The sequence below is a fragment of the Gavia stellata genome, chromosome 19 (genome assembly GCF_030936135.1).
Source record: "Gavia stellata isolate bGavSte3 chromosome 19, bGavSte3.hap2, whole genome shotgun sequence".
Classification (NCBI taxonomy): domain Eukaryota; kingdom Metazoa; phylum Chordata; class Aves; order Gaviiformes; family Gaviidae; genus Gavia; species Gavia stellata.
The window spans coordinates 3,430,482-3,564,671 of NC_082612.1; the positions used below are offsets into that span (position 1 = coordinate 3,430,482).

The 134,190-nt window shown below is 44.5% G+C and overlaps 3 protein-coding genes across 4 annotated transcripts; 1 reads left to right on the forward strand and 2 right to left on the reverse strand.

Annotated features, from left to right (window-relative positions):
* Positions 1–13,252: 13,252 nt before the first annotated feature.
* On the reverse strand, positions 13,253–13,945 carry NEUROG2 (neurogenin 2). The gene has a single exon (XM_059826950.1). It carries the CDS (start codon positions 13,943–13,945, stop codon positions 13,253–13,255), a length of 693 nt encoding a protein of 230 aa, XP_059682933.1.
* A 7,955-nt stretch (positions 13,946–21,900) lies between these two features.
* On the reverse strand, positions 21,901–45,560 carry ZGRF1 (zinc finger GRF-type containing 1). The gene is made up of 28 exons (XM_059826924.1): positions 45,540–45,560; positions 45,344–45,424; positions 45,154–45,210; positions 44,503–44,688; positions 41,947–44,137; positions 41,545–41,627; positions 40,760–40,858; positions 40,152–40,325; positions 39,342–39,447; positions 39,149–39,255; positions 38,782–38,932; positions 37,155–37,813; positions 35,476–35,614; positions 34,777–34,961; positions 34,131–34,318; positions 33,389–33,528; positions 32,046–32,192; positions 29,860–29,974; positions 28,763–29,022; positions 27,756–27,915; positions 27,003–27,080; positions 25,985–26,132; positions 24,872–24,999; positions 24,418–24,541; positions 23,930–24,106; positions 23,676–23,810; positions 22,763–23,024; positions 21,901–22,016 (listed from the first exon to the last, which is right to left on the reverse strand). The coding sequence occupies exons 1-28, from the start codon at positions 45,558–45,560 to the stop codon at positions 21,901–21,903; spliced, it is 6,417 nt and encodes a 2,138-aa protein (XP_059682907.1).
* A 1,633-nt stretch (positions 45,561–47,193) lies between these two features.
* On the forward strand, positions 47,194–76,143 carry LARP7 (La ribonucleoprotein 7, transcriptional regulator). Of its 2 annotated transcripts, XM_059826857.1 has the most exons (13): positions 47,194–47,222; positions 51,825–52,033; positions 53,472–53,572; positions 53,686–53,769; positions 56,943–57,107; positions 57,788–57,878; positions 59,441–59,815; positions 60,909–61,038; positions 64,072–64,229; positions 65,187–65,305; positions 68,114–68,273; positions 70,637–70,728; positions 75,706–76,143. In XM_059826857.1, the coding sequence occupies exons 2-13, from the start codon at positions 51,826–51,828 to the stop codon at positions 75,784–75,786; spliced, it is 1,764 nt and encodes a 587-aa protein (XP_059682840.1). In that variant the 5' UTR covers positions 47,194–47,222; position 51,825; the 3' UTR covers positions 75,787–76,143. The 2 variants fall into 2 exon arrangements, with proteins under 2 accessions (XP_059682840.1, XP_009807664.1); XM_009809362.2 differs by lacking the exon at positions 47,194–47,222 and having other exon boundaries at positions 57,788–57,896.
* The last annotated feature ends 58,047 nt before the right edge of the window (positions 76,144–134,190 follow it).

Consider the following 134,190-nt stretch of genomic DNA (forward strand, 5'->3'; position numbering starts at 1 on the left):
CAAATTCAGCTAGAGGTGCACTACAAGACTATATAAATTTCTAATCCATTCCGACCCAGTAAGGGCAATAGGTACCATCTGCTCTTTGGAAATGGAATATGAGATGGAGTGAGACAGGAGCAGAGAGTTGTATTTCAACCATCTGTAAAATTTCCAGAAACTTGTATAAATGCTTCAGGAAACAAATGGTAATGTTTTGGTTTGCTTCAAAAATAACACAGTTTCTTTCAGAGGTGTGTACGTGTACGTGCATATGTGACCACACAACATCTAAACAGGTGGAAGTATGGTTTTAGCTGTAACAGCCAAGAAAACTCTGGTGATCTCCAAGGAAAAAATAGTGTTCTTGAACCAAGAGATGCTTTACATGAATAATTTAGGACTGCTACATTTAACAAACTCTCAGAAGGCTTTCCCAAGAGAAGAATGGTTCTCACTTAAGGACAGCGCATCTCTTCTGCCTGTAATGAAACCGTGAGCACCACAGATATGGTGACCAATTCTATAACTAATTCCCACAAATAATCTCACCGGACGTGAGTGTAGCTGCTTGTACAAAAGGGCGGTTCTGGGGGGAGTCCAGCATCTAATAAGCACAGAGTAAGCAGCCTCAGTCCCAGTTTTCGTTCCAACTAGGCAGGCAAAGCACCCCCTCCCTTCGAGCCTCTGTCATCCAGCCTCGCAGAGCTGCGAGGTGGAAGGTGTTCAGGACAGAGCGGTGCCTTTCTCAGCCGAGTCCCTGACAGAAGCAGACAGAAGGAGACTTGCAATTTGCTGCCAGTAGCAAGGACGACGCGTCCGATGGGTTGTGCCTCAGTGCTGGTGGAGGCACAGCCTGCAGAGCTTCCAACCGGCTGCTTTTCTGGCACATCCCAGAAAAGACATTTATGAAGGTAAAACAAATGTCAAATAATATTTAAGTGATACATTTACACACTGCCCCTACCAACAGCCCACACCGAGATCCTGATCCTCCCACCCCACTCCACTCATACAGCCAAAGACCAGATTTGTACCTACACGATGGGGGGTTTTCTGGACAACTCTGCCTGTGCTGGGAACATGCTTTACTATCATACATGCAAACAGCCGCAACTTAGTCCTTTAACTCCGACATTTTAGCAGTATTTTTGTTATTGTCTGTGGTTGTTATCGAGCATAGTCAGAGAGCCCCTGATTTTTAACACCAGGCCTGAACGGCCCGTGGCATGTATGCTGGCCACATGCTTCAGTAGTGCCTGCCGGGGTTAGAGGCAGCTGCAGCCTTTTACTTTTTATGAAACAATCTTTTGTGGGTTTTTTTTGTTGTTTTGTTGGGTTTTTTTAAAAAGCTAAAGCTTGCAATTCATTCATGTGACCTCCTTCGACACCTACACCAATTCACATACTGATAACCACTCACCTACCTCCAAAAGACCCAACGGATAGAGTTATTCCGTCACGGTAAATGTCAGAAGCACACAGAGGAAAGCGATGCCCTCCCAACTTTGTAAATTCTACCTGAGCAGCTGAAATCTTATTTTTTCTCCCGCACAGGCTGGTTAGCTGAAAAGAGTCAAACCTGCTGGCGTGGTCAGATAATGTATACACACGCTGTAGAGAAAACAGCCATAAAAAAGAGGGGATGGGAGCTCCTCACACAAAATGCTACGCCCTTTCAATGCTGAATTAAGCCAACTGGAGTGTCTGGTTGAAATAAATAAAAAAACCCAAAACTGTTGGCAATATTACCCGAATTCAGACTATGACGAAAGAAGCGTTTTCAAATCAAATATGCTGACTAATGCATTTTGTCCCAAAAAATTCAACTGTCCATTTTACGTTTACTGCGGACAGGCTTTTAATGAGTTACCTGGCCGGGATGAGTGGGCTCAACCTTCATTTCCAATGGGTGATTAACCTGCATGGGCTTACAGGAGGATGCTTGTTTCAGCCTGTCAGGGGTACACTGCAGGTTCTGATTAAAAGCAGAGGGCATATCTTTGCATCTACAGGTTGCAGCTGATTTTCCGTTCCACAGGAGAAGGAAAGTGATCTTATATTCTTCCAGCACAGCCTTCCTATATGTACGCCCCTTAACAGTGCCACATACCACTGGAATAACACACAGGACTAGAGCAAACATTTGTTGCTGCCTCTCCAGCCAAAAGAAACTATCGTGAGACCTAGATTTTACTCTTCCGAGACCATGCCAGCACCTCCAGAATATGTGTGTGCGCAGGCATATGCATGTGCACTCCCATGTGTATTACGGGGTTCTTAACTTGAAAAACGGTAGGTAGCTTTCCCGCTCCATCAGCAGGGAAAAGCTGCCTTCATTTCAAATTCTCCTCTTCTCCTCCAAAGCCCTGACGTCCCACTGCCCCCAAGCTCAAAGGCTGGGATCGTTTCTTTGGGGAGATTTTCCTGATGAGAAAGGGAACACAGCATCAAACTTCCACAAAAAGATGGGTCCCCAGCAGTGAGCTAGCTTTAACAAAACCATCCGCTTTTGTTTCTGCGGCCAGCAGAGATTTTTAGGCTTTTGTTCCCGCTTTTTAGCAATGCTATTGTTTTCTATGTGATGTTTGTGCCGAGTTGTTTGGAAAGATGCCCTATCACTGCACTGACCGATTAGAACTAGGTGTAAAGAGGGAGAAGCAAGAGAAGAAAAAAAAATTAAATCTCTTTATTATGGTGCATAAACCTTCAGTGTTGGGGAGCTGGGCAGCTGCGCAGGAAGAAAAATGCATTCAAAAATATAATGCTAGTGTGAATAATCCTTTCTCGAATGCTGCTTGCAGACTGCTTCAGCTTTGTCAGGTGAACTTGAACTGGGCCATCAGATTTGCTGCCGTTCCCATTGCACACTGTCTATCACCCCGGGGCATTCACCATCTTGACTGTTGTTAAAAGCGAGCAAACAATCCATCATTGAGCCCGGGAGTCACTCGCTCATAGAAAAGTAAAATCGGCATGTGACGCTACACTCGGCCCCAGTGTTTTGCAGATTAAAGTGATACATGAAAACTCACGTGTTACTGGGAAGATTAAGTCCGTTATCTTGTTCCGCAGCCAATAAAGGACGGCCTTGTCTGCAGCAGTAGGGAAATGCTTGCTTTAACCAAGTGACAAACGCTGTGCATGTGTAGCTTCGTGCTCCGGCAAAAGAGCGCGCCGAGCTCTAAAGAGGAAACAAAGCTAGTTAGCAAGATCTCGGGAATTAATAGGCAGCAGAGATGCTGTGTTAAAGCCTCTCTGCAGAGGCTTTCCTTTCTCTATAGAGACAATTAAAAGCAAAACAAAACCTCCCAGACAATCTCAGCAGAACGAAGTGTCCTAATACGCTGCCAACAGCCGGCCCCGCAATAGTCTGCTGTAACAGCACATGCAGTTTCGAGACTCCTGAAAAGTCATGCCTTTTCCAGCTTATGTCTCTTGTGCAAAGAAAGAAAAAAAAAAAATTTATTTAGATATCATCCTGAATAAATCGATCTGTGGGAAATTTTAATATTTTGATTTCTTCCTAATATTCGCATTTAGCAGCTGGTTTCTTTTGTTGGTTTGTAGCAGACATTTTACCATCTCAGCCGAAGTTATGGCTACTCACAGTTAAAAGTTAGTATCAAGTATGGGCTTGTCCAGTTCCCTGTTAAAACAGACATCGTCATATTTAACCCCGTAGCTTCTACTGGTCGTATTCTTTACAGGCTTGGGCACAAATTCCGAGGTATCAGTCCTTCATGAATGCAGGCGCTCCGTCTTCATCCAGGGCTTGGATACTGGAAACCCTGGATTAATGTGCTCTGTAACCTCATTGCCTGAAGAACTTGGGCACATACCTGGCCCGAAACACACAGAACTTAAATTATTGGTTCATATTTGTGGTATAAGTAGGTGATTATTGGGGGAAATAAATAGTCGGCTCAGACTGATGATGGGGCATTTAATATTTTGGCTGGAAGTTTCATCTTAGAGCTACTGACCAAAAAAATTGCTGTTCTGCTATTTCCTCTGGTTTCAGAAGAAAGCCATTTGAACCAACCGAGACTTAGGGAATATTTTTTATTATTATTTTTTAGAAATTCAGTGGTTTATATTAAGTAACTTGCTACCAAGGGTGCTTTTTGGGCTTGATTCATTATAATGCACTCCGAAGTCCAGCAAAAGAGCTCAGTATGACCATTAAGAGCCAGTCACCCTCTGGTGTCTACAAAATGAGCGAAACTGTGTTGTGCTGGGACAGCGAAATATTAACTGTAGGGGCATAAAGTCTGAAGAAACATTTCCTTCTCTCGGCTAAAGCAGCCAGCTCAAGGGCTTGAGTTTACACACAGTATAAGTCAGGCACAAAAAGGTCCCGCTCTTGACAAGGTGATGACACACTTTCCTGTCCTTCAGGCAAGATTTTGGTTGAAGAGGTTTTTCCCACTTACCTTTCTGCAGGTATCCAAGGTGAAAGGCAGAGGTCTTGTTTGCTGCGTGTCATGTACTTGTGCATAAAAGTTAGTAAATTTGATATCAAGGGGGAGCAAGTTGATGCAACCAAAGCCCATTAACCACGGGCAGAATGATTTTTCTCACTCTTTTGCCAATACCTATCGTCACTACGAAGCGCTTTGGGGGAATTCTCTTACAAAAGATGCAGTGTGAAAGGAAGACCCTTGGTTATTCCGGCGATACGAGGCTGAGCCAGACTTGCCTCCCTCCCTCTCCCTCCGAGTCAGCAGCATCCCGAGCCATTAAGGCCAGCGGAGAGCGGGCGCGGGGTGACCCCTCCAGCTGTGAGACAGCCCCTGCACGCGAGGCAGCACGTCCCCGCTGTCACAAACCCGGCATCAGCTGCCCCGAGAGCCCAGCTGCTGGATTTAGGCATCGGTCCTTTACCGGAAAGAGCTATTCATGGGTACTGAGGGGAAAGCTTCACGTGAGCAAGTTCAGAAAGGCCGCCTGCGCTGCCAAATCTCTTCTGCTTGGCGAAATTCAGCGCTGACACTGAACACAGCAGCACCAGCCTCATTGGTGATCTCCTTCCCACCGTATGGCTTGGTAGCAAGGGTGAGATTGCTCTTCCAGGCACAGGACTGGCACCCAGCACTGGAATTTTCCCAGCCCATCCTGCCTCCCGGCCGGCAGAGCCATGGGGGGCCCCCGCCAATGCTGGGGGAGCCCCCAGGGGAAGGGAAACCAAGCACACACAGCTCTATCTCTAGGCATTGCATGCATGTTGGGAAAAGCACGCTGTTTACAGGTGGTGTGATGTACTGTTGGAACCGCTGCTCCCTTGAAATAACCAGAACGGGGATATTTGCAGTGAAGTGTCAACTGATAACTGCCACTGTCACCTGCTGCCGGGGGGGGGGGGGAAGTCCCTGCACTGGCCCCTGGCTGCCTTCCCCAGCCCCGCAGGGAAGCCGGCAGCCTGGGGACAGCCCCGCGGCAGCAGCGTGCTCCTCTCACCCCTTTCCCGGGAATGGCACACACCACCCTCCTTTTTTCCGTGGATGAAATCATCTCCCAGGTCCCTCTGCAGAGCGGGAGCAGATGGGGCTGTCAGCCTCCGCAGCAGCCCGCTGCCCTGGCTCGCGTGAGCCCGTGGTTCCTCCAGCCCGCCCCAGCCTGCCCACCGCCACCCTCCAAATAGAGCTTAATCCCATTCTTTCATCAGAAAGCATCTCTGCCAAGCTATTTTTAAGACGAAGTGTATCTTTCATCAAAAGCTACCAAGTTATTAATAATTCGGTTATTGCTAGATACCGCTTAACGCCTCCGCTCGAAGCAGCGTGTGCCGCAGGACCAGAGCACCCGCAGCACCTGGGGCGGGCACCGGCCCTGGAGGAGCAGGGCCAGCATCCCGCTTCCCTTCCCCAGCACAGCCAGCACCCAGGGGTGCCCGGGCAGCCCGGCCAACGAAAGGCAGGGTAACCCCGGCTGGCAGCGGGTGCCTTTCCTCCCTCGGTAACAGCCAAGTGAAGCCCAAACTGCCACGCCGGCTACTGGGGCTGCCGTCCCCTCGGAGCAGGCCATCACGTTAATAGAGGTTGATTTGCAAACGGCGTCGCCCCCCCTCCCCGATGCCCCCCTTTGCCTGACTCCCGCTTTTCTGCTCAATGGCACAGATGCTGCTTTGTGCTGCCCAGGACCAAGCAGCTATTAGCAGCAAATCCAGCGAGGGAAATTAATGAAGGCGACGACTAATAAAAGACAGCTCAGGACAGCCACACCAACTTGCTCCAAGCAGTAATTAACTTTTTTTAAAACTCATGAAGGTAAATATGCCATCAGCTTTGGTCCAGCCTCTCTTCTTTTTAATAAAAGGAGGGGGAGGGAAAGGGGATGGCTGTGTGTCACAGCCGCCCCAGCACCGTCCATATTCCCTCCCTGCACACTGCTGGCCGCTGCAAAGTGCCGAGCAACCCTCCTCCATCACAGGCACTCTCTCTCATTCAGCAGTCCGAAGAAATTTTTTTCTCCAATGGCTTTTTAAAGGCTTTCTTTTAAATCTTCGCATCACACGATCACTACCTCTGTCCGATCAGAAATTGAATTTGGTACAAGAAGTCACAGGGATGAGGAGGTTGCCAGAAGTTCGCTGGACCTGCACAAACGTTGCAGCATCACAGGCTGAAGGCAGGATATATCCTTAAGCTGACGGTATCAGTTAGCTTGTCAGAGCAAAAGGGTCTGCCTTAGACTTTAAGACGCAAGACTTGGCGCTGTAGTAAGACAGCAATCTACACCAGCTAAAAAACAAACCCCCACCAGGATTTCTGTTTGTGCAAGTGGACCGCAGTGCTACGATTACTACATAAAAGACAGGTGCTTGAGGGGTTTTTTGGCCCATATGCTATGGGAATCAGGGCTGCGTGGGCCAACCCCACACGTAACAAAGGCAAAATGTTGTGAAGTCGAAGCCCTTACGGGATTTGGGGTGAATGATTCACCCTGCAAGGGATAAATCACGAACACCCCACCACCACCATCCCTACGCCTCTGCAGAGCCCCACAAAGTCTCTGGTGGCTCTTTACCCTACGTGCAACCCAGGGATGCCCAAGATCATGAATTACCCTTTTACATGCGCTTGGACGCATGCCTTATCCCAAACACCGGCCTGCCAGAGCAAACCCTGTGCTCACAGCTCCCCGCGCTACCGCTCGGGCAGCTCGTGCTTCTTGGGTTCCCTGCTGATGGGATAAGCTGAGGCCAAGCAGCCCCTTTCCACCATCGACCCGCCTGGATCTGCCCGAGCTGCTCACTGCCGCGGCGGGCTCTCCCACTAAGCTTTCTCGCCTTCTCGCCTGCCTTGAAAAGCAGTGGCTTAGTTTCACGTCACCGTTAGCCTTGCTCCCGGCTCTCTTTATTCCTTCACGCTGAGTTTATCTGATTACTTTGACCGAGGGAAACAGACGGCCTGTTGACATCCCCTGTCAATGCTCAAAATGTCCTCCCCAGGCAGAGAGCAGCCTGCGGGACGAGCCAGGGAGGGGGGAGCAAGTCGCAAGGGCTTTACTGCTGCCGGGCAAAGCAACGCCCTGATTTCTACCCCAAAACTGGGGGCCCAGGAACCAGGCTGCAAAGCTGGGAGCCCAAGCACTCATGTTGTTGTCCAGGAGGGCTGGGACCTGGGAGCTGGTTCTGGTCCTTTCCCTAAATCGAACTGGGATGAGCGCTTTGCCAGGCTCCCACGGCAGCCGAGCCCCTCGGGGCTGAGGTTGTGACTGTGCGAGGCTCGGATGCGCTCCTGCCAGCAGTGCCGGGAGCACCAGCATCCCTGCCCATGTGTGGCCCCTTCGGGAAGGCCAAGGCCCACTCCCGCTCTACCCCGGACCCTTCCTGGCCCCCCACGTACTCCCCCCAGGGCCGTGCCCCTCTCCGCCACCCCCTAACTCACATCGCTTCTCCTGCCACCCGTCCCCTCCGCTGCCTGGAGGACACGCGGCGTGTCCTGTCCCAGGGAGAGCAAGCCAGGCACAAAACCAGACATCCCCCGGCCACCTGCAGCCCCCCCAGGCAGGACCGCCAGCATCCCCCTCCCTGGGGGGCACCCAGACCCCCAGGACCTCCCCTCGCCCCATGGGCAGAGCACCAGCTGCCGCTCCTGGCTCGTGCCCCTGGGGCACCGGTCCCCCTCTCCGACGTGTAGCCCCGCTGCCAGGCCCCCCAAGCCCCCGGGCACCAAACACCCCCTCCCACGGGTGCGGAATAACCCCCTCCCCTCCTTCTTGTTCCCTCTGCGTCGGTCGGGGCTCTGCGAGGTGGCTGTGGACGTGGGACCTGAAGGTGAGAAAAAGAAACCAGAGAGGGCAAGTGTGGGCAAATGGACCTTCGGAGGCTGGAGGAGCTCGGTGGCGATGGGGACTGAGGTGGCGACGGCCTTTCTGCCAGCGGCTGCTCCGAAATACTTCTAAACCATCATAAAAATGAAAAGCCAATTTTTTTTTTTTTTGAGAGCGATCAGCTTAAAAGCTCTCGGTGTATTTAACGGCGTTAAATCAATTCAGGGAGAAGAGACTATGACATCCCGAGGATGCGTGAGCCTGAAATGTGAGGACTATCCCCTCTCTGTAAAAAGCGAGCGAATGAAAGCAGCGAAAGGCTGAGCCCCGAGGGGAAAGTAGTGAAACGCAAAAAAATGCCCCAGCCCGTGGGGAAAGCCGGAGCCCGAGGCGAGGCTGTTGGGCAACGCGCCCCGGGGACTGTCCCCAGCCTGAAATGGCAAAAGGCAGAACTTGCCTTCTCTGCAATGGAAACGAGAGATTTGGGAGGCAGTTAAGGACGGAGAGGGGGCAGAGGCAGAGCACCGCCCGGCTGGAGACAGTCAGCAAAACGCCTGTCCCAAGACAGAAGGTAGTGACATAAAAGATTGCGTGGGACCGTGCTTGTCATCTGCGGAGAAACATCCGCCCTTTCACGTACAAAAATAAGTTACAAATCATTTGGGGTGGGCTCTCATTACGGTTCTTTAAGTTGCATACGTATTTTCTGACGGAAATAAGAAAAGATGTAACTGTTTAATATCCCAGATGATGGGTCCTTTCAATTAAAACAACATTATGCCATAACGAAGGTACCCAGCGTTAAAAAAACAGCCAGTGTGTGCTTAATTGCTTAATGTCACATACATTTCAATAACAAAGCCGTCAGAGAGCACCACAGGGTGCCCCATAGCAGGTGAACCCTCATCGAGTTGTTTCCCAGCATAATGGCTTTTTCACCATCACGAAACCCAAGTATTACTGTGACAGTAGAATCATTTAATCAATCAAACCTGGGGAGCGGTGGACCCTGAACCCCGACCCGAGACACCTGAATAAGGCTTTAGGAAATTTGGTTTTTTACCTAGACCCTTCACGCCGAGCCTAAATGTCTTCAGATTTACCTGGATAAGCTACGTAAGTTTAGGCTGGATATTCGGAAAAATTTCTTTGCTGAGAGAGCGGTGAAGCATCGGAACAGGCTGCCCAGGGAGGTGGTGGAGTCACCATCGCTGGAGGTGTTCAAGGAATGTGTGGACGTGGCACTGCGGGACATGGTTTAGTGGGCATGGTGGGGTTGGGTTGGTGGTTGGACTTGATGGTCTTACAGGTCTTTGCCAACCGTAGTGATTCTGTAAGTTGAATTTGCAGTCCTCCCCAGGTCTTCCACCTTCATTTTGAATCTTGGTTAGCAGCCAGGGGCTCAGCAACGAGGTGCCCGAGCCCGAAAGGCCACCTCTCTGCCTCGGCTCCTAGGTGCTCGCCTAGGAGGGCGGGCGAAAGCTGTGCTGAAAATCCGCCAGCCAGACGAGGGCCGTGTCGGGAACGCTCTTTTTAATTACGGCGATACGTTGAAAGATTTATGTCTGACATGAAAGCAAGCAAGCGCAAGCCCTTGGGGTGCGGCTGTTGTCACACCGGGGCTAGTTTGGCTTCTTGTCGCTATTCTTATGCCAAGGAGGGCTGTAAACCCCCTCGGGGGCCGTAGAGCTGCCCCTCCAGCTCTGACGGCGCGGAGAAGCTTTTATGCCAAAATACAATACACAGAAGGATCATAAACGCGTGTTATTATGGCAAAGTGCTGCCATGGAAACCCCCCTCAGGTTTTCCACTTCTTCCGAAGAGGTGCTTTCCCATCCTGCATCCCCCGCTCCACTTCCAGGTTCGCTGTAATTGTCTCCGGAGCCACGGACTGATTTCCCAGTGCTTTGGGTAGCCGCAGCTCTGGCTGGGGCTGGGACCTCCCATCACCTCCAAAAATCAGTCTTCTGAGAGAAAAGAGGGAAATAAAAGGAAAAAAAGGGAAGAGGGAGATGAACTCTTTCAAGTTTAGAGGGAAGAAAGAGGGAAAAAACCTCTTTTGGCCGCATTCGAAAGAGAAATCGGGCCACGGGTGAGTGGGTTGGGTAACAAATCCAGCCTCTCCGGCTCATCCTTTGCCAGCACTGCCCTGCCTCCCCCTCCCCGCCCTTCCCTGCTTGGCCTGTCTCCTTGGAGGGCATCTCCAGCCATGCCGGCAGCCCTGCCCCGGGACCGGGGAAGGTTTGGCTTGCATGGCTCCCCCCCCAACCCCGCAGAAAACCCCTCTCCAACCCCCCCCCCCCCTCCATCCTCCAGCACTACGTGTGCTTTTTCCCACGGTGGTTCCCGTTGCCGTAGTCCCGGCAGGACGGGGGACACTCCTGCTAACAGGGACTATACCTGGGACGGAAGGAAATCCCTCCAGGATGATGAACCTGGCAAGAAGCAGCGTCCCTCCCCGAGGAGCGTGGAGGGGGCATCCCCGTGCTGAGCCACCCGAGACATCCCTCCCGCTCCCGCGTGGCTCGCCATCAAGAGAGGGGAAGCGCATCCCATCCGTCCCGGCCTTTTGAAGAGCCGAAGGCACCTACTCCAGCCCTTCTTAAAAGCGGGAGAGAAACTGGGAAGGACAATGAGACCCGACCAGAAAAGACGGAGAAGGCGAGCGAGGCGGTAGCCTTCTTTTTGGCATTCCTGGAGTTTAATCATTAAAAGGGGTCGTTAAAAGAGAGGGAGAGTGAAAATCCCACTCCCGACGGGCTGCCCCACACACTGCCAGCGGATTGAAAGGCTCCCTCTTGTTTTGTTCCTTCTGGCCCGTGGCAGATTCGGGGGACACAGCTTCATCTTGCTGGCCACATCAAAGCAGTGATTATGCAAATGCGCCCACTTTTTTTTTTTTAAGGAATTATTTATCACACAATAACCCCCCTGCCAGGGGAGGAAACAATAGATCAGGCTAGATAGCGCTGCTCGCCCGAGGCTGCGGGGCCGGGGGGGCGAACCCCCGCATGTTTTATTGGCCTAACCTAATTTCACTAATTCTCTTTTCACACATTTTGGGTTTTTCTCTTTTCCCCCCCACCCCTCCCTTTCGGGGACGTCGCTCCGAGGGCCGGGTTTCACGCTCCCAGGATCCGGGGGGCACCGGGCGGGATTCATGTGCCGCGCGTTTTATTTAATTAATACATTCAGGCGCCTCTGCTGATTTTTAATGATTTCCAGGTGTTTGTACCCAGAAGTCACCAAGTGCTCCCGGGCGCACGGGGGCGATGATTGAAGGGCCTCGGCAGCCTCCAGCGTCCCCCCCACCGTGGTGACATCCCTGGCCGTGTGCTGTTGGTACCCGCGCTGGGCTCGGTTCCCTGGGACAGCCGAGGGGTGCTCGGAGCCATTGGCCTGAACCCCCTGGACTTGCCTGTGACTTGGGTTTCGTCCGTCCCTCAGAGAGACGGAGAAATGACATTCTTCAGCTTTAAACCCCCGTGGTTTTTTTCTCGGTAACGTTTATTTCCTACGGCCTTCTCCGCGAAATCCAGGAGCCACCAGGCTGAAGAATTGCGCTAAGCCACTTATCTATCCATCCATCCATCCATCCATCCATCCATCCATCCATCACTGTTCGCTGCGCAGCGTCTCCTGTACCGAGAGGAAAAGGGAAATGATCGGCAAACTTTCACCGAGCTTACATATATATGTGCCGGGCTTCACGCTGTTTTCCATCACGACGTTATCAGCCACACGTGGAACCCAAGAGTGGATCCGAGACGCCATGAAGGGAGGCGGAGGCTGAGTCATGCGCGTGTTTCTGATGGCGCCTCTCCCCGCTAGAACCAGTCTTCCCCACTAGAACCAGTCTGAGGCTTTACTTGGCTGGAAAAACAGGCGATTTTTCTTGGTTTGGATCCCCTTCTCCCCAAGCAGCTTTTCACCCAAACAACACCCCCCCCAGCCCCACCCTGGGGCTAAGCTGACACCCCCAAGAGTTTAGTCTTGTTCTTATTCCCCAGAAAAAAGGGGGTTTCTTTTAAGAAGCAAAAGGAAATTTTCGGAACAAGAACGCCCATCAGCCTGCCAGAGGCTGCAGCGGCTCCCGTGACCCTGAGCGCTGCAGGCGCAGCCGCGCTCGGCCGCAGTCCTGCCTAAAGAAGCGGCTCTTGCCTGCGTAGCCGGTGGCAGCGGCGTTGGTCACCCTAAGGCCCTACGAGCATGGGCAGCTCCCACCGGATCCCGGGTCTGCCGGAGGCGAGGCCAGGTCCTGGCCCCCCAATCCCGCAGTTCCCAGGGGATGGGACGTGAAGCAGAAAAAGCAGCAACTCACGGGTTACGAAAATTAGAGATTTTTATTTATATTTTGTCACAAGAACAATCCCTTTGCTCTTCAGCTGTAAATACATACTAGAATAAACTCTGTAAATTATACAAAAAAATACATATTTTCCATGAAATCTTTCTTTATAATAAATAAATGTGAACACGTGTGTGGCTGATCGCTGTAATGTCCCGTGTCCGTTTAGGTTTTCAGTCTGTTGATTTATTTTTAATCTCCTGAAAGAAGGGGGGAGTTCCTCGTCCCCTAAAGGTCGAAATAAATAATGCATGAGGAGGTCCTCCCTCCCCGTTCCCCCCCTCCCCTGGTTTTTTTTTTTTTTCCCTTTTGATAGAGAGTTCAGCCTAAATTTCCACGCTTGCATTCAGCCCTCACAAAGCCTACAAATTATACAATGACTTCTAACCTGGACCCCTAGCAAAACAATTTATTTTTGTCCTTCCCCCCCCCCGCCCGGTATAAATCATAAGGGACAGATGGCAAAAGGGGGAGCAGGGACGGGTGATGGGGGGGGGACCACACAAAAGCCCCCGGGAGACCGGACAAAGTGCACATGGCAGCGAGTAGAGCGCAAGTTTGGTTTGGCAGGTGACATTCCCACAGCCCGCCCTGGGAAGCGGGCAGATGCCGCCGCTCCGGGGGGAGCCCCGCCGCCGTCGGGCCGGGCTAGAGGCATCGACGGGGCGGCGGCGGCGGCGGCGGCGCGGGGAAGCGGCCCGGCGGCGGCGGCCAGTGCTCGGGGTCCGAGGCGGAGCCGGCGGGGCTGGCGGGGGATAAAGTGCAGGCGTACGGGGAGGCGGAGGGCGCGGGGCTGGAGGCACCGCCGCTCCAGGAGGAAGCGGGCGAGGGGCTGCCCCCCCCCGCCGCCTCGGGGCCGAGCCGCGCCGCCCCCGCCAGCCGCAGGGTCTCGGTGAGGGCCCAGATGTAGTTGTGGGCGAAGCGGAGCGTCTCGATCTTGGTGAGCTTGGCGTCCTCGGGGAAAGTGGGCAGCACGTCGCGGAGCGCGTCCAGCGCCGCGTTCAGGTTGTGCATACGGTTGCGCTCCCGGTTGTTGGCCTTCAGCCGTCGGCTCCGCTTGATGCGTTGCGCCGTCTCCGCCGTTCGGGCCGTCCGCGGGGCGCCGCGGCACCGGCCCGGTCGCCGCTTCCCCTCCGGACGCCGCAACCCGCGGCCGCCCGACGCCGGGACGGGCCGCGCCGGCGAGGCGGCGCGCAGCTCCGCCTCTTCCTCCTCCTCCTCCTCCTCCTCCTCCTCCTCGGCGCTGGACGGCAGCGAGGGCGAGGGGGCGGGCGAGGCCAGCCCCAGCAGCAGCAGCTCCTCCTCGCCCGGCGGCGCCATGCCCTCCGCCTTCACCAGCATCCTGCGGCGCGGCGCGACGGGACGGGGCGCGACGGGGCGGCGGCGGCCGCGCTCTCCCCGCCTGACGGCCCAGCCGCGGCGGCGCTTTAACGGTTCGACGGGGCGGGATGGGGGGGGTGGGGGGTGGTGTGTGTGTGTGTGGGGTGCGGGGGGGGGGGCGCGGCGCTGGCACGCGCCCCGGGGCGGCGGTGGCGGCAGCGGAGCGGCCCGGGGCCCGGCGGCTGCGTGTCTGGCACACGACCCTCCTTAACACCCCTTATATACCCCGCGGGGAACAATCAAACCTACCCCCGGGGCCGCCCCGCCCGCGCCGCCCGCGCTTCTTTTCAGGGCACCGCCGCTCCCCCCCCCCCGCAAGGGGGCCGCCGCCGCGCCATTGGTGCCTCGCGCTCGGCTGGAGCGTGCCGCTAATTTAGTAATGAATGGGGGGGGGGGCGGGGGGGGGGCGCGAGGCGCAGGCGGCCAATCGGGGCGCCCCGCGCGCCACGCGCGCCGCAGCCGTCTCCCTTTCAACCGCTCTCTGAGGGGAGGCGGCGGGTCCGGGCGCGGGGCGGGGGGGGGAACCCCCTTCGCTGCCCCTCTTTCGCTGCCCCCCACCTCGGGAGGGCTCGGCTGCTGCGGAGGGGGGGACGTGCGGTGCGGGGAGGCCGTCTGTGGGGTGTGCGGGAGGGCGGAGGTGGGTGCGGGAGGGAGACCGTTGAGGGGATGAGGAGGGGGGCGCAGAGCAGCGCAGGGGAGTGGAGCTCTGGTGAGGGCACACGGCTTTTGGGGGGCGGGAAAGCCGCTTTTGGGGCCCACAGCAGCGCTCCCGGGCTCCCCCCGAGGCAGTGGGCCCGGTGAGGGCACACGGCTTTGTGTGTGAGGGGGGGAAAGCCGCTTTTGGGGCCCACAGCAGCACTCCCGGGCTCCCCCCGAGGCAGTGGGCCTGTTGAGGGCACACGGCTTTGTGTGTGAGGGGGGGAAAACTGCTTTTGGGGCCCACAGCAGCACTCCCGGGCTCCCCCCGAGGCAGTGGGCCCGGTGAGGGCACACAGCTTTGTGTGTGAGGGGGGGAAAGCCGCTTTTGGGGCCCACAGCAGCACTCCCGGGCTCCCCCCGAGGCAGCGTGCCTGGGGGACGCGGGTGCTCCCCAAGGCTGGTGCCAAAGCACAGCCGCTCCGCCATGGCCTGGCCTGGCCTGGCCTTTCCCCCTGCCCCGTTTCCAGCCGGTTTTTCGGGGAGCGGAGCATGCCCCGGGGCGGGAAGAGCCACGCGCCTCCAACAGCGAGTCGGGAAAAGCCACAGGCCCGGCGCTGGGGCTGCCGTCCTCGCTCAGTGCCGGCGCGTACAACTCTGGCACGCAGCGTAGGCTCGCCAGGAGTTTTAAAACAAACCCCACAGCTCGTCAATCTGCAGGGAAAGCCTTCCCCCCCCTCCCCGCCGCTGCCCGCTTCTCTTCCAGACCACCCTCTGGGGCAGAAAGCCCCAGTGAATAGCTGGGCCTGGCGACGTGCCCCCGGGGTCAGCGGCCTCGCTCCCCTGACAGACCCGTGGGGTGACCGTGAGGACGTACGGAGCGAAAACGGTGTCCTCCCCACGCGGAAACTCCGTCACTTTGGGGGAGTCGAGCTTTGAAACAGAATTTTATTTGCCAGCGGGTGGCAAAAGCCCAAAATAGACGGAAGAGCTTAAAATCGCAGCGAACATCTTGCCGTGAACGCGCCCGCGGTTCAATCCCTCGCTTTTGCCGCCCGCTGAGTTCGTGGCCCCTCTCCCTTGCCCTGTCAGAGCGATCGTGGCCGGGCGGTTGCTGCAAACGGCATTCGGTGTATTTGAGCGTTGGCTTTCAGAGTCTGGCTCCGTGTCCTCCCCTCTGCCGTTCCGCAGCCGAGGGCTGTGTCTGGATACGGCTTCCCCTAGAATCAGTGATGACCCGCTCGCAATTTAGCCGATCTATTAGAAAACCGCTGTGACTCGGTTACCAGGAGATTTTAACGCTCTCCTCGCCTCCTTTTGCAAAATGGGAAATGCACAGGTCCCCTCGGCATCCCGGGAGAGTGACGCACAGGCACCTTCTTTCTTTCTCGGCACCTTCAAGCGCGGAGCGGAGTCACCTGTGACTGGGACAACCCGTCCCACTGCCCCCACCCCGTTTACCGAGATTTTTGTCCTTCCACCGCCGGTGTGAAAGCGATGGAGAGGCGAAGCGGTGGGGAAGGCGGCTGTGGTGCTGGGGGGTGGCAGGAGGGTGCGAGCCCAGCTTTTGCCAGGGCGTGTAACCCATCGGGGTGCCTTTTCGGGGTTTGGCCCGATTCCCCCCACCAATCCATCTGTTTTCTCCCCAGGGTTGAGCACAAGGTGGCCGGGGACGAGCCGGCTGCCGAGTCCTCGCAACCCTCCTGGCTTGGCAGGTCCAAGAGGCGCTTGTGTGGTCTGCGGCCGGCCCCGGCAGGGCGAGGGCCGAGCTGCTGCGCCGAGAGCCGTGGGGCCGAGAGCGGCGGGGAGAGGGGGCGGCGGGGGGCAAGGGAGCGCTGCTGCCGCTGCCCACCGCCTGAACTGTCCTCTGAGGGTCAAACTGTTCAACTTCAGCCCCTTTGCCAGACTCAATCCTACTTTAGGGGAACAAAAGCCCAAAGTAGGCGACGATCAAGAAATGGGAGCACAATGATTTAAGCTTATCACACAGCCCAGAAATAAAGGACGCTGAGCTTGTGTGCGGGAGAGGGGGAGACCTTCAGAAAGGCTTTGTTTGCTGTAAGAAGATTGAACTCTGAGGCGACCCGATAGCCCTAAAAGTTTAGGGTCTGTGTTGCTGAGAGACCTTTGGATACAGCCCATCCGCACTTCGACCTCACAAGTTGTGAGCCGGCGTTGATGGCTTGCCTGCCCCAGGTGAACGGGGGTGCGACGCCCCCCCGGCCCCCGGGGAAAACCGTGGGGGGGGCAAAGCCGCAGGGAGAGGATGGCCTGACCCCTCCCGGCTCTGCTTCCCTCTCACCCGCCCGGCCCGAGGGTCTCCTGAGGGTTTGGGGGACCGGGGTTGCCCACACCAGGGTACCCCCTGCACCCCGAATCCTGGGGTGCCCGGCCCTACGGCTGCACCCACAAACCCCACGAGTGGGATGGTTCTGCCCTTAAACTGGGGGTCGGAATCCGTCCCCACCCAGCGGGGTACGGGGATGCTCTGCGGAGGGGAGAAATCGGAGGCTGCTGCCATGTCCCCCAGCCTGGTTCTTCCCGACCGCCCCCAGTGCACGCTGCGGCAAAAAGTGCTGCGGGAGGGACGGGGACCAGCCCCCCCCCGACTCCCAAGCCGCAGTAGCAAGTTCGGGGTTCGTTTTGGGATGAAGGCGAGGAGGGGTCTCCCCCTCAGAGCGCTGTCCCGGCATCCTTCCCTGGCCACCACCACCCCCCCGGCGAACGAGCCCCTCGTCGGGGGCCGATTGTTCCCGGCGGATTTGCATGGCAGGTGCAGGCCTGCGGAGCGATTTTGCTGTCCCAAGCCCCGCCTGGGCCCCCCCCGAGAGGGTTTGCCTCCCCCCCCCTTGTGAAAAAAGGCCGCCGGTGCCTTCCTTTCCCATGAAGAAGAGAAGAAGCTTGAGGATCGCGTGAACACGCTTCAGTTTTCTTATTCTTTTCTATAGATGTGGGGAAAAGAACAGCCGATTGTGTGAAAAACCCGGTGCCTGCAAAAAGGGACATTGGCCATCCAGGCGAAGGTGCGCGAGGGAGAGCACTAATCGCTGAACCAGGAGACAAATACGATTACCAGCTCCGAGCCTTGAGTCAGAAAGTCTCATAGACTTTAAGATGTTAATCCCCAACATAATCCTTCCTTTGGCGTGTAGGAATAGTGCAGCCACAAGAGTTGTTTTGTTATTTATATTGGCGTTTAATAAAACTCAGCCAGTGGTGAATGGGCTGCCCACTCTCCAATGGTAATTAATTCCCTATTTCAGTGACCCAATTGTGCTGGGATAGAGCAGTGGGACAGTCCCACTGCCCCAACCCGCCTTTGTGCGGCTACACGGCTCTCGTGCTTCAACAGCTATGGAAACTCATTCTTTTGATGTCATTCAATGAGTTTTCCTTGGGCATCTTCTAAACTTCAAGGACCCTTTTCTTTCTCGAGCGCCTGAAAAGCAGGACTAGCTTGACCACCTCTGTAGAATTTAATGATTTGGTGAAAGGGCCTTTTTGGGGGTTTGTGTAAGGAAAGAGAGAAAGAAAATTTGGCAGGCTGCTATCAAACAGGGGGCTATCCAAACTCGAGCGCACCGGACTCATTCGGCTCCTGATTTATACAGGTCTTAAAAGCCACTCGTCCTTACTCAGAATACTTCGGGGCTTCTCTTAGCCAGGGCATTTCTAGAAGGGATTTGCTAGTAAGCGGATACTCTGTTCCACACATGCCGCGAATTCAGCCCGGGCTGCGGCTGAGTAGAGACGAAACAAACCCTGTTTCGGGAAGGCGTTTCCATCCACCAAAGGGAAAAATAACAAGATCCCCCGGAATCGGTTGCCTTACTGTTAAAAAGCGTGGCCGGGGCTTTATCTTTCGGGTCTATGGGCATGGTGGTGTTTGTTGGTTGGTGGTTGGACTTGATGATCTTACAGGTCTTTTCCAACCTTAGTGATTGATTCTGTGATTGATTCTGTGATTGATTCTGTGATTCTTTGGCAGAGTGGCAGCGGTGAAGCGGCTGCGGGAAACGAACACGTGAAGAACATGGAGGAAGCCTGCGAAGCCGCACCGGTACGGGCAGCCTCTTCTATGTCTTTATACACGCCTCCAAAAAAAAAAAAAAGAAAAAAAAAACCCCTTCGCAAGTCACAAACAATTCAGGATTCAACTAAGAAAACACAGAGTGAACCATATGGCCGGGGTGGCTCGAGTTGGCTGCATTTTCCCCCAGACAAAGAAGGGATTGAGAGTTGAAGGAAAGGAGAAAAAAAACCCCAACTTTCCGGCTGATGAAGCTGTTGTCTGGAGGCAATGATCCCAAATCTCAAGGCTTTATTCCAGGCTCCGACTGAGACGTGATATGTCATATGATTAGCATCTTTCATATTTACAAGAGTAGTAGGGGCTGCCAGGCTTTAGAGAAAGGGGAGAGAAAGAAGGGGCATATGCTGAAATGGATTTAGCATTTGAAAGAGAGAAAAGAGAGCGGATAAATACACTTAAACGAGGATTTAGTTTTACTCCCGCGGAGCTCTAATGGGTTGTTGATTGAGATTTTAGGGCGCTGGAACAGAGGTGTCACACCACCACCACCACCCCCCCGCCCGCCGCCGCTCCTCCCGTTTCCCCGCTTCGCTCCCGGGCGTCCCTCGGCCGCTCGTCCGTCGCGGGGTCCGCCCGCTCCCTACCGGGGTCCCGCCCGCTCCCTACCGGGGTGCCGCCCGCTCCCTACCGGGGTCCGCCCGCTCCCTACCGGGGTCCCGCCCGCTCCCTACCGGGGTCCCGCCCGCTCCCTACCGGGGTCCGCCCGCTCCCTACCGGGCTCAACCGGGCGGGCGGCGCCACCTGGCGGTGGCGGGCGTTGGGAGCCGGTCAGCCCCCGCTGTGCCCCCGGGGCGGGCGAGAGCGTCCCCCGGTCAATGGCAAAACCGGAGCTCCCTCCAGCCTGAGCCCGAACGTTGCGGCCACCGCATCCCTGGGCGAGCTGGGCCAGCGACTCACCCGCCTCGCTGTAAAGAATGTCTTCCTTATATCTAGCCTGAACCTGCCCTCTTTTAGCCTAAAACCATCAGCCCTTGTCCTATCACAACAGGCGAAAAAGCCTGTCCCCACCTTTCTCATAAGCCCCCCATAAGCATTGAAGGGCCGCAATAAGGTCTCCCCGGCGCCTTCTCTTCTCCAGGCTGAACAACCCCAGCTCTCTCCGCCTGTCCTCACAGGAGAGGTGCTCCAGCCCTCGGATCATCTCCCTGCCCTCCTCCGGACCCGCTCCATCACATCCGTGCCTTCCTGTGCTGAGGACCCCGGAGCCGGACGCGGGACTCCAGGTGGGGTCTCACCCGAGCGGGAGAATCGCCTCCCTCCGCCTGTTGCTGGCCACACTTCCGCTGACGCAGCCCAGGATACAGTTAGCTTTCTTTTTTTATGGTTGATCTAATAAAATAGGAGCATAAAGCAACGAGCTCTGTTTCTGAACGGCAGCCGCTGCAAAAGCACCTGGGCGACAGCCTGAAAAAGCCGCCTTGGAGGGACAGCTAAGGACGCGGATGGGGTTTCAGGCGGATGCTAAACAATACGCTTCGCCTTTGTTTCTAAACACGGCAATGAGGTGCTTTGGGGTTTTCACACATCTGGTGGCCGTTGCGGATAGTAGGTGTGAAGTAAATGCAGAGAAGCTGACACACGCAGCCCTCTCCTTCCGACGGGTGACGATTTTTGTACCGGTTGCTGGACTTGCTGGCCAGCGTCAGCTGTGCCTCCTCGGCGACAGGAACGCTGCGTTCCGGCTTGCTACGAAGCGTAAATGCCACGCTGGGGAAGGCAAGTTCTGCGCGAACCGTGGCCTTTCTGGCAAACAGCAAGGTGTCGGTTTATGGCTGGAAGAATATACTTGTATACTTGTGTGTCACAGGCATAAACTACATCTTTTTTTTCAATGTAGGTAGCACTGAATCCCTAGGAAACAACTGCCGCCCGGGATCAAAACCATAACCTATCTGAAATCCAGCATCCTCTCGCTCAGCCAAGAACCATCAAAACACTGTTAGACCTAACAATGAAGAAACTCCGCAAGAGGATCTGTAATTTGGCCCTCAGTAAGACGGCTCCTGTTGACGTCCTTCCGAAAGGCTGCCCGAGCACCGGCCGCTGGAGCTGCAGCGCTGACCCTCACCTCCCGACGGTGACCCAGGGCAGCTAGGTAAGATTCCTGGTCCGATCCACTGACCGATCCGCTCCCACCCCACACACATTTACTTCCGTAGCAAGAACCTCAATTAGCTTCTTTAAAATAAGCTTTCCCTCTCCTCCTTATCCCCTCTCCTTATATCATCCTGGGCTAACCAGTCCCATCCTCAGCTCCCGTGCTGTATGTGTTCTCGAGTTCAGTGCTTCCCACAATTCTGATTCCTCTCCAGGGACAACCACATCACTGAACGCAACAAGCTCCTCACCAGGTGATTGATTTCAAAGCTGCATAAAAAGAAAGCAGATTACTACGAAGAACTTCAGTGCCATCAGGATGCCTGCTCTACGGCAGGCTCTCCCGAGCGCCTCAGTCTCCTCCGAAGAAGTTTAACAGCGTGACAGCATCTAGAAATTTTGGGACGTCCACGCATAGCCCACTTCGCCCCGCCGTTCGTACATGAACTGCTGAGCCCCCTCTATGCACCTGTGAGACAGCCTACGGCCAAACTTTTGCCATGGTAAAGATAATGAGCTTTTTTTCTTGTTGGAGAGCCTCTGACAAAACAGCACTCATATTCCAAACCAAAATCATTCAGCTTTTTTGTAGTTTTGAAACACAGCTGAGTGACTTTTCCTAAAACCTGTAAAAAAATCGAGATACTGGTCTATCTGTTCTCCTTTTGTTTTATTGACATCCAAAGATTTAATAGACCAGGGACATGTAATTTTTCTTTGAAGAAATTACTCAATGTTTTATTTATCCTTTTAATTGTTTTAGCCATGCTCCTTCCTAGATGTGACTGATTTGTAAATATGTAAGATGACAGAATTGTTCTAAGATATGCTGTTACCTAATCTGAAGAACAATGAAACACTACTAACACAATTAGGTACTTTGTAAGCATAGAAGGGTTTCAGTTATCAAGCTGATAAAGTTACTTTATTCATTTTTAGTTATACCAACAAGGGGTCAAAGCAGAAGTATCAGCGCACTGAGATACAAACAAAAATTTCCCACATTAAATATAAACATTAGATTTGCAATTGTTCTGATAATTTTTATAGACAGGCAATTCATATTTTCTTCATAAAACAGGCGCATGTTTTATTTCTCCTTTTTCTTACTCTGTTCGTCTTCTTTCCGTTTCTCCAAATAACACTTAAGAATGTCGTTTAGTTGCCGCTCACACTGGCTTACGTGTTGTAATCCATTTTGCCATCCTAAAAGCAGCAATAAACAGAATAATTACATCTCCCTTTACAGCATCCATCATGTAATCAGTCTGTGGTGATGCGAACATCTACTTCCCCAAGCCTATCGAATGGCCAGAAGATTTCTGCTTCGAAAATTGTTCTTCTTCAGAGTTCAGCCATTAACGAGATGCTTCCTTTGATGTCAACCACGCAGGTAAATAAAATAATTTTTTTCTAGCAGCTGAAAATTTATCTTCCAAAACTAATGAGCTCCTAGTTGCTGAAAGACGCTGTGCATTTTTCTTTCCTTTATTTAAGTACCATCTATTCAGAAATACTGCTGTATAGAAGAATCTGTTTATAACTTGTTTCTGCCAGGGTCCACTACGTAAAAGCAAACTGGGAAAGGACTAGAAATGCAGCAGTGGGTTTCAGCTCTCCTTGCCAGCGTGCTCTTTGTGTAGCTACCCGATGGCATCAAAAGAAGAAAAAGAAGTCCCATTGCTGCATAAGCAATACCCTTCCAGTGTAAAAACAGGTTGCAGATAAAACTGCAGACGTGCAACTTGCAAACACTTGCATTTTCCTGCAATATACTGTATTTTATATGGAATAAATATACTGGTTTATATAGTATGCACACTATATACTTTATATATTATATGGTACGTATAGTATATACACACACGATCATATATAAAGTGTATTATACATAGTATAATTAAAGAAGATGAGCTGCATGGTTTCAAAACTACAGGAAAAGGAAACATTACCTTTGCAGTGATGAATTACTCTTCCCCACAGTCTGTTCCTACTTAAACAGGCCAGATTTCCAACAATCAACAAATGCCTCTTTGCTCTCGTGAGGGCAACGTTCATTCTCTTTTCTGAGTCTATGAACCCAATTTGTCTTGTTCTTACACACGACAAAACAATGATCTCCTTCTCAGCTCCTTGGAATGCATCTACAGTGGACACCTGGACAGCTTTAAGTTCAAAAGCCTCAGAGTGCACGCCACTAAGCAAATTCTGAATCTGCAGACAAATGAATATAGATGGGGATGAGTTACACTACTCACAAGTCAATCGCTTGTCTTGAGCGAACACGCTCAACGAGGCTGCGGCTACACAAGATGCGAACCAAGAACTAGAGAGTGCCACGACAGTGAAACCTCAGCTGATCACAGGAAGGTACCGCGCAACGAACCGGTGTTTGACAAGACACTGGTGCATTCGGTGTGGCGACCAGTGCCTTCGCTTACTCCTCACAGCCAGTCATGTCATGCCTTGGATGACTGAGCGAGGTACAACTGCAGCCTCGCTAAGCAGATGCCTCCGTTACCTGTCACACACACCGCTTTGTAACAGCCCCTAATTCATTTACGAAAATTACATACTATTTAATTTGCCAATTTTCTGAGTGTGCACGTGGAAAGAAAACAAGTGGAAAGATTTTATTCTTTTAATCGTATGTTTGAATTAGAAGACTTTGACTGATGTGAGAGGAAAAAATACAGACTTTTTTTTTTTTTATATAAGAAAGAGAAATTATGGTAAACTCTAGTTTACCTATCCAGCATTTGTTTCTCACTTCTGGTTGACTCTTCCCAGTTGAAATGGAGCCTATGTTTAGAGTAAACAAATCCATTTAAGAAAACCATTTTATTGATGATACATTATACAAACCTTACACATCTGTGATTTATAAAGAGTAATCACACCAATTGCGGATCCTTCTATTCCACTGGCAATCAGAGCCTGGATGAGCTTGACTGCAAAATGAACTTCCGCCATGTTACAAAAGCTGTTGTCTCTTTCAATCTGGAAATAGGGAAGAAGATTTCCAATTTAGCTCTCACAAACACCAGAATGAAAAAGAAATACAGTGGAGGAAAAACTACAATATTGACTTTTTATGTAAGAAATGTTTAAAAACTTACTTGCTCTACCCCATTAACACTATAAAAACATAGTGTTGGAAGCCAATCCAATAAAGGACTTCTATCTTTCTCAGAAACACCATCTATCAGATCTCCTTCGTAGAACAGCTCATTGGCTATGGCACTAATAGCAGGGTGACATCGGTACTGTGTCCGAAGAAGTATTGTTTTATGCCCCTAAAGAATTATGATATAGAAAGTGTGACTAGGAAAAAGAATTACTAAATATTTTGCAATGCCAGCTAGGTCAAACAAGCAATGAGTGGAAACAATTCCTGCAGTAAACTGGCTTAACCTTCATACAGTCACTTCAACAACAGTTACACGCACTGTGAAAATAACATTTACAGAGGAATGCACTAGAATGGAATCTGCTTAATTAAAAAACAGGCTGAAATGCTGATCTAAACCAGAACTCTTTTAGTGACTTCAGTGGACCTACAATTTCACCCTCCATCTTTTCTAAAGATGTGGTTAGTAATACATACCATTAAGCAAAGCCGGTCAAAGAGAGTCTGCTCCAATCCCTTTTCGTGAACACTCTCAGACCCTTGAATAGTTGGTGGTAATTGCTTAGGGTCTCCAACAAGGACTAGCTTTTCACACTGAAACCTAAATAAGAATGTTAAAAAAGAAGAAGAGAGTTCTAAAAAGGATGTCAAACTACTCCTAACGAAAGCGTGTGCTGTGTTTATATATATCACAGATTGCGTTCCATCAGGCTCCCCTCTCCATCAGCCTATTTCCACAGTTAAAATAACATGATAACTCAAGGAAGGCACCTAAGAGCAGGCCTCAATTTAAAATTCCTCTTCTTCTTTCTAAGGTGAGACCTTGGAGTTCGTGTTCTTAGAAAGATGTGCAAGTCTGGCAACTATTTGAGGTTGTGTCACTGCTAACTAAGAGTTACTTCTCTGCTGAAACACAAAAGGAAGGCTGTACCTTGCAATAGGAAGGAGAGAAGCGGGTTCAGTCATCTGACTGCACTCATCCAGCATCACTACGGGAAACTGAAGAGTATTCAGACAAGGGAACGGGCAGGCAGCACAGGTCACTCCAACCACTTTTACCTTTGTTATTAGTCAGGGGAAAAAGGGTAGACAAAAAGTTACGATCATTTAATAGTTAATCTCTGTGCAGTACATAGCTATAGCTTCGGCAGTAGAACACACCTACGTTAATTTTTAGCAGTTCTGCTGCTCACTGGGTCTAAAAAAATTATATTCTAACTTCCAGTAAAAGGCACTGTGTATCCACAGGGGTGGATCCAAGATTACTGCTTCTTATGCTTGGGGTTTTTATACATTAGAATCATTCACACATTCATGTATTTTAAGACCGGGTCTGCTCTGGTACAGAGAGAGTTCAGATCGCACAATCCTCCAAAACCTTTTGAGCCCCAGCATCAAAAGTGGCAGCGATGACCACTAGGAATAAGCACGAGACACAAATCGCTGGGATCTGCTTTGTGACAATTGCTCTACAACAAGCTGGGATTTTTTGAGTCTGGGACTGAGGAGAAAAGGGAAAGAACTGAGAAGACCAGAAACTGAGATTTTTCTACAGGAAGTAGTAATCTGAAAAGGTAATACTCTTCAAAGTTACTTAAAATATATTTGTAATCTTCTTGGCAGTTGATACTCAACTCTAGGATAGATTTAGCTCAGTCCATACCTTTTACCTTTATGACTATATAAATTTTAGTTTCAAGGTGACAGTGCAGACTAGCTGTGCTCAGAAATTTTTCTCTTCCCCACCTTGTAAACTAGATTGGTAATATTAAATCAGATTATTGCAATAAAGTTCAAAAAGGGTTTCTGTCTCATAACGTATCACTGAACAGGAACTGCAAGTTCAACTCAAGAGAAGTCATACACAGGTAAGACACTAAGCTATACCTGTGGAATCAAACCTGTCCTAGTCCTAACATTTATTTTATTTTTCAAAACCAGGAGCTTGGCAGGTGTGAGAGAGGATTCCCAGTATCTGTTTGCTGGGCCTTGTGGATAAGCCATAGCGAATCCCCACTTGCCCATCCCGTCACTTTGACTGTACCTGTTGCAGCATAGTTTTATTGGTCCCCAGTTTATGTTGCTCAATACTCTTCCTTACGTAGATTTTTTCAACTGGAGTTAAATCTTCTTTCATGAGAGCAAGCAGCTCTTTCAACTGCTCATTTTCATTTCCTGAGCCAGCATGTAAGCTTCAAAAAGATTTTATAACATGCATTACAACGATGGAAAATAACAGTGCTTTCAGTGTTTGGTGAACACCCAATATAGAAAAATAATCATACTTTATACGTATCGGTACTCTACAACAACGTACTAACCTATCCCGAATCCAGCTGAGCTAGACTAGTAGAATATCTGTTTTAAAACAGACCTTTACCCCACCAGCTCAGACACTACCACCCCAAACAGAGACGTAGACATAGTAAATGACTTCTCCAAGTACACAGCTGATTTCAGAGTGGAATAGAACCGAGGAGTTGTTTTTCATTCTTATACCATTTTATACCCTTGGTATCATCCTCCTGACACCAAGGAATGGAAATTTAATCTTTATTCCTCTTGAACTTTACTTTGTTCTCCCAAATTGTGTTGCAAGTACGATGTTGATTGCTTACTTTTAAGTGGTTAAAGGACAAACCCCAGAACACTGTAGCAAAGATAACTTGGGTACGTAGTGCAGAATTCACGAGTTGTTACCATTAATTCTCTGAACGTAAAATTTATCATTATTTCCTCCTAGTTCTTATCACTACAGCGGTACTATCTATTCCAAGTCTGTCTGGTTTGCTTTTCTTCCTTGTGTAAACTCCCAAGTCCGTAACTGCCATTATTTTTTTTCTCCTCTACTACTTCCCATTTAAAAGCACTAGCTCGATACAGCGACAAGCGACACTCCCGAATCAAGGTAAAATTTCTCCAGCATGCGGGGGGGTGGGAAACCCTGAGATAGACATAGTACAACCACATTTTGAGTTACTTCAGAACAGTAATTCTTATAGCATGCATACTATCATGAATCGTAGAATCGCTTCGGATCCCTCAAAGATTAAGGTTCTTACCTATGGGGAAGAATTGCTTTGGTGATTTTCCTAATACTTCCCACTCTGATAAAATCCTCAAATCCAAGATCAAGTAGACTTCAAAGAAAAAGAGATGATACACGTTACAGAGATGTAAAAAGACATTTTGAAAAATTTAAAAGTGGTTCTAAAAAGGCTAATGGACACATCAGAACACTGAAGAATGCAAACTTCTGCAATTAACCAGATGAAGTAACTCGGGCCACAATTCAAGTAAATCAAAGCAAATTACCTCATCGTGATTTGTCTCAAAAATGCTTAACGCCTTTATGATTCTCCTCTCATAAACAGTCGTCCATTTGTACTTTCCCTTCCTTCCTTTATCCTTCCAAACCATGAGTTTTATTTCATGTTAGCTTCACGCTGAAGCTTCCCAAGTCTCCCTCTGCCTCTCCCTCTCTCCATCCCTCCTTCCCCTGCCACCACTGCTAGTTCTTAAAGATTCCTGAGCAATACCGCTTTCTGTCATGATGGATTTTAATAGTAAATTTGATGATAGTAGAGCCCAGTGTTAGTCTCATGTAAATTTGGGCAGCCAGCCTTACAGTCTTTTAGCATAGGCATGCTGTGCGAAGGAGCAAGGGTAAAATTAAAGCCCGTGTGTGACACTTCCTAGGGAAAGAATGCAATCTTTTTGAAGTGTTATACTGGAAATATCAACACAATTATCTTTACCATATAAGTGCCTTATTGGTTTTGGAACAATAGCCTCTCAAAATCTCAGTAACCTACCCCAGCAGTATCCTATCAACGGCAACGTTAGTGGAAGAAGCAATCAGAAGTTTCCATGGAGCTGGCCTTGGACGCTCCGTAGCTTCACTGCTTTCAAAGAGCTGTACTAGGAACAAGATCACAACAGACAGCAGATAGCTCTTTCCAGCTCCAAAAACACCTGATATTTTGGAAGAAAAAGCCCAAGTTACAAGTGAAAGTTTCCTAGAAAGTACAGTTTGAATCAATTCTTATAACTTAAGTTTATCTTATGAAATATTATGCTGTGATTCCTGTAAAAACATTGCACGTGCGTGCTTCAGCAGCTCGAAGTATCCAGGGGCAATCACTTGCCTTACACTTTGCATTTACTGCCTGCAATAAGTTTACAAAAAACTACAGAAGAGGGGAAGCTAAGGTATTTTTCCTATATTTTCTGGTTGAATACATGCATTGCTTGCTAAGGAGTCTCATCAATACATTAAAATAAGACAAGTATCTGCATGCACATGCCTCATACCGTGTCCTCAGGTACAAAATAAGGATTTTGAGAGATGATTATTTTGGAATGACTAATAATTTTAACTAGATTACTATGCCTGACAGGCTAACAAAAGCTCAGGCAATTTAAGTCTTAGTGATATCTGTACTATGAGTGTCATTATTGTCAACATATTTACTTTGACAGGATCTGAAAACGTCTCATCCAAGAAATGAATTTTCAGAAAATGCGTGAAGTAGGTGAAGACAGCAGCGTTACAAAGGAGTTTAAAAGGACAGTCCGTACACAGAGGCGGTTTATTCAAGCTCATCTTTTGCGCTACATTTAAAGTAAGTCAACATTTAGCTATACATAAGAATCTCCATTTAAGTCTGCCTGGAATTGTAAATATATGATTAAGGAAACAAGTCTACTGTTTCATCACTGGGAGAATTTAGGGTTTTTTCACTAACGCCAGCATTAGATATTAATTAGCATTTTTGCAAAGATACAATAGCAGCAAATTTCACAACTATTTGCTATATACCACGTATGATTGTGATAGGGAAGATCCGACGTTCTTCCGCTGGTTTGATATTTTCACACGAGGTCATCATCTGAGCTATCTGAATCAGTGATGTAGCTTGATCTGGGTTCAACGAGAACGTTTGGATCATCTTTTTAGCGAGTCCCATTGCTACTTCAGTGCTGACAGGCTCATACATCATTGTGTGTTTCAGACTGACGGCAGGTGGAATAAATTTTCTTTTGTTGACTCTCTTAGTAGCATTTTCAGAATCAAAATTCCTAAGAAAAATACAATGGTCAAAAGTTGCGGTATCATACTGCATATATATAATTTGTATCTCATGGTTCTGATATTCTTACTCACCTGACATTAAAATGCTGAGGGTTTATGATGATAACAGCTGACATAACTAAAAGTTGCTGCCCCCTGCACCCTGACATACACCTGGGCTGTATATTCCTGCCCCTGATTATTTCCCTGGGTGAAAGCTGGATCATATGAAACAGGCTTTTGGGTTTTATCATTCTTGCTGTATGTTAACGCTTTCAGTCTAACTTACTCCAAGGCCGCAAGACTGACAGAATTAAGAGTGGTAGAACGTAGTCAGAGGTAGCAGGGGTTCATTTAATTACTTGTTTTATACAGTGAATCGTAAGCAGTCTGGGAAATATTGCGCCACTTCTCCACGGAAGTGTTTTATTTTCAGGTTTTGTGTCAAGTGACTCTAAAAATTGGGAAGGAAAAACAGTTCCGCTGAACCCCTGTGAAGCATATATGTTAACTTAATACAGATCAGCCAGTGGCTGTACTATCTATCGGTCTAATGGTCTTAATAATGCCCAATATTAATCTCCAGGTTGCAAAACGTGGGCTGCAGGAAAGTTTTAAGAAAAAAACCCTTACAATCGAGTTAGAGTTAAGCAACTGATATATTTTCATTTCCACATAGATGAAAATTGCATTGTCAACAGTTCATTCCTTGCACTGTTTTTCCGACTTTAGTCTTCCTCATTCATTTTTTAATAGGACAAACTCAATGGTATTTTTGTTGGGGTTTTTTTCCTGTACCCATTGACATATTGTATGTTCACAGTATCACTGAAACAGTAACTTACATTTTTAGTAGATACGGTATTAGTGGTAATGTAGATGGATTGAAGTGCTCCTCCATATTTCTTAAAGATGCAAGCTCACCACTAGCATTACAAACCAGCAAGGCATGAACAAACACTGAAAAGGCCACAGAAAAATAGAATTAGGAAAAAATGAAACTAGCCAAAATTTCAAATCAGCTAGATAAATGAATTACAGAATGCCAAATGAGTAATTAGCCTCCTGTAACAGAAACCAAGTTAACCCAATTACCACATCTGACTGAATATTATAGATGAGGAGAGACCTATTAGCCCTTCTTTTCAAGGTGCCTTATTTTTAAGTATTTACGATTCCAACATTAGGAGCCTTCTGGGAAGGAAGCTTAGATAAAAATCCATGCTCATTTGAGAAACACTTGAGATATTTAGAAGGCCGTGGAATGTAGGAGGTGAATTTTGTAAGTAAATCGTCTGTGTCACAATAGCTAAGCAGATGTTTTCTTAGACAGGACGGGAACGTAAGAACACCTCTAATGGGACAGACTCAAGTTCCAGCTAGCCTATTTCCAAAGTGTACAGAAGTGGATGCCTAGGGGAGAACAGAACAAGTATTCAATTGTAGTTTTCTGAATTCACTGCCAGTTTCCTAAGGTTCTGGGGCTCAGGGATTGCCTAAGTAACAGGTTTCTAGTATGTTTAGTAGCCCACATGCCTCTATTTTGCTGTGGTTTATCACTGCCAACAACTAAACGTTACTTAAAGCTTTATTTTCATACGACTTGGCGTTTTAGTTTTGTAATTGTTATATAATTGTGAAATAATCTGTATTTATGATCACAAAGAAAGTTAGGACCAAAAATTTCCTAAGAAAAAAAAATTGCTGTGAATTAACAGCATTAAGACTGAAAAGCTATATATTAACTCTTCCAGACCCTGACTGCTCGAGAGATCCAGTCCTGCAATTCACACTCAGGGAACAAACAAAACCAAACCTCCAATTGCATTTGAAGCCCATGATTTTGATAGCATGTATGGCCACAGAGAACTTCTATGCCACTGTAATTTTTTTTTTTTTCTGTATTTTTTTTAGTCTTCTGAATGTAATTCAGAACAGGAGTTTAATGTAGGCTCACTGAATTGTGCTTTGCAGGAACTCTTCCCCTAATGATTACACAGAAAGCCTAAAAAGACTCATTTGTTAACTTAAACCACTCAGTTTACCTGCTTAAGGTTAAGTGCTGTGAACAAAGCCTTTGTGATCAAGCACACAATTTTCATATTGCATTAAAAGAAAGTAAGCAGAGGTATATTATTAGTAGCTCCAGAATGACTACATAATGCATTCTTTCTCTCTTTAACAAAAAAACCAACCAAACCCAAAACTTCAGCTCAATTCAACAGCAAAAATAAGACGCTTCTGCATCGTGTTTAGCAGCACGTTTCTCATTTTTCTGTGACATCTACAGCAGACCCACGCTGCTTCTCTCTGCACTTAAGGCCCACTAACCTTACTGTTTCCAAAACACTGATGACAAAATACTACAAAAGTACCCCAAACAAAAATGTTAAAACCAAAAAGAAGGATGGCTGCAACTTACTTGGGAACAGCTTGCTAAAGAATAAAAAGGTCAGCAGTTCATGAAAAAAAGTCAGTGCTAGGTTTAGTAATATTTTCTTTTTAAAATACAATGATGAAAATAACTAAAACTAGACAGATTTGTTTCTTCTGAATTTTGAAACACCAATTTTTTAGTCATTCTAGTCTGTATCAACAAAGGCACAGAAAAGAACCTCGGGACAGCCAAATCGCAGATTTAATACACGGCTTTTTATAGAAATACAAGTTTTCCATAATGGGTTGTTTGGGTTTTCTGTTTCTTTGTTTTTCCAAGGACAGTAACAACATATTCCTGTTACCTACACTCTGACAGTCAATTTGCATCCCGTATTGTATTTTTTACTACATTATTTATATTATCCTTGTTTCTTCCTCACCCGTTTAGAATTTCGTACCAGCTACTTTGCAGGTTTAATTGCATTAAGTACTGTATTCAAATTACATATTCAAAGATACAAGGAAAAAAAAATACTGTGAGTAAAATAATGTATTAGATTTGATAAATTCTAGTCTCATCCTTCATTGCTGGCCAGATTTTTCCCTCAATAGTTGTTTCCCACAAATCTGAATTATTTGATGTAGAACTCACTATTGGATCGCCAGTTTGAGGGGCAGTAGCCTTTCAGCGGTAGCAATTCTACTTCATTATTGGAGGATGGTCCAAAGAAAGCACTACTTGCAATGAAAGTATCAATGGGATCGAAGTTCAGAGTCTTCGAAACAACCCAGATATCATCTGTCAAAAAAATACAGAGTTCTCATAAGCTGCTTCTACTGCTGTCTTCTAAAGAAAATTAAGCTGGACAAAATAGCTCAGCATTTACTATGCTGCAAATTAAAACACTGCTAACGTGAAAGCAGGGGGTATTAGAAAGTCCTAAGTAAGTGTTAGTTCAGTTCTAAAAGAATGAATAAATAATTTGCCATTCTTCTAGTACTTACTGTCTGAAATGGACGGTAACTGTAAAGTTCTCTCCTGGTGCACTCAGCAGCATTTGACTTCTGACAAATCTGAAGTATTATCAATTTTGAGAGTATTGGGAACAAATCATTGAAGTATACTACAGATCTGGTTAACCACACTTCTGCCAAAGAATAGCGAGCACTGAAATAAATGTACATTTTCCCTTCCCTTTCAAAACCAACACATACTGGAGCCTGCAAATGTTCTGTTTTTTCTGGCACACCTGATGAGACTAAAGCTCCCTGCATGATTCTTATAGCACATACTGCCAGGCACAGCAAGGGAGATTTCAAAGTTAGGAGCAATAATGGTGCATTGTATTTGCCTGTAACAAAAATGATCAAAACATTATCATGCAGAAGTAAAAGTTTTGCCTATGCAGAGCTTCAGAACGTAAAGTTGCAAACCCCTGATTTGTCAGAACGTTTCAGTCTGTAGGTAAGGTGTGCACAAACACGTTTGTTTCAGCCTAATTTCCTTTGTACCATTTTCCACAGCCAAGTGAACAAACTATGAAGAAAGATACAGGTATCACTTCAAAACTTACTGAAGCGAAACAAACTATTGCGACTATGTGGATCAAATCACTGAATGTCCTCCCACTTCGTGACGCTTCAGTAATTTAGAAGAGATATGGGACAACTACTGAAACACCAATTTTTACATCAAGTTTTCCTTAAATATCATCTATTTGAATACTGGGCTTTCCCAAAACTGCACGATTCACAGATTTAGTACACTGCAATCCCAAGGACATGGAAATTATGTTTTTCTAAGGCAGCTGAACATTTACACAAAAAGATGAATTAATGAAATACTACATTGCCCTTCTAGAATGAGAACTGAATTATTAGGGTCGTCAGGAGTTTAAAAACGGGATTCAGTTTTTCTCTTTAGATTAGTAATTAAAACTTTAAAGAGGCACAACATGACATGGACAATTATTCTGATGCTTAAGATTTGCTTACCTTTGCTATAGAGAGAATAATGCTCCTTTCTGCTTAGTTTGAGGTATAATTTGGTTTTGGAATCACCATCAAATCTGACAGGTGTATTCATAAATTTCTTGAACTTACTACACTGCTGTGTTTGAGTTTCAAAAGCTTTCCTGTTAAATTGTAATTTAAAGAAAAAGTAAGTAAACAATTGGCACATTTTGGATCCACCACCAAAAATAAGAAAGCTCCACAGATTTGACCAAATTATTCGACCAATGTAGGTCTTGGTGGTTGGTCATTGTCTTACATTACCAAGTTTTAAATACATTTATCTTGACTGCAAAATAATTCTCTCGTATTCAGCCATAATTAAGTCGTTTCCCCTACAGTTAAGCAGCACAGAATAGCCTTTGATACAACTTCTAACATTAAAATTAGAATCACTAAGAGAATAAATAAAATTCTCTTATGAAAGATTAAATGAACAGTAATTGAAATGCAACAATCATAAAGGATTTCATTAAGCAATCGATCACGTTGCTGGTAAGCAGTTTTGATTCTTGCTGAAAAGAGTGCTGAGCTGAAATGCCATTGCTGTGAACATTACTCCTTCGCTAATTTGGCTTTTACACTTCTACACAGAACTGTGGCATCTTTAAACATAGTTAGTGAAGTGTCTGTTAAATGCTACTGAAATCCAGAGCTACTAGAATATTTATAAATCCTGCAGTTCACATAGCACTTGTGAAAAGTGCATAGCATTTCAGAATACCTCACCAAAAGCTGGCATCCCTCATAGAGAGAAATCTTTTGACTTCTGAGGTATGTCCCAATACTTTTTATATCATGTAGCACTACACTAGGTCTGGATTTGATCTGTGCGGGGTTCACATCTTCTATCCACTTGAAAAACGAACACTGTTCAGCTTTTGGGGCATCACAGGTATAGAAGAAACGACCCTAGGAAAGTAGGGGGAAAAAAAAAAAAAAGGACCATTAGCACATTAAAACAAACAAGCAAAAAAAAAAAAAGTAAAACAATGGACCAGTACTTGCTGCTACAGAAATAATAAAATAAACACCTGTACTTCACTGTGTTTGGCTGAAAAACACAAGTGTGTTTCCAGAACTCTCAGCTTCCGAAGCCAATGTGTGTAAACGCACCTTACAGAAATCCCATATGACCTGGAAAATTATAAATTCAGGTCTTTCTCTCTACATATATATAGCTTTTCTGTGTGGAGAGAACCATTACATCAACAATTCTGGACACAAGTGGATACTACAGCTGATCTTAAACACATCACTTAAACTTGCAAATGTAAAGCATACAGAATTGCCCTGTAATTGTTCACAGAATATGGTCTATACTCCAAACAAACACCCCAAACTGTAAACGAACAAGGAATAAACAGCACCTTGTTTTGACCTTCTTTTTTAACCATAACAAGCTTAGCAGGACGCATGTGATTGCAGAGTGGAACGCAGCTTGCTTTGCTCTCACTTTGCCCATCTTTCAACGAAGTGTAAAATGATATATCCACTTTTGAAAGAGCATTGTGTAATCTTTGTGACAACTCAAATAGCATGATGTTTAATTGCTCTTGATGTAGAAAGAATAAAAGAAAAATTAATACAGCCTTAAAATGGTTACATGAGCACACAACATTCAAACAAATATATTTTCACTTGAAACTTTCAATCACAAATCTAAATCAAAATATTTAATCTGAGGCCTAAAAGAAACCATCTGACCTGCAAAATTCACATATTACACATGCGATTAATTTGTTCTAACTGCCTTACTTTCATTCAAATCACATTTACGTATATGACGCCAAGCGATCCAAACACTAAATAACTTTTTTTTTTAAAAAAAAGCAAGCTTCAATAGGAATCTAAAGACTGGTAAACAGGCACAAGGTTACACAGTTGAACAGAAGTGTACTGGTTATAGACTGAATATATTTCAGTACACATATGCAAAACCAAATGCACACAGTTCTTCCAATAGATGATGATGATGATCTCTCTCCCTCTCATCCTGCTTTGTGAAGCTTCAGAAAGACACTGTTTAAAAATGACAGCATTTTTCATAGCGTGGTGTTAAGACATACCTGTCAGAGCAGCTTTAAAAATCTGTTTGTAGTGAACATGAGACTGAAACACAGTTGGTATGGAAATCTGTCTTTTAGGAAGATTAGCGTATTTTACTTTATCCACATTAGGAAAAGACAACTCAGAAATTGCTACGTCCTAAAAAAACCAGAAAAATAAGCCATTAAAAACTTGCAAAACCCTGAAAGAGAGACATTTTGATAAATCGCTACAGTACAGACATGCCAAAACCTATCCATTTTTCTTCTCTTTTTCCTTTTTTGCTTTTATATATTGTGCTCTCATTAATACGTACAACTAAACAGAAAAAGTTCAGGGCCTCATTCCGCAACCAGAAGTTTCAACATGAAGACTGTCAACAAAGAGTCAGTTTTCTAAAAGCAAAATACAAATCCCCTTCACCACAAATGTTTGCAGAGACTTTGTTAACTCTAAGTACAGAGGCATGTATGCAATAGGACTGCCAAGAGGAGTAAAATTAAGTACACCTGGAGCTACAGCATAGAGCTTAGACTGCCATTTAGGATGTATCATGAAGTTAAAATTTGCCCCTTGACAAACAGCCTGCACTTACAACACAGATAATACTTTCAAAGGCTTTAGAGTAAATTACGTAATTCAGAATCATGTTTTCAGCCCTAGACAGGAGCACGCAAACCCCATTTTTAACACCACTTCTGCACAGAAATCAATCCATCAGATGAAACTATAGCAAAGGTACTACAAGGCTAGGGAAGGAAGAACCAGACTAGAGAGCTTTGGGGAAAGCGCGCATACCACAAGCTATCCCTGTGCCTGCCATCCCAGCTAGTGCTGAGGAGCTTCTTCCAGCTATCTACACGGCAGCGGGCATCACAATGATAACTCTCTTCATAAGCTTTTTAAAATGCAATATATATGGATAATATATATATAAACACACACCATATGTATACCAGTGTGTATATGAAATACACTAGTTATTTCCATACCTCTATTTCACTTGAATATTTTACTGTATAAACAATTTTAAAGAACTAGAAAACACAGCGTACTAAGTTTGCATCAAAAAAAAAGGAAAAACCTAACATTTTCATTAACTCTCAAACACAGCCATTTGACCACTTTTAAAACATGACTTGTGGTTGGTTTAGTTTTTTTTCTGATTTACTCAATTTGTTTAAGACAGTCTACTGGTCACAAACAGCTGTGCTAGTTTTTTAGGTGCTTATTCAATGCTGTAACTTACTTTTCCACAACTAAAACTGAAGAAATTTCAAGTATTTTAGAATCAGAGACTATGCTTTGAAGCAAGATATGGGTGTTCATTAAAACAATGCTGATTTCACAATTAAGAAAAAACACTTCTTGAAAACACGTTCTCACCAATTACAGATGACAAAACAGCCCAACAGCTTTTATTTCATCTTCCTGCCATCAACATTCAGATTAAAAAAATCTAAATCTGGCACTGTGCGCGCCAAGGAGTAAACTTTACAAAGGATTAGTCACGGCACTTAAAAAAATACATTAGCAGCTGCTGTTCTGTAGCTGAAACTCTTTTGTTACTACGTATGTAGAAACATTTCATCCAATCCTACTGATAATATCTTGCAGGAAATCAGATAAATGCAGTTACTTTGTCCAGAAAAATGTGTTTCTGTCACTTATAACTGTATTTGCTTGAACAGTTACACACCTGGCTGTCTCCTGTTACAGTGTGGCAGCTCAGATGACTTAACACCTTTTGTGTTGCTTCAGCCAAAGGTGTCCGACTTAAGTGCAGAGAAAGTAACTTCCTCTCTGAAATCAAATCTCGGTTGCTGGTATTTGCACAGCATTTACCAAGCATGCTCTTTGCTGTCAGTAGAGGTGCAGAGCCGGGAGCACTTTCATTCACAGCACTGCTCTCTCCTATGTCACCCAGCGGCATTCCAAGGACGTTCTCAGCACAGATGTCATCAGTCACTTCCCTGTCATTGCTGTTTTGAGTTATCAAGTCACACTGAGCACTGTTTTGGTATTTTAGCCACTTGCTTTGTCTATACTGTGAAGTCACATTAGGGAACACCGGTTGTATAGACTCCCTTTGTCTGTCTTCCATATGCTCTCCAAACACAGAGGTTTCATAATTTCTCTCCTCAGGGCCAAAAGCACTAATAGGAAATACCACTGACTTGTTGCATAAATTGACTACTGAAGAGCCGAAAGATTGCTGGACCTCCTCACTGTCAGTTGGATAAAATGCAGCAGGGATCTTCTCGGTGGCAGGAAGAGTGACAAATGGAGTTCGTGTTTTAACTGTGGGTTTGAATCTGGAGAGGCTGCATTCCTCCAGATAGCTGGATTTCTCCCCTGCTGTAGGGCAAATACACCTTACAAGTGACTTGTAGCACTTAGGGATGGCACATTAACTTCAGATGTACAAAAAACTAAGATAATGAAAGAATTCTAAGTTCTTTCTTTTACATCCCGTCTTCTAATTGGCAAGCTCTTTGTATCACGCCTGTGCAGTACCACACTAAATGTACATACGACATGAGTGATTTCAACTGTCACTCTTTTTAATACTTAAATCCCTATATTCAGAACACATTTCTGTAGGCACTCTGCTTGTATAAAAGAAAGTGTTTGGTAGAAATTATTTAAACATTGTTGTGTTTTGGAGGTCATTACTCTGACATTCTTGGTAGGTCAGCAACAGCTGCCGACCGGAAAACAAACAGCTTAACATTTGCTCCTTTTTCCAAAAAGATCACCTGCAAAACTGTGTAAATTAATGTTAACCAATGTAGATAAATAGGCTTCTAGTACCACAAGCATCCTTTCGATTAAATTCACTGTCAATGACAAATGACACTCATTGATAGGTGTCAACTGGAAGTAGGTCAGAGAACAGCTGAATATAGGAAGAGAACTAAAAGCAGGTAAATAAATGAACACATTAGTACAAATCAGAAGCTTAGTTTACAGCCTTTTTTTCCCCCCAAACTAGAAGCCAACTTTTCTTTATGAAATTCAATCACTCTTCTGAAGTCTCTTTCAGGAGAATATAACTGGGGGGGAGAAAGGCATGGAATTCAAGGCTAATTCAGCTGATTTGGAAAACACTGTTTAAAATCGTGCTTTAAAAAAGTAACACCCCCCCTACGAAAAACGTGTGACAAACACAAATCAAACTCTCTATAGTCACCCAGACATATCTCAGTGTATTCCAGCACCCAGGGTAACTGTCTTTTATAGTGCAACTCACTGCGCTTCAAAAATCCTCAAAGATTTTCTAGCAAAAATACTGTGAAGTGCAATTATAAACTATAATTTCTTACTGAAAAAAATTTCTGAAAGTTCTGTTTCACTTGGCAAGATCCTGTGTATCAAGGGCTCCTGGACGTCTCCAATAGTTTCCTCGCTTCCTGAAGCTAGAGAAATCGTATGGTCTGGATCAAGTGAGGAAGTCAGTTCTACTGATGAAATCATCTACAGATGAAGAATTAACATGGCAAGTGACTGACTGGAAAAAACCCTTGATTATAGCTCTTTTGTCACTATTTCTCTCTCATCATTCTAAACAATTGGAGAATAAATAAATGTCTCTCGGAGTTGAGATAAAACAGTTTCAAAAATAGGAAATTGCTACCACGAACATACGGGAAATAAAACCAAAAAGATCTAGAAGAGAAGGTCACTTCACACCTTCTCAGGTTCCCGTGAAGTCCACTGCGTCTGTCTCAAATCGGCATGTGAAGGTGACCCTGCCATTGTCCACGGTGGAACTTCAGAATACACATTCAATGCCAATGCTAGGAAAAACACACAAAGGACAGAAGTCATGCAGAATAATTGTTCTGAGGCCAACTGCTGCCATTCTACTTTTACTTTCACTTACGGGACTGATCTATTCTTGACTCTTTAACAACATTAGACTTCTTTTGAAAATCCTCTTCTCTGATAAAGTTGATATCATCTCCATGAAGACGACTTGAACCTGGAGACTTTACCAAAAAAGTACAAGCAAAAACTTCTTAGAAATTAAACTGTTTATCCTCTACATAAATATTATCTTTGTGTGAACCTTATTGGTAAATATCTTATTTCTAAATCTTATTTCTCAATATAATTATTCAGTACCTTTAGCCCATTCTGGAAGTAAAAAATGAAATATCAATTCTCTTCCATTATTTTAATTACTGAAATATATATTGTGTTAGAAAAAATTATTTTATTTAACGTTGCATGCCATGTTTCTTTGCATCCAGGAGGAACAGAATCATAATACAAGAAATTAAGTTTTAATCCTTGCTTTGGAACTCTCTAACAATAATGTACCAAATTTCAAACCCAGTTGAGGTAAATGGTACACCGCTAGCACCAGGAAACAATCATTATAAAAGCCCTCTGCCACTTTTCTCTAGAAGAAATCTCTCTGTTTAATATCACACCTTATGACCATGTACATTTTTCAAAGTGAAACTGATCAGAGGAAAAAAAACAAGTCACATCTTGCAAATGCATATGACAAAGATGAGTCAAAATAATTGTCTAACTGCAAAGTTTTAACCAAAAAGCACTATGCTTGATTCTTAGTGATTTTGATATGACTGTAGTATTCTAAAAATGAACTCTCTTTTACTCTACATTTACAGGATGCTTTCTTGCGCTAAGGTTAGTAAGAATAATTTGGAAAAAAATGTTTTACCTGTCTGAAGTCAGAAAGGACATAATTGCTTGAAAACAGGGGTGACAAAAATCTCTCAGCTGCAACCTCCGTATTATCTGGGTACTGCTGCCATCCTAGCTGTGAGCAGGGAGCTCTCAACATTATCTCACTAGCTGCTGATCCCTTTACTTGGTGCCCTTGAAACGCAACAGGCTGTGCGATATATTGGAATTATCATTAACTGAAAATAAGTGCTGTTCTGGAAGTATCTACAATCAATAAAGGTACTTTTCATACATACAACAAAAATAATGTGTTGGAAACTGCAGAAGAGAAAAAAAAAAAATCTATGTTTTTCTCTTGCACTCCTGCAACTCAGAAGCAATAAGGTTTTTGCACAAATCTCTGTCAACAGGAAATCGATACTCTGATGCAGTATGTTTCGTCTTCCTTTCGTATTGTAATATTTGAGCGTAAAACTCTCAGTGGAAAACTTCCCGCAGACAAATGTACTAAAAAGTGATGAGAAGCCCGTTACGAGACTAGCTAAATATTTATTAGGACTTATTGTAATGTATTGCAAAGAGTAAACCATTGAAATGAAATTTAAGAAACACCATTATACTTCAGTTCCACAGAAATTGTACCTTCAGTCGGCAGTCAGATGTCCTACGGTGTCTTTGGGCCGCTGCTATTGGTAGAATACATGCTTCTGTTTTCGGTAATAAATTGTCCACACAGTTGGGCTGCATATAAAAGTATCAAAAGCTAATTAGTCTAACAATTTAATAACCATTTAAAGTGAAAAGTTAGGCTAAGAAATCTCTTGTATTTATACAAGAGAAAGCATTTTAAATTACAGCCTTTTTATTTGGAAGCCAGAACAATCCATGATAGAATAAGAAACTAGGTTTGCTTTTCAAATGGGACAGGGAAACGAGAAGAATTTAATCTAAAATCTTCCTTTCACTTTGGACAGGTTGAAAGAAAAAGACTATTAAAAGCATCAGATAAAAATCAATGTGAAGCATCAAGCACAAACAGATTTGCCAGTATATTTCAACCCAAGTGCTAAAATTCCTAGGAAAGCCATGCATTCAAAAAGGTAGTAAAAGAAAAGAAAAGAATAGATGGTAAAAGAAGATGAGGTAGGGAAGGAGAAGTACCAGACATACTGATGTGATGTTAAGCACAACTAAACATTACAACTTGCATTAAGTTTCTCATCATACATTTAGCCTCCTGAACATTTATTGGCAATAGGATCTGCAAGAGGACATCTTCTGTTTACTATCAGCTTCTCAGCCGATGCCTCCAAGCAATTTCTAGCTCAACCTCCATAGTTTCATAAACCAAGAATTTTATTCAAGAACCCTGGTGGAAAATGAATTTATCCTGTACAGACAAATATACGTAGTCAAAAATTGGTTACCATAAGGCCAGAAGAATCAAAGTATGAACAGGAAGATGCCTGTGTACTTTCTGAGTAAGGCATTTCTGTAAACTGTTTTATAGCTACAAGAGATGGAAAAGCATAGTAAGTTACAGTATTCTTTTTACATGAAAACATCTGAATATTTACTGGGCTTGCAAACCTTACCCATGCAAATAATTGCACAGTTAGGATTTAACTGAACTAAAGCAAGCAAAGACACAGACTTGGAGCCCACATTGTTGCTTTAAACACTAAAAATTGCACCAGGGAACCTTCCTAACACATCACTCTAAAAGTATGGTTTCTGAATATGAATTGTTCAGCAGGAGAGATAAAGAGTACAGAAGTCAAATAGGTACAGTCATACAGAATTCACTTAAAAATAGAAGCTGACCTAACCTTCATCATTCACAAGGGGTTCAAATATCTCTTTAGAAGTCTCTGCTTCATGTAATATGCTATTATTTTCCTCCATCTTTTGTAAGCTTTCTAATGCTGTGCTATGTTGAGTCAAAGCTCTTAGAAGAGCGATGTTGTTTACCAAATCAGGAAGATCTGATGAATTTTCAGCCATTGCCGTGCATTTCAGGCAATCCGTTCCTATTCTTTCACCTTTGCAGGTTTCGCGAAAGGCATTTATGTTCTCTACATTTTCAAACTCAGTTTCACCTATTGATGTCTCCTCTGGAGATGAATGGCCTTTTCCTAAAGGATAGAGAGAACTTCTGGAAATGAGAGTATCTTCGTTATGCGAAATGCCAAATACCTTTTGGTGGTCTTCTGCAATGTATTGGAATGAGCCGTAACTAGAATCTGATTTTTGTGACAAAGCCGGCACAGGACTACCTGGTTTCATGTCATCGTTCTTAGTACCCCAGAAGTGTTCTGAATCAAGATCTGGGGATTTCATGCGTCCAAGCTTTATAACACCTTCTTCGGTCCTTTCGTCCATTGCGGAAATTACTCTGCTGGTAGAAATACATGAAATACTTTCAGTTTTCTCAAACATACTGCTTTTAGGGTGACATTCATTAACATTTGTGCCACCAGGAAAAAGATCAGAGTGCTTGCTTTTTATCCATGACACGCCATTAACGGTATGCACTGCGTGGCCATCAAGATCCTTCTTGCTGTTTGTGGCTTCAGTACTTAATTGACTTTCATTAATCTCTTTTACATTGCGTCCATCACCCAAAAGTTCCACTTCAATTCTGGTCTGGTTTGCAGAGTCTTCTGGAATTCTTCTCCCTGTATCCCTGACATTGTTGTCACAGAGCTGAGATGGTATACCCTCAGTGCAGCGATTGCCGTCAATCTCTCCGTCAAATGTTGAACATTTGACTTCTTCGTTTTTACTGTCTGTCACTACTTCACAGTGAGAATGAGGTCTCAATGCAGTACTTTGTGCTACATCTTCTCCCTTTAAGCAATCTGGACTTTGTGAAAGCATGTCTCCTTCAGTGAGCTTATTCACATCTCTTTCAGACAGGTCTTCATTGTCTGTGTCATTAAAATCAAAAGCCTCCATGAGATTAAAGTTAACCTCCATCACCTGTTCATCTGGACCACAGTCTTTGCCATGCATACTTAATTCCTCCTTTACAATTCCAATTTCAGTCAATGTTACATCTACAGAGAGCTCCAGGTCACTAGGCACTCCTTCTGAATTTTGTCTTGGCTGAAGCTCACTTTGCAACTTCACAGATGAATTCTCCTTAAAAACGTTAGTCACTGAATGCTCCCTGTATCTCGAGAGATTTTTTTCAAAGGTGATTGGACTTGCTGAACACGAAATGTCACCTGAGGATGGGACAAACTGACTGTCACTCATTCCACTTATGCTGGATTCAGGTAGGAAGCAACTGTTTGTAATGCAGGGGTCTTCTGCATCTTGACTTAAATTATTTGCCTTTTTGTCACGTCTCTGTTCTGTGACTTCTTCATCACAAGGTTGTTCAGCTGAATTTAGAAGCATTTCAGCATTCCATTCCTTTTTATCACTTACAGTTCCTGTTGTAAAAGGCAGGCGCTGAGTATTCTGAATGAGTCTTTTGGCAGGGCTGCCTGAAAAAGCGGGTAGGATTGTGCTTTTTTGGTTTTCTGATGCCTGAAACCTAGAAAGACATTCTGTGACTTCAGATGCTGTTTGCTCTCTGCATCCTTCTGTTGGTTTAGACGTCAAAAGAGCTATTATCTCTGCTGTGCTCCTGATGTTGTGTGACACTGCCCCGTGACCTGTCTGACTACTAGATTTGGCATGCCCAGTAATTAGTGGAGATTCTGGCTTCATAATGGACTGATCAGAGTTTTGCTTCTCTGTCTCCTCGCATCTGTCAAGAAACGGAGCTGAAAGCAGTGAGGGGAGAGATGTGTATTCTCTATCATTATCTGTACACGCATCTCCATGAAAGTCTGCAGGTAGATTTGTTTCTCCATCCTTCTTGCAAATTGTAGAAAATAGCGGAGAGGTAATATAAAACTTGGATGGAAAAGTACCCTGACACTGCTTAGATAAAGGTAATATTGTTGGTTTTTCTCCATCTTCCATTGTTGCTATTTTCTTTTCAACTTGGCGTGGTCCTTGGAAACCCTAGGAGAGAAATTTTAAATTAATTCTACTCAGAAATCAACTTCACATTTTTTAATCAAATGTTGAAAATAGGGCACACTCGGTAAAATATATTCTCATCAAGTAGCACATGACCATTCCACAAGTGTACAGAAATAATCTCAAGCCTTTGGGATTTTCACTGCAGCCTTAGCAATAGCAATCCTGCTAAACCAAACAGATTTAGTAAACTCCGGAAAAAATAGCTACCGGTAACACATTCTGGCTTACAGTTCCAAAAAAAGAGAAAGACATTATCTAAATATTTACCATTCATTAAAAGATGTGCCCTTTGTGTTTTAAAATGCATGTTAACATCAGACATAACTTTTGAAACAAAGACATACCGTAAACTTCCTTTTCAAGCCGACAGACAGATGTCTTGGAGGCAGAACACTGGGCTTTACACCATTCCTATCCACTGCTGGAGCTTCTGCTTTCCTTGGCTGATATTCAAAAGATTTTTCATTCACTTTTACTGCTTCAACTGTGATCAAGTATCGTTCACTTTCTAAATTATCTCCAGCATTCACCTAGAAAAGAGAAAGCAGCAGTGTGTACCTTATAGTGCTATATAAGAAACAATAAGTCTTCTAAATAAATGTATTACTCTAAATAGTTTTATGTAAAAATTTCAGAAATTTATACCGAGTATATCACAGCTGCCATATAAATACTTAGATTAAAATATACAGATACTAGAAAGCATTAGCACTTAGCTTCAAGTTACGCTTATTTAATATATCACTGTAATACACTGCTTTTACCCCAAAGGAATAAAATTCCATAAAACCTCTACATTAGTTTGGGCAAAACAATAAGCCTTATCACTAAATAGAAGCTGTTTTCACTTTCCGTTATTTGCATTGCAGCAGACTTCCATATCCACAATAAGAAAAAGTACTACTTTAGTTACCAAACAAGAGTTTGAAATGCTTCCTGAAACAGAAACCACAATCAAGCATGAAAATAAAAAAACCCCTCCAAACAGAACATACCTGAGATTTCACAAAAATACTCTCCAAACATTGTCCTTTATCATCAAACAAGATAGCCTGCAACGAAAAAGTAGAATTTTAAATAATTAATTTTATTTCACAGATCAACTAGATTGCCACTGATTGCCACTGACAGTCCAGCAGTAGTGGATGATATTAAATCCAACGGTATTAAATCTGAGTTGTTCACCTTATTTCCGCCAGTTCTAATCCTCAGAATTCCATCTTGCCACGTTTTTGATTTTTTCATTTTTTGGTGAGTGTATAATACCTGTTTCGCATGTGTAAAATGATGAAATAATAGTAAGTAAGAAAAAGTTTAACTAATACAGCAGCTACAGTGTCTTTTAATTTATTTCTACTTAATTGTACACAGCGCTACTTACAGTAAATTCTTGAGAAGCCATTGCTTTGGCAAAACAGTCATCCAGCAGCTTATTTCACAAATATTCACATCTTCATACAGCCTGAGAGACAGGGAAATGTTCAGAATCCACCAGAGTTGTGAAGGAAATGTATTGACAAAAAACCAGATGTCAGTTCACTTTCTTTTTTCCCCCTCAAAAGTAGAAGGCTAGATGCAAGACAATGTCAAAACAGCGGGGCATAGCTGATGTGGGCATTTTAAAGAGAAACCTGGAAAATAATCTAACAGAAAGACTACTGGTGAAAAATGGCTTCTTTATAGATGCGAACGTATTTTCTAACTTTCAGGGGAATTCACTCATTTAAATGAACGACTGGCAACTCTGAAAACTCCAGTGATCACACTGCTATTCAGAATTAACAACTTAGCCTCAACGTGTTTACTTGCAGCAAGAAAAATACCATAGAAGCTATTAACGGAATAATTTTGTCGCCGGTTTATTGACTCTGCACTTGGTCACCCATGCTTAAATCACGTGAAAGATAACTGACTCTCAAAACCAGTTACCCATGAAGTTGTGCCTCTTTACATATTTAAAGTTAGATCACGGTAACTTTTAAAATACCCTTTGCTGACGAAACCAGGACCAAACCGTTACAAAAGCAACTCATCTGCAGAAGCTGTGACTTACTGCTGGACACACTGGCTTATAATATTTGTTCGGTACTGCCATTCGCATCCGTGTTCGGAGAGCTGCGCTCGCGGCCTTAGTTCAGTCCGTTACGGGCACTGCGATGAGAACGATCACAAGAGACGCGACTGTCAGATGCTTTTATACTGTGGATGAGCGAGAAACGGTTTATATTAAGGAGGGAGAGAGAGTCACGCTGTTTCTTACAGCTGCCACCTTCTTGGCAGTCCCCGGCTGTTTAGTGAGGTGCGAAACCTTGGGAATGGACCCCCTCAAAGGACAGGGAACTGCTCCTTCAGCTGTTAAAAGCAGCTGGACGAGTGCGAGAGCTTAGTACAGCTCAGCGGGGAACGGGGGGGAATGAGGGAACGCCGCGGGAACGGGGGGGAATGGGAACGCTGCTAGCGCACGCTCACACGGGCCCACTCCCTCCACGGGGCCGACAGGCCCGGTAAGCCCTTTTTAGCCCACCGGCCGCAAACATTTCCGTCAGCACGGCGGCGTTCGGGCCCCGGCCGCCTCCCCGGGGGCTTCGCTGAGCCACAGCGAGCGCATCCCGGCGGCGGGGCCCGCCCCTCGGGTCGCCCGCCGCCGTCAGCCGCCGCCACCCCCCGCCCCCGGGGGCTGTCGCTCCGGTAGAGGGGCCCCGCGGCTGCCCCGGCCCTCCCCACCTGTCCCGGGCGGACGCGCAGGATGACGGCGGCGGCGGCGGCCGCCGCGCTCCCTCCCCGCGTTCGAAACTTCCCGCCGCAGCGCGCGTGACGTCACAGCGCGCCGACGCGAGAAGGAAATCACGTGCACCGAGAGAGGCGCGCCCCCTGCCGCGCTGCGCATGCGTGGGCGGCGCCGCGGGGCTTTTCTCACTGCGGGGGCCGCGCGTCGCGCCCGGACTGACGACGACGACGGGGCCGCGGAGGGGGCAGGGCCCGCTGCGAGAGGCGGGCGCGGACGGCGCGGCCCGGTGTCCCTGCGGTGACGTCGCCTGGCGAACCCCTGCGGGCGCGGCGGCAGGTCAGTGGTGCGCGGCGGGGAGCAGCCGGTCGCGGTGGTGGTGGCGGCGGCGCAGGCAGGGGGCGCTGCCGCCCCCCGCCCGCCCGCCCGCTCGCCGCCGGGCGCATGCGCCGGGCGCGCCTCGTGCGGCCAGGCGAGGCGGCGGCCGTTGGGCTGAGGGGGTTGCGCGTGGCGGGCGGTTGGTCGGGCCCCTCAGCGGGAGGGCGGGAGCCGTCTGCCCGGGGCAGCGTCGCTCCCTGCGCGCCCTACTCGGGTACTGCCGCTCGTCCCCCTTAACCGGGCTCTGGCCTCGCCTGCGGCGGCCCCTCTGTCCCCCGTGCCCGGCGCTTGGGCATCCTTCCTCTCAGTGCCCGCTTATCCCGACGTGTGCGGCGCCTTCCTGAGGCCTTCTAACCGCCCCTGTCCCTTAGTGTCTTCCTGCTCAAGACCTGACGCCTCGCGTTGGAGGAGAGGGTCCCATGTTGAGGGGAGGACTTGGAGAGAGGCTGATTTTAGGCTTGCTGTGCTTTTTTTATGGTCCATGAGCACTCGCAGCAGCAGTGCTGAAACCTGCAGTGGTCAGTACCTGTGCAATTAGCAAACGTATGGCGGTCGGCCTTCTCGGGAGCCAGGATTTAGCCAGTTACTACACTAGTCGGGGCTAGAAAAATCTGTTTCACGTTGTGTGTTTCCCCTTTGTTTCAAGGGTAAAGAAGAGGAGGTTCTCCTGTAGTTGTGCTGTACTTTTGGGCCAGTCTGTGAGCAGCTCCTAATAGGGCAGCAGGACGCCTTGCTTTTGTACCCACCTCTATCCTACTCCCAAGTGCTTATTCCTGCTGCTTCCCTTCATCAGCTCTGGTGCTTATTCAGCTCCTTAATGAGTTGGTTTAACCCACTTATCCAGCAGGGAAGGACCAAAAAATAGCAACTTATTTCTCAGGTCGCAGAGTTGAACTGGCTTACCAGAGGGTGACGTGCTCTGAGGGAGACCGTGTGGCAAGTAAGATGAGAGAGCTGGGCTGCCCTTTTGGTGTCAGCAAACTGTTGGTTCATATAGCTGAATCCATCTAATCATAGTCTTGTGCTGCGGGCCTGCCTTTTATTAAAAACCCACTTTCTACCTCTTGCGATGACAGAGGAAGGGGTAACAACGGCAGGACTGACACAGTGGGGTGTGCCTATGTCTGGAAACAGCCTTCACACCCATCACTGTCATGTGGAAGCAAAGCCTTTTCTGTTTGTGAGCACATTGGTTTCGTGACATCTCTTTAATGCCTTAAATGTAGGTTTAAAATGATGTATTGGTTTCTCAGCTTAAAATGGGGAGAATGCAGGAGGCTCTCTGTTTTTAGGTTATGAAGAAAATTGTGCTGGTCCCCATGTAATAACTTCTGTCCTTTCTTAGCTCAGTTTCCGCAGAGTGAAGTTGGGGTGAAGGCACGATAGGAACTTAAACTACTGCAGCTCTGCCTGTCTGTATATTAGAGTAAGAATACTCAAGGTGGATTACAGAATGTGTCTTTGAAAGTAGTTTCAGGTTTGCCAAATACTTGCATTTATTTTGGAGTAAATGTCCAGAAGGGGAAGTGTTGCCACTGACTATATGGAAACATTTTCACAGTATTAAAAAGATTCTTTCTCCTCCCTCTGCCCCCCCCCGCCCTATTTTGTGTTTAAAATGCCCAAAGCAAGCGTTTGCATCGATACTTAATATAAAAGAATAAAGGCTATTTTATAACTGGAACCCTGTTTCTTCCAGACCCTGGATTGCAGCTAAATTTGATTATGTTTTTTTACATCTTTATAACGATAGAAGTTGGGTTTGGAACTTGGCTGCATACAGGTTAACACCAACATGGTTAATGTTTGCCTTTTAAATAGTATAGATAAGTTACTATGGATTTGTGTGGACCTGTATTATTTTGATTTACATGATCTTTGCTTTCTTAGGGTTCCTTCACCCAGCTTAATTGTCCCTCCTTTTCCTGGTTTCACTCTTCGACGTAGAAACACTGGGCTTTTACTTCTTTGAGGAAAACTAAGGGATGGCAGCTGTTTTGCTTTAAGAGAGTGAAATTTTGACCCTGCTTTTGCTTTCTTCCGATTTCAATTGTTTATCAGAATAGTGCTTGTAGCTGTGAGGTGGCAGTGTAAGAATTAGCAAGTCAAAAATACAGGCTATCTTATACCTTGGCATTGCAGCTTTCATTGATGAGTTGAGGTTTGCAAGAGTAATTGCAAATGAAGAGAGTATCAACCAAAAAAGCAACTGCCATGAATTATTGACATGCTTACTTATAAACAGTATTTTCTCAGATCCTGAGTTTTAATCTAGTGTTGTCTCAGGTATAAGTATTTCACTACTAAATCTAAGACTGTATACGGATTCTAATTACAGATTTATAGCTGACATTTGCTCTGACTCTATTTCCAAGCTCCTCCAAAGCAATTTTCTCAAAGCTTCATTTCTAAAGCAAGTAGCACAAAGTCAGGGGTGTGGGGGGGGAAGCCCAGAATATAGCTCGCAGCTGTTTTTCTTTAAGCTTGAGTGAGAACCTCTCCTGGGAAGGAAGTCCCAAGGCTGAGTGACTCAAAATACATGAAACACTTAGATGGTTTCTTAAAATAAAGCTTTGCCGTACATTAGCCACATTCATTATATGTCAGTGTTGGTCATTTAATACTCTTCAGCAGCTAAAAGTATCCCATAATGATGCTTTACCTTTAATGGTGCAAGTCGCTATAGCCCTCAGCTGAATAGTATATTGTTCTGCTGATTATTAATATAAATATCTCGCTGAAGGGCTTGAATGGAGCTTGAACTTCTGCTTCGGTGTGGAGTTTTACCTGGCTTATCTTCTCAAGGTAATTGTTGACCTTTCACTACCTTGAGTGGTCAGCTCACAGCAGGGAGAGAAACTGATATCCGGCTAAGGAAGCCTGATTTGCACAATAATTTGAAGACCATTTCCATTTTTGTCATCCTGTTGTAGAGGTGGTCTTCCTCTCTGATGACTGTACTCACGTTTCCTTCTATGTTGCCTTGGCAGAGAGCTGAGAAGTCTTTCATATGGTGATTGCTACATTAATTACTTTAATCTTTGTGTTAATTTCATTTTCAAAAAGCTGTCTGCTTTTGGCAGTATCGCTTTGTTTTGCTGATGTAAAATGAAGTACTGTGGTGACTGGCAGTTTTCAAGGAGGACTGACTAGCTACAGCGAGCTGAACTGTGAACAAAAAAGATGAATTGATGCATTAGAAAGGTTTTATATTTTTCAAGATGAACCTGCACATTCAAGTCACTTCCCTCTAGTTAGTCCGTAATTTCTAGAGCCCCGATTCTGTGGTTCTGACAGAACTCGGTTTGCCATTTATATCAGTGACAGTTGATGAAAGAGCCCTAACCAAAGAAAGGAAAAATGTCTGTTTAAGTGTAGTGCCTAGTGATTGCCACATAGACTTGCAAGTAAGAATGTGTTAGAACATATTCAAAGGCGGGATTGGAAGATTTTAAATTACTGCTCTTCGGTAGCGCCTTGGCAATTGTCAGAGTGATTTGCATTTTTGACATAACAAAGACAATTTTTAAAAACAAACCTTACTATTACCAGACCTGCCAAGAATATCAACTATCCATTTAAGTATAACTTTACATTGTATTTGTTTATAAGGGTTAATAGATGCTTCTCATTTGGAGGTCGTACCATAAATTTCTGCAGCAAGCTCTTCGGCTGCTCTGTGTGTCAGTGTAACCTGTTTGCAACCTCTGGGTTTAAGATACATGCCTGCTGAGCATGGTTCTTTGGCTGGCCTTTTCAGAAGTCTTCTATATAACCCAGCTGTTTTTTTTTTTTTTCTGCTTTGCCTTCTACTTAAAAGGGTAATTTCTGGAGTGTATAGTGCTCTGGGGTTTTTGTGTGTTCTTTCTAATGGTTTGTACTGGGAGATATAGGGAGTGGAGAACAAATAATTTCCACCTTTTTTTCAAGTCTATGAAAATGGAAAATGTGTTAATTGGAAGGGAAACTGTCTGCTTTTCAGATTTAGTTTTTGTAGGCCTTCTTTAGCAAGTAGCTGGCTTTTCTGGTAACAGGGAAGTTACGTATTACTAAAACACACTTTGTGACCTGCACAAGTGCTTTAAAGAATTGACTTTTGTATGTATATTTTTAATAGCGCTGCTTGTCTGACAACTCGCGAAAGCAATAGATCTGTGAGTCTTATGACTGCTGCTGAAATTCAAACGTTGCTGTTAGAAATCTAATGGGGAGGGCAGACTGTTCACAAGGCATTCTGGATTGACACAACAGTAAAAATGTAAAATGAAAAGCCTGTGGCTTGGTACCAGCTTGCCTCCAGTGAATCTCTGTGGCTAAAGGGCAGTGCTAGGTGCCATGAGACATGAGTTCCAGCTTAGTCTTCACCACACAGTTATTGTGTGACCTAATTTTCCTCATCTTCTGCATGCTTTGTTTTTTTTCTACGCTACAAATAATGAATGGCACATAGTCTCACAGGGGATGCGAGAAGTTTTTAATGTAAGATTAACCAAGAATGTTTACTCCTTGAAATAAGAATATTTTTATTTTTCTCAAAGGTTATATTTAACTTTCAATTGACAGAATGACAGGAATGGAGACTGAAACTGCAAGAGACAAAGCCATGGAAGAAGAAAGCACTGAACAGAAAAAGGAGAGAGAGAAAAAGAAGAGGTCAAGGGTTAAACAGGTGCTGGCAGATATAGCGAAACAAGTGGATTTCTGGTTTGGCGATGTTAATCTCCACAAAGATAGATTTCTCCGAGAACAAATAGAGAAGTCCAGAGATGGGTGTAAGTTTATATTCGGTATATTTCAGTGAACAGATGTGTTTAACTTTCTTTTTCAATGTTTTGCTGCTGACAGTTACAAGTTATTCTGAGGTGCCTGTCTACTCCTCGGGAAGATGGTAGTCTCATGCATTAGGATTAGCAGCTCAGGAGGCAGAGCTTGGTACTAGTGTTTATCTTTTCCTCTCCTTTCCTTTACCACCAGCCATAAGTTAGAGCCATCTACCAGGGTAGAAATGACTGTTTGGGAGACCTGATTTTCTTCTTTTAACCTTGTATAATTTTAGGAATAAGCAAACAAACAGGGGGCATTTTGCCCTTGGAGGTACAGGACTTGACTTGTGGGGTACATATATATAGAAATTAAGATGTCACTTGGATTTGCGGGTAGATATAGATACTTTTTTTTTCACGTTTTCTGCCCAAGTTTGATATGTGAGAAGTTGTGTATTTGCACGTAGGGCTACTGTGCGTCTCTTTCCTTTGGGCAATTTTTCATGTGGTTGATTTGACTTCATTGAGCTTGGTTCCGAAACTATTTGCCAATTTCTGAAGAAATTGGTTTATGCATTAGCTGCAATGACTAGTATGCTTTTGCTTTGAAAAACAGTACATGTCTGGTAAAAAGCGTCTATCAGTATAATTGTTCAATTAACTGTGTTATGCCGGACGGACTAGCAGTGAGGTATGTCTGTAAAAAGAGGTGGTCCTTTTCCATCAAAACAAAAAAAAATAGCAATTTCCAGAAGTGTTTACTTATTTTTGTTTTCTTAAGGAGTCCATATTTATTTGAAGTGTAAATCGTTAGTCCAGTTGGCATGGGATGAAAAGTGTGGCCTTCCAACTGCTCGGTATAGTCGTGAATTATATTGAACTTCAAGCCAGTTCTTAAAAAAGGGCCTTCAGAGGAATAAAATTTACCCTACATTTTCTTGAGATATTAGGGCTTGGATGTCTTTAACTTTTTTATGAAGACTAATACTGCATCATTTTCTGTTAAGGTTTTTAGCAGCATGACTCATTGCAACTGAAGCGCAAGCAGGGGCTCTTTTGTGTCAGGAAGACTGGGTTAAACACTTAATTGAGTACTTGAAGGAGAGGCATGTTTTCAATGCAAATTGTTTTTGTAGTAAAACTACATCAGAAAGGGGGTTTACCTCCTTTCTTTTCAAAGACAATAGTTATCAGTGGGGAGGTAAAAGAAAAAAATTCCTTTGATAAAGGTTAGCACAAAAGAAAATTAGATATAGGTTTACTCAAAACTTGAATTTTGATGGTAAAAATTTTCTTTCAATCCTTGGCAGCATGGTTACATACTGCACTTACGACTTGCAGATTGTTTTACAGAAGTACTAGCTGAGTCTTAATGTTAGATTAGAACACATAACTAATGCTTTCTATATTACCCTGTTTTCATCATTTGCACCTTTTTCATCCCTAGATGTTGACATATCGCTGCTTGTTTCTTTCAACAAAATGAAAAAATTGACTACTGATGGAAAATTGATAGCTCGAGCTGTTAAAAGTTCGTCTGTGGTAGAGGTATTTAATATTTCACTCTTTTGTATTTATTGATGCTGGAGTAATAATGATAGTGGTACTGAAGTAGGCAATAATCTTATGGAAAACGCTTGTTCATTTCTTGTTATTTTTAGTTGGATTTAGAAGGAACTAGAATCAGAAGACGCCAACCGCTGGGTGAGCAACCAAAGGATGTGGATAGTCGTACAGTCTATGTGGTAAGGTTGTACTTGTTGTATGTGCCTTCTGTCCGGCAGAATACTTAATTTCTAACTGTGGAAACTCTTTTAAACTTTCTTGCTGTTAATTCTTTAAGAGTGCAAAACCCACTATGCGTTGTCTATGACAATCTAATTGCATAGTATTATTTACTGTATTAAGAACAACAAAACCAACACAAAGCAGCCACATAGTTTTACCAGAATTAGAAAGTAGGTTTTCTTTGAGAACATAATGGATTTAGTACAAGAATAAAGTACAAAAGCTAATAAAATCTGTTTGTCTTTTTTTTTTTTTCCTCCAGAAGGAAAGGACACTGTGAGGGAGGGAAATGCATTATAGGTCTACTGAACTTGTAATGCTAAGGCCCGTAGAGTGGGGTCAATCTACGTGTTTAATGCAGTAAATATTTTTTTGTATCAGAAATGTATTTATGCATCAATATTCTTGTTAACGCAGGGAGGGACTGGGCAGGCGGCTGGCTACTGTTGCTTGTGCGGTGTACGTAAGGGAAATAAATTAAGTGAAGGCAGGTGAGCGCTGGCAGTGACCATGGCAAGAAAGGGATTATTTTAGTAGACTGATTTCTTGTACCAGCTTAAATCATTTTAAATGCTGAGCAAAGACCTGCTTCACCTGCTAGTAAGAAAAGGTGCACTTCCATTTAGCCATTACTGCTTTCACTGGGCTTTTCTAGTTAATGCTATTAGAGAGGCAACACTGGTACCAAGAAATATTTACCGATTACATAATTCTAAAGCTTTGACTATATTAATAACTGTATTGGTTTTATCAAACAGGATCTGGCTGAGTTTGCAAGATAAACAGGGGTACAATCTGTTCACGAAATCTGTTGCTGCAAGTGCCTCTGATTTTGTAAAACACAAACATCATTCTTTTAAAGGCAGAATGCGCCTAAATGAGCTAGTCTTATGTTTAGGGGGCTTTTAAAAAAACCCAAAAACTCCTAATAGCACACTATCCTGTGGCTACCTTGATACTAAAATGATTCATTAATTTAAATGAAAATAGCTTGTGCTGCTGGAAAAACTCTGCATTTCAACATGGTATTTCAAATGTGTCGGAGTGAAACGGCTGTTACCATATTGTTGAGCCGCTTAAGTGGTAGCATGGGAAGAGATCTGATGGTTGACCTGTCACTTACTTAAAATCCTGTGCGATTTTTTAATAGAATTGAAGCCAGTGTGGAATTTCCTTTTTCTCTAAAGAAAGCTTTTCGTGGCTAACGTCAATTTAGGTATAGACCTGTAGCGGTTAGCAGCAGATTTAGTAATTTTAAGCAGGCGCCAAGCTTTCTGTGAGTAAGATACATGATAATCATGCCCAAAATGCCAGCCCATCCAGATGAAGAGAAGCTGGATTACTCTGATCATTACGTTCTTTAACAAAAGCCCAGAAAAGTTTATTAGTTTTTAGTACAATGTGCCAATCATAGAATTTCCCTAGCATGATTACAGGGACTGCTTAGAACTTCTGAAATACTTTGTCTTTATCATTTTTGGAAAAGATACTCTAAATTTAATGAGCTGCATAGTCTGTATGTAGCTGAAATACATAGCTAAATGGTTTTTAATTTTAAGCTTTTCTGTAAGACCAAAATAGAGAACTGGTGTGTTTTGTAAGTAACTGAATCCATAGAGCTCTTATTTAGAGCATATGTAGCAACCCATTATCTTCTCTTATTGCTACCAAAAAGGGTGGGTTTTCTTCCTTTTTAAAGACCAGTGTATGAGGTATCTGCTCTTTATACTGCAATTCCAGGTATGTTAAGCCACGTGGAAGGACTGGTATGTAGCAGTGGGGGGGAGCAGAAGTAATCAAAGTGTTGGCAAATTCCGTTTCATTCTGGAGCAGGTGAAAGAAAGATTTCTATGTTGGATTAATACAAGGGTTACAGTTAAAGCCTCCACTGTGAAGGATTGTCTCCAACAGTAGTATATTTTCTGAATTTATGCAGGAAGTCAAAGCTTCATTTCTGAATTAAGAATTGAGACTTAATGATGTGTTTCTTGAAGGAATAGTAACTTCATTACTTTATTTTTTTACCATCTCATTTAATTTAGGGGATATTTTCATTAAATTTCTCTGAAATAATCTTATGGTTAGTGACTTTCTTTATATGCTGTAACTTAAACTACGCTTTGACATACACTTTTATTTTGTACTCATCCCATAATATTTTTAAAGCTTCAAGTAGCTGGCTTTTCAACTTTATACCAAACCATAACGAAACGTTTTTCTCAAGCATGCAGAGTTCATGCAAAACCAGTTTTCTACCTGAATATGATAAACAATGTTTTCCTACAAGGAAAACCTTCTAGTGCAGTAACTTGCCCTGAAAAAAAAAATTAAGTATTGTTGACTCTGCGTTGTTGTTTAGGCATGAATTTGAAAGTAGGATTTTCAAGTGTTCAGTTGGGTTTTTTTAGACACTGGTATGACATGATTTCTCTTCGATTGGTGAAGGGAAATATTTAGGAACTGAGACACGATGTTCGCAAGCTCCTAAAATGCGTTTCTATGTTAAGGAGTTTATAGAAATAAAAATCAGGCAGTTTTATCATCCAAGAAGCTGGCTAAAAGTTAACTGCTGTGTCTGATCAAGTAGGCCGTATGTGCTAACCAGTAAAGCTTTAGAATGTCAGCTACTGGCAGGAATTTATCAGTTTGAGTAGTGACTCTTTACTGATGTACAAGAATTCTTTCTGTGATACCTGGATTACCAACAATTTCAAAATAAATAAATAAAACCCTTGTGCTTTGTAGTGAATAGTTTGAGACAATGCAGAATCGTGTTTGCTCAAAGGTCGTAAATTTACAAAGATATTTCATGTTGCAAAGATGCATCTGCGGGTCAGGTCTTGGTATCTGTCACAGGAAGAAGAGCAACATCTAAATTAAATAAATAATGTATTTGTTACAGGTATATGACTGATTAGAGATTCATTTTCAGATCACTATTTTTACTACCCGAATACTATGACTTCTCGACAAGAATACTTACTGAAATAAAAAAAGTTTCTCAACATTGTCACATCAAACTTAAATATATTTTGTTGTGATAACTTTTTAATTAGAAGATGAAGTAAATCATCTGATACAATGGTAATACAGTAGTGAGAAAATGACATGTCTGTCTTGGTTTTTTTAGGAGCTGCTTCCTAAAAATGTCAATCACAGCTGGATTGAGCGGGTGTTTGGGAAGTGTGGTAATGTAGTTTATGTCAGTATACCACGGTATAAAACTAGTGGTGATCCAAAGGGATTTGCTTTTGTTGAATTTGAAACTAAAGAGCAAGCAGAGAAAGCTATTGAGGTGAGTAATGGTGCCTCTGGTCTGTTAGCATTCTTTGTGATTGTCACTTTGTGATATGGATGGTGTACTCTTTACTAGTTCACCTACGGGATCTTAGAGAAATTCCTAAAATATCATAATTTAAAAACTTAATTTAGCAGGAGTTATGTTCCTGTCTCTTACCCCCAGACCTCCAATCAGTTCTACAGTTCTTTTAAAACGTAATTCTGTTAATAACCTGGAGACTCAGTGGAAGCATAGTGGGTATTTTTTGGAATAATTTGGTTGGCCGCTCTTGGCATCTTTTACAGAAACAGAGATCTCTGTGGAACAGTACAATGGCTATTTCAGCAGACGAGCATGGGCATACCTAATTTTCTGTATTTAAATGTGATTTAAAAGTTTAAAAACATTTGTTTCAATATCATAATGGTAACAGATACGTAAAGGTACCACACTAATAATGTGAAATCAAGCAAACTCTGCACTTAAAAAGCAAAGCATAACAACAAAAAACCCACAAAAACCACCACACCACTGACAGTACTGAAAGAACAATGTATACCTGTCATGAGGGGCTACATCTTTCTTGAATGGATATAGGACTGCTGGTTTTAACGGGGATGGAGATTCTTTAAAAATTAAAACACTATTTTTAGTAATAGTTTATGGATTTTAATTATTTATTTATTTTTTAAAAGTTTTTGAATAATCCACCAGAAGAAGCGCCACGGAAACCTGGGATTTTCCCCAAAACAGTAAAGAATAAGCCTGTTCCTGCACTGAATACAAGTAACAACAGTGTAGTAGGTAAGTGTTACTAAGTTATGGGGACCAAGGAACAAACTGTTTTGTGCTTCAACTTCTGAAGAGAGAGTTTTGAACTGCAGTGTTACTGCAGTCTAATCTCATGTTTCTTAAAGATTCCATAAAAATAAAAATGCATGTTACTGCTTGTTTGTCGGCCAACGTAGGCTTAAGAATGAAAGTATAAAACTAAAATAGAGTAAATTTCTGCCTTTTTGTTTTCCTGCTTGATAAGGAACTTAATTTCTTTTTTCCTCTGTTGCCAGCTACCACCATTAGTCATTGCTGGCAGAGCAGCTTTCAGACTGCACAATAAATCATTATCTAAAGCATTTAGCATTGGCAAAAGACAAATTTGATGTGGATTGTTTTGAAAATATTTAGTATTGAAGGGAGAGACATAAGAGCAAAATTATACTTAAACGCTAGTGCTGTTCAGACGAGTTTGTGATCATCTGACATATTTCAGAGCCAACTTTGTGGTATTCTTCTCTCTGCTGAAACTTTCTGTGAGAGAACTATGAAAACAATAGTTTTTTGCCTTTCTTCCTCTTCGGAACTCTTGCTATTTGAGCAGAGCACTCTATAGCGGAATGAACTTTTTACAGCATATTTACAATTCTACTTCATGTGATTGATAATTACTCGTAAAAAGCTGGAGGATATTGCTGAGAAAAGAATCCTGAATTCAGTTGAGCATGTTTCCAATAAATACTATCTACTATAAATTACAAAGCAGCATCACAGGATTATGTTGCAACTTTGAACACTGAAACATTTTTCCATGTTTCTGACGGTGTAGTACAATTTCCCAGACTTCAGACATCTTCCCATCTTTTTCATAAGCATAATGATGAATCATATGTTGTATTCCTCACTATTACAACTAATTCTTTGATACACTAGTAACTATTAGGACAAAAAAAAAAAATCAAAGGAAAAAAACATGCCTCTTAAACCATGCTTTAAACCCACTTAAGATAGTCTCTACTCCTTCATACTGGTAGACAGTATTGAAAATAAAATGATTTTTTTCTTTGGGATTGGTGAAGTTAACATTTTTTTAATTTAGTAGGCAAGTAGTTGTTCATTACATAAATAGTGTGATATATTCATTAGGCTGAGTATCTCCTTTTATTCTCAGAATATAAATTGGCAGTCTTTTTTTATTTTCTTGTCTTCGTTGTTTGGCCTGGAAGGAGGTAGGTATTTCTTACCAAAGACAAGTAAAGGGTGACATAGCAAAATGTGCATTTGTTAAGGAGAAGCAAAGAAGTCTAGCTCGTTTCTTTTTAATTTGAGAGTGAGTACTTCAGGAGTCCTGTAGTCAAGCTGCCCTTGTGACCCACAGGTCTTTCTCACTTCACAAGACTGAGAGTCTTAACTGGTTTTTTACTCTTGTGCCTAAAATGCCTAGGAAGAACTTTGGGACAATGTATTGCATCTCTCCTGTAGTTAGAGATGGCAGACACAGGCATTTCATTTAATATCCCAGATTATCTAGTTCATAATCTTTGGCAGTTTTAAATATTGTATTTTTAATACAGAAGAGAAGAAAAAGAAGAAGAAAAAGAAATCCAAGATCAAGAAAGAGAGCAATGTACAGGCAGCTGTAGAGACAAAGGAATCAAACACGAACACTACAACAGAGCAAGTACCCAAGTCAAAAAGACATAGGACTTCATCGGAGTGTTCAGAAATGGAGGGAACTGAGACTCACAGGCAGCCCTCAAAGAGAGAGAAAAGAAAATGGGACAGAACAGAAAGCTCAGAGGTACCTTGGGAAAGCAGGCCGGGGAAGAGAAAAAGAACCAGCTCCGGAGATGGTGAGACATCAACTCCAAAAGTCAAGAAAACTGTTCAAAAGGATGACGTTCGTCCTGTGAAAGAGGAAATAACAGACACTCCGAAGGATGCCAATGGTAAATCTTAGTATTTCTGTGATTTATGTGCATGAGTGAAATCAAATGGCAGATGCATCTCTTACAGATTACAAATGGCAGGCATAGTAATGAGGGAAAAGTCTAGATAAGGAGAAAAGCTTGATTTAAAGAAACTGTGTTCTTTGCAGTTGAAATTGTATTCGTAGTGGACTAAATTAAGTAAATGGGAATCTTGATGTGCTAGAGGGTTAACACACAAGTTACAGAAGGGGGGTTGCAAAGAACGTGGCTGGAAAGCAGCAAGAAATATAACAAGTGTAATCTATGTAATAGAAATGCATTACTGAACTGACTTTTGGAGGCAAATAGGTTTATTACTCGTATTAGAGGTCATAAAGTAAACCTTTCAAGTGCTGGTGAAATATTCAGACACCGAATTTCTGTCTTTGAAAGACTGAAAACCGGTAAAAGGTTGTTCTGTTTGCGTCAGGAGGTGAAAAATGGTTGATATGGTGGAGGTATAACAAGGTCAGTTTAGGAATATGTGGTGTTCCCTGCAGTTAAATTTAAACCTGGTAATGACTCATTCCAGGGAGATAAGCTGCATGGAGAATAGGAAAGAACTTTCAACACCGAAGCAGGTAAATCTCATCAGAAGTAAAAATAGTTCACAAAGAAGTTAATATCAATAGAACTTCACTGAAGTAAAGTATGGATTAGACAGTCAGCTTAGGCAAATGGCGACAGTATAAGAATCTAGATAAGTAAGATTAAAATACAAAAGAAAAAGCTGATGATCCCAGTTTCTTACATGAGATAAAAAAAAGCAATAGATGGGATTAAAAGCTGCATTGAAATCACATTTGGGTTGACAAGAATCCATGATTAGAGGCTAAACTCGGGTAGTTGAGAAAGTGAGCTAGAAATGAGTAGTAGGCTCTGATTTTTTGTGAAAGGGTCTTCATTCAGGTTTGTATCAAAGAACTACTGTTCATTAAACTATTCTTGATAACAAATAATACTATGCCATTTTATGGAGATATTAATTCAGGCTGTATTATATGATACCTGTGCCTTTAAGTATCTGTCGATGTTAGAACTAAACTTTTTTCTTTTGGACTTTTTAATGTAGACATTTCTGCAGAAGATGACAAAGATAAAAAAGACACATCCCTTTCAAAATCTAAAAGGAAACATAAGAAAAAACACAAAGAAAGACACAAAATGGGTGAAGAGGTCATTCCACTCAGAGTACTCTCCAAGTAGGTTATGAAACTAATCTGTGTGACTAGTTTACGGTACCTGGTGGATGGGGAGGTATTTACTGTTTAGTTGGTTCATAACCTTTTTTGTAGCATAAAAGCATTCAATTTTTGCATGGTTTCACTGAGCTAATTGAATTTTTTTCTAAACAGTAATTTCTTTGCCTGTGTAGTGGTGGCTGGCGCAACAAAACCTGCCTTCTTAAAAGGGTCTCTAAATTAGAAGACTTTTTTCTTAATTTCAATAATAAACACCCCCAAAAAAAAAAACCCAAAACACCCAACACCAAACCGAGAAGGCTGACCTACTGCTCACTGAGACAAGACTAACAATCCAACCAATCCCGGCTTGCTCAATTTGATTTATCCACCACCTCCAGTCTGGGATTAGGCACAAGCTGGGTGGGCTCAGCTACCTTGTTTGTTCACAAATTATATAATAAATTCATAGGTTTTGCATACACACTTTGCTTTTTAATCTCAGTCTGCACTGGGTCTCTCTCTGGTTTTGCATTTAGTTTCTTTTTTGTTGTAGTTTTAACTGCAAAAGGCAGTAGTGATGGCCTTTTGGCCTACTGGTAGCTTTTTTTTTGCTAGGCAACTTTTTGCCTTTCTCCAAACCTCGGGCATTTGGAAGAACATTGCTCTTTTATAGTGTTTTCCTGGAGTATGCAGTTGTATCAATTTGTCAGTTACAGGAAACTTTTTCAAAGTCACAAGTTTTGCATACTTTATTGAATTTTTATTGCTTACAGGCTCATGTACAATGATTCCAACCTTTGGAATATTTTAATTCAGACTGTTTAAATCTTTGTATCTTTTGTCTGACAGTCCATCACCATTGCTAAAGTGCAATTCCAATTTTTATATAACAGAGTTGCATATTAGCAACAGTATTAGCCTGTAGCTGAAAAGGTTCAAATAACAAAGTTTTCAAGTCTGACTTCAGTTCTGCCTAAAGTAGTTCCTCCTGTAACAATAACTGCAAATCACCAATTTACAGCTGGTTCCTCAGTAGTTAATACATGGATCAAGTCATGCCATTCCAGAAGTTTTACAAAAATATCCATGCTCTTAGGAGTCACCGCAACTAAAACATGGAAGCACTTACTTTTTAGGCATCCAGCAAGTACCTCCATGTTAAAGTAGAGGGGGTCCTTGCCACCTTGTGCTATATACCGTCATGCAAAATTGTGCTTTATGTTTAATACGGAGGCCACATGTGCAGTGCAAATACATCTTTTGTTTTGGTATCTGTTTCTATATATTTCCTAGGAAAAGGGATGTGTTTTCAGTTGAGGAAAAAGGATTCACCATCACTAAAACATGGAAGCACTTACTATTCAGGAACAAAGCAAGTACATCCACATTTAAGTTGTGGGGGTCCTTAAGTGGAGAGACCAAATAGTAACCCCCCCCAAAAAAAAAGCATGGTATATACTTAGTTCTGATAATCCAATAATAATGAAAGCATACACTTATATTGCTGTAAGTAGGCTTCTTTGAGCTGTAGCTAATTTCTAGAACATTAGGATCCACCGCCACTGAAACATGGAAGCACTTACTTTTTTAGGCAGCAGGTACCTCCATGTTAAAGCGAAGGGAGTCCTTTAAAATTCAAAAATCGTTTCAGATTTTTTGAATATACAGGCCACTGAAAAATTGTCTTGTTCAGTGACGCTTAATGGTTTTAGTTCCTGTTGGAGAAGCATGCCTTCCATCTGCTTACAGCCAAAAAAATCTTCATTTTTCTTTTCCCGGATCTAAAAAATCTTGCGGCTGAAGTGTAGACAAAAAAGAAAAATCCTGGATGGTGTTTCAGTATTGCGATCAGGATTCACCTCTACTAAAACATGGAAGCACTTACTTTTTTTAAATCACAGAAAGCACCTCCATGTTAAAGTAAAAGGGGTCCACAAAAAAAACGGTAGTTCTCAACGATGCTTGTCCTCTTCCACTGAGATTCTTAGACTACTGCATGAAATACAGAGAAAGAGTTTTAAATTTTAGTTAACAAACGGGGCTGGGGGGGGAGTTTTAAAAGAGGGTAGGATTGCAAATACTTGCCTGACTCATTCCCCGTGGTCTTCTCTTCCTTCGAGTCAAGTTAACAAGCACCTCCTTGAGCTTGTATTTATACCATACCTTGCTATGGAATGGTGTTGCCTTTTTATCTCCCAAGAATCATTACGTGGGTCTTTTGTTATTTTAATGTCTTTGCTCTGTTGAGAATGTATGATCCTGGGTGAGTCTGGATGCTTTTTTGAAGTATACAGTTGTCAATGTTAACAGCTAAAACCATTACCACAAGATATCCTCCTCTTTAAAAATCCTCTATCAGCTTGTTTGATAGCACAGATTAGGGTAACAATGAGTCGTTCTCACAGTGGCACTATAGGCATTGTGTTTCTGTGGAGCAAAGCTCTAGCTGTTTGCAGAAACATCTCCATGTTAAATGTATGTAAATATATAAATTGCTTCCATGTGGTGGTATTTTTTAACCAAAATGCATTTGAATAGTAAGGAATGTTCTTATCTCAGTAGGTTTTTGGTGAGTTTAACCAGTTGTTGATTTTCCTGGAAAATAAATGACTGATTCTTAATATAGTAACGCAGGAGCCGGTTCACTGAACTAATTCAGTAAATTCAGAGTTCCCTGTCTCTGAATTAACTCTGAGTTTAGTGCCTATGCTGTGTGTAGTTCCAGTAGAAAACACAGTTTACCAAGCTGTTGTAGATGTTTTCTGAATATGTAAAACAAATTTGGGAGTCACTGTATTTGAGTGATAGGTTGATCTTGTTAGAACTTACCTGGAATATTAAAAGCTAAAGCAAAATAATAAAAATGCAGATATTGACGAGGCTTAATTTAACCTAAGTGCAGGGAGATATCTAATGGTAAGAATGGTCTGTGCGGCTCACCAAGTTCAACCTAAGCTATTTGTAAACTGTTTTGTCTTAAGTTATCATTGCGTTTCTGAACATTATTTTCTCGTCTAGAACTGACACCCTATGCCTGTGTTGTGCTTATAGGACCGAATGGATGGATTTGAAGCAAGAATATTTGGCCCTTCAAAAAGCCAGTATGGCCTCCTTGAAGAAGACGATGTCTCAAATCAAACCTGAGCCTGTGGGAGAGATGGAAACGGAATCCTGTGCGCAGAAAAAGCCTCAATCTGAAAATGACAAATGTAATCCTGTTTGTGATGGGTTTTGTCTTGTTTTCTTCCTGATTCTAGTACACAAACATAAGTGATTTAAGACACTGGTCCTCCAGAAACACTGCAAAATGGTTTTATTTTCTATAACGTTGCTGCTTTCTCTGAATGTCAAATTTTTTAAAGGCAAACCCCCCCTCATTTAGACAGATTTGGGACTAAGTAATTTTATAAGTAAAGACTAAACTAATAGTTTCAGCATACTCCAGTAGCACTTCTTAAGCCTAAGGATCTTTTTGGGTAATTGTAATTATAAAAGCCTCAGAGAGGTAAGTCAAGAATCAGCTTTTTTGATGTAACTTGGACCTGATTTGCTTAGGCTTAACTATACCTGCAGTGATTTACAGAACAATTTCTCTCAGTAAGGCATTCAAAAAATGGCTTGCAATTGGGTTTTATCAGCTTTATGGTTGTTAAAAGTAGCTTTGTAATTATGTCCTCTTAAATTTCTACATTTTCTGTAGATAGAATTTCTCTTTTTTGCTCTGGTTCCTCTGTACTTGTCTTCACTAACTTCAATACTGACATTTCAATGCCTGTCTGTTTATTTTTCATCACTCTAGAATGGAGGGTTCAACTATTAACTGTAATGATTAGAATATAAATCATTCTTACAAGGAGACCCTGTAGGCTTTAAAAACTTTGCTAAGACTCTTTTCTTGGAGCTATTTTCTTTTTCTTTTTTCTTTTTTTGCTCACATTGACTTTACCTTGTGAACAGTGTTGATCCTAGATTTAAAAAAAAAAACACTTAACCTGCAGTAGCAATACTTGATGCCCCTTGTCCCTTGTTTCATTTCTTATGTACATCATGTTGCTTATGTGCTTTTGTTACCGAAAATAAGATGTTCTGTAACACTTTCATAGCATCTTTAGTTTGTCAAACTTTATCTTTTTCTTTTTTTTCCTCCCTCTTTTCAAATTGACCAGCCACCAGTGAAGCTTGTGCGCCTCCTGCCAAGGCTAACACAATGGGGCCCCAGTTCGTGAGTGGAGTAATTGTGAAGATCATTAGCACCGAGCCCCTGCCGGGCAGGAAGCAGATCAAGGTAATGCCTTTGTAACCTCAGGGTAGCTGTTAGCCTTTCCTCTTACAGTGCCCCCCAAATGTTTGAATATGGAATACCATTTGAACAAGTCTTACCATTTTTTTTTTATTTGTTTGGCCAGTAGCTGTGTACAGACTCTTCTCTAGTACCTGTTAATGGCAGATTTTACAGCGGCAAAATAGGGTAAAGAGGATGTTTCAAAGCAAAAATTAGCTTTGAGTGCTTCAAGCAATGTCAAGTTTATAAGGAAAATAATGACAAAAATAAATGATGCTCTAGAGGATGAGTAGTTCTTTCCAGTCTAAAAAGAGAAGTTGAAGACAAAGTGGGTGCAGTGCTTTGTGGTTGTCATGGTGCCAGTCATTCTGGCACAATTCGGATCAAGAAATCTGTAGTAGTGTATTGGGGTTTTTACCGTTAACAGGAATTTGGGGGCAAGAAAGTGTTCTCTGTATGAGAAAACAATTGCCTTTTTTCAGTAAGAAATTCAGTTACAGAAACTCCAGCTCAATGAGAGTGACAGCAGTAGATCTTGTCCAGTAATTCGTTCACCATTTCTTTCTTCTGTTTTTTCCCTACAGCAAATTCTCTTTTTTCTCAATTTTAAAAAAGTGTTTAGGTTAACTTAAATTTTGTTTCATGTCATGATTTGAAAGTTACACATGCTTAATAGAATATTTTCTTTTAAGGAAAAGTGCAGTTTTAAGCTTCATTCTTTTTAAATGGAAATATTAAAAGTTTTCCAAGGGAAGTGACAGGCTTTTTCCAGATACTGAATTTTCCATGAATGCGACACAGGACATTTTCTTTCACAAATTGCACGTTTGGATGAATAACAAATGGGAGGAATTTTAACAACTTTAACTCACGTTGGAGTAAATATTCAGACCACTTAGGACAAAGAGAGAATGGTTCAACACGTGAGTTCTGAGATGACTTATCAAACTACCTGTATTTATAACTGAGTAGTCCATTTGAAGTCACTGGCTGCTTGCGAGTGTGTGAAGTTTAGCGTGTGCATAAATTCAAGAAAGATGAGAGATGCCTCTCTCACTGCAAACAAACTGATGATAGGGTATCAACTTAATCAGTCTTATCAGCCTGGGTGTATTTGTAGGCAGTTGTCTGAGTGCTGGAGACGCTGGGAGAATGTAGTCGTTGTCACTGTAACTTTGGAGGGCCCCTTTGCCTGCAGGATTACACCTTACTGTGTTAAGTTTGTGTCACAACTTAACATATTGTGGTCAGGAGGTAAGCTTACTGTTCCTGCTATAGCTGAAAGCAAACTTAGTTTGGTGTTTCCAGTTACTCTCTTTTGGTTTAGTTTTACAGAAGTGTTTCAGGGAAAACTAATGCTTTATGAAAGTAAAGAGGGACAAAATAAGATTGGGGTGGCCTTTGCCGTTATTAATCATGTCTTTGGTTCCCATAATAAGTAGATAGGCAAAATATTTCACAAAATGTTAGCAAACAAATAAGGCAAGGTTTTTTGGGGAGACATATAATTGCAGAATACAACTGTAGTTGGAAGAAACAATAATCCTTAGGGTGCACCAGCTCTTTTTCGGGTCAGCAGTGGAAGCTGCAAAATGTGCTCTAGACTTACTGAATTTTTCTGGCCATAGTAGTTGCTTTTATGAAAGGGGTAACTCTTTGAAACCTCACTTTGCCTGTGTTCCCGGACTGTCATGGCTACAGCAAATGCTGCCACAAAGCAATGCATGTAGGGTTTTTTTTTCTTCATAAACTTCCAGAATTCGTCTGTGTTTCTGATTGTGTGGCAGGCTTAATTACCGCCACACGCTGGAAAAGTCTTTGCACTGTAGTTCTGATATTATTTTGATGTTTTAATTTTTTACTTCACTACTACCATATTTTGCTATAAAGGTGCTTCTCAGAGATAATAACTCTAACTCCAGTAAACTGTTTGGGTCATGGTAGTTTTCCATGTAAGCATGACTTCGGGATAGCAGAATTAAGAGTGGAAAGTAGCTTTGGTTGGCTCTCAAATGGTCTCGACAGTATCGGCACTTACGTTTTGTGTTAAGGTTGTCCTTGGTAGTGGAGGGTTAAAAGCAGTGTGTAATTCTTGAATGGAAGCATCTTGCTTGAGCTGCCTGCTGTGAGCAAAATTGACTAGGAATGTGTGGTCTTAGTTAATTTCCCTAACAGCAGGTCTTACAAGTGAAGTACTTGATCTGAAAGAGCATGTGTGACTCTGCTTCCTTCAGCTGTTAGTGAAAATTTTCAGGCAGAGGTCACTTCATAAAGATAGGAAGGGTTGGTTTACTACTACTCATTTCTTAAATAATCTGCCATGAATGAGCTTGCTTTTATATATTTCGGGTGCAGAATGAAATTAGATATTTTTTGTTGGACCGACATATATCAATGTTATAGTACGGAAATAATTTTTTTTAAAAAAAAAAGTCCATACAGATAAAGTATTGAAATAAATGGATAATTACTGATGCTCCATTAGTAAAATTATGCAAAAAAACCAAAAAACAAAACATCTTCAGAAATTACTGCTTTAAATTGTTCATGGAGGGCAGGGTGAGAGAGAAATAGATGTTGTAGGCTCATAAATCAGAATTCAGTTATAACCTTCTTAAGAAAACTTAATAATTCAAAGCTATTTGACAAGAGATTAATTGATTAAATGAGTAAGTCCAGTTATTGCCTTCTACTTCATGACCTTTTTAAAAATGTCAGTGACCTACAAATTGAATGGTCAAAAAGCCACTCTTTTTATATTCTTTTTTTAAGCCTGGTTTATGGTCTGTGTTCTCTCACATGCTTTGATAGGATGCTTTGGCATTGCTGGCTGATGTTGCTTATGTTGACATGCTGGAGGGAGACACGGAATGTCATGTCCGTTTTAAAACTCCTGAGGATGCACAGATTGTCATGAAATCATACAAAGAAATACAGATCAAAAACAACTGGAGATATGAAGTTCTTACTGGTAAGACTACTTTTTTTAATGGTAGTATAGGAGGAGACTTAAGTACTGTGAAAAGGATTGTGTCGCATGGTAGCTTTATGGATATGTTTAGATATCTTGGTAGCTGGGGAAAAGACTGCATTTTTTTTATGCGAGTCTTCTCATTTTGCTATTATAGTGAAATTGGTAAAACAGGGGTTTTATGCCACTGTTCAGAGCAAAATAATGATTTTTACTTTCCTTTATCAACTTAATTCTGTTCTTTTGAGATGGATTTATTTAGTTACTTTCAGTGGCAATGGGCTATAGAACTTAATTCACGTTTCAGCTTTATGAATATAACATTCTGATGATGCAAAATAATTTTAAAAGAAGATTTTCTTGAAAATACTGAGCTTGTGTGTGAAATAACAGGACAAGGATCTAACAGCCTGGATAGGCTTACAGTGGTTTTAGCATGTGCCTGCTAATTAATCTTTCTTTTTTCAGGAAGTTGAATAACTTATGCCAGAGTAATGCCTTTTTTTAATTGTATTTACACTAAAATTTTTACTGGCTTACTTTGGAACTTCATCCTAATGTGTGGTGGTTTTTTTCTGAAATTACTCTGTTGTTCTATCTTCGTATCTTGTATTAGATTGGACTAGTCTTCCAAGCGTAGAGTAACCTCTTTATGGAAGTGGGGGGTAGAAGAAGGGGGAAGCCTCTCAAGCTTTGTTACTGTATTCATAAAACTTCTGAATTTTAGACATGCACTAAAAATCAAAAATGCACTAAAAACAGGTAAAACAATCCAGATGAGATTCTCTCATCTGTCTGTTTAAATATTTCACTACGCTGCTGCACAGATATTCACGTAGAGCCCAGTTCCATGCATGCAGGGATGTAAACCCCTGTAAATGGCAATTAAGGATTGCAGAAGGAAGAGCTAAAATGGAAGCATGAACCTTCATGATAATATCAAAGTTAATTAAAGTTTGAGACTCACTGAATGCTGCTAATGTCATTTGGAGAGAGATTTGTCTCCAGAGTGTTCTGTGTTCCAGAGATCCAGAAGCAGCTTGAAATACAGCATTTTACAGCTGTGTGCTCTGTGTGTATTTTATCTGGTTTTGTATCCTTATACAAAAGAGTGTAGTAGTAGATTAGGAGTAAGTACTACATTGTAGGAGCGTTCCATTCATAGTCTTAAGATTTTTTTTTTTTTCAAACTGGTTCATTGAAATGAGAATGGAAAGGCTTCTGAAGAACGCAGAAGTGATTCACAGTAAGGATTTTAGCTTTGCTTGGTGGCATAAGGTGAATACAGAGAATAAGAATAAGGAAAGAATCTTTAACTCTCCCTACTGCAGGGACTAAAGCTTTCCCAGTAATATTTTACTCTTTAGAACTTGACTTTGATTAAATGTCTTCAGCTTTTCATCTGACAAGGTATTAAATGTCTGTAGTGATGTTGAGACGTTATTGTGATTGAATCTATAAATAATGCTGTAAAAATGTATGCAAAATTGGTTCTCAGAATTATTAATTCCATCACTTTTGCGGGAATCTTTTTCCAAGATGACTTGGAAACTTCCCTGTAACTGAAAACTTCCCATGAGACCATACAGCGTTACATCCCCAAATTCCCATCATGATAGTTACAGCACAAACCAGAGGAAACAGTGGCAAACTGCTTCTTACTGCAAAACAGCCACTGAAAGAAGCTGCCAAATTATTTCCTCTCATATTCCCCCCCATGTTAAAGTATTCCTAACTGCTCACAAAGTCCCTAGAGTTTGCTTCTAACAGTGGTTTTGATGAAACAAAATAATCTGTCATTCTTACAGTATTTTCTTTTCTGCTTGATAGTTGTTTAAAATTAGTCAGAGCTTGAGTACATTGGTAAATCGAAGGGTCTCTGAGTGCTACGGTGAAACTTTAGCTAAAATTGAGCTCCTTCTGCTAATTACATGTAGAGAGTGGTGTTTGCATATTTCCTCAGTTCTTCTTGTGAAGTTTGTAAAACTCCTTGCTCAGGAAAACTTACTTAGATACCTTGGCAATCCAGTCCTGAAGTTAATAAAATGCACAGGACCTTGATTCAGGTCCTGTCCGGGTCATACAGAACAGAGACTTGGGTGTCAGCTTTAAGCTTCTTTGGACAGAGTTTTTTCTTTGTTCACCTCTGGGTGTGTTGGTCAGATGTTGCAATGCTGTATGACTTCTCTGACTATGAAGTTTAAAGATGGATGGGGAAATACTTGTTAGGTTTCCCTAACAGGTACTTTCGCATTTGTTTACCCCAGTTAGAAAGGATTCCTTCTCATCACAGCTGAAAACACTGCATTCGTTTGTACTGAATACTTTTATTCATGTACCATTATGTTAATTTGTTTTTCAAGGTGATCATGAACAACGTTACTGGCAGAAGATTTTAGTGGACAGACAAGCTAAACTTAACCAGCCTAGAGAAAAGAAGCGGGGTACTGAGAAGGTAATTTGCAAGTCTTTTTTTTTTTTTCCTGTACAGCCATGGTTGAAAATATGACTCTGTTTCTGTGTAGGTCTACATTTTTAGATACTTCAACGTTTGGCTCTCTATTTAATCCAGTTAAATAACTTTCTACTGACGTTGCAGCAGTTTTACAGACATGAAATAGAGAACGTGTGGCTGTCCTGGTCCAATTGCCAAATGCAAAGCTTGTCTTTATGGAGACAATTGGAGAAAGTTAAGTCTCTGACTAAAGGCATGAAGTTAATTTTTAAGCTGGATTTCCTTTAAAACCCTGTCTGGATGAGATCATTAAAAAGTTAAGTAGTCTTGATTTGCTCTAGTGTGATAGAATCTAGTGCTTTAGTCTCAGTTCTCCAGTATGATAAAGAAAATTGTTTTCTTCAGAGTGAATCTCTTTTTTTCTCATGATTTACAGTTTTTTCAGAGTACAGTTCTGTGCTATGGTGAACACTGGTGTGTTCCTAGCGTAGTCAGTCTATGCACCAGTGTGGCTATGTCCTGGTCCAGAGCAATCTGAATGCTGCCATGAGTATCGATAGCTGACCAGCTTCCAGACCAAAACTGCCTCACAACTAGTGAAATTTTCTTCCAGCCTTGACCTTGGTGCGCCTGTCAGGCCACAGTGTTGAGGGAGTGTTGCAATGAACTTGCTGCCTGCAGTCTCCGCTCCTGCCCCAGAAGATCCTTCCAGGCATGAAGGGTTCTTGACTAAGCCAGTCAGATCCTTTACCTGACAGAGAGGAGCCAAAGAGTATTTCACAGGCATTTTATTGCTAGGTTTACTTCACACACATCGCAGATAAGGTTTCTGAGTTGGCTTTAACCTGAATCTTTATGCTGTCGCTTGCAAAACCTCAAAATCATCTGACCTTAATTATTTACTGGTGACTTTGGAGACTTTTTGTGACCTAGACGCTCCGGTGATGCCCACAATACCCCAGGTTTCCTAGTTGTTCCGTATGTAACTGAAAAGAAATACTATATTGACCTGAAGGAACAGCAATTGGACAGGTTAAAACCTTGTCTTGTACAAGGCATATTTTGCATGTATTATCTTGTTTGTCTAAATGCTCTTTCAGAGATCCCGTAGACAAATGAATTTAGTTCTTTTAAACAAGGGTGTGCATAAAGAATTTCCCCAAATGACTGATCTAATTTTCTTAAAAGCATACAAATGGCATCGGCTGTAGCCATTATTCTTTAATAGAAGCAGTAAGGCAACGTGAAAACAGAGCCTTTTACTGAGTGCTGCCAGGTTTTTTTCTGTTTTTTTAAATGTACTTTTACTTTTTGAAACAAAAGGTGCCAGTGTCACCTTTGACTTTAATTTGGACTGTAGGCGCCCTGCTCTCAAGTTTCTGCTCTTCAGCTTTTGAAGATTGGTATTTGTTGACCAAGCTGGTGTAAATTGGCCAGTAATGTACCTCATCTAGGCTTGCGAATGTAAACTGTCTCGGTTCTGCCTAACAATAGCAGCAGCGAGGATGCAAACTCCTGCTCCTCCCCCTTACCCATCACCTTGCAACACTGGGAGGTGTTAACTTCAAAGCTTTGGTGAATACTATTTAAATGCTAACACTGTTAAGCAAAACATCAAGTAAAGAATGCCTCGCTGCAGTCAATAACTCTTAACCCTTTCGTTTCTTTTCGACAGTCTGAATTCCAGAAATGCAGGCTGATAATAAGGAAAAACAATATTTCTTTCTCTGTTCATTAATATTAATTTTCATCTTTTATTTGAAAATTCTTCCGAAGTACTCACAAATTGACTTGTTTTGAAGGTCACAAAGGAAGGAAGAAACTAATATAATGATTCATAATTAAACATGTGCAGCTGAATGTATGCCATTAGTGTATCTTTCTTGTAACGATCTATTCTGTTCAAGGTTTTAAAATCCCTTACAAGATCTCTCTTTGAAGATGAGCCTTTGTCTATTAGCCGTTCTATACTTAAAGACAGCATCTTATACTTTCTTTCAATGAGTGTTTAAATGCAGGCTTAAAAGTTACATTCATATAAGCTATATAGCTGCAGCGATGTCAGTATTTATAATAACAATGAACATAGGTATTGTTGCGTGGACTGCATCACATTTCACATTACAGGCAGCACGCAGTAACAGAGCACAGAGATGCTTTTGAGTGTAACTTCAGGCAGATTGAGATTCCTCTTTTCCATGTGTTCTAAAAAGTATAGGCTTAGTCAGCTTTCCTGCAGCAGGTCCTGTGGCATGTCAGGATAAGGGTTAATGATCACATCAGCAGAGGCTTTCTGGGGTATTGCCTCCTTCCCCCCACTCCCACCACCACCACCCCACCACTCCCCCCAAAAAAAAAACAGTGTTAAGAGATTTTACTTTACTTTTTACAGGCATAGTTCTTCTAATAAGCTGAATGTCAAAAAGATATCCCAAGGTTCCCCAGAACTTGTGACTAATGCCTAGCCACCCTTCGGAGTTAAAAAGGTGTTCAGTGTCAGGCTTTTCCCCAGGACTGGTCACCTCTGTGCTCCCCTCTGCTGCGCCCTCCAAATCCATGTTCTCTTTAGCCTGTTGTTCAACTGCATGATAAAACAACCTTAGTGATTTAGTGATACAGATTAAAAACCTTCTTGCCAGAACTGTTTTTTTAGGGCAGTGCCAGTTTATGCAGACCTAAAGCAATTTATCAGTCGGTAGCCTTAAGCTCCCTAGACGGATTAAAGCCGCCTGCTCACAGAGCAGAGGCATGAGTGAGTGCCTGTGAGCTTTCCACTCGGGTGCTTGTCTTTTGGGAGGAGGCACTGCTGAACCTAGTTTACACCTTGGACACCCGCTTAGGTAGAAGGAAAGGGGGAAGTTGAAGAGGGTGGGAGTGGTGGTAGAAGTGAAAGGCATTTGGGGAGGAAGTGAGAATTGGGTGTTTGTGAAGGGTGGAATAATTTGCAGAGTATATGGGAAAGGAGGATAGTGGGAATGCCTGGGCACAGCCCACGCTATTCTCTTCTGATTATGCCTGGGGCTCAGGGGCTGAGTCTGACCAGGACCAGTTCCCTGTCTGTGTGCCCGTGGGGACAGGTCCCACTCCAGAGCACAAATGAACTCCTTTCCCTGGTTTCCTGAAGCTGATATCTGTGGAAGGGCTGGGTACCTGATTGGAGACATGGATGGTGGTGTGCTTAGAAATAGGTGCTGATACTGGATTGATTAGCTGGAAATGGGAATCCTTGAGGCTTCTTGCAAATTCTGAGGTGCTGGTATAGAAACACTCACGGAGATGAACTGGGCAGTTCACACCTTGGAGCTTTCCTTCCAGTGTTTGTGATTCTCCATCCCATGTGTTGAACGAATGAGCCACTGTGCTCCTCGCTTCTTTTTAGAATGTTGCTCTTTTAATCCATTTTTCAGATACCAGAGAGTAAAAGTAATTCTTAGTTACATCTTTAGATCAATTTTATTTCTGGAGAATGGTTGAGAAAGTCATCTACCAGAACTTGTGGTCTGATGCTGTTGAGAACACGTTAAGGATTGCAATTAAGTTAAATGCTGGGGGGTGCAGGGGGACGTACCAGCAAAACTGTGGTAGTGTAATTATACTGCAGCACAGCAAACAATGCGGCCGTGTAACATCAGTGTGGAGTGTAACTCCTGGCTGCCGTAATCAGTGCGGCAGCGTATCTTGCGCTTCCACGCTGTGTACAAGGTGCAGTGCCTGTAGGACATAACCGTATGACTGTGGTCACAGCTAAAAAGTAAATAATTTGATTTATATTTGAAGCTTCTCCAATCTAGCAAGCTCTTTACTGGACTGCCTGGTGAGCAAGTGCCCCGTGACCTCAGCACCAGCTAATGTGTTTTAGTAGTCTCCATCAGATAAGTTAATGTGGATTTATGCTCATGCCTTACAGATGTGCCTAGGTCCACAGGAGTTTCCTGCTTTCTCACTTCAGATTAGGTAGCCTGTCTTCTTCCTTATGTTTTGTTTTATTATTATTTTTTATCTTATTCATGTAACAGTTACCTCGTGAGCCCTTGGTTATGGTTAAGGAATCTTAATGGGGCATTGCAGTAACAAAGCTTGTACCTTTGCTTTTGGGTATTAATATGGCTTTGTTGCAGTTCTGTGGTTAAATCTGTGAATGTTCTAGTCTGGATGCTTTAAAAACAAGTATGCTTTTAACGTTGTTCTCAGTGTTTTGTTTTCTGCCTGAAGACACAGTACAAAGAAGTTGAAAATTAGCATGTTAGTTATGTTCCACAAGAGCATTTTTCGTACCTCTGTACTGGGAGCAGCTAACCAGGTACCTTAGTAATTTAGGTAAATCTCCCTAAAATGTAACTGAAAACAAACAAATCCCTGGTCAGACAGGGTTTTGAGTTAGGGATTCCTAGCATCAAAGTTCCTCCAAACTTCACCGTTATTTCTTGAAGTTAATTCTCAGCAGGGTGTGATATATACTGTGCTGTTTTCCCAGCCTGAAGGATGGCCCCCATCTGGATTTCAGTGGTTCAGTTTCTTTCCTAACTGAGTGTAGAAAATGAGACAATATTCCTAAGGCTTTTTTTTTTAATGGTCTGACCTTGTTTTTCTCACATCAGTAACAGCATGAATCCAATAAAAGGGTAGGATTTTTATAACTTACGGTATGAGTCTGTGTTTTGGGATTTTTGAACTTGTAATTTTGTTCTCTTCAGCCATGCTGGGAGGAAGAAGGGATGGAATGAAAGATACTGCACTGTCCAGAGATTGAGCAGATCCTTACTATTTTTGATGGTTCTGGGGCAACACTGAAATAAATTATGTCAGGGCTGCTTTAACTTTTTTTTTGTCAGATATACAGGTTAGCTCAGCTGTTGAGATTAGCTTTTTCTTACAAAGTTTGGTAAATCAGTGAAGAATATATTCAAGACTGTGAGATAAAATCATAACAACATAATTTTCCTCTAATCTTTTCTACAATATTTTTCCCGTTTGCAGTTGATTGCTAAAGCTGAAAGAATGAGACTTGAAAAGACTCAACAAACAAGTAAACATATTCGCTTCACTGAAGATAACTAACCAAGACAGACTGATTGTGATCTTGAAAGTGAACTAGGTATTTAATTAAAAGACAAGGAAAACAAACCCCACAAACACCACTGCTTACAGCAACTAAACCGTTTTTAAGAAGGCATCAAAACCTGGTCCGTTTGATTCATAATTCTGCAGACTGCAAGTATGAAGATTGTTCTGAATCCCACTTTTAAATAGGCTGAATGTTTCCTGCTTCTGAGCCTTTAGGTAAAGCTTTCTGGAAAAAATGTATTAAGAGATCTTGCTTTAGTTCACTTCTGGTTTTGTTTGGGTTTTTTTGTATGTTGAAGTTTTATACACTAGGTTATGAAATAAAATGCTTGAAATTTTCAGTTGTGCATCTCTAATTCTTCAGTCTGCTTTATGACACTATAAATAATAAAACTGGTTAATGCTAAATAAACCTCTCCGGGCCTCTCTTCAGTCCATCAGACCGTTCAAAAATACAGTAGAATGATGATGTAATCTTCCATGTATTTTAAAGTGGCTAGGACTGTCAGAAAATCTGTCACTGAGAAGGCTGGAAGAAAATTCACTTGCATGAAGTGCACACTAACCTGAATTTAGAAATTTTTTTTTTAGAAGAATCTTCGGGGGAAGAAATAAGAAAACCTTTGTTTGTTACATCTGGTAACTCTAGCTCCAGAAGTAATTCTCACTTAAAGATAAGTGTTGAAGTTGTGTAGTTCACAAGTTAAGATGGTGATCTTAATGCGCTTTAAAGTATTTCACTGTAGACTGGCAATATTTAAAAAACAAAAAAACCCTAAACATAAAATGGTTGAACTTACGTATGACTAAGTGTACTGTTAAACTCTTTCCATTAGTGTAAAGATAAATTCACATGTTGATCTATGAGATTGTTTTAGTGAATTTCATTGCAGGGCAAATAAGACACTAACACATTAGTTTATAAAAGTGTGAAACTTCCTTATAAATGGAAGGATGAGCGAGTTACTTGGAAACTAGAAGTACATTCCTAAAATACCATCAGAGTCTCTTGAAGGAAACTGTCACTCTAGGTGTTTTTGCGCCTATAGATTTTGCTCATAAGATAGACTAACGTTTTTAAATTCTATGCTGTCAAATTGCCCGAGCAGTGTAGGTATGATATAATCAATGGAGAAGGGTACAGCAGCGATCAAACTAAAGATAGCAGAAATACGGAGGGAAAAAGTGCAAGATAAGAGACGAACTTTCAGGGTGGAGGGGAAGAGCTTGCTAATGGTTCTTGGAAATTGCATGAGGACAATTCCTCCCGGGGGGGCTGCAGGGGAAAGAGGGGGGAAGGCTAGGAGCTAACCTGCATGCCAGGCGCTCCTGTGTGGACTTCAGCAGTAGTCGGATGTTTAGTCCAATTGCAGGAATTTTTTTATTACTATTATTTAATCTTCCACTCCTCTCTTACACTAGGTGGGTAAGATAATTGATGACGCAGTAGAGAGAACTCAGATACCTAGCTGTGAAAAGAATTGATCGATGAATGTCTTCTCAGCATCTTCCCTGAAAGACAGGAGATATATTTTTTTCTTTCCATTTCTGTGATGTGAAGGGAAAAAACCCCAACAGCCTACTCTGGGTAAAATGTTTTGGATTTTTCTGCTGAAATTCATTTAAGGCAAAAATTCATCCATGTTATAAATAATTCAGATCATAAATGATTCAGACTGCTTATGTTTTGTGGAGAGTGGAGCAGAATTGCAAAAGCCTAAGTTTAGGAGTTCTGCTCTTTTATTAATATTTCCTGACTTGAACACACAGCAAGAGAAGTCACCCTTCTGTTCCTTTCCATATTTATATAGGTTAAGTATTTACAATTAAACTTCAGTTTTCTTTTTCTCCTTTTTCAAACTAGTGCAGAAACCTGCTTCAGCAGGGAAGGGTGGTGGTTAGTTCTTTCTGGAGAAGTTAGTAATAGAATTTTTGCCAGAAGTCTTGTGTGGACAGTATGGTCTATATGCTTTTAGAAAAGAAGCTTGGATTTTTAAGTATGCCAGAATGAATGGTTTATGTACTTTTTTTGTCTTTAAGTACACATGACAGTTAATATCTGTGGCTGTAATCCCTCCCCACCAACATATGCGAAGAAGAGTCGTCCATCTGTTGAGTTTTACCATCCCAAGAGTTGCATCCCTAAAGGAACTTCATACTGGACCTTACTGATGAAGGGTGCGTTTAGCAGAGTCTGGCACGCTTACCTGCAGTCGTTTGGTTTGTTGCTTACAGTTAAATTTTCTGCTCTACTGTTTTTCTTTAGGTTCATCCACTCCTAGGAACTTCCAACAGTGGCTTTTTTCTTTTTTCTACCCCCCCCCCGCCAAGAAATACCACACTTTATTTAAAAATTGAGGATGGTACTGTGAAATTATAGGAATTCATAACCCTGGACTGCTCATTTGTTTTTGCTGATTTTTCTGTCTCCCTTGGCTGTTGAGTGTTTTGAAAGAACACCATTACACATAAATCTGCCTGGAGCAAAAGCCAGCATTGATTCTGCTTTTCATGACCCAGCATAGGGCTGAATCTGAAATTATTTTTAGTGCTCATATTTTTACCTCTCTTCCGCTAGTTGCAGACTCTGCCTGGCAGCAGCAGGACTCTGACTCTGACCTATGTGAGGCCTTTGGTGACAGCAGAACATACGTAATTTGGGTCTTCAGTTAAGAAGAGAGCATTGTGTTTTAGAAAAAAAAGGCAACAGTAACATCTGCTGATTGTAGATCTTGTCATCCACGATCTTGTCCCCCTGAAGCCTTCTTCGATTTCTCCTGTGACGCAACATTTCCAAGTTTAGAGATTGGCCTCGTGAGTACTGCTGTCTTTGAGCAAGGGCTATTGTGGTTAGTGGCACCTTAGTGGTGCCAACTCGCTGGCTGGGCCCCGGGCTCCACCGTGTTGGGTTTTGTACAGAGAAAGAGCTCAGGAGTGAGAGCGACACGAGGAAGGGGAGGAGGAGGATGGGAGTGGAGGTGCGTGGTGGTTGGTGTGATGGCAACAAGGAGTAATTTTTAATGAGCGAGTGGAGGACCTTGGTGATGCAGAAAGAGAGCAGCAGGGCCTCCTTGCTCTCAGCTGCAGAACCTCTGCACGCCCTTAAGGGGACACTTGCGCTACTCGCATCTTCAGATATGTGTCCTCCCGTTTTGTGACTGTCTGCCTCCCACAAGCTGCGTTTGTGGAGTAAAAGTGCTGGAAGGAAGAATGTGGTTTTGATAAAACACCCGTGCTCAAAAGCAGCAGCCTGATGCTCCACGGTCGCTGAACCTGCGGGTTTGCAGTAGCCAGTGGTCCGCAGTCAGCGCAGTATCCCACTCACAGCAGGAATCTTGTACCCTGTTGCCCTTTCTACCTGACCCTGCAGCATAGAAAAGCTGCTTTATCTTTGGTTTTGCATCTCGTGTTAATTTGTAAGTTTCTTGTTTGTCTTTGATCTTACTGTCACCTGGAGCAAACAAAAAGTCTGGGGGGGGGGGAAATCCTATAGCGAATTTGCACTGAGTTACAGTTCCCACAGGAAACTCGAGTTATCCTGAGATGCCGAAGTGCTCTTGTCCGGGACGTGGGTGTCTGCAGTGAGAGAACTTCCTAAACCTTTATCTGCCTTCTCTGTTGACATGCTGTATTCCCAAAGACTATGCCCTTCTCTTTGTTAACTCTGATTCTTTCACTTTTTTTATCATCTGCCTGAGTCTGATTTAACATTGCCTGTTCCTACCTGTTTTATCTTACACAGCTAATCCTGGCGTTCTCTATGTTCCTTCTTTTTTTCCTAAGAGGTACTACATATCCTAGTTTAAATCAGACTTTAAGGCAGTCCTTGAAAGCTAGCAGGTAAGTAAGTTATCTTTTTTTCTAGAGAGGCTCTAAATCAAATTAGAAAATTACCCTGTGATAGATGACAAAGGCACTTGCCTGCCCAGGTCCCCTAGAACATAGCTCAGCGTCGTAATTGCTTACTTACAGTACCATAGTGTCTAATGATCTCAGACGGGATTAAATCACGGGAATAATGCTGCATAGTGCTGTAAAAAATAATTAGATAAGGTATGCTTGGGTGACTTTGAAATGTGCCTGAGTGGGGAAGTAATACAGTTATCGTACCTACAAGTGATTGAGTTTCTGTGGATGGTGTTAAGGAAGTTGCGCTCTACCAAACGTGGAATATTCTTCCTAGCATTAGATACGCTTTCTTTGGGTCAGTTGTGGCTCTGTAACAGAGGAATATGGCTTGCTTACCTGGGATGTTCTGGGCATCAGCTAGCTATAGTCGTACCAATGGTATTAAAGCATTCTATTCCGAATGCATTTCCTTCTCTTGTAGCAGGTTAGCAGTTTGGTCCTGCAAGTATTGAAGAGCATTTATTTTAAACATGAGTGCACAGCTGTTGTGCTGGGTTTTCACCTTTACTTTTTAAATGTGCCAGTAGGTGTTTTGACAGTGTGTTAGAGAAACGGCTGGGAGAACATACTTGATTAATTTTACAAAGGAAAAAAGAAATATATATATTTCTAGCTGCTTTTCGTTGTGTTGTGGAGATGGGGCTATCAGTCTGTCCCTCTGGCAGCCACACTGGCCTAGGAGTTTGTCCCGTCTCTCACGGGGGGGCCGCACGTAGGAGTTTGTCCCGTCTCTCACGGGGGGGCCGCACGTGCCTGCCCCTGAGCCCGCAGGTCCCACTGTACAGCGTCCGTGGGAACCTGCTGCAAAGTACGCGACTCCGAGGATCCGGACAAATGATGGCAGGAAATTTTAAGCTGACTTTGTTGCTCAGGAAGGCATCGCACCCTAAGTGCTGGGCTGAAGTACCCACACGGAGCGTACGTTGCTGGGCAATGTACACACCAGAAGTGCCGCAAGCGAGTACTTGCTGTGTAGTGTAGTACTCGGGCTCTGCAGAAAGTCACCGTGTCCAAAATCGCTGATGTTCGGGTACTGCTTGAACGCGTCGTCAAACCAACCATACCGATCTTCTAACTGTGTCTTCATCCTCAAAGGGTTGCTCTCTAAAGGAGCTGTATGTGACAGAGGACTGTGGAGCTGGGGGCTCTTGGACTTGCCTTCAAAGCGAGCGGTCGCTGTTACAGTGGTAGGCGAATCCTTTGAACTCCGGAGCTGCCAGTGCCGAGAGGCCAGGCAATTCTCCGGCGTACTTGGCAGCCCACGGGTTTTTGTTAGCTGACAAGCAGAGCCGGGCCAGCTCTCCTATTTGTGCCTCCGTTTGCTGGAACCAGTGGTGCCAGAGTACTTGGCATGCATAGCTGTTCTCCGAGCCACACCAATCACTGGAAAACCGGGAGAAAACAGAGGCAGGAGAATATGGGAGAGCTTTGCTTGCTGTTGCCAAGGCGACTTGTTTTGAGCTAGATAAACACTCGCTCATCACCGCTGCGGTTTTATTGCCTTACAGCATTTTGAGTGGAACAAAACAAACACCGGACGGTGAAAAGAAGTGGGAGAAAGGTAAAGGGAAGGGGCAAACTGGCCCTGGCACTTGGAAGCAAATGAGGGCCGCCTGGGCAGAAGGGCTGCCTGTGCTTCTGCAGCGGGGTTTCTGTTCCCAACCCGTGTCGCAGCGCCCTGGCCCTGCGCACCCCTCGGCGGTAGCTGGCTGCCAGTAACGCCCTTCCCAAACGTCTAATTACATTGTTCAGTACTAATGATTTTGTGCTAAAGGAAGGACCTGGAATTAAGTGAGGAGTGTGATGAGTCTGATGGGGAAAGCCTTCCAGTGTGGTGTGATTTTACTTAAGGTCATTTAACCTACCCCGTTTCCCTCTTGCAGGGCTGGGGCAGAGCAGGGGGCAGGGGTTGCGGCTCCATCCAATTTAGATGGTTTTATTCTTCCCTTTTTCTAGACTTTTAGGTACGGCCCTTCCCAGTGAGGGGCCACTACCTGCCAGCTGACGACTCGCCAAGTCTCTTGCTGTATCTAACCCTTGCTCCGCCGGCCTGGGGAAGGCCGGGGGCAGGGGGTGGCAGCCCCGGGGTGGGTGGCAGCCCCGGGGTGGGTGGCAGCCCCGGGGGGTGCCCGTGGGGCAGGGGGCTCCTGCCCGGGGAGCCCACGGAGGCTCTGGCCGGCAGAGGGCAAAGCTGCTACATGCAGTCCTGCGCTGCAGGCACCATGCAAAGCTTGGGGCAGCTTTGCATCCAGTGCGTATCGCTATGCGTTACACTCTGGCTGATCTTATAGATGAAGCTATATACATAATTTTGGGGGGGAAATCCATCCCCTATGCTCCCAGGTACCCAGGGAGCCTGCAAGGTGGCCGAGTGCTGGGACGCAGGGGCCCCAGGCACCAGCCACGAGCCCTGGCTTGGATCTGCTCCCTGTGATAGACCAGAAAGATGCTTTTCGAGTACATTCAGGAGAGATTTTCATCAAGCTGAGAAAATACTTCTCAGAGTAGCTAAAACTACTTACATCTGGGTTGAATAGCCCCTCTGCCTCAGACAGCAGAGCTATCCACAGCGACATTTGGGTGGTTTGGCACTGAATTACTCTTTACAGTCAATAACAGACCGGATAAATGCAGAAGTTTCAACACAGAGATCGCCGCTAACTGGTGGTGGGAGCATATATCGTGATCCGTGGGATGCCAGTTACACGCGTTCTTCCTTGTTGCCAAAAGCAAAAGAGCATAATTCCATATAAAAGTAGGAAGCTGTCCGACTCCGTGGAGGGAGCGTGTTCCAGTTCTCCCACCCTCTGAATAATTTATGGAGCGGACATTGTTGAATACCTTTTTGCCCTTCATGCTTTATGCAATTTTCTCCTTTTGTTTTTTTATTCCCCACCTTGTCTGGTATTTCTGTTTGCTTTCCTTTTCCTTAGCTGCTACACACTGAAGTGTGGTTTTGTCATGTAAAGCAGCTTTTTGTTACTTAGCATTTTGTGTAGTGTTTGTTTGAGTATTTTGGGAATACAGCCGCTCCCTCAGATATTGTCCATCACATTTGGTGCCTCAGTAAGATAACTTCTTGCAAGGTTTAGCCTAGAAGACCTCTTCCATGCGCACGAATGCGAAGGGTACTTGACCCGTTGGCTCAGTTCAGTCAGACTAATAAAACCTTGGTTCAGAAACAGGCTATGCCGTCTAGTCTGAACTTCATGCTCACCAAAAAGAGCCTTATTCTAAAACCAAAAGCCCTGAATTTCCTTATTATGGCAGGTAATACATATCAGTTATTCTTGTATAAAAATAAATTCAGTCTTATTGCAAGGTAACTTAGAAGGTGGCAATTTTCTCTCACTGATTATAAGCTGAAGTCTGTCTTCACAGTGGCTTTTACCTGGCGTAGCCTCAAGAAAATGTGGCATTTTTTCAGTGCAGACAAGTTCTTGTGCGTGGAGGCGGGCAGAGGTGAGCTCTGCCGTGCTGCGCCCTCGCTTCGGGGCATCTGCTGCTGTAAAACCAACACGATTTAATCGCCACGGGCCATCCTTTCACCTCTTTTCCCTGTCAGTGCAGAGTTCTCCTGGGGGCCCGTGTCCGAGTACAGCTCCATAAGCGAAGTTAGGTCACTGTTAATGACAAGGCAGAAGCCTGTTCCGTCTGCCTCCTTTTATGTTAAGTTTTTCTTTGTTGTTCTTCATGTTGGAGCTGTAGACTTTCTTGCTTCTAGTGCCTTACACTGTGGCAGATACAGAAACATCTATCCATTAATTTGGCTAAAAAGGCATAATTAATCTCTTCATACAATGCTGCTTGGATACTGTATTTTTTTTATTCTGACATTTAACGCTGTCAAAACTGAAAGCTGAATTTTGAATCCACTGAAATTCCTTGACTTGCAGTGAAACAACCACTGCAAAGCGTATTATTTATGCCACCGCAATTCATCCTCAAATAATTTTCCCCCATCTTCTCCCAGCAATAGCTCTGAGGTATTTTATGGTCTGTGTTGAATTCGCCTCTCGTGTCAGATATGAAAAGGTAGATGAAACTCTGCACCTAGAGTGATGGAGAGAGTATCGAACAACCACATCTCCTGGATTTTCCACTTGGCAGTGGTTTATTTTGTTCTTGGAAGAGCCAGATAATTCAGATGAGCAGATTTATTCAGTGTTTTATGCTTTTTGCTAAGGGTTGGTCTGAGATGGTGGTGAAGGTCTCGGGCTGGCAGCTCTGGTCCCTGCCCTGATCCCACTCCTGCCCTGCCCGTGGCCACCTGGCCGGGCACCCAACATCCGCGTTTACACCGGAACTGCTCTTAGGCCAAAAATCACAACTGTGGAAAAACCACAGTAAGTCTCTTGAAAACTTTAAGCAAGGGGAAAATAATTTCCCTTTTCCTATTGATTCATATAATTTTCTTTTTCCTTTTGTGTCCTTTTTTTATGCCTGTTCCTTCTCTCTTTGTCACTAGTTTCCTGGATGCCAGGCTTAAAGGTGAACTCCTTACCCTCTAACGCTCTCGTCACCTCCTTACCACAAACGTGTCTGAAACCCTACTGCTCTCTGCCAGGTCTGTTGCCACGCTCTTACACTGATGGAAAGAACATATTAAGACAATTTGAATGGGGGGCAAAATATTTAGTAATTTGGCTGTTGAAACATGCAGCTGTGCAGCTTAGTTTGGTTTAGAGTATATATTTATAAATCTATAGCTGTATATGTATCTCTCTGTACAACTATATATAGAACCAGCTACAGTGGCAGAATGGGTCATCCGCAGCTTCCAGCAGGGAGAAACACCCAGAGTGGTTTTGCAGTTTTTTATCCTGAGTTTGGCACCATCCCCTGTTTCAGATGCCCTGATTATGACTCCTGTGCTGTATTTTATATCGCATTTGTTGTCAAAATAATTTACCACGGCTGGGGACACGTTGCTTGCGGCTGGGTTGGACCCTTTCCTTTAGGGAAACCTGACAATGTGGCTCACTCTTTTTAACTTGTACTTTCTTCCTTTGTTAGTCGGGTACTTCACATTTATTTTGTCCTAAATTGTGTATACTTGCCTCTTTGATGTGCAAAAGCAACAATTTTAAGGAATGTTCAAATACGTTAAAAGCAACTGGTAGCTGGTAGGCATTGAATGGTGCATGCAGAAGAGAGTCCTTCCTTGGGAAGCTTCCCGAGGAGTTCGTATCGGAAAGGAACAGCTGGAGCTTTCACCATGGGGAGGTACGGCTCTGTTGGCTAATGCCGAGTGCAGTCCCATCGTATACGGAGACAATAACTTGGCCTTTGGATGTGAGGTGGCAATTAATGTGGGGAAATCACAGAATGGTTAAGGTTGGAAAAGACCTGTAAGATCATCAAGTCCAACCACCAACCCAACCCCACCATGCCCATTCAACCATGTCCCGCAGTGCCACGTCCACATGTTCCTTGAACACATACGTGTTTTTTGAACACAAAAATGGAGGTATTCCTGCTGAAGCTGGTGGTCAGCGAGGCTGAGAGAAGGGTAGTGTTTACTGCAACGTTCGACTGGCATCCCACGCTGGAAGAAGACAGCTTGCCTGCCCAGGAAAACGTTATTTCTCTCCACTAGCCCAATGCGAAGGCTGCAGGATGGCAAACAATGTGTCCTGCTGTGTGGGCAGACATTAATCAAACTGTCACATGCCGGTTGTTCGGCTGTCGGCGATTCCCACCTTTCCAAATCGCGATGGCTCTCTCATGCGCTGCTTTGCCTCTTTGGAAAAGGCATGAACGGGCTTGGAAAGAGGCGCGCTGCTGTCATGCTGCCTGTGGCCAGATGGAATCGGAGTCAAAGAAGCTGTGTCAAAAATTAAACTGAGAAGCAGAGAGTTTACAGTGAAAAGTCAGAGTCCCCGGCTTGAAACATTTGCTAAATATAATGGCTTTTGCTATCTCAGTGCAAGAGGTAGGAAAGCAAACGCCGGTGCTTCCGTTGTGTACAGGTGGAGACCCGAACGCCGCAGGCAGCAGCGCATACAGTTTGAACCTGGCAGTGGCAGGAAGGACGAGGGGATCGGAGCTGCCGGCTGGCTGCGGTCAAGAGGGTGGAAGCTGTTCCAGGGACACTACCAGGAGGTCCCCACCCAGGCTTGAAGGGTTAATTTTAAAAGCAGCTTTTTCCCTGCATCTCAGCACAGTCTGGTTTAGCCATGATGGGAATTAGGAGTGACAACATTACCGCAGGGGAGCTGTTCTCATGGGGTTTGCATCGTGCCTAAAGCTGGTTGTACCAGCAACCTCCCGAGAGAGGCTGGTCTGCCAGACCCTTGGACGACTTGGCCGACACCAGCAGCGGTTTGGCTGAGCATCTCAGCTTCCCAAGTGAAAGGAGCTTTCAAGTTTTTTGGCGTTCACCTCTCTTAGCATACCAAGATGTTTTCTGAGCCAGACGTGATGGAGCAGGGCGAGCTGGTGCGACAGGCTCCACTTTCCCTTGGCAGAGGCAGTGCATTCCCTTCCTCCCGCGACATGATCTCCTTGGAGAAGCATAGGGATGGCCTGACTCCCGGGGGAGTGCTGGGACAGGCTTTCTGGGCCTCGGCAGCATCCCAGCGGGAAACCTCCTACACGAAGGACTGCCAGCCGATGAGGGTGATGACTCGAAGCAGCACTGCGACACCATGTAGCTAGAGAGGGCAACACATGGTGATGCAAAAAAAAATGAAGAACTACACATACAGAATAGTAATCCCACCAAAAAAGCCCAGTAGCTAATACCCAGCAAACATATTCCTCGTGGTGCTGTACTTCCCTGTTGTTTCTGATGCTTTTCTAGATCCATGTTGCAAAAGAGGTGTGAATATCCTTAAGGAGAGAGAGGCGACCTGGGATTCACGGCTGTGAGGTGCTGAGTGCTGGGAGCTGCTGTGTGCTGGAAGCTGCTGCTGGCCCCTCGCACCGGGCAGGACAGGCCCTTCTGCAGGGGACTGTACGTGCGGCCGCTGCTCACGGAGAACCTGAATAACGTTCTTGGCCTCAGCAAGCTGACTGGGTTGTGTGACTGCAGTATCTCTTGGAAACATCCTGTGTCTGCTGTGGAAAAGGCAAGGAGTAATTTTGTCAGAAAGCAGAGACATTATTTTTCAGTGACATAGCTCTGCTGTAGCTGCTCGCACAATAGCTTGCAGGGATCTCTCGGACTGAATGGAAATGTCAAATGCATTACTATAGCCAAATACAAACAGGTATTTTCAAAGCAGTATGGCTATTAAATAATTCTATGTGAGATAATAGCAAGCTAAGAAGCATACATGACAAAAATCTAGCGAGACCAAATACTGGTTTTGGTCCAAATTTGAGGGTTTTGGTCTAGTTTTAAACACAGAGATTCAAAAAAGCCTTTTTATGCAGCGGAGAAGTCTCTCTTGCTATTTTGAAGCTTACCACAGAAAGCTGATAGAGGTGCAGAAATATAGGTGCAGCTTCTTAGGCATATTTTCTGCATAATATAAAAATCAAAACGAGGATCCTGACGTTAGGACGGGACACCATGAAAGACTAAAGCCACTGTGTGTCTTTCAACATCAAAATGCAAAGCCCAGCATTATGTGACCTGAATCTATGCAATACCACGGGCAGCTTGAGGCCCTTTGGGTCCATCTGATGAGGTTCTGCCGCTGTCCCATCTGTTTTGTATTATCTGTCACTGAGACTCAGCCACCGGAGAGGAAAAAGAACCGGCAATGTCATGCAGTGGCTTTTTGACATCAACACAAGCAGTGTGGGAATTGCTAGAGGTTGTTTCCTGATGCTTATCATGGCCATCAAAATGTAACATGGGGGAAAATCCGCAAGTTCTATAAATACCACATCATCTCCCACTTAGGAGTAAATACAATTGTCATTCTTCAAAATTTCTAGACAGAAAGCTACGGTTACACCGTGTTTCAGCTGTTCCCTAACAAAAGGAGACAACGCATGTTGGATCGGCATGTCAGCTTCCCGCCGGTACAGCCTGAATCCTGCTATAGGCTCCGCTAGGACCACTAGATGAAAAAGGTGCAGCATGGACTCCATTAGCTGGAATGAGCTGGTATCGCTCCGTACGGTTGTCCTAAAGCAAATTAGATGAAGATTTGGCTAACAGCAGGTGTCAAAAGGAAGAACAAGTAAGAGCAGCCGGTGGGACTGAGGTTTCCTTTAGCTTGGCACCTCGTCTCCAGCAGCACCAGTAGTCGGTACCCAGGGAAGAGGAAAAAAATGGATAAACAGAAGCTGAAACAGCCCCTGAGCCTCTTGAGTGCCAAGTACTTCTTTTAACTCCTACTTTATTATCCCTTCTGGTAGGCTTTTTGTCAGTCCTCGGTTACACCTACTAAAGAGAAAACGCTCTTCCTCTGTATTTCCCGCGGGCTGCCCTACTTTACATCATCACCTTGGAGATAGAAAACACAGTTCTGTGCAAAATCAGTATCTGCTTGTCCTGATTCATTTTCTTTATGGGAGGCGAGGAAGCGAAACCCTGACCCTGCTCAAATCCCGGCGCAGGTCGCAGTCCAGTTCGGTGCGGCAGGGGCTGCGGCTTTGGGAGGTGAACGCGAGGCAAAGAGGAGTACTTCGGGCATGCCTCACAGGTCGTGGCACTGCTCGCCCTTTCTACCCTTTCTGCAGCGCCTTTGTTCTCAAGCGGTTTCCATGGTGCCCCCGCTTTGTCTGCAGACCTGTCTGCAGGCAGCGCTCTTCTCGAACGCGCCACACAAGATGATTTTATGCGGCGGTGCATCGCGTTGCGTGGCTGTGCTGCAAAGCTGTAGCGCAGGCTGCTAGGCATCGGCCGCCACAAATAATATTGCAGGCAGTCTCACGGGCGCATCTTTAGAAAGTATGGATTGATGGTGTTTAACTGAAGGGAGGGATATAGATGATGCTACCTGAGAATCCAGCTCAGCCTTTTGCCAGTCATATTTGGCAAATTAAAATAACAAGAGGAGGGCTCTTGTCCAAAGGGATTGTTGCTGGCAGCAACGTAGCGTTGCTGAAGAAAAAAAAAAAGGCGATAGAGGGCATAACGAGAAAGAGCAGCCATGCTGCTTGCTGCAGCGCTCTGCAAATTTGATCTTCATCCGACATGGGTGTGAAAGTAGATGATTTGTATATATAACACAGCATCGCTGCCCTCACGTAGAGACTGGCAAGGATGAGGTAGTGATAGAACGAGAGGAAATGGTCTCAAGTTGCGCCAGGGGAGGTTCAGGCTGGATATTAGGAAAAATTTCTTCACTGAGAGAGTGGTGAAGCCTCGGAACAGGCTGCCCAGGGAGGTGGTGGAGTCACCATCACTGGAGGTGTTCAAGGAACGTGTGGACATGGCACTGCAGGACATGGTTGAGTGGGCATGGTGGGGTTGGGTTGGTGGTTGGGCTTGATGATCCTACAGGTCTTTTCCAACCTTAATGATTCTGTGATTTATCCGTTATCCGGTTGTTAATTCTCTGCTAACCGTTCTGATACCGGAGCACTGACCCCCTGAACTGCTTCGGCAGGGAGGACCTCAGGGTCCTGCCATCAGGTACAAAGTCAGAAGGGCTGTGTAACCTGGCCCCAGAATCACAGAATCACAGAATCAGTACGGTTGGAAAAGACCTGTAAGATCATCGAGTCCAACCTGGGGGGGGAAAAAAAAAAAAAAAAAAAACCAAAACAACAACAAAAAAAAAAAAAAACAAAAACAAACAAAAAAAAAACCACACCACAAAACCCACGCCACACAACAACAATAACAAGCCACAACCCACCCAACACCACACAGCACCATGTCCATCAAGCTACATCCCACAATGCCACATCCACACGCTCCTTGAAGACCTCCAGGGAGGGTGACTCCACCACCTCCCTGGGCAGCCTATTCCAATGTTTCACTACTCTCTCAGTAAAGAACTTTTTCCTAATATCCAGCCTGAACCTCCCCTGGCGCAACTTGAGGCCATTTCCTCTAGTCCTGTCACTTGTCACTTGGGAGAAGAGACCAACACCCACCTCTCTGCAACCCCCTTTCAGGTAATTGTAGAGAGCGATGAGGTCTCCCCTCAGCCTCCTCTTCTCCAGGCTAAACAACCCCAGCTCGCTCAGCCGCTCCTCATAAGACTTGTGTTCCAGACCCCTCACCAGCTTCGTCGCCCTTCTCTGGACATGCTCCAGCACCTCAATGTCCTTCTTGTAGTGAGGGGCCCAAAACTGAACACAGTATTCGAGGTGTGGCCTCACCAGCGCCGAGTACAGAGGCACGATCCCCTCCCTGCTCCTGCTGGCCACACCATTTCTGACACAGGCCAGGATGCCGTTGGCCTTCTTGGCCACCTGGGCACACTGCTGGCTCATATTCAGCCGGGTGTCAATCAACACCCCCAGGTCCTTTTCTGCAGGGGAAAATTTTTTTTTTTTACTTTGAAAAATGTGTCATTTTATTGGTACACTTCCAAAGTTGTACGTAGAAACTTATAGTACAGTCCCGTAAATTTACTCATTGCTAGAAGAACTGCCAAGGACAGGGGAAGGTATTTATTGATTGATCATCAAGTTAGAGGGGAATAAACAAAAAAAAAACAAAAACCACACCTGAAAAAAATTTAAAAAGTTATGGAACTCTCTCTTTTTTTCCTTTTTTTTTGTTTTTAATCCCCAAGTACAAATTTTATAAATACAAAACAAATTCACAAATTACTTTGAATGCTAAATAAATATCTACTTATCTACGGTTTTTTATGCCCAGGAATAATATTCCTCGAGAAACCCTGAGCTTTGAGGGGTAGAGGCTGTTCAGAGGGTAATGGTAGAGTGCTTATGGCCCAATACTAGAAACATTTCAGTGAGAAAACTGGTTATATGAATCTTACAGGCCGTTCATCCAAAAAGAACTGGAGTGTAAATTCACCGCCCAAGTGAAAAAGCAGGCAAAAGGGCAATGCCGTGCTAACGGGGGATTCTAACTCCCAAGCACAGCAGAGGGTACGGTAAACGGTGGAAATAAGGCTGGAGGTCTGTTAGCAGGCTGTCTCCAGGAATGCAATTTAATCTAGGACCTGCAGATATCAATAAGAAGTGGAACAAAACTAGAGTTAGTATCAAAGCATAGAGAGAATACAACCGAGGACACGAGAGCCGCTTAGAAATAGAGATGTCCTAGTCATAAAACCTCAGTTCTTGGAGCAGAAAAGAGGTTTTCTTCATTAAGGTGAAGCTTGTACCGTGTGGTGGGATAGAAAGGCTGCTCCCCAAAGCTGGACATGAAAATTAATGGTTTGTAAGGCTTGGCAGAGGTTTCCAAAGATGCCTAGAAAATTGTAATGCCCAATTAAATAGGAATTGGTCATCCAAGTCCCTTCGGCGATCCTGAAAATAACAACCACTCTGCACTGCATCTAATTTTCAGTCAGGTTTTTCCCCTCTGCTTCTCTTTGCACTCCTCTTTCAGCATCATCCCCGGCTCCCGCTGGCACAGACCTCCGGCTGAAGCCCAAGCCAAGTAGCAGGGCTTTGAAACACGGCATTCGAGCAGCCTCGGTGGGGACAGCAGCGAGGATCCTCCGTCCCTGCTGAGGCCATTTGGAGCTGAACCTGTGGCAGCCCTTACACACCAGCCGACTGCTGTTTTTCCACCAGACACCTCTCTCTCACTTTTGGCCCATTTTTGTACCTCTGACGTGGAAACACGAAGCCGGATCAGCAGCGAAAGAGTGGGCTGTGCTCCCGTGAAGTTAAGAAGTGTGGAATCTAGTTGCAATGGGGATTTTTCTTGGCTGATGTTAGCATCTCACACGCACGTACCAATGTACCCTGCACCCGATCTCTTTGGGCTACAGCTTCTGGGCTACACATCAGGTCTGGTGGAGATGATGGGGGTGTACGTCCTTCAAGCTGGAGGATGCTTTACGAAGGAGCCTTAGGCGAAGGACAGCCCATGCTGAGCACGTCCTGCGGCACAGGGCGCGTGGCACAGAAGGTGGGACTGTAGAGAGGCAAGTCCCGAATGCATGCGATCCTCTGCTGAAGCAAGGTCCCCGAAGAGCTTTAATCGATGTAGACGAGTGTCCTTTTGTGCTTGCCTCAATTATTCCAAGCTGAGCAGTGCTGAATCGCTACCTGCATCAGCATCAGTTCTCCTCTTCAAGCAGGGCACAGGCTGGCTGGGAAACCGTGCCCAAGGCGCTGTCGCCGTAAGAAAGACAACAGAGGAATTGAGAAAATTGCATCATTCTTTCCATATCTGTATTGTTTCACCCTGTACGTTGGGGCCTTGCACTGGTCACCAGCAGGACACAGGCTGGTTTCCTCCTCCCCTCCTTGCTGCCAGGAGGCACTAACTGGCTACCAGAGCTTGCTCTTTTTTACCTCTGACTGAGAAGTTTGTTGCGACCACAGAAACAAAATTCGGGCAGGGTGCCTTGGGGCTCTTCTGGGCTGTCCCATGCCCAGGGTTGAACCTCTCTGGATTATTTGGGGTCAGGAGAGAGATTTTTCCCCAATCGGCCAGTGCTATCGGCCATATCGGTGAAAGACCACAGGGAGCTTCTCTGCCCTAGGTTAACTTCCTAGGACCCCCCCTGGGAATTTTACTACGTCCTTGGTTCTTCCCACCCACCCCCAGCAATTCCACACCGGGAATGGGCTGTACCCGAGCGCAGAGGTGAGGGAAGTCCTCCACTTGGCAAAGACTTGGGAGATAGGGAAGGAGAAAGAAAGCCTCGTTATTTTGGAGGTAAGTGGTAAAATCGACTTGCAAGAAAACAGGAGGGAAAACTAGCCCTGAATGTGACCAGAATCACTGGTGCCATGTGAGATGGGAACAGCGTCACAAGCTTCCCTTGGAGCCACCCTCCGACAGCAGCTTTAAAATCCGCAGACTTCAGACTGAAACTTAGTCATGGCCAGAGCACTGCTGCCCTCTCTCCGGTGTCTTGGTTTTCCACTAATTCCCTCCGCTCCACCCTTCTCACTAAGTATCCCATTCCTACCACCTATTACCAGTTATTGTTGCTTCTCAGCCCTCCTCACCCTCCGGATCCATCCAGTCTATCCGTGGTCCTGGAGTTCCTGAGCCCAGCTGCGGTGCCAGCCTGCAGCAGGATGGAAATGTGCTGGTAGTTCCCAGGAAAAAATGTGTCCAACATGCGCTGGGCACCTCGGTGATATCCAAAGGGGACATGGGCAGGCGTTCTTCTGGAACTACTGGGAGATGGAGAGCGGTAATGGGAAAAATACAGGTAAGCAGGATGAAAGCTCTTGGAGCGAACAGAAAGGTGTACCTTGCAGTTGTGTTTGGCTGAGTTGTGTGTTCCTCCAAGTCTGAACTTTATTTTGTACAGCTTTGTGTAAACATCATATGCACCTGCAATGCCCCACAAATGAGCAATAATGGCTTTCCCTGTCAAACAGCCGCTGTCTCTTGCTCGGTAAAAGACACCCCAGGTGTTCGAAAAGCCGCGGTCCTCCTTTCAGATCTGCGTGCACAGTTTCCAGTCTGCTCTGAAACACCAAGACACTTTCAGCCGTTGGTAGGTGCTAGGTAACGCTTAAGCGAAGATTACGGCACAGAGTCACAGCCTATGAGCTAGGTAAAAATTAAGAGTGGAATATATGTAATATATAGGCTGATTATGGGAGAAATACACAGGGAGTGAGTGCCGGCTCTCCAAGCTGGTTGGAAGACGTAAATTTCTTTATTTGTGGTTTTGACAAGAAGGAGCTGCATTGTGCGTCGTTGTCTGTGCGGCACTTTCGCGCCTGGTGAGATGTGAGAATAACCTGAAACACGCTTCCATTCAACGGGAGGTTTTATTCTCCTTCCGTCCTGAACTCTCACCGCTCGCCTGGGGCTGGCACCAGCGCGTGCCCCCGCAGCAGGGCCGGGGGGTCCCTTGGGGCAGCTGGCAAACGGCCCTCCGAAAAACATCAGCCTGCAGCTGGATCCAGCTGAGCACCCAGCTGCCAAAGTCTCAGCAAGGAAAGGATGGCGGGATAGGAAGCTGGAGGTGGGGCTAAAGGTACGGGCTAAACCCCGGCACAAGCAAGGCTAAGTAGTCTTCAAATTAGTTAGCTGGTAGGAGTAAATTTGGCGTCTCCCTAACGCAATAAAAATGACGGCGAATTTTGAGTCTGTGCTTCCACTGATGGGTTTTAGCTGCCAGCACGAGAAAGCGGGAGGGCTGATAAGATCACACAAACTGGAGCAGGCTCTCGAGCCCGGGGCAGGGCGGGAGCCCGCGTTTCGTAGAGGAATGCTTTTGATTAACGGTTTTCCTCTACCTTGTATTAAAGAACAAAACTCTTTTTGGAAAGAAACTCGAGCGAAGCAGTGACTTTCCTCTCTGCTGGATAAGGGCGTTACTTTTTTTAATAAGCGAGCAGGCACGTCGCTATATAACCAGGCAGGTATTGCGGTGAGCATTTCTGATGTGGCGCCGTACTTAAATACAAGCGAGCGAAGGTCTCCTTAGCCGGGCGGGCAGGGCGTAGCAAGCTCCCGTGGCTAAAATCTGGAGATAAGTGAGTATAATTAACCGTCGGAACCACTTGCCTAGGGATGTAATGGATGCATTTTAACTCTGTGGTTTGAAATCGTCTTGCTGACATGTATATTGTAGCTCCAGCAGCTGTTTGGGGTTTGCTATAGGAGGCACTGAGGGAAATTGTATTCCCAGAAATTCCTGTCTTATGCGGGAGATCAGGCTCTCTGATTATAGGGTCTCTCCTAGCCTTGAAATACGTGAAGGTAGGCAGCGGGGAATAATTCTTCCCCCTTCGTGTTCCACCCAGAGAAAGGCCAAAAGGCGTTCAGCAGGTTCAAACCCCGCGTGCCTTTCTGCGGCGGGGGGCTGATACCAACCGCCCCCGAAAATGTCAGTTTGTTTCTAACCCCCGGTTTTATTCCCGTCTTTTGGAGCTCAGAGCTGACGGGGAAGGGGGGAGAAGAGGTAATTGAAACCAAAGCCCGGCTGGGTTCAGCCTGTGCCCGGGGGGGGCCCGGCTGTGGGCACCCACGCTGGGCTGGGCTGGGTCTGGGAGAGGGTGCGGGTGCGGGTCTGTGCGGGGTGCGGGTCTGTGCGGGGTGCGGGTCTGTGTGCGGTGCGTGTGCGCGCCGGGGGTGTGTGTGAGGGGTGTGTGTGTGCGAGGACGAGGCGGGTCCTCCCCCCGCGCCCCTCCCGCCGGCAGCCGCGGAGCTGTCCGGGAGCTCATCGGCCGCCCGTCCTCCGCCTCCGCGCCCCTCCGCCGCCTGCGGGCACCGCGCCGCGCCCGCCCGCACACCCACCCGCCCCCCCACCCGCGCAGGGGCCGGGCGTGCGGCCGCGCTGCAGCGGAGCCGGGGCAGCGGCACCGCCGCCGGCCGTCCCGGGAAGGTCACCCCCCCGCTGGCGGCCGCCGGGGCGGGGGGCCGGGCCGTGGGCCCCGGCATGGTGGCGGCCGCGGGGCGCCGCCGGCCGCGGGGCTGAGGAGAGGCGGGCGCCGGCGGGAAGGAGCCGCGGGGCGAGAAGATGGCTGCCCCCGCGCCCCCCGCGCCGGGAGGCGGGCCCTCGCCCCCCGCCGGCCCGCCGCGCCTTCGCCAGGTGGGTGCGCGCCGCGGCGGCGGCGACACGCGTGTCCGCGGCCCCCCCCACCCCACCCCACCCCGCGTGGGGCCGCGCCTGCGCGGGCGGCAGGTGCGGCGGCGAATGTGGGGCGCGGGGGGGGGGGGCGGTGCGCGTGGCTGAGTCCGCGGGGGACGGGCCCCCCCACACCCCACGCGCGACCGCGGCGCGGGGGGCAACGGCGCTCGCCGGGGCCGGGCGGGGCTCGGTGGCCGGGAGCCAGCGGGGCCGCTGCGGGGGGGATCCCCGCTGCGGGGGGGCGGGCCGGCAGGCTTCCCCGTCCGCGGGCAGCGCGGCAGCGCGGGGGGGCAGACGGAGCCCCGTTAGCGGGGGGGGGGCGGAAATATTGGGACCCGGGGGGCCCGAAAGGACGAGTGCTGGGGGGGGTGGGGGGGTGCTTTCCTATTCTCTGATCGTCAATCAATAAAAAAACCCCGTAAGATACCAAAAACCCCCCACCCCACCCCAAAATTACGTCCGGCAGCGCACCTGCGCAGGTGTGCCCGTGCCGTCACACGCGCAGAGGAGAGCGTCCACACACCCCCCCCGTGGGGTAACTTCACGTGGCTGTGAGCAATGGTGCCGCGCCGTATTCCGCGGTGCGTTCCCGCTGTAGCAGAGCGTATCGAAAGGCATGGATAAAATCTTAATTAACGTAATGCCGCAGTTTTCAGCCGCGCATCCCGCTCTTGCTGTACCCAACGCTTCTCTGCTTCCGTTGCGAGGAGGGAGCTCCGGTTTGCGGCGGCTGCTGCATCGATTTGCCTTCGGAATGGTGAAGTTGGCGGCGGGAGCTGTTTGAGGGTCTCTACCTGGCTGGGACGGCACAGCCAGGAATGGTCCGGCCGAGCTGCCGCGGGTCCCGGGGGTTCATGCCACGAGCGCTTCGTGTCTCCGGGAAATGGGAGAGGCAGAAATGGAGGGACGCAGGGCTGGTGTGTTCAATTTGCTCTTCCCTGCTGAGGCTTTGATGGTTAAGATTAATAAAGAAAAAAGATTAATAAAGAAAAAGCTGTTGCGGAGGAGGATTCCCGACGGGTAATCAGATTAGCATAGTATGTATGTACTCAAACATAAATCCAGATGTAAACCTCATCCTGCTCCTTTTTGCTTTCCCCACTTTCACTGGGAAGCTGGCGGTACCCTTGACGAGGGAATCTCAGGGGTCCGCAGTTGGGACGGGCATCTCAAAGTTTGGAGCGGTACCTAAACCTGTCACCCCCCCCGCCCCGCGCTGGAGGTTTGGGCTGGGTAACTCGAGCGAAAAGGCCTTTGGGTGGGTTTGCTTCTGACCCCACCTGGCAGCGCCACCAGAACTGCCGCCCCCCTCGCCCCGTTCCCTTCCCCCTGGGAACTGGATTAAAAAAAGCGCCTGATTTTAGTAGCTAAGTTTGGGTTTAGGAGGGAGGAAAATGAGCAGGGATCTCTCCAGTTTATTGGCAATCCCTGCTAGGTGCCGTCGGCAGTACCGGCGGGACGGATGAAGAGCGTCGGGGAGGGAAAGGAAGTTCCAGGTAGCAAAGGAAAGACCTGGTGAGGAAGACCCCAGGCACCAGGGATCCTCGTGAAACCTGGCGTCTGTTTGCATATAACTCATTCCGCGGGTTTCTTGAACCAGGCGGGCAGTATCCTTCCAAGGAGCGACCGACCTCCCACTCCAAGAAGGACACTGAGGTGCTGGAGCGTGTCCAGAGAAGGGCGACGGAGCTGGTGAGGGGTCTGGAGCACAAGTCTGATGAGGAGCGGCTGAGGGAGCTGGGGGTGTTCAGTCTGGAGAAGAGGGGGCTGAGGGGAGACCTCATCGCTCTCTACAGTTACCTGAAAGGGGGTTGTGGGGAGGGGGGTGTTGGTCTCTTCTCCCAAGTGATGAGCGACAGGACAAGGGGAAATGGCCTCAAGTTGCGCCAGGGGAGGTTCAGGCTGGATATTAGGGAAAATGTCTTTCCGGAGAGAGTGGTGAAGCATTGGAAGAGGCTGCCCAGGGAGGTGGTGGAGTCACCATCCCTGGAGGTGTTGAAGGAACGTGTGGACGTGGCACTGTGGGACATGGTTGAGTGGGCATGGTGGGGTTGGGTTGGTGGTTGGACTTGGTGATCCTACAGGTCTTTTCCAACCTTAATGATTCTGTCATTCTGAGAGACCCTCGCTGACAGCTCCCTTCCTGCCATGATGCTTGTTTCAAACCCCCGGTTCGCTCCTCAGCAGCAAACTCCTCAGCAAAAACGGCAAACACGAGGTCGCCAGTTAGTTATTTTGAACAGCGAGCAATTATCACCGTTAGTAGTGCTTAATAACAAGCGGTTGCCACTAGCTGCCAGTGGAGATGAAGGCACGGGAAGCCCCGCCAGACCAAGAAGCTGCTTTTGGCTCCGTACTTTCAAATGCGGGGACACTTGGCTTTATCGAGAAAGCAAAGCAGAGCAGCCCCTGCCCCGTACCGGAATACACCGCCGAGGAAGGATCCGGCACGTCTAGTGGCAAACCTGGAGCGCTGCGTTCTGTGGAGCGTTCTGAATTGACTTCTCACAGGGTTATTCATCTTAAATGAGAGGGAAACGACAATGTGATATCCTGAGTTAGCATGTGGAAATCGCTCCTGAAAAAAGTTGACTGCTGCAGTTGTTTTACTGTCTTCCTATGCATTTTGTCCACTCTTTATTTAGGATTATTTTTAATTGCATTTAGAAAGAAATCACTTGTCAGACATGTTTCCGAGCTACAGCTGTGGTAGAGTCTAGTATTTATGTGAATATTTGCTGCCCTTCAATAGGACAGCATGCGTACAGCTTATCGGGTGACCTTCACAGGCATTTAAAAGTCCGTGAATAAATGCACAAAGCCACTCAAGACCAAGGTAAAGAACACACCAACGGTTAAAGTCAATCAATTTTTCTATAAATCATTACCACCCTCCCGCTTCCCTAAGCACCTCTTGCGTCCAGAGGAGGGAAGGAGAGTAGACTTGGGAGAGTACAAAACAAAAGGCAAGTGAACACATCTGCTTGAAACTGCTGTACTGACTGGTCTGCGGTCACAGCGCGCTTACCACAATAGCCCTTAATGAAACCTGAAATCGGCAACGTGCTGAATTCCCGCTGCGCTGGGGCCTCTCAGAGGTCCTTGAGGCTAGCCCCGACTCGCAGCTGGGTAGTGCAAGTCACTGAAGAAGCTGTTTGAACTGAAGTTGTGTTTGTGTTCAAAAAACATGTGGATGTGGCACTGCGGGACACGGTTTAGTGGGCATGGTGGGCTTGGGTTGGTGGTTGGACCTGATGATCTTACAGGTCTTTGCCAACCGTAGTGATTCTGGGATTCTGTGTGGAGTTTTTACGATGTCTTTCAGTTAATTTAAGAGGTCTGTGAATTATGTTACGTATATACTTGGGGGTGCTTGCAGAACTGAGGCCGTTGTTCGCATCTGTGAGCTGTGAGCCTGTTTTAGCAAGAACTGTGTTTTACGTTAAACACCCAAGTTGCACCAGGCCAAGTAGTGCAGTCAGGCACCAGTGAAATTTGTTATGTAAAGCTTAAGGATGTACCGAACAAAAAGCCAAGCTGTTCTAAATGACACCATTGGAGACCATCGTGTTTGGAATAGGGTGGATGCTGTTTCTCTCATTAGTAGTCACATTAATTATTTCCACTTTTTTTCCTTCTAGTTGTCAAGGCTGTACTTCTCTTGTCAAAAGAATATTGAAACCCTTATCCTCACGTTAAAAAATACAACCATGTTAATAAAATTTGCAAACCAAGTACTAAGTGTCTTGCAAAGCACCCAAAATAGTATCCAAGGGCAACACCGGGATGCTGGGTTGACGTTGTGCTGTGGATCCATGATTGAATGAACCCTTTTATGGCTCTCCCCTTGCCCGTTTGGCAGGCAGGTCCCTTCTTCCCGCCTCTGTGGAAGCTATTCCAGTGTCTGAACTCCACACGCGCAGCAGGGTCTGCTGCACCATAGCGGCAAGGTGCCTTGCCGTTTCTGATGACCCTCCACACTAAAATCGAGTTGGATTCAGCGGAACAGATCCAGGTTACTGTGTTTAGGACCCGACTGATGGATTAGAAGTTGTTCAGGGTAAGAAGGAAATGACTGAAGGTACAAAAGGGTAGAGATCGCACTAGGGTTCAGTTCTGGTCCTTTGAACAACCAAAGGGTTTCAGTGAGGAATCCTGTATCATTTGGCATTGTGGTTTTACGTGAGCGTGTTTCTGTGAGTAAAATAAAGGAAATAGGGATAAACCCCCCTCTTACTAACTGTTCCCAAGGAAATATTTTTAATACATTGAAATTGCAAGCTGCCTAGCTCATTAGCAGCAAAAACATACAATAATAATTGTATTGTTGACGGGGCAACATAAAATTAAGGTAGTTTAGTGCTTTGGACTTGAGCTGAGTATATGTCTGGTTAAATAGAAACACGCCAGCGATACTAAAACTTGTGGATACTTTATTAGACAATACTAGTTCTAGGATTTAGTGAAGACTCTAAAGAACACCTTTACTTGAAGAGATGGAATATCCTCTCCCTAATGTAGATGCTTTGAAGGGCTGGATTATATCTGGTGACTTTGCTGCAATCTAAAGGGAAAAGTGAAAATTAAACTGAGGTACGGGTATCTGAATATATTGTACTGTGCAAGCAGTTCAGTGTATAGATAGCTTAGAAATGACAACATGTCAGCCATAGAAATAAACTCAGTGGTAGAGCTAGGCAAGAATTTGTCAGACACTGGAACGGGCTGCCCAGGGAGGTGGCGGAGTCACCGTCCCTGGAGGTATTTCAAAGACGTATGTATGGATGAGGCGTTTAGGGACGTGGTTTAGTGGTGGACTTGGCAGGGTTTGGTTTACGGTTGGACTTGATGATCTTTAAGGTCTTTCCCAACCTAAACAATTTTATGATTCTATGAAATAGTTTCTCAGTTTTGTGAAGGTATTAGGTGCTCCAGAGTTTTGCTGCGTCACGCTAGGACAAACCTTTCAACGTTTTTCCTGAAGTGAAGAGAAAGATGCGTGAACAGGTGTTGCCCATCTTTCCTGGGCTGTGAGACGTGCGGCTGTGAACACCCTTTCTGCCTTGTTTGGAGCAAGAGGCTGAGACTGGGATTCCCACATCACTAACCCGCAGGCTGTTCTGGGGCCCTTCTTTGAGAGCCGGTTCTCCTCTTGTGGGTGTCCCACTCAGTGTTACCTGCCGTGGCGTACAGGTACTGCTATCCTATCACGCCTCTGAGCATGCATGAATAAATGGATGATCTTAATCCATTATCTGAGATGAAAAAAAAGTGTGCAGGAGCGTCTTTTTCTGTGATTTAACTGGTCTCAGTCAAAGATGCTTATCATTGAGCAACATATAGCAGTCATACGGTAATTTTCCTGATGTCATGCCATTATTGATCCCCCTGAAATCCCTTTGTTCCATATAATTCTCTTTTAGTAAAAGACCTGCCTGTAAAATGATGCCTGCAACTGGAAGTCCTCCTTTTCCTATTCAAGCTCTTTTTTTTTTTTTTTAAATATGGTTGAACATATTTGGAAATCCAGTTATGTCCAAAAGGACATAAAGGATTCTGGGGTGGCGAACTCATGGCTTGGAGTGAGAACCGAAACTGGAGAGAGAACACCCACCATGGTGTTCAGAAGAAAAGTGCTGGCGTGGACGTGGGAAGATGCAGAACGGAGCTCCCATCGTTCTGTTTCTCCGGGGACATTTCTGTGGCAAAATTGTCCTGTATTGCGAATCCATGAGAGTGAGACATTCGCTTGAGTGCTTAAGAGAGTGGAATACGAGACCTTCAGATTTTACCCACTACCTCGTTCCTAGGAGAGCCAAGGTCAGCACAAGCAGCTTGAGATCGCTAGAAACAAGAAGCATGTCTGGCCTTGTGTATTGTGCCAAAAAAATTTAAAAAATTAGATTGGTTTGAATTCCCCATTTTCAAGGTTTCTTTGAGCTTTAATTTCAGAATCACAGAATCATTAAGGTTGGAAAAGACCTGTAAGACCATCAAGTCCAACCATCAACCCAACCCCACCATGCCCACTCAACCCGCAGTGCCACGTCCACACGTTCCTTGATCATCACCTTTCATTCAAGCTTATTTTTATTTTTACCTTCTGCTGCTATGAAGGATTAGAAGTAATTTGTTCAAAACTAGAATGACTTGAAAATCAGCATAGTGAAGTACTCGCTCAGGCGTCACAGCACTGAGTAAAGAAAACATCTATCACAGCGAACATTTCTATATCAGTGAGCCATGTATGCCCTATCAAAGGGAAGAGGGTGCTACAAAATGTCTTCTCACTGATTTGAAAAGATGAAGCATAATGCATAATGAACTTGTTGCATAATAGATGTAGGCTAATGTAGGAAAAAGTAATTACAGTCAGTGCGTAAATGACTGCATGTATCCAGATTACATATAAAAATTACTATGCTACAGTGTTATTTAGGTTGCAAAATCAAGTGCTTGGTACTTACAAACTAACAGAATTACGGACTGTGCAATCTTAATCCTGTCCCCTTCTGTGTCTGTCCTCTACGCTGAATTGGGCTCTGGAAGAAAACGCTTAAGTGATCATATAATTAGAAACTGAATCACAATATATGATAACACACTGTAGGATAACAAACATACTTCTGCCACACTGCCAATTTTTTTTAGGCCCACAATCAGGAAAAGGGAAATGGTAATTTCGGAAAGCTTGCTTCCCAGCCAAACCTGAAGGGAATTTGCAAGCAGAGATTAAAGGTACAGCTCTGGCTCCAGGTCTTTATCCTGGCAAAGTTCTCTGATCACCTAGGGGCTGGGCCTTGGCATATGGCTGGACCGTGTGAAGATTATCTAATCCCCGGAGGAGAAGAGTGTATATCTACACTCTCAGCAGGGTTAGTCTTATGGGTGGACTTGACAATCTTAAAGGTCTTTTCCAACCTAAATGATTCTATTCTGTGATTCTGTACGTGTGGATGAGGCGCTTAGGGACATGGTTTAGGGGTGGACTTTGCAGGGTTAGGTTTACGGTTGGACCTGATGATATTAAAGGTCTTTTCCAACCTAAATGATCCTATTCCATGACTCTATGATTCTATACGTGTGGATGAAGTGCTTAGGGAAATGGTTTAGAGGTGGACTTAGCAGGGTTAGGTTTATGGTTGGACCTGATGATCTTAAAGGTCTTTTCCAACCTAAATGATTCTGTTCTATATAGGGGAGGTGAAATCTTTTAAAATGCTTGCTTTCTGTAGCATTCAGCAAGGGAATTACAGATGATCACGGTAGGAAGAGGTCTCTCGCAATGGGTCACACAGGAAGCATGCACTGGGGAGGATGGATGGGAAGAACAACCAAACTAATTGCTGGTGCTGTGTAAAGCTGATATTTGGTGGAGAGAAAGCCTAAGAGGGATTCTGTCTAAAAGCAACTGCGACCTCAGCTAGAAGGTTAGTCTGCTGCTTAACAGTTCAGCTCAGTATTTGTATTTCAGTCACCTGAATACTGTAAACAATCTCAAGGCAGGCAATAAGAGATACTGGAGCTGTTTAATAAAGTGGCAAAAATTCTCCATGATAAAAATCTGGTATATGCAAAATTACATCCAATCCTTGTATTCAGTCCCATTTCCATGACATACAGCAACTGAAACGCAGAGCCTGCGTGACTGTGGGTTGGTTGCATTCAGTCAAGGGAGTGCTCTGAAATCTTGGAAACCAGCAGATCCTTTTGGTCACACAAGAGATTCTAAAATGAGGGAACTACAGTGAAATGTCCTGATTTACGCAGAAAATGGGTGCGAAGATTTAGCACTGCCATGAAAACCACTTTAGTTTGAGCTAGCATTTTTAGGCTGCTGTGGAGGGGAAGAATGAAAGTTTTTCAATCTGTTCACGTTCCAGTCGGGTCTTTCCTTGGTTTGTAGAAAAGAGTGTGGGAACGCAAAAAAAGAAAGGGAAAAATTAAAGCCAGTCGCAGAGCAATGTTTGTCAGTGGGTATTAAACATGTTCCCAGACTAAGTTAATTTAATAAATACTGCCAGGTGCCCTGATGTGTGCGTAATAGAATCCCAGAATCACTAAGGTTGGAAAAGACCTGTAAGATCACCAAGTCCAACCACCAACCCAACCCCACCATGCCCACTAAACCGTGTCCCGCAGTGCCACGTCCACACGTTCCTTGAACACCTCCAGTGATGGTGACTCCACCACCTCCCTGGGCAGCCTCTGCCAGTGCTTCACCATGCTCTCAGTAAAGAAATTTCTCCTAATATCCAGTCTAAACCTCCCCTGGCGCAACTCGAGGCCATCTCCTCTTGTCCTGTCGCTTGTCACTTGGGAGAAGAGACCAACACCCCCCTCCCCACAACCCCCTTTCAGGTAACTGTAGAGAGCGATGAGGTCTCCCCTCAGCCCCCTCTTCTCCTTTGTGTAATACAACAATAAACCCACAACATTCACCTAACAGCAAACCCAAAACCATATGGAAAGGAAGATAGGCAAGGCGTCATTCAAGTACTATGACTTACTCCCTGAGTGTATAAAAAGAGACGTTGATTTTACATGTGTCGAAGGGACAGTGTTTCCTCAGGGAGTCCTTCATCTCCTCGGTCTTTCATCACCTCCCGGCGGGCCCGGCCTGAGCCCTCAGCCCCCACCGCTGCCGGCAGAGCGGGGGACAGCTGGGGACAGCCCCCTCCGCCCCACAGCCTGCTCAGGTAATTACACCCAGCTGGTGCTAATTGTGAAGCAGGTCCCTCACACAAACTCCTCAACCCGCTCCCCTCAGGCAGCAGAAGGTTCCAGAAGCAGCGGAAAGCTTTGCCTTGGGGCTGCTGCCCTCCTGGCTGCGGGGGAGAGGCTGCTCCTGGGTCGCCACAGAGGTAGTGGTTTATTTTATTTTTAATGTGGGTGCTTAAGAAATGAGAGGTTGAACTAAGGATTGGAATTTGGTGCTGATTGCTGTGTCAGTGTTAGATCGGCTGTTTTCTGTTTCTGATGCTCTGTGGTTGTGAAGTTTCTTTGAATGCTTTGTAGTTTGTATGCATAATTTTCTGAAAAAAGTAGAGTATTTGGGAGAGGCTTCATTTTTGAGGGTTATTTTTGTTGGTTCATCTTGTTGTTGTGGTTTTTTTTTTTTTGTGGTTTTGAGTTTTTTTCTGTTGTTAGTCTTCTTTTTGGTGTGGTTTTTTTTTTTGGGGTGTTCCCTCCCTTACAAGATTTGTGCGTGATGGTGTTACCGAAGGCTGACTTCTGGCTGTTGATGTTAAGTTTTTGTTCGGGGAGCTGTCGGGGATGCCCCTTGCCCCAGGGGCCCGTCATTTTGGGGGGCTGCTGGCCATTTTGGGGGGCTGCTGGCCATTTTGGGGGGCTGCTGGCCATTTTGGGGGGCTGTCAGCTCTGTGGTGAGGCTGCGGCCGCTTCCTCTGGTCGGGGTGCGCTGGGATGGGAGTGGGAACAAACACCCCAGCTTGCTTTGGAATAGGCTGCTACTGCATGGCTGGTGTCCGAGAGGATTTGCTTCTTAACTTGGCTGGTAAATATGAAGGAATAGTGCTTCTTACCAGTCCATAAGTAAAAAACCACCAACAACAGACAAAAAAACCTACCCAAACCCTGAAAAATCTCAACACAAACTTTGTGAGCCTTTCTGTGCTCAACACTGCTCACTACATATGTGTTGTGGAAACACAACTCGTTGCTCTTCCTATCTGTAGCTTTGTTGCCTCCCAAAGTGTGATCTTTGTAAAGTAACAGCAATGTTTGCTGTGAAACATGGAAACGGTCACGGTGAACGTGCTGTGTCTGTATTTAAGTTTTATTATGAGGTATTGACTGTGAGGTTTTTTCGTACAGGATTTTAGGCTTTATATTAAGGTGACTTGGTGTGTGATTCTGCCTCGGAAGCCCCGATGAAGGTCTCTCCACAGCTGTGGGAGCGGGAGGGCTTTGGGGCGGGTGGGGGCTGTGTGGAGCTGCTGGTATGTGCCTTGATGAGCGCTCACAGAATGGCAGGGGTTGGAAGGGACCTCTGGAGATCACCTCGTCCAACCCCCCCGCCAGAGCAGGGTCACCCAGAGTGGGTTGCACAGGAATGTGTCCAGGCGAGTTCTGAGTATCTCCAGAGAAGGAGACTCCACAGCCTCTCTGGGCAGTCTGTCCCAGTGCTCTGCCACCCTCAGAGGAAAGAAGTTCCTCCTCATGTTTAGATGGAACTTCCTACGACCAAGTCTGTGCCCGTTACCTCTCGTCCTGTCACTGGGCACCACTGAAAAAGGACTGGCCCCATCCTGCTGGCACCCACCCCTGCAGTATTTATAAGCATTAGTAAGATCCCCCCTCAGTCCTCTCTTCTCCAGACTAAAAAGACCCAAGTCCCTCAGCCTTTCCTCAAAAGAAAGATGTTCCAGCCCCCTAAGCATCTTCATAGCCCTTTGCTGTACCCTCTCGCTGGTCATGGCCGGGCTACGGGAGCCTCTTCGGGCTGTCTTGCTCCTGGGCCGTCTTCCTCCGAGGAGCTGGAAGAGCTCTGCCTGAATGGGCCACCATACCCTGTTGTTACCACGCTACGCTGTACTGTATTACTGCATGTGATGTCGCTACGTGGTGCGATAAGTGAAAAGGCTGATGTTATAGCAATGGAGAAGTAATTTTGGCATCTGAGCTTACCCTCAGGCATCAGTCTCGAGCTAGAGTCACTGAGAATAGGCCCCTTGAGTGGTAAATGAGCTCTGCGGGTGATCAGAGACCTTAGCTGGGCCTCCTCTCCTCCCGCTGGGGCGTGTTTGCATCGAGAGAAATCTCTTCTGTATCTATAAACAGTAACTGGTAAATGGGCTTTAGAAGTCTCTTAGTTAACTGTCAGTAAAGAACTGCCTAACGGAGTGGGGAGAATGCTTGGCCAAAGATGACGTGTTCTGCTCTGATGGCCGTCCCTTCTTTCTCTTTTATCCTTCTTAAGTGCCGGATTGTCCTTGCTGGAGTGGTGAGTAAGCTGGGAACTTAGACACAACTGTTGTATCTAGCAGGATGTAGATGTCAAGATGTAACCCTATTCTGTACTCTTTATTAACATTCTTCAAAAAACAAAAATATGTAAGTCAAGGGGGGCGTGTGAGCTGGAAATAGCTGTTAGTTACACTGTGGAGGTTTCTGAGCTCGGGTGGAGAAAACAGGCTGTATTCGGAATCCGCTGTTGATGCACAGGGGTTTTGGAGCAATGCACGCGGGCGGCTGGCTGACACAATCTGATAAGATTTCTGGCAGAAAGCTTTAGAGCTGAAAGCTGGGCCTTACTCACTAATAGTATCAGGACCAATACTGTATGGAAAATGGGTTAAAAGTGCAGTGCTGCGGATCTTCAGAACTGCAAATGCGTTGAGGTGAAATTTTTCTTTCAACTTACCATCTGAAAACAAGTAATTTTTGCGAACTTTAATGCGTTATGATTAAGTAATGCAGAATGCTTGACGTCCTGCTGTTCTCCTGAATATTGGCTGACCATGCAAACTAGGCTAGTGGTTGCTAAACCCTCAGTGGCCCGGCAGCAGCACGGCAGCCTTGCTGATGAGACGACGGCAGTAATGTCCGAGTCGCGCTTTGCTCTCCCCCTGCCTCGGAACACAAAATTACAGCCCTGAGAGCTGAAGTGTTTGCAGAAGTCACTTTGGGGAATACTGTATAAATACGTGCTTTCTGTAAGTTGTCTAATAATATCCTAGAATAATATTTGTATTTGTTTGCCTTCATTTTGTGCCATAAGTGCTGGTATAAATTATGTGCAACCGCTCTGCATTTTTAGATGTAATCAAGTTAAAGCTCTGGTCAAGTTGTACATCGCATCTGAGATTGCCAACATGAAGAAAAAAGGACTGCGTTGAGCTGTGGGACTGCACAGTACTTACAGCACAATTATTTATCATCTCTGCTTGTTCAATTGGGTTGGTGTTTTTTTTTGTTTGTCTAGTCTTGAAGTATTTTCATTTATCTGCAGAGCTTAATTGCTCCTATGGAGTATTAAGAGTACAGTATGTAATGGGGCAGTTACTTGAGACTTCCTATATTAAAGGAATCTTTGTTTACGCAACAAGGATTCATTCATCAAGGCCCCCCGCCCCGCAAAAGATATTGGAAAAGTGTTTGCCTTGTTAACTCTTTGTATTCAGTTCTAGTGTTGTGTATAAAATGACAGCTACAGGAGATGAAGTGGCTGACCTGTCCCTTGCAGGGGTTTTCTTTCAATGGTCTGTTGACTTTTCATAACCAAGGCGAGTTTCCACGAGTTATGTGCTGCCTTTGGCATTGAAGTTGTGCTTGCTGAAAACTGCTAAGAAGCTTTATGAAATGCATTCCTTTCGTAATTTGAGCTTTATTTATAGGTTGCTTTATTTATTAAGATAATGGGAGTTTTAAGATGATATATCTGGGGAAGGAAGAAGAGTACAGCCAAGGGGCCACTGTCCTCTTGTGGAGCTTACACATCTCCTTCCATGGAAGTGAGTGGTTCTTGTGTGCAGAGCTGCTAGTGCTAAGGTCCAAGCTGGTAACAGTGTAACTGTCACCCTGTTCTTCATTGCTTTTAATATTTGTATTTCTTTAGGCATCCAGTTAGTTTTGCCGAAATCCTCGCATCAGGTACTACATTGACTGTTGCTTATTCTAAATGTGTTAAGGATCATGAATTAAATAAAAATGGTAGATGTATTTCACAACAGACTAAACTGGAGAAGTGTTTGATCCCTCCAGTGATTGCAGGGCAAGTTGAACACACGCGTGAATATATTTGTGCGGCTGTCACGAGCGGCATGACTTCACGTGGGGGTGTACGTGAGGCACAGATTCACGTGAAGAAATGGTGTGTGACCTAAAGTCCTGGGGATCTTGCAAAAGGTGAGAGGTCTTGATGGAAGTTGTATGTCCTGTTAGAGAACTTTCATCTCGTGGGACGTTTCCAAACATCCGGTGGTTGGGAATGCATTTCAGGCATTCAAACTGGCTAGATTCAAGCTAGTGAAACAGGGCTGTAAATACCCGTATCGTTTGTTAGGGCTAATAGTGAAGTACTGTTTTATGAGCTTACCTCTGAAAAGATTGAGGGTGCCCAGACTTAATTAATTTTCTCCTGCAATCTTTCTAAATGTCTCAATTCCTTTTTTTCTTTAAGAAAAAAAAAGTCATCCTAGATTACTTGCCTACCTATATTTGTATATTCAGAAAATATCAAACTGGGGGCAGTTTCCATTTTCCAACTCCGATGCGCCATTAGAAATAGCGTGCGCCCGAAATCTTTGGTTTAAAACAAAACACCACAATCACTCCCTCCCCCCCAATGCAGCCCCCACATATACAACTCCAAGAGGAGGAAAAAAAGCTTTGCAATTAATTCTGAACTAGAGTGTTTTGTCTACGAGCTAAGCCAGTAACTGGCCGTTAGATACTGCGACCAGAACTCTTCTGAAGTATCCTTTGTATGCTCTTCTAGCGTGCTACAGCTACAGGAATCCTCTGAGACCTTTTTTGTTTATTATTTTATCTTTCTAAAATCTAGCTTTCCCTCCTCCTCCTGGTGTGGAACGACTGCCAATTCTTGGTCGTCTGTGACCCTCAGCTGCTGCTGCTCTCAGGAATGCGCGTTTCGTTCCAGCGGCAGCGGGAGACGGAGGCTGCGGTTCCCTCTGATGCACGCTGTGTGTGTACGTGTGGGTGGCGCGGGAGCTGGCAGGGAAAGGGGCAGGGCTTGGTCATGAGTAGAACTCTCTCGTGACTGCGCAAGAGCTTTCTGGGAACTTGAACTTGCTCAGGCTGGATGCTAATATCCTGGCCTCGCTTCAAGACGATATTTTAGTCCTTGCCGAGAGCAGCAGCTGGTCCGTGCACAGAAGCCAAAGCCTGTGGGTTCGCCCGGGATAGCAGATGAGGACGTCACATGCTGCATGTACATCTCTTGTAACGCTGTAAACGCTGAGAATTTTTAGATCCGTATCACGTCACTAATAATTCAGTCTTGGATTTCCTACAAATAGCTTCTTGTATCTGAACCTGCCCTTGAATCAGACCATTTCTGAGAATTATTTCTGTACTAGTCGGGGACTGGAAATGTTCTACCTCGAATCGTTGCTGGGTTCATTGTTGTCTTGGTGTGCTTTTGCCGCTGTCTCCTGGCTGGCTGGTATTTGACAAGGTGGATGTTCCAAGCAATTTATGGACAACGTTGGAGTCTACCTGGAAACCAGAAAATAGGGCTGACAGCCCTCCTCCTGGTCTGAATTTTTCTAACTTCAGTCCCTTACCAGGGACCAGGAGCCCATGTGCTTTTCCAGGTGACAATAATTGATGAAAAGATGCTGTTGTAGTCCTGTTTTTACCCACTCCCCCCAAGTGAGTACCTGTCAGCGCAATCTTCTTCAGACTTTACGGACAGCAAGATGGGCCGTTCCTGAGGACCGTAGTGTGCTGGAAGCGATGGGTCAGAGACTGTCCCCTGCCGGGTCAAAACCTCGCATGAACGAAGTGCAATTCCAAGGCTGAAAGTTTCAGAATAGCCTGTTTGAGTTGCCAGGTGAAATTTTCTTGTATAGCTGTTTGCAAACAGCCATATGGTCTTAGGAAGGTCTTCAGAGCAAAATCCCCCATTGCTGCTATTTGAGCGCTCATGGTCTCATTTCCATTACAGGACTACTAAGCTGTTATGTGTGTCATCTCACCATTAAAGGAGAAAACTTATGTTTGGCAAACGTTTGCTTTATACTAATCATCACAATGGATCACTTGCTGAAACAAACAAACAAAAAAACCCCAAAACAACAAAATTTGTTATGGTAATTATGAAGTTCTACAGATGCAATTGGAGAAAATGATTTAGTCATTAAAAAGGGGCAAGAACGAGAGAGGATCTTAAGTCTCTGTAGCATTAAAATGCAAAAGAGGGAAGCCTTATGGGTCTCATAATGACGGTTGGGTAAGTCAGAGCAAGTAAAGAGAAAGACGAGTTGGGTAGAAATATTTGGAAGTGAAAGTACCTCTGCAGAACTCTTGTTGGCTCCAGTGGCTGCTAGTTCCCATTCAGTCTGTTCAGCTCAAAGAAGAGAATCTATGTTTAGTAAGCAAATGTGTATGAAATCTATATAAAAGCATTTTGTCTGACATGTTTTGGATGTGCTTTTAAGATTTGGTGAGTCAATGGGCAGGCACTGCAGAAAATAGGTTGATACTCTATTTTTGTAATATAGTATGACTTACTCAGCATGGGCTAATGAGTGATAACATTTTATAACCAGACTAATACTGCTCCTGGCAGGTAATTTCCTTGCTCCTGGTCTTGGCACCTGTGTCTGAACGATGCTATTGTAGCTCCCTTGAGGTTAAGGTTAAAGGCCTTAATTTCTCAAGCTGTTTGATCTTAGTCTTAGCATCTTCCTGAAGACTCTGTAGGAGTACTGCGCTTGGAAGGCTGGGGAAGTCTTTGTGGGGCGGAGGGGGTCTGGCTCTTGCTGTGTGTGTCTGACGATATCTCCAGACTCTTTGGGCTATCTGTTTATGGTAGCACATGCATCCAGCAAGGCACGAGTTGACACATTCCACCAGACAGCCCGGTGTTGTGCGGTGCCATATTTCCCTGTAAGTTGTTCAGGGCTCCACGGCTCCAGCAGCTAAGGCCCCCTCGCTGGCTGGGCTTGGCTCTGCAGCTTTCTAGTCATCTTCCCAGGTGACAGCCGGATGTACCAATGGACACAGAAGCATAAGAAGTCCCTGTCAAGGTTTTACATTGTTGGCTGCTCTTGATGAAGCTGGGGTCTCCTTTGTCTGCGGTGGTATTTTAAGAAATACCAGATTGCCTGAAAGGCTACTCGTAATACGGTATAGAGGTGAGGTGCAAACCCTCGCATCTACAAGTGTGGTGTGGGGGTGGTAGAAAGCTCTGCTTATGTGTAATGTGACCTGCCATAGCCCTCACTGTGACTAAACACCGTCCGGTGTTCTTTGCCCCTGTCAGCCTGCTTGTTACCGTGCCCGTTTCGGAGGGGTGCATCTAAACCTAGACCTTCACCTGGACTTAGTTTCCACATACATGGAAGGTAGTTGGCTTGCCTTTTTAAGGTTTACTAATGTAAAATTATCTAAATCCCTTGGAGGATCTGTCCTTTGAGGCATTTGGAAGTTGAGGAGATAGGCAAGCTCTACTCCTTCTGTTGTCCCATTGAGTGTTAATTTCACCAGTGCCTGCGGGAGCTTTTGACATTGAGCTTTACTGGTGCGTCACCAACATGCAGCAGTAATACAGTGTACACAGCTCTTCCCTGTAACAGTTTCACCTGAAAGTATGGGTGTAGTGCAGCTGTGATTTTTTTCTTTTTTTCTTTTTATCAAGGTTTCTAGAGTTAGTGTAGAGATTAATTTCGGGCAAAGGAAATTGCTGAGCAAAAGCATCATGGGGTTTTTTGAAATTAATAATAGAATGTCCTGATGACTGACACTAATGATGTATCCATTTGAAATACTAGAAATGCCATGTACTGTAAAAACAAGCTCCAAGTCAACTCTCCAGTTTCCTACAATATTATTGCTATGACAAACAAACCCCAGAACATAAAACAACTATCTATCCGGTCCTGCTGCTATTTAACAAGGAATTGAGGAAGTTGGTCACCTTAGTTTCAGCTACAGCTTTAAATCCCTTATTAGTCTGTGTTGCTTCTGTAAAAGTCACAAAATCAGCATTCACTGAACGGCAGCAAATTTCAGGGCCACATAAAGAACATGAACTTAACTAAAAAGGATTAATAACTACTTGTGGAATACACTGCCAATGATTGTTTAGAGTAACTGGTGTGAACTTTTGTTGCAAAACACATCTTGATGTCAACTGAATCTATGTAAGAGGTTGGAGAGAGAATAGTATATCAATACTCCTTTTGTCTTGAATTTTAATTCAGCTGGATTTCAAATGGAATTTCTACGGCTTCTACATAAAACCTGAAGAATTAATTTGTAAGTGCATGGAGTGGCTTATTGTTGCAGAATGCGTAGTGTTTCTTTTAAGCCATTCCCAAGAGAAATTATTTTGTAATAAGAAATGTTCTGAAGCTGGCCATTGAAAACAATGGCTCAGCTGTAGAATATACACTACTGTAAAAAAGGCTATATCAAGTCTTATTCAAGAGTGTAATGCTTTTTGTTGAAAAATAAATGAAGGTTTACTTGGTGTCTGTTCTTCTGCTTTGGTTATATATGTTTTTAAAGATCTAATAGGAAGCATATGTACCAAAGACTTAATGAAGAAATTGCCATGAACCCTCTAGACTTATTTTTCTAGCGAAGTGGCTAGAGTAGCACACGATGATACACTGATCCGGAAGAAAAAAATTGGAAAATACTGGCTTCAGGTACATTCTAAAGAGACTTTATTTTTTCATATTATAGAGAGTTGAAAGGATTAGAGCAGGGAAAGTGAAGTATTAAAGTATTGTGAAATCAAAGACAATAAAAATTTCCTGCTGTAAATGGGTGATTTATTGACTCTTTTGTCTTAAACTCTTAATATCTGTAGGTGTCATAATGACTGTAGTTGTCATATAATAATCCCGACTTAAATGCAATTGCAGAGATAGATGAGTTTTCGGAAGTGCACTTTGATACAGGAATGAAAAATTAAATCTTTGCATTTAGAGATGACACAAATATGTATTTTTGGTCCCTGTTAGTAGGAAGATGGAATTATGTATGGCAGAACACTTACCATGGTAACATAGATTATGATAGCTGAGCTGTTGACTTTTTTTATACTTCAGATCCAGTGGAAGCCAGGGAATAACTATAAAAGGTGATGTTTCTATTGCATTTTTAATTATGTTAATGACTGTGTATTTTACTCAAAGCCCACTTAATGTATAATTATTTTTATGCAATTGAAGTGTCAAATTTAGAAGAACATAAAGATGCATCTAGAAATTGTATACATTTGGAGAAATTCTTCTCTTTTAGCGTGTAAGTACTGAATAATGGTTTGCACAGGGTGTTTAGTGTCAGTTCTACATACCTTTGGTAGATGGAAAACCTGTATGAACCTCACTGGGGATACAGTGCAGCCCTTGATTGTCATTAAATGCCTCTGTTGAGGATTACATTCTGCCAAAAGTGAAAGCAGTTTTGCATTGGGAAAGATGGGAATCTTTTCTCCTCTTTTCTAAGCCTAAATAAAATGTTGCCAGTAGCAGGTGAGGTTAATTCTTATCTTGGTTTAGGCAGGTTGAATGTGTTAAGCTTTTTATTTGTCTGTATCACCTGCAACAGAGGATACACCAGATGTAGCTTTTTAAAGGGCAGATCAGCTTCTATGTCAATCAAAAAAAGCCCAATGTATTTTAAGAAGTCTGTTTAAATTTCTTGAGATGAGGTGTCATCAATCATGATTCCCTGCCTGATGGAAAAACTCATGTCTCTCCTCCTTGAAGAAGGAACATTCAGTAATCCTGTTTTACACGACAAGGGTTCTGCTCAGCTGGCATCAAGCTGCGGCTCCTAAGAGAACAGGGAGCTAGCTGTCCAAACCAGCTCTGTAACGTGGTGGAGAGCAGCAGGTCCGTCATCTGCTGCCCCAAATGCAAGCTCCGCAGAGTCGCGTTGTTTCTGTTCACTTGATTTAAAAACTGCAGCATTGAAAGACCAATTAGTGTTACTCTGAGTACAGGGGAAAAAACTATTTAAAAAACCCAAGCCAGAGGCTTGGTGTTCCTGCCAGAATCCACTCTTTGATGGTGTTGCCAGACAAAGATACTACTGAAAACTGGTATACATGATTTGACGAGACATACTTCACTTCTGATTCCAAATTTACGTTATTGGGATTACTTGTGAGGAATTTGGACACCAGTAGACATGGAAATGGTTGTGTGTACTCAGACACATGGACTTGAGAAGAAAAGGCATACAGCTCAACTAGCCAAATATTTGAACAGTGTACGCATTTCAGATGCCTTGTATATAAATGCGTATCGGAAACGGTCTTCTGCGCTTTCCTCCGGTTTTTAACTGCCCTTGCAAAAGAAGGACTATAGTTAAAACAGCTCTGTTGTGTGAAGAACCCTCTAGGCACATGTCTACATTTGCCTTGTTTGTGTAGTTGGGCAGTCTCTGAAGAGATAACTCAATAGGAAGAAAACCCACCGTGTTCAGCTACTGATCTGCAGAATTATTACATTTGGCTCTAAGTGCTTTTTAATTTGATTTGTTTTGTATTTTTCATATATTGGGTATCCCTATGGGAAGCGAAGTCTTTACTTACTGTCGCTTTGCCAGAGCCAGCAAAGGGTTGAACCTATTCAACCTGTGTGAGAAGATGGCTCAGATAACGAGATCTTGAAACAAGGGGCATGTTCTTCATTGTCATTTCTTTTTTAAGCTTACGACAGGTTGAATTTACAGCTATTAGAGACCGGATCTTGATTTCACATCTCTCTGCAAGAACTTGTCAGGTAGTCTGCTGTTTCCTCACACTGAGAAGAGTTGCTATAGCTGAGGTAGGAATATGGCTTTTGCTTTCAAACATCTGCATCTTGGCTGCGCTGTTTCCCGGGTGTGCCAGTTTGTATCCTTCTCACCTCTGGAAGTTGCCCTGGAGTATTACCAACCGTTTGCAGGTGCAGTTGTATTGGAAGTGTGGTTAATTTGCAGGTGCTGCTTGTGAGATGGAAGTGTAAGATGAAAAAAAAAAATTGAGCTTTTTATCCTGGGATTGTATGCATTGATGCCGAAATAACTGAGGTACAGGAGTGGTTTTAAACTGGTAATGTATAGTTTTTATTATAAAACTAAGGGAAAACTAAATATGCAGCTTCCAAAAAGTCAGTAGCACCATTTTCATATCGGTCACCGTGCTGGAGCGTTGCTTATTCTACAGCTTTTGTGTATTTGCTGGTCATAACTCTGTTATTTGCTATATTGCTTGATGATTACAAAAATTCGACATTCAGATACTCTTTAAAAATAAAACTAGACAGTGATTGAGAGTTTGGGTGGTAAGTCCCAAGCAATGTTATTTTGAATGGCTGATCTCCCCCACAGAGGGAAGAAACAAATAAAATGCTTGGCTGAATGGGCCTTAAAACCAAACCCGATTGTGTCAGCTATTCAGCTTCATGATTTGAGTGACTCTGGTTCTCCATTTGTTCCATTTACCACATATGTTAGGACGGTGTTAGTAGCTGTTATGTAAATGTGTCCAGAGGATAAACTTTATTTAACTGAAGATACTTCCAGTAATAATCTTGATTTCTTGGAAGTGCCTGTCTGGCTGGTTTTATAGGCTGCCTCTTAAATGGCTTATCAGATCAAGCAAAACAATTTTTACAAAATGCACTTGAACTGCAGGCCATGCCTCCATACGTGCTTCCCCTCTTTCCGTCAGAATATGAGTGGAGAATCTGATAAAAGCACATTTGTCTTGAAATATTCGATATTGTGAAAGACTAAATATTAAGTTTCTGAAAGGGAATTTTTATCAACTAGTAAGAATTGCTGAGGGAATAGAGCATATCTGTTACTCTTGACCTTAGTCTAATGAGAGTCTATGGGAACAAGAGTCTCTAGGCACACTGACTGTGGGAAATAGTTTACTTGGCCTTTTCTCTTTATTAGACACCTAAGAGTTAGTTTCAGACAGTGTTTTTTCCTGGACGGATTCTCCTAAGACTTGAGAGATGGACTCATGTTGCCACTTAAACATAATTCAAATAATCTGGGCAGCTCCTAGAGCGATTCTGGTGGTTGCAAAACCATGTATTTCTTCCTGTCGTTGCCTGCTAATGCTTTAGCAGTGTAGGTTGTGAGGTGCTTTCTGTTGGGGCGCAGCCTTAGGAGCCATGCCAGGCCAAGACGCTGATGTATTTGGGCAGCCTGGTTTGTCGAAATGGTTGTTCTTTCCAACTGATACTAAACCAAACCTGAATTTCGTGAGCGTCAGCACGGGAAGCCCAAATGGAAAGATTGGGGATTTTGGTGTCAGCGTGCTTACGTTTAGCAGAAAGAAGCTACTCCTATTTGGAAAGTAACACTTTTGCCGTGCTGGTGTCGTGGTCAGGCGGGTGACTATTTTGCCGTGCCTGGAAAAGCATCCAAACTCTCCTGCTGTCTTCTCTCTGTCTGGCACTGCCGTAAGGAGGATGGGGACATTGCCATGTAGAAAGGATCTGATTATCATTGACCTCCAAAATGAGACTTCTGATGGGCAGCCTGTTAATTTTTTCACCAATGTAAGATAGACATCTGGGCCTTGAAGTGCTTTGTGAACGGTTTTGGTGGTATTTGTCACGCATCTGACACAAGGCCAAAACCTATGAAATTCTTCTTTAAAATAAAAAGCAACTGGTAATTTTTTTTTCCTGAAATGTTTTCTGGCTTCTTTTTGCACAATGATGAGTGTTAAGAGGTTACTTATAAGCAGGGATGAAGGCTATGCTCTTCACAGGGGAAGCCATCTGTAAAAACTGCCTTTAGCTTCGAGCAGTAGCAAAAGCAAGAGAAGACAACTTTCATGCGGGGAAGTTGAGGCAGGCCCTTTTTTATGGGAATTGAAAGAAACACGGCGGGGGGAGAGAGAAGAAGAGAACAAAACTGGTAGAGTGGGAAAGAAGCAGAGGCAAGACAATGGAAGACATCAAAAAAATTGGAAATGAAAGCAGAACGCTTTCAGCTTTGTCCAACGGTTTTATGAATTGCAGCCCAAAACACCTTTCTCATCTGTGAAAGCACAAACATTTAGAATATGCTGTTCTTTTATAAAATAAGTATGTGGAGGTGATACTTTCCTAGTGAACAAGTATATGACAATCAGTGTGGCTGATCTTATTCACAAAAAGATCTCCTTGAATTATTTTTCAGTGGTGGAGAGTGAAGGAAATGGTGTTTTTTATGGGTATTGCGGAGTATTTTTTTTTTTTTGAGATCTCTGGATGAGTTGCAGAATGAAAACGTTGAGAGGGAGAAAAAGGAATTGATTGTATTTTGCCTGCCAGTCATTGTCTTGCTGGTGGTAGTGGTATCTGAGCAGCAGCAGGGCATGGGCTGGTTTGGCTGAGGTTGCAAGGTTAGCATCGCTGCAGCATGCCAGGGTGGTCTTTTGGTGTCCAATGACACGGTAAATACAAACTCCACAACGTTGTTTCTCCTCAAGTATTTCGGGGAAGAACTATTTCATAGAATCGTTTAGGTTGGAAAAGACCTCGAAGATCATCAAGTCCAACCGTATTTAGGATCTGGCTTTCTTGTTCAGTCTTTGAAATCTGTACTCTCAATACATACTGTAGCATGAACCTTGCAAATTTTGGGGAAAAAAAAGTGTAGGTATTCGATATAGTGGAAAATCTTTATCTTAAGCCCATCCTACTATACCTCCAAATGACAAATAGACATGGTTCAGGAGGAAGTCAGAATTGTGGGGAAGTTATGAATTGCTAGCCCTTGTTTAGTTCCTTAATGTAAATAGCACGTGTTTTCAATCTCTGATGCTTAATATAGATTATTTTTTTTTTTCTGGCTGGGAATACAAAAGTAAAATAAATCAGATGTGTGAAATGTTTGCCGATACGGAAAGCATTTTCCCAGGGATATGCAAAGTTGGCTCTGTTTGACTACTTGCCCTTCCTGCTGGGTTCCTGCAGTGATGAGCTTTGAACACAGCCATGTCTTCAGCCACAGTGCTTTAACCTTGAGTTTGTGTAAGTCTTCACTCTTGGTAATGTACTTGGTGCGCCTTTTAAGAGGCACTTGAGCGAGCTGGCTCCTCCGGTGCCCTGTGTGCGTTCTTGCTGCTTCGTTTCGGTCCCTCGAACAATTAGAGCCCAACAGTATGTGCAATGGAGAGGGGAAAATCCGAGATTTATTGTGGAGTCTGAGTTTCTGTTTTCCCAAAACAGGAGCTTTCTTTTAGTGGTATTCAGCAAGTTCCCTTTCTCACAGGAACCGTGCCAGAAGATGGCATTGCTGTAGGCAAAGCACTCATCTCCATTGCAACAAGTCATTAAGAGGAGTGGAAAAACTGCAGCTTGAGAGTCCATTAGACTGAGTCAGGCTGACAGGAAACGAATTTGCCTTCGTATCACACATCAAGGACAATTCCATTAAAATATATAATGTGCTGAGGAGGTTTTGTTGGTTTTTTTTTAATTGTTGTTTAACAAGAAGCTTGTATTTAAAAGTACAGATTAATCTGTAGGCTGAGGGGGTGTTATCTCAATACTGAGAACTCTTTTTCAAATGGAAAGAGAAGACATTATAAAGCCCCCCCTGCTCACACCACCTCCTGCCAGCATCTTACTCTTTGGCTTCGGGATCGGCTCATTTTCCTCAGAACGCTTTCTCCCAACCATCCCTTAGGTGCAGTGGGAAAAGGATTCCCAATAAATTCGGACAGTTTGGCTTTGTTAAGGTCTTATCTGCAAGGGCAAGTACACTTGGCACAAGCCAGAGGCTTCTGCAGTGAGCTTAATCCCCAAAAACAGTAATCAGCCCTTTGGGGTAGGTGAAAGCCTGAGGGAAGTTGGTACTCAATTAGCGGAAATGTGATTTTTCCAACTTTGTACTTCATAGCAACTTCTGTTATCTCGGAGATAGAGCACTGTAGCTCTGATTTCCACAGTCTGTAGGATGAGTTGATGTGATAATCAGAAGGTAAATTTTGCTGGGTATCACGGAGGAGATCCAGTCTGTTTGGATCTGTGTGTTTGTAAGGATTACAATGTAGTCCTCTCTGGGCATGCTGATGGAAGCTCCCTGCTGTGGTTCTGGCTCCTGGGGGAATTGTTAGGTTTGTCTGAAAGCTGCTTGTTCCTGTCATGAGCTTTGGAAAATCTTTAGGTTGGCTCATGCTGGTGGCTGAACTGTCGGAACCACCTCCTTCCATTACATCCCAAACGCTAAACAGAGATGCGCAGAAATTTAATTAGAAAGACATAATGCTGGAAATTAACAAATACCAGAGAGGTTCCTTTTGCCTACGCTGTAGATGAAGTTCGATTCCCTTTAAGGCTTTGAGGGAGGGGGGGAAAGGGAAGGCAAACAACAGTGAAGAAAACTGGGAAGAGTATAGAACAGTTCTTTCAAGTTAGCCAAAAAGTGACTACCCAGCATCCTTTGCTTGTGAATTTGGTCATGTTATGTTTGCTGATTCTCCTCCCATCAAAACCACCAGGCTGTGGAAGAGGAAGTCAAGGACATAAGCGCCGTGCTTTTTCTTTGCCTTTCCCATTACCTGATGAAAGTGACTCCGTGGGCTTTGGTCTGGGGTTAGCGATGGGTAGGTAAGGTACGGACAGAAATGGCACCAGGAAACAGACAATGGGGTTTTTTTGGGTGGGCCAGGATCCAGATGGGTGGGTAGATGTCATCTTGATCTTTCTACAGGTGGAGGCTCCCCTGGGAAGAATATGGATCCGCTTCTCATACAAAACTTCTGATGGATCCCTTTAACAGCAGTTCCTTTTGAGACGGATTTCAGGGTTTGCTGTTGCTATTATCTTCACGAAGTAGCTGTCACGAAGAATGGAACTTAAAAAAACCCAAACCAACAAACTCGCCTTTGAAATACCCAAGGCTGTGATCTACAGTAATTCAAAGCTGTTATGTAGACATGGGCTAATGTGCATTTGGCAAGTGCTTCTTGCCGTCTGTGGCTTGCTCTGCCAGGAAGGTTGAAAATTGTCCCTCGTTTAGTGGTTTAGGAGATAGGGTGTGAAGGGCTCTTCTCAGAGTTGGCCTTTGTTAGCTTATTTCTGAAGGGATTAGTGCTGGTGAGAAATATTTTGCTTTGCTTTAGTAGTCGGATACTATGCAGAAGCAAACGCTTACTTTATGGTGAAACCCTCAAAGCATTCTCTGGCAGGAGAGAACTGCTCCTCGTTTTGCCGGTTGGCGACAGGTTGTTTTGGCCACTTATTTTTGGTAGTTATGTTGTAATGTAAGAAAGACTTTAACCCCATGATGGAAAAGACATTCTAAAGTTCAGTGGATCTGAGTGTCCTCCTTGAAACGCATCTTTGGGTAGTAACCCCTTGGTTTGGGTTTTTTTTTTTGTTTTTAATTAGTTTTTTACTGAACTGGGTCACAAGTTTTCAGCCTCAAAAGCACAGCCTCTGGCTTGAGCTCAATGGCATGTTCCATTCTGCCCGTGGCAAGGCAGCTGTGACTGAGAGAGACTGGACTGCTCAAATATCAGAAAATGAAGTGTGGAAGAACAGCTTTAATTAGTGAAATGGCTTGCTCCCCCCCCCCAAGAGAGAAGAGGCTCCTACTTAAGCTACTTTGACACCCACTGCAGTCCACTAAGCAGCATTGAAACCTTGTTGCTTTCCCCATCTGTTTCAGAGCCCCAATATATGAGTCTATGTATGTATTTACTTATAAAAAAACCCTATATGGCTATGCTGAGCCTGCTCCAACATTTCTTTTACACTTGGGATTTGCTCCTCTTTAATTCCGGAAGGGGTTAGGTTTGAAAGGGGTGCAGCATTATGCTGAACTCTTTGGGCACTCAGAGCTAAAAGCATTATCGATTTCATTTGCTATGAATGAAACAACTTAGATGTATCTGGAAAACGAGAGAAAGAGGAATAGGGAAAAACAAATGAATGTTTCATGCCACATATTTCAATGCAGCAATTTCCTAGCTTTCTGGATTCCTGGCTTCCTTCGTATTATACTCGGTGTGTGTTTTGTGCTGCAGGATTCAAAATACCCAGCCCCATCGGGCTGCACAAAGAGTACTGCCCCTTGCTTCGGTCTCAGAATGAAGTTGTAGGTCACTTGAGTCATTTTGTATCAGTGGTGTGGAAGCATAACACAATTAATATGGGGGGGGGGGGAAAGTATAGGAAAAGATCCCTTTTTTAAAGAAAGAAAAAGATTCTAGCACAACTATCTTAACTTCATTTACAGCTTTAATGGGAGGAGTATCGAGACCTGTTAAAGCTTTCTCCCAAATGAGTTCCAGATAGCACTGACCAGAGCTAATGTATACAGCATCGCAGAATAGTTTCTTTCTATTTTTGCATTTCTTTGTACATGCTGTTCTCTTTCACCCTTGCTCAGATCTTCTGATTTTAATAGCACATCAAAGCCTGTCTTCTGTTACTTCTTGACGTGTGGGTTAATATTTTCTTACTAAAATCATCAAACTTTATGTGGCTGAAACAGTTCCATTGTATGCTGAACGATGATATATCAGAAGAAAAATGAGAGGTGTTACCTGTCATCTTTGAACCACGTCGTAAATGATGGTATTTTCTGAAACCGCTTTAGAAAATAGCCCGGGCCAGCAACACGAGGATTTATTTCCTTCTGTTTCGCAGTGACCATTACCTCATTGACCTGCTGTTCTCCACTGCAGCAATCTTCTGCTGATTTATTTTGTGCTCGAAAAGGAGACTTGCATCTGTGCTGGTAGTATGAAGGATTGCACAGAGTAGCAAATTTATGTGAAAAATCCCGTTGATTGCTGTATGTGTGGTTATGAGAACATGGCCCTCTGTTAAACCGGTAGGAAGACCAGCCGTTTACTTAGATGAGACCTGGTTAGGTCTTGAGCTGAGTTTGACCTAAATCCTTGTGATGAAGCTAGCTTCTGCTTTCCTGTATTAAACTTGTTCCTTCAAGCTCTTGAAGTTCATTGGCGGGGGGGGGGGGGAACCCAAAGTAATAGGCAGCAAGGCACGGAGGGGAAAAAATAAAAAGCCACTTTGAGACATTTATATCAAGTGACCTTTTTGATACTTTATAAGGTTAAGCCCCCTTTTCATCTTGTGATAGTTACCTTTACAGAGACCTAACAAGCCCCCCCCCTACAGTGTATCGCTGTGTTCTCTGCTCTTCCCAGTCAGTGCAGTTGAAGACTGCTCTTCAGGCCTCTTGTGTTGCCATGCGGAGAAACCTGGCGAGGAAGCAGGGGTCCGTATAGTGTTGTGTTTCACTGCTGGGCTGGCGTTGATACGTTTTCTGCCAGCCCTGTCCCATTTGCCCCTGTACTCAACGCTGGTGAGGCCGCACCTCGAATCCTGTGTTCAGTTTTGGGCCCCTCACTCCAAGAAGGATATTGAGGTGCTGGAGCGTGTCCAGAGAAGGGCGACGGAGCTGGTGAGGGGTCTGGAGCACAAGTCTGATGAGGAGCGGCTGAGGGAGCTGGGGGTGTTCAGTCTGGAGAAGAGGGGGCTGAGGGGAGACCTCATCGCTCTCTACAATTACCTGAAAGGGGGTTGTGGGGAGGGGGGTGTTGGTCTCTTCTCCCAAGTGACGAGTGACAGGGCAAGAGGGAATGGCCTCAAGTTGTGCCAGGGGAGGTTTAGGCTGGATATTAGGAAATACTTCTTTACAGAGAGAGTGGTGAAGCACTGGAAGAGGCTGCCCAGGGAGGTGGTGGAGTCACCATCCCTGGAGGTGTTCAAGGAACGTGTGGACGTGGCACTGCGGGACATGGTTTAGTGGGCATGGTGGGGTTGGGTTGGTGGTTGGACTTGATGATCTTACAGGTCTTTTCCAGCCTTAGTGACTCTGTGGTGACCTGCCTTTCCTTCCGTCCCTGGTTCTCCCAGCCTTGCTTTTCCCAGGGTTTTGCCTCCAGATGCTACTTGAAGTACTGGCTTAGATTTACTTTGACTCTAGCTTTGCACCTCAAGCACTGATATTTTAGCAGAGCTGTAGTCATAATGCAGCAGTAAAGTCAACTCAGATGTCATTTTCAAGCACGCTAGCACCGTTGGTCACTGGCCTCCTCGCCGCCTCAGCAAAACGGTTCTGAGGCAGCTGCTTTCCCTGTTTCCCTCTTCTCTCCCCTCCCAGCCCTCAAAGGGCGTTTTTGGAAGGCCAGGTCACAGAATCACTAAGGTTGGAAGAGACCTGTAAGATCATCAAGTCCAACCTATTAAAAAAAAAAAAAAACCACAACACCCCAAAACCCAACCCACCCAACACCACCCAGCACCATGCCCATCAAGCCACATCCCACAATGCCACATCCACCCCCTTCCCAGCTGAGGAGGGGAGCGGGGGGATAAAAAGCACCTGTGGGTGTCTGTGGTGTGTGTTGGACGCTGTTTGTTCCGCATCGGTGTGGTTCCTCCCCCGGTGCGAGCCGCGGCAGGAGCCCGGTAGGTACCGGGGGGACCCTGCCCCACTCCCCGGCCAGCCGGGTGCCTCGAGGAGCCCCACGCGTGTTCGTCTCGGCCGGGGCAGCAGCTCCGCCTCAGCGAGCGCGGTTTCAAGCGCGGGGCCGGGGCCGCCGCGGGCGGGGAGCGGCCGGGCCGGGCCGGGAGCCTCCGCCCCGCAGGAGCCCGGCAGCGCCCACCCGCTCGCAGGGAGTGGCCGGGGCGGGCTCGGTGCCGTCCTGCGGGCTCGTGGTCCTCGGCTCTGGCTTTGCCTCCCCGGGAGAGGGAGGGAGGGAGGCCGGGCTGCCCGGGGAGGCGGCCCGCCCGCCGCAGCCTGCCTCCGGCCCCGCCGCCGAGGGAGGCTTTGAAAACGCGGCGCTGGGAAAGGCGGTACACCAGTGCGTAAGTTACGCGGGGTCCCTTTCTTCCGAGGGCAGTTGTGCGGGCGGTCTGTCTGCTGGCTCTGGCCTGGGGGGGGCGGGCGGGGGGTTTTTCCATCGGCGTTTGTCGATGGCAACTTGTGTAAGAAAGCACCGAAATAAACGGCAGGGAGGGAGCATCGGAACTCCTTTTTTTTTTTAGTAGAAACAGGAAATCTGCCTTTTGGCGAAGTGGCATGTCAGGCGGGGGGGGGGACCGGGTCGTAAGCCCCCGCTTGAATCGCTAGCTGCGGAGCGATTTTCCCCGGCGAGGGCCCGGAGCAGCCCAGGGATGGTGGTAGGTGCAGGTGCTCTTGCCGCATCTTTGGAAGGGGGTTTTGCCTCGGCTGCGCCCAACTCGGCGTCTCTGCAGCTCTTGGGTGAGAAGGATCATCGTGCTGATGGGGAAGATGCGGAGTGAGATTTGTCAATAATTCCTGTATCCTCGGTGAAGAGTTGTCCGCAAGAATTTTTCCCCTCGGTGTGATGGGAGAGGGTTGTTAGAGGAGATTGTCAGGGTTTCTGATTCTCCGTTTCAATGAACGAGGGCTCGAGGGAAGGAAAATGTCCTCAGTTCCTGAGGTTTTTCTTCCTTTCCTTCCTTTCTCCTCAAGCCTGAATAGTAGACAAGCATGCTAAGTCCCTTGCTTCCTATTTAATTTGCCTCTTAAAATGATCAAGCCATGCTAGGTATCATTTCTGATATCAAACAGCTGAATGTAGAGGCTGTTCGTGCGAGGTGCTTTACCGAATGAGTTCCAGGCTTCGTTGGCAGCAGTGGACGGATTCTGCCCATGCAGGATGGAGCATTGAATAAGGCCCTTGGGCGTGTCAGCTGTTGGAAATACAGATTGTCGTAACCTTTGCTTTTGCTTCTAACCTCCTGTCTTTTCATACGGGGCGGGGGGGAAGGAATCACCAGCAATGTAAATTCGTCTCTCCTAATTTAGTTTCGGTTACGTCTAACTAGCCAGCTGATGTATTTTACTCTATTTTTTCTTTGTGGTCAAGTGTTTAAGAGGGAAAACGCATTCTAAGGATGTGCTGAAGCTGCTGTGAGTGGCTTTATATGGGGTAATGTCTGCGAAATACTCCTCTTGCCGTTTGCTGCTTTGTTTTTCTGCAAAATGGGCTTGATCTTTGTGGAGGTGTTGCTGGAAGCAAAGTAGCATGTAGCTGCTGGAAAATGTGTTCGTCAGTCTGTGTGTTGCACTTCTTGTTCAGAAACCTCCACTTTTTTTAGTAGCAGAAGGTGGAAGATTTGGTTAATATAGAAAACCAAGAAAACACATTTTAAAAAGCTCTTTTGCCAATCTCTGTTCTACATGACTGTGTTTTCTGCATTGTGTATCATTCTTATTTCCACATCTGTGTGCTTTCAGAAGGGCAGAGCCACGCAAGGATTGGCACCTGATGGTAATTATCGCTTGAGTTTAAAGGATAAGCCAGTGCTAGTCAAGTCCACACTGGTGTTCTAGGGCTTGCTCTGAAGGTTGCTGGGGTTGATAAGAAGCACTCCCTTGACCTGGATAGATTTTTGGATCGGCTCCCTAGCTACCCATCTGGGTAATTAGTGACTCTGGATGCCGGCAGGTGTCTCGGTAATGATTCCTGAGCTTGTTTCTAAGCACTTCAAAAAAAACTAGAAATAAAACTGTATCTTACCTTTCTTTTATTTCACTGAAAACCAGTAAAAGCAAAATACAGTTTTATTATATATCTTGCTTATGGTTTTGTTGGATTAATTCATCGGCTTGCAGCAATCTGCTTACCCTAGCAAGCTGTGGGTAATTCAGCGGTCCGGGTACAATCTTGACTTGTCTTTTCAGTCTGTGCATTAAGCTACGCTGATATGGTCAATAAATTACCACTTCCAATGCTGCTTGGGTGTTCTGAGTGTAATTAGACCCCTCCTAGGCCTGCCACATTTGTCACTCTAAAGAAATAAGAAAAGCCTCTTGTTACTGAATGGTGTCCTCTCTCACCGAGTGATTTACTCTAGTACCTCTATGGCTGTGTGGACTCTGTAACGGGTTTAAACAGCCGAAAGAGCAGAATTTTGGGTAGTTTTCCTCTCTTGCTCTCCGGCAGCTTAAATCAAGGGTGGCTTCGCTGTAATCTGTAGTCATAGGGATGCAAGACTGGAGTCACGTTAACCCGTTTCAGAAGCAGCCGGAGCGGACCCAGTTTCTAGTGCTTTTTGAATCACTCTCTTGTGCAGGTTTTGAATATAAATCATGACAAGTCCATGAGTGGAAAAGAAAAATGTGACTGTCAGACCATAATGCTTTGGAGGATTAAATACCAGCTAAATGTACTAGATCCTGTATTAGCGGGTAGCTTTAGTCTCCTGCTGTAAACTGGTTTCTGCGCTCTGTATTTGTGTCTCTTTAATTGGTGTCACTTAGGCATTGGGCAGGAGCAGATATCTCATATAGTAAACAAAGCAGCAGATTTAAGTTAATGCTAATGTGTTTGCAGTCTGAGCCAGGAGCTTTTCAGGGTTATTATAACATGCTGGGCATACAGCCCGTCTATCTAAGTGTCTGAAGGAGACAAAAGTTATGGATTGACTCATTGTACAAATCGGCTCATCTGAAAGTCAGATTCTGCTGTTTGTTGCCATCACCAATTTAGTTGTATTAAGTACGGCTGAGGACGGATGGCGGTGTGGCCAGAATATTGAGATGGGATTGCTGAGGTCCCAGGAGCCCTTCCCTGCACCACTGCAGATTTCCTGCGTGACCTGGGGCAAATCATTAAATGTTTCGGTAAAATAGGGTTGATGATATTTCCTTCACAGGGTGCTCTGAAGACGAGTGCGTTACGACCATTTATGAGGGGACCGTATAAATGCAATATCGAACAAAACGTTCGAAGAGTGTGTGCCCCATACCCAACTAGATAAAACGTGCTTTGTAAACCTATCCTACAAATGTGCTTCGTACTATAGCGTGCTTCTGTGTAAGCATGCACAGAGGCTAAGTTTTAATTTTGGCAATAAATCCTGAATATTGATTTGAGGCAACTATGAGAAGAGCCTTTGTTCGTCGTCAATTACGAACTGGTATTCGGAGACCATTCCAGTTGTTAAACGCGACACTGGATTTTGTTGTCTTTGCAATGACAAGATAATGCAGACTCTGACAAGGACTTAAATATGTAATTCTTATGCATTTGGGGATAACGGCATGCACACTTCTCTTCTTGTGGCTACTGCTGTCGTAATCTAAAATTATTTAGGCATTTAAGTATTGGAAGATTTTACTCCTGAAAGTAGTTCAGTCCCGTTCATTGGGAGTGCTCGACCAAGCGGGAAGAGTTTGGTTATCTTGAACCATAGAAACTCTGATATTCAAATTAATACAGATATCCAAAGTTACCTTTTAAGCTTCATAACCTCAGCCCTTCCTTAGGAGAATAAACTGAAAAGATAGTGTAGCTCTGTCTGCTTGGAAGCAAAATATTTGTGTTTCCATAGAAGAACTTTATGGAGGCTGGTTAATTACAAAGAACACAAAGTTCTTAAACTCTGTGCAGCACCTTTAATTGTAAGTTAGGCCTCCTAAATGGGTCATGATGCACAGCAATTGGTCGTAGACTGTTTAAGATACTTTTTTTCTTATTATCTAACATCTTATTATAAATGGCGTTAGAGTTTTATGGTCATACAAAATACATACCAGTCACGTAAATATGATTCTGTTGCCTTTTTTTTTTTTTTAATCCATTGCTTTTCAGCATGTGTTCCCGCCTCTGTCCCAAAGCTCAGCACCGTTGGCCGTGTGGCTGCTGCGGAGGGAAACCTCGCACTTGGAGCGTTACGGTGTGCTGGGCATTTGGAGCAGGAGGTGGGATGAACGCAGTACTGTCTGTCTGCGGGACCGCGCTCCTGAAGCGTGATTCCAGCCCGGGGAGCGCCGCGCCGTCCCGCCTCCCTCCGTGGTGCTGGCTCTCCGGTGTCTTCCCTCCTGGCAGGCGTAAGCTGGGTCTTCCTATCATCGTCATCCGGAATGAATTTATTCTTTGATAGTTTCTATTGGAAGCAATATGGGTAATCTGTATAAGATATGTGGAGCTCGATGTTTTTACTTGGCTAGCTGTGCCGTTTTAGCTTTCCAGCAGAACACCTGCTCTGCTTCTGGAGACGAGCTTTTGCCTTCCTGCCCTCCCAGCATCTCTTCTCCATCCCATCTTCAGCCTTTGCAGAGAAACCAGAAACTGAGACTTGTCACTTGACTGTCTTCCTGTGCTGTTGCATTGACCTTCACCTGGGCCCATACCTTAAATTTCAGAGACATTTCTATCGTTTGTTTTGTTTTACGTTGCGGAAGTCTTTCCTTATTAGACTAATGGCCTGAAAATGTTTTTCATGTTGTTGCTGAAACTTCATTCCAACTTATTTTGAAATGTCTTCATTGTCTTCCACCCTCTTATCGTTTCCTGGCAAAAGCTTTCACTTGATGCTTTTTCCCAACTTCGCAACGTGGTTTGGAGACAAGAAGCAGATGAGTTTTAAAAATGTGTATTTATATATATTTAAAAAATTATGTACACGTATATGTAAAATAGAGAATTTGAGTCACCATGTCTTAGCTCGCTCTGGAAACTCCTTTTGGAAAGTAAGGGAGAGAAACTTTTTAAAACAAGCGATGTATCTCATTTTAAAAAACAGAGAAGAAAAGGAACTTAACTTTGAACCTTTTCTAAAAAATTCGGAAGTCTTGAAAACCTTGGTTATAAAGATGAATATTTTGAATCTAAAGCCGTTTTTCATGTGTTGAGAAAAGCACAAGATGGTGATCCTTCAGGTTTATGTTGACCTATGGTACACGGATTCAACACACACTGTTAAAAAGAGTTGAGCTCTATCATGGCTTTTATTTTGTAGCTCAGCACGGGTTTGAGGTCGTGGTAGTCCTATAGTCCTATTCATGTTCTTGAGCTTCCCTGATGGCAGTATATTTCTTTACTTGCATAAGAAACATCTCCACTAGGTATTTTCCCATCTGCTACTTGAAGCTCCGGAGAGAGAACATAATACTGTTCCTTGATTTTTCTGGGAAAAGCGTAGGGCAGTGGTGAGATTTTTACTCATGTGGATGACTTAAAAGAAAACAGTTATGGCTTACAATTATAAACTACCTAGAGGAGAAACTACAGAATTCACCGCAAAGGAATTTTGCGTATTGTGCCTTATACAGAAAATGTCGTTTTCAGGATGTTTTTAATATTAAACAGGAAGCACCTGTTTATAAAAGCTCCTATTTCTATTTATTTTTTGAACGGGAAGTTGATGACTACTAGAAATAAGTATTTATCAATTTTTAAAAAGATGAATTGATTCAAGAGTTGGTTTGTAGGCGGAGAAATCGATGTTATGATTTGAGCTGAAGTAAACATGGCATTCTGGGCTCTCTCCATTTCTTGATCTTTTTAAATAGTGACGGCGACTTAAAATCTTAATTGCCTGTAGTTAGGGAGAGCTCTTATTTATACATCTGTGCTCTGCCCTGCAGAACAGCTGGGCTGATTTTGTACCACGGTTTGCTTTGTGGTTCCCATCTGATGATCGTGAAGCCAAAAAGGGACAACCGCTCGGTTGCATGGCTCTCGGTGCTCCGCAGCCTGCTGCTGCCGCCTCTTGGGTACCTGTGTTGAAATTCTCCTTGCTGCGTGAAGCACAGGCGCCGCTGGACGTTCAGCACGCTTCCTGCTGTCACTGGTGGGAGTGAAGGGTGCTGAATGGAACCGCTGGAGTCCGGGCTGCAGGGACCGGTGTAGGTTGCGTGCCTGGAAAGGAAGATGTCAGTTAGCATGCCTTCCAGGATGCTCCTCAGCTTTTATAGACATGCTGTTTTGATTCAGAGAGATGGCAGAAATCTTGATCAATACAATTAAATCTATTAATTGAAGTGCTTCTTGCGTTGGTGAGACTTGTTTCAGCAAGCCATCTTCGCTGGCTCCCTCCGTTGCTCTTTCATTGCCTTGAGTGCTCACGGCTCCCAGGCGTTCGCATGCTTGTCGGCTTCCTACAGCTGACACGTTGGGTTCTTTTCTATACGTTGTTTAGGAAGAGACAGCATTTCAGCTCTGTTTTTTTTTTCCCTATACAATGGGTTTTGAATGATTGATTGAAAAGCAATAGATGGAGTGCATACACTGATGAAACAAAATTATCATGTACTATGGAACAAATTGTTGGTTTAATTTTGAAAGAGAGGTTTGTTTCTGGGAGCTGATCAGTGCTCAGCTGTTAGTGTTCCAGAATAATATCGGGTAATGGTGTACAAGCACTTAAAAGAAAAAGGTTTCTATTTCTAGGCTTTGAAATGACTCACTAATAATGTAGGGCTGCAGCTACTGGAATTCCTATGGCATAGCGTATGCCACTGCAGGACATGTCTCCGTTTTGCCCGAGGGATGTGAAAATATACTGTCTCTTCTGCTGTGATTTCTGTACAGCTCTGTACCTTGAGGGGGTATAACGAGTGACCCCCTCTTGCGTTACCCCCCAGCCTCCCTGCTCTCTGTCCAGCGCAAAGCGCTGAGGATACTTTGGATACCGGGGGCTGAGGGGTGTCCAGCAGTGAAGTGTCTGCAATGCAGGAGTGACCTTCAAGACCTTCCTCCTGTCCCCGGCCTCTCTCTGTCATTCCGAGAGAACGGTCCTTGAGTAGCATATAAAAATGTTTTTGAACATATTGAATTTCACAAACTTAATCTACTGTTTCTGGGGTGGTTTTTCCTGTGTGTTTGGTTTTTAGTGCCCGAAGTGCGTGACCTTCTCTGGGGCCCAGGTGAAGTGCTCGATACACATAGACCTGAGGCAGGGAAGCACACGCTTAAAGTGCAACGTACATGCGGGCTCACTGACGCGAGCTGGATTTAGGCTTTTAAGGATCGGATTCTTAAGAATTCCCACGTCTGATTCTCTATCAGCTCTGGCTGGTTTTGCTGGCTTTTAGACAATCGTTCCGTTATGCACTATTGTTAATTGCCAATTTCTGGGAGTTGTGGATGATCTTTGGTGGTGGTTCTCTGAAAAGATCTTAGTGTTGTCCAAGGGTTTTATCTTCTGATTTCTCTTGGGTTTTTCCCTAATCAAAGGGGGGGAAAAAACCCCATTGAAACATTTGATGCGTTGGGTCTTTTCCCTGCTTCATCTGAATGGATTTACAGAATGATAGGTACATCTTACGCTTGCCTGACTTATACACATTCTTAACCTGTATCTGAGTGGTGCCTGCATGACTATAGATCAAATGACTGCAGTCACATTACTGAAACCGCCTCTCGGCCATCTTGAGTTGCGTTGAAGATGAACACAAACTATTATATTGACTATGAAAAAGCAGACAAACCAGAAGAGATGATGTACACTTGCGGCCCTTCCGTCTGAAAGAAGAGGAACAAGGGTGAACGGGCAGCAAAGCTTCCAGTGCGTTGGGTCAGTGACTGCAGCAACCGTCTGCTCTCACAGTCAGAATGTTTTAGCCTAAATGCGGTTTCTTGAAAATCTGCCATTTTCACTAGCTGTCTGGATTCAAAAGGAAGTTTTTGAACTCCGGAATGCTCTGGTCTTGATGAAGGGCAGGGAAAAATCTCTCTGCCGTGATTCTCTTGACTTCCCTTTATTTTATGGAAGCAAAACTTTATTATGTCTGTGCATAGTTGCTGTCTGCAGGGTTTTAGTATCTGGTCAGTCCTCTACTTGTCATACTCGTCCTGTGGCTGAGGATGTCTCATCTCGGTGTCCTGTACCTTGGGTTTCAATTGCTGCAGCCAAAGCAAAAGGAAGAACGGCTGCAAGTTTTACAGGCTACATGACGTGTATCTGTCAAAGACTTTTTTATCATGTCATTAATAGCCTCTGGCAGCATATAGATAGTTTCACTCTTTTCCCAGTTGGCTAAAGCTGGGGTTTTGTTTTGTTTTGAAAGGGTTTTTTCATAGCAGGAAGGACGGGGAAAAATGTGTTCAGACAATTTGATTATAAAATTCTATGGAAAAAATATGACGCAGAGGCGTGTTAAAACTAACTTCAGGAATTACATACTTGTAAACTGGCTAGATGGTAAGTGACTTGCATTCTTTCACTGCTTGTAGGATGGTAAGCAGAGGGAGCGAATGGATGACAAAGCTGTTCTGTGACAACTGTCAAGCTTTCAAAACTTGTGTTTATTTTATCTGGTTATCAGCCCTAACCTAAGGCTGATGGCAAAGGCAAGTGCTTGGGACTGTATTTAAGGGGCAACAGTAAGGAGTTAAACTACACTGTCTCCACTTACTTCTCAAGAAGGAGAAATACATTTGTGTGTGTGTGTATACACGCATATTTATAAATAAAAGTTATTTTATATGTGTGTAGAGCTGCAAGATGTGAAGGGAGCCACTTTATTCTCTTCTTGTCCTTTTTCCCCTATCTCCTGTTTGTGAAGTCGGCTAACAGACTTTATGTACATAGTTCATGCTTTTTGTTGCCATAAAGGCAATCTTACCAAATGGATTTGGAATTGCCTTTTTCTTACACAAACAGAAATGTCCGTGTCTACTACTCTCATATGACCTACTTTTTGGAAATCACTGCAGTGTTGTATGTACAGTGTGCAATCTGTGAGATGTATCGAAATATTAATTTGTATTGTGCACAAAGCTACGGAATATTTATCAAAAATTCGCTTGTATTAAAAAAATGTTATTGTAGCAACTTTCCATTTTGAGGGAATGAAGGAGAGAAAAGATGAATATAACACAGAATGATATAATGGTATCAGTCCATCTTCTGAGACGTCCTTATGGTCTGGGTGATATGCATGAACCGATGCACTATCTTTTCTTTGTTACCACGGCTTATCTTCATTCTTGTTATTGCCACCTGCCTACTCTGGCTGGGCGTTTGATGGGATGTTAGGATGGCTTCTAAACGCAATGAAGTGAAGCTAATCTCAGCTGGTTTATGACTAGAAGGGGCTGTATATTTAAGTGAATGGAAGACTTTATTTCATTAAATAGTCTTTGATCTATGGGAAGGATACGCAAAATTTTAAGTTACTGTGAAGTATCTGACCTCTGCAGTGCAAGTTAATATATGGATATGCTGTATAGATATAATAGTTTATAGATAAACTATTTGGGGCTTAACTATTGAAGACGTGTTTTTGCTCATAAGATTGTGGTCACTACGGCAGAGAATACTAAAATGAAACCTCAAAGACCTTGGAAAAATATTACAATTCAGGTCTTTGGGGAAAGGAGCAAAGACCTGTTTGAAATGGATTTTACATTGTTTCTGCTGGAAATTAAAATGACTTCTGTAAAAACTGAATCTAGCATTCAGATTAAATTGCTGTCTGAATTTGATCATTCCACATCATTAATGTCTAGCGCTAGCAGTACCAAGTAGAAGGCAAGTGTGAAACTGTATTTTTTTTTCTTTTACTTTAGTTGATATTGGTTAAAAAACCAAAAATTAAAACACTTCAACACAGTATTGGACGTTATGTGTGATAAACAGAATTTGCATTTGCTGATTGAATGATTGCCGAATAACAGTAACTTCTTAGGATTTCAAAGCGTAGTCTATTGTTTATCTATATCCCTATATTTCACGTCCATGTTAATTTAATTCTAATGGCTTGTTGGTAATGACCACTGTAGCAGAGCATATTCAAACTCTTTTTTTTTAACCCACGCTTTTCATTTTCTGACAAATTCATTGTTTTCTATGCTTATCCCCCCCAATACTTCGGTGCTTGCTTTTTGAACCATTTTATGACTACAAGATAGAAGAATATCCTTAAATATAGGAGATTCCTTAGCTCTTCTTGAGAGCAAAGAAAATGCAAGCCACCTGTATTCTGCATTACTTAAAATATTTTAGCTACTGTTTACGTATTTCCTTGCTTCAGTGAGAATTAGCCTGGGAACCACTGAAGTCTGGAATCTCTAAAACTTGATGCAAAGCTTTTGCTACTGATCAACAAAGTGCTCCTGGAGAAAGCCCTGAATGAGGTGGAGATGGTTTGACATCGCGGTTTCCGAGCCAGTTAAGACAGTGATGCTTACTTCATCAAACTGCTCAATTCTATAGTCAACTGGCTTTAAGTTAGGTTGACGTGTTTTGCTTTAAACCAGGACCCATAGACAGCTGAAATACCAGGAATGGAACTTAAATTGAATAAGAGGAAGAAATCCTACTGAGCCCATCGTGTTTGTATAATGTTAGTACACCCACTCAAAGTTTTGTGGGAAAGGGCAATATTTACAAGGTGCTTTGAACGTTAATAGTTGAGTTTCTAAATGTGCTAGACTGCTATTGCAACTTGAACTGGCTTTTTCAGGCTGTTTTAGGCT

What these genes read in the sequence shown, in the direction of transcription:
- NEUROG2 (XM_059826950.1), bottom strand. Translation starts at nt 13,945, where the DNA reads ATGCTGGTGAAGGCGGAGGGCATGGCGCCGCCGGGCGAGGAGGAGCTG.
- ZGRF1 (XM_059826924.1), bottom strand. Translation starts at nt 45,560, where the DNA reads ATGGCTTCTCAAGAATTTACT. An exon ending in AAAGCAATTCTTCCCCATAG is followed by an intron (nt 26,133 to 27,002) that starts GTAAGAACCTTA and finishes ATCTTTTTGAAG; the next exon opens with CTTACATGCTGGCTCAGGAA. An exon ending in AGTAATTCATCACTGCAAAG is followed by an intron (nt 22,017 to 22,762) that starts GTAATGTTTCCT and finishes TGCTGCTTTTAG; the next exon opens with GATGGCAAAATGGATTACAA.
- LARP7 (XM_009809362.2), top strand. Translation starts at nt 51,826, where the DNA reads ATGACAGGAATGGAGACTGAAACTGCAAGAGACAAAGCCATGGAAGAA. An exon ending in AGAGAAGTCCAGAGATGGGT is followed by an intron (nt 52,034 to 53,471) that starts GTAAGTTTATAT and finishes TTTCATCCCTAG; the next exon opens with ATGTTGACATATCGCTGCTT. An exon ending in AAAGTTCGTCTGTGGTAGAG is followed by an intron (nt 53,573 to 53,685) that starts GTATTTAATATT and finishes TGTTATTTTTAG; the next exon opens with TTGGATTTAGAAGGAACTAG.